Source organism: Oncorhynchus mykiss, chromosome 12, assembly GCF_057628025.1.
Source record: "Oncorhynchus mykiss isolate SJ-2025 chromosome 12, ASM5762802v1, whole genome shotgun sequence".
Classification (NCBI taxonomy): domain Eukaryota; kingdom Metazoa; phylum Chordata; class Actinopteri; order Salmoniformes; family Salmonidae; genus Oncorhynchus; species Oncorhynchus mykiss.
This window is the reverse complement of record NC_143033.1, coordinates 67858880-67997955: the sequence shown is the minus strand read 5'-3', so window position 1 is coordinate 67997955 and position 139076 is coordinate 67858880. Positions and strand designations below refer to the sequence as shown.

The following is a 139076-nucleotide window of genomic DNA, read 5'->3' as shown; positions in this document are numbered from 1 at the left end:
ACTATGTTGGCCTGGTAAGGTTCCCAATCAGAGGCAGCTGTTTATCATTGTCTCTGATTGGGGATCATATTTAGGCAGCCATTTCTCCCACTGTGTTTTGTGGGATCTTGTTTTTGTGTAGTTGCCTGGGAGCACTGCATTTGCTACACGTTTCATTTTCTGTTTTTTGTTTTGTGAGTTTCCTTTTATTAAACATGTGGAACCAAAATCACGCTGCACGTTGGTCTGAGTATATTTCCAGTTCGTACGACGATCGTGACACTGTAAACAATTGTTGTAAAAATCAATTTTGTCATGCACAAAGTAAATGTCCTAACCGACTTGCCAAAACTATAGTTTGTTAACAGGAAATTTGTGGAGTGGTTGACGAACGAGTTTTAACTTCTTGCTCCTACTTGAGACGCAGATGTCTCAACTAGGCACCTGGAAATGCAAATGCGCTACGCTAAATGCTAAATGTACTCGTTAAAACTCAAACGTTCATCAAAATTCACATGCATGGTATTGAATTAAAGCTACACTCGTTGTGAACCTAGCCAACAAGTCAGATTTTTAAAATGCTTTTCGGCGAAAGCATGAGAAGCTATTATCTGATAGCATGCAACACCCCAAAATGCCTGAATGCGACGTAAACAAAGATTTAGCTTAGCCGGCACTCCTATATGCCCCATAAACATCACTATTGGATCTTTTTTTCGTTTAAATCGGTCCATATATACCCAAAATAGCTTTCTATGGAAGCTGTGTGATTCAGAAAAAAAACATAGTTTTAAAACGCTGCGTCATTTTTTTAAATTAAAAAAGTCGACGATAAACTTTCACAAAACACTTCGAAATACTTTTGTAATCCAACTTTAGGTAGTAGTAAACGTTTATAATCTATCAAAATGATTACAGGGCGATGTATATTCAATAGCTCCTCGTCTTCAAATCAATGGCTGCCAATGTGCACATTCAAAACATCCTGGTGGAGACCGGAAGAAATTGAATCCAGTTAGTTGGATTTACCAAGAAAAAAGTGACGACAATGGCGACATCGTGTGGAATCTGTAGGAATTGCATGCAGGTCCATAATTAATTTTGTGACCTTTTAACAACCCATGAAAGTGACGCATGGAAATCATTTTTAGCTTTCAGAGAGCAGTTTTTCTTGCGCTTTTCGATGAAACACACGATCTGTTATAGTCACAGCCGTGATTTAACCAGTTTTAGAAACTTCAGAGTGTTTTCTATCCACACATACTAATCATATGCATATACTATATTCCTGGCATGAGTAGCAGGACGCTGAAAAGTTGCGCGATTTTTAACAGAATGTTCGAAAAAGGAGGGGGTAGGATAAAGAGGTTTTAATGACTCCAACCTTAGTGTATGTAAACTTCCGACTTCAACTGTAGGTAGTTGGATGGTCTATTTACAGATGGGCTGTGTACAGCTGCAGCGGTCGGTAAGCTGCTCTGACAGCTGATGCTTAATGTTAGTGAGGGAGATATAAGTCTCCAACTTCAGTGATTTTTGCAAATCGTTCCATTCATTGGCAGCAGAGAACTGGAAGGAAAGGCGGCCAAAAGAAGTGTTGGCTTTAGGGATGACCAGTGAAAGATACCTGCTGGAGTGCGTGCTATGGGTGGGTGTTACTATGGTGACCAGTGAGCTTAGATAAGGCAGAGCTTTATTAAGCAAAGACTTATAGATGACCTGGAGCCAGTGGGTTTGGTGACGAATATGTAGCGAGGACCAGCCAACGAAAGCATACAGGTCGCAGTTGTTGGTAGTATATAGGGCTTTGGTGAGGCACTGTGAGCAAGTTCATTAGAAAGTGCATTGATGATGTCGTTCTCATAGCAACGATTAAAACATTCCCAAACCAGAAACCGTGGATTGATGGCAGCATTCGCGTGAAACTGAAAGCGCGAACTACTGCTTTTAACCAGGGAAAGGTGACCGGAAACATGACCGAATACAAACAGTGTAGCTATTCCCTCCGCAAGGCAATCAAACAAGCTAAGCGTCAGTATAGAGACAAAGTAGAGTCACAAGTCAACAGCTCAGACACAAGAGGTATGTGGCACGGTCTACAGTCAATCACGGATTACAAAAGGAAAACCAGCCCCGTCACGGACCAGGATGTCTTGCTCCCAGGCAGACTAAATAACTTTTTTGCCCGCTTTGAGGACAATACAGTGCCACTGACACGGCCCGCAACCAAAACCTGAGGACTCTCCTTCACTGCAGCCGACGCGAGGAAAACATTTAAACGTGTTAACCCTCACAAGGCTGCAGGCCCAGGCGGCATCCCCAGCCGCGTCCTCAGAGCATGCGCAGACCAGCTGGCTGGTGTGTTTACGGACATATTCAATCAATCCTTTTCCCAGTCTGCTGTTCCCACATGCTTCAAAAGGGCCACCATTGTCCCTGTTCCCAAGAAAGCTAAGGTAACTGAGCTAAACGACTACCGCCCAGTCGCACTCACTTCCGTCATCATGAAGTGCTTTGAGAGACTAGTCAAGGACCATATCATCTCCACCCTACCTGACACCCTAGACCCTCTCAAATTTGCTTACCGCCCAAATAGGTCCACAGACGATGCAGTCTCAACCACACTGCACACAGCCCTAACCCATCTGGACAAGAGGAATACCTATGCGAGAATGCTGTTCATCGACTACAGCTCAGCATTTAACACCATAGTACCCTCCAAACTCGTCATCAAGCTCGAGACCCTGGGTCTCGACCCCGCCCAGCTCAACTGGGTACTGGACTTCCTGACGGGCCGGCCCCCCCCCCAGGTGGTGAGGGTAGGTAACAACATCTCCACCCCGCTGATCCTCAACACTGGAGCCCCACAAGGGTGCGTTCTGAGCCCTCTCCTGTACTCCCTGTTCACCCATGACTGCGTGGCCATGCACGCTTCCAACTCAATCATCAAGTTTGCGGACGACACTACAGTGGTAGGCTTGATTACCAACAACGACGAGACGGCCTACAGGGAGGAGGTGAAGGCCCTCGGAGTGTGGTGTCAGGAAAAGAACCTCACACTCAACATCAACAAAACAAAGGAGATGATTGTGGACTTCAGGAAACAGCAGAGGGAGCACCCCCCTATCCACATCGATGGGACAGTAGTGGAGAGGGTAGTAAGTTTTAACCTCTTGTACCTCTGGGGGCAGTATTTCATTTTTGGATGAAAAACGTTCCCGTTTTAAACAAGATATTTTGTCATGAAAAGATGCTCGACTATGCATATAATTGACAGCTTTGGAAGGAAAACACTCTGACGTTTCCAAAACTGCAAAGATATTGTCTGTGAGTGCCACAGAACTAATGCTACAGGCGAAACCAAGATGAAATTTCATACAGGAAGTGAGCCAGATTTTGAATGCGCTGTGTTCCAATGTCTCCTTATATGGCTGTGAATGCGCAAGGAATGAGCCTACACTTTCTGTCGTTTCCCCAAGGTGTTTGCAGCATTGTGACGTATTTGTAGGCATATCATTGGAAAATTGACCATAAGAGACTACATTTACCAGGTGTCCGCTCGATGTCCTCCGTCAAAACTATTGCATAATCTCCAGGTGCGTGCATTTTTCCATTTTGAACAGAGGAGAAACCAAACTGCCACGAGTGATTTATCATCGAATAGATATGTGAAAAACACCTTGAGGATTGATTCTAAACAACGTTTGCCATGTTTCTGTCGATATTATGGAGTTAATTTGGAAAAAAGTTTGCGTTGTAATGACAGAATTTTCTGGGGTTTTTCTTAGCCAAACGTGATGAACAAAACGGAGCGATTTCTCCTACACAAATAATATTTTTGGAAAAACTGAACATTTGCTATCTAACTGAGAGTCTCCTCATTGAAAACATCAAGTTCTTCAAAGGTAAATGATTTTATTTGAATGCTTTTCTTGTTTTTGTGAAAATGTTGCCTGCTGAATGCTAGGCTTAATGCTATGCTAGCTATCAATACTCTTACACAAATGCTTGTGTAGCTATGGTTGAAAAGCATTTTTTGAAAATCTGAGATCACAGTGTTGTTAACAAAAGGCTAAGCTTGTGAGCCAATATATTTATTTCATTTCATTTGCGATTTTCATGAATAGTTAACGGTGCGTTATGGTAATGAGCTTGAGGCTATATATACGCTCCCGGATACGGGATTGCTCGTCGCAACAGGTTAAGTTCCTCGGCGTACACATCACGGACAAACTGAATTGGTCCACCCACACAGACAGCATCGTGAAGAAGGCGCAGCAGCGCCTCTTCAACCTCAGGAGGCTGAAGAAATTCGGCTTGTCACCAAAAGCACTCACAAACTTCTACAGATGCACAATCGAGAGCATCCTGTCGGGCTGTATCACCGCCTGGTACGGCAACTGCTCCGCCCACAACCGTAAGCCTCTCCAGAGGGTAATGAGGTCTGCACAACGCATCACCGGGGGCAAACTACCTGCCCTCCAGGACACCTACACCACCCGATGTCACAGGAAGGCCATAAAGATCATCAAGGACAACAACCACCCGAGCCACTGCTTGTTCACCCCGCTATCATCCAGAAGGCGAGGTCAGTACAGGTGCATCAAAGCAGGGACCGAGAGACTGAAAAACAGATTCTATCTCAAGGCCATCAGACTGTTAAACAGCCACCACTAACATTGCGTGGCTGCTGCCAACACACTGACTCAACTCCAGCCACTTTAATAATGGGAATTGATGGAAATTGATGTCAAATATATCACTAGCCACTTTAAGCAATGCTACTTAATATAATGTTTACATACCCTACATTACTCATCTCATATGTATATGTATGTACTGTACCATATATCATCTACTGCATCTTTATGTAATACATGTATCACTAGCCACTTTAAACTATGCCACTTTGTTTACATACCCTACATTACTCATCTCATATGTATATACTGTACTCGATACCATCTACTGCATCTTGTCTATGCCGTTCTGTACCATCACTCATTCATATATCTTTATGTAAATATTCTTTATCCCTTTACACTTGTGTGTATAAGGTAGTAGTTTTGGAATTGTTAGGTTAGATTACTCTGAACTAGAAGCACAAGCATTTCGCTACACTCGCATTAACATCTGCTAACCATGTGTATGTGACAAATACATTTGATTTGATTTGATTTGATTTGATTTTAGACTGCATCTAATTTGCTGAGTAGAGTGTTGGAGGCTATTTTGTAAATGACATTGTCGACGTCAAGGATATGTTTTGCAGCATGAGTGATGGATGCTTTGTTGCAAAATAGGAAGCCAATTCTACATTTCATTTTGGATTGGAGATGCTTAATACAAGTCTGGAAGGAGAGTTTACAGTCTAGCCAGACACCTAGGTATTTAGGTGTCCACATATTCTAAGTCAGAACCTTCCAGAATAGTGATGTTAATCGGGCGGGCGGATGTGGGCAGCGATCGGTTGAAGAGCATGCGTTTAGTTTGACTAGCATTTAAGAGCAGTTTGAGATCACAGAAGGAGTGTTGTATGGCATTGAAGCTTGTTTGGAGGTTTGTTAGCACAGTATCCAAATGTAACGGATGTGAAATGGCTAGCTAGTTAGCGGTGGTGCGCGCTAACAGCGTTTCAATCGGTGACGTCACTTGCTCTGAGACCTTGAAGTAGTGGTTCCCCTTGCTCTGCAAGGGCCGCGGCTTTTGTGGAGCGATGGGTAACGATGCTTCGAGGGTGACTGTTGACATGTGAAGAGTGTCCCTGGTTCGCGCCCGGGTCGGGGCAAGGCGACGGACTAAAGTCTATACTGTTATGCTGTTGACCCGGATCACTAGTTGCTGCGGAAAAGGAGGAGGTCAAAAGGGGGGTGAGTGTAACAGATGTGAAATGGCTTGCTAGTTAGTGGTGGTGTGCGCTAATAGCGTTTCAATCGGTGACGTCACTTGCTCTGAGACCTTGAAGTAGTGGTTGGTTCCCCTTGCTCTGCAAGGGCCGCAGCTTTTGTGGAGCGATGGGTAACGATGCTTCGTGGGTGACTGTTGTTGATGTGTGCAGAGGGTCCCTGGTTCGAGCCTGGGTATGGGCGAGGGGACGGACTAAAGTTATACTGTTACAAAGAAAAGGACCAGATGTATACAGAATGGTGTCGTCTGCGTAGAGGTGGATCAGAGAATCACCCGCAGCAAGAGCGACATCATTGATACATACAGAGAAAAGAGTCGGCCCGAGAATTGAACCCTGTGGTTCAATTCTGAACTCTATCTGAGAAGTAAACTCTATCTGAAAAGTAGTTAGTGAACCAGGCGAGGCAGTTATTAGAAAAAACCAAGGCTGTTCAGTCTGCCGATAAGAATACGGTGATTGACAGAGTCGAAAGCCTTGGCCAGGTCGATGAAGACAGCTGCTGTCTTTTATCAATGGCGGTTATGATATCGTTTAGGACCTTGAGCGGGGCTGAGGTGCACCCGTGACCAGCTCAGAAACCGGAGAAGGTACATAGCGGAGAAGGTACGGTGGGATTCGAAATGGTCGGTAATCTGTTTGTTAACTTGGCTTTCGAAGACTTTAGAAAGGCAGGGCAGGATGGATATACTGTAGGTCTGTAATAGTTTGGGTCTAGAGTGTCTCACCCTTTGAAGAGGGGGATGACCGCAGCCACTTTCCAATCTTTAGGAATCTCAGACGATACGAAAGAGAGGTTGAACAGACTAGTAATAAGGGTTGCAACAATGGCTGCTGGTAATTTTTACGAAGAGAGGGTCCAGATTGTCTAGCCCAGCTGATTTGTAGTGATCAAGATTTTGCAGCTCTTACAGAACATCAGATGTCTGGATCTGGGTGAAAAAGAAGCGGGTGGGACTTGGGCCAGTTGTTGCGGGGGGTGTAGAGCTGTTGGCCAGGGTTGGGGTAGCCAGGTTGAAAGCATTTCCAGCCATAGAGAAATTCTTCTTGAAATTCACCCGCCTGGCCTGAGAGGTGCTCTCAGGCCAGGTCGGTTAGAAAGTCCTGCTCGCAGAAGTGTTTTAGGGAGACCTTGACAGTGATGAGGTGTGGTTGTTTGACCGCAAACCCATAACGGACTCAGGCAATGAGGCAGTGATCGCTGAGATCCTGGTTGAAAACAGCAGAGGTGTATTTAGAGGGCAAGTTGGTCAGGATAATATCAATGAGAGTGCCCATGTTTACGGATATAGGGTTGTACCTGGTAGGTTCCTTTATAATTTATGTGAGATTGTGGGCATCTAGTTTAGATTGTAGGATGGCCGGGGTGTTAAGCATATCCCAGTTTAGTTCACCTAACAGTACGAACTCTCTTTTTAATTAATATTTTTTATTTCACCTTTATTTAACCAGGTAGGCCAGTTGAGAACAAGTTCTCATTTACAACTGTGACCATCATGCACCGACTATCTAAAGTCTTTTATGGGGGGGGGGTTCACTAATTAGCGGAGGAGGTGGGACCACCGCCTCTGATAGCTTGCACATTATTGGAAACATTTAGAGGAAAAAATGTCCTTTTTCTTTTTTTCAAAGTTTGGGTTTGGAATTTGTTGGAAGCAGCAAAGACAATTTTTATCTATTAATAGCCGTTAATAATGAACCATCAGTACTGTATCAGTATTGTGGGACTTGGACGTGAATGAATTTTGCAAAAGCAAATTGATTAATCAATGATAATATTTCATCATACCTGGGAATTAAAATGTATAATAGTTAAAAGTTCCTTCCAAGTTGCCATAATCAGCTTGTGCTGTATTCTGGCTGGTCTAGTCGATATTCACCATTCCAGCGTGGTGATCGTCACCTCCACGTTGAAATTCACCCTTCTAAACGTTAGGACAGCAGTCCTCACATTTCTGGAACTAAATGTTAATGATCGTTATGGGTGCTTTTGTACTGGGGAGGAGAAGGGGCGTGTTTCATCCATCTCACCGATGTCTGTGCTCCCGTGGGTGGGGTTAATGATTGAGCAATTCTCTCATTTAGAAGCTAAAATCACATTTTATATTCTCACAAATAGTTTCATGTTTAATCACATACATTTTGCAACATTTTGATGCAAATCTGATAACTATAATGCGTAGACTTTCAAAGATAAAATGATGTCGTCCTATCATGAGTAACAATCCACCAAAACAATGACTGATCTGACATCATATTCTTTAAGTACCAACGGAGCCTTCCATTACAGAAATATTGTCTCATTATTCAACTTTCTGATGTTACCATCCTGTAGAGTCTTTCTCTGTGGTGTCACGGATACCTCCAGAACTGTGTCATTACGCACATCTGGTCCCCATTTCCCTGATTGTAATTGTTTAAATGTGCCCTTTGATTTCCATTGAGCTGCCGATTTTTGTTACAATGTCTGTTGGTCGTGTGAGTACCTGTGCTGTGTTTTAGCTTTCGTGTCGCTTGTATTGCGAAGATGATTACGGGTCTCATCCCGTGTAGAATCATTGTGTGCGTGTATGTTACGGGTCTTGCCCCGGTGTATTTATTATTTTGTTTGGGTTTCAACCCTGTGTTTTGTATACGTGTTTGTGTGGTCTTCGTCCCCGTGCCTTTACATGGCAGGCTGTAATTTGGGTCAATAAAAACCCCTATTACGCATTCCATGACACTGGTTATCCATATTGCCTCAAATAGAAGTGCTTCCATATGTTTCCTCCCTCTCATTTAGGCTGGTTTGTATCTTGGTTACGATTACAGTGTCATCGACCCTTTCCTCCGGGCTCTGGTTCTAATCCACACAAATAAAGAGGACAGACACACTCGACTTGGCCCCACATCCTCTGAATCCAGGGTGGACCTGTTCAAAGACAAGCTCAGCATTTGTAGAATTACTGTATGTTGGTTAAGTTTTTTCATTTCCCTCTCTCTCCCTCGGTCTCTCTCTCTCTCATCGTAGCTTCATCAACCATTTGGGCGGGCGGGCAGGCAGGCAGGCAGGCAGGCAGGCAGGCAGGCAGGCAGGCAGACAGACAGGCAGGCAGGCAGGCAGGCAGGCAGGCAGGCAGGCAGGCAGGCAGGCAGGCAGGCAGGCAGGCAGGCAGGCAGGCAGGCAGGCGATCCTCAAACAGACAAAGACTCACACGAGACAAAACCAAACAGGCGCTCTGTTGCCCAGGTACCAGAGTCTTATACAAGTGCAATGTTGGGACTTTGTCTGAGGACAATATGTAAATATCAATGAATAATTCAATGGAGAATTCTTCCTGAATTCATACGGTATACATGGAAAATGCCACAAATTCTACAGAAAAAAAGGTAGTAAGACAACTTGAATGGTGGCCAAGTTCAAAGTGACCTGCTTTCGAGATTGATGTGGGAGTCTTATTTAGTTAGACATTCAGTAGTCTTGTATCTCTAATCATTTGATAACTTGATACAACCTCTTGTCTTATCATTCTTCTAAGTTATAGAGAAGTCGTAGCATAATACACGGGAGTATGAAAACTTTTCGTGAGCAGCTGAAAAGGTCAGGGAATCCATTGTAGATTTACCAGCAGTGTATACCATATAGGCTCTGTGAAGTTGGCTTGTCATAACAGCCTTACTGTTATGGTTACAAAACTATAGGGCTCCTCCCATTCTAGTCTTTGGAGTTTGAAGGGGCACTATGTGGTTCAAACAATAACAAAACGGTGCACCCTGACACTGTTTATGTACAGTTGAAGTCAGAAGTTTACATACACCTTAGCCAAATACATTTAAACTCAGTTTTTCACAATTTTTGACATTTAATCCAAGTAAAAATTCCCTGTCTTAAATCAGTTAAGATCATCACGTTATTTTAAGAATGTGAAATGTCAGAATAATAGCAGAGAGAGTCATTTATTTCAGCTTTTATTTCTTTCATCACATTCACTGTGGGTCTGAAGTTTACATACACTCAATTAGTACTTGGTAGCATTGCCTTTAAATTGTTTAACTTGGGTCAAACATTTCGGGTAGCCTTCCACGAGCTTCCCACAATAAGTTGGGTGAATTTTGTCCCATTCCTCCTGACAGAGCTGGTGTCACTGAGTCAAGTTTGTTGGCCTCCTTGCTCGCACACACTTTTTCAGTTCAGTTCATTTTCTATAGGATTGAGATCAGGGCTTTGTGATGGCCACTCCAATACCTTGACTTTGTTGTTCTTAAGCAATTTTTCCACAACTTTGGAAGTATGCTTGGAGTCATTGTCCATTTGGAAGACCCATTTGCGACCAAGCTTTAACTTCCTGACTGATGTCTTGAGATGTTGCTTCAATATAACCTAAGGGTATGTAAACTTCCGACTTCAACTGTAAATCGCTGAGGGATGGGGCTGGAGAAATGTAACCACTCTAAAATTCATAGACAAAGCTATGGATGCAAGGACTGACAATCCATGAGATCAAAATTATGGTTTTAACCATGTTCTGAGGCATATTCAGTGCTTCTTTACAATTACGTTGTTTACAAACATTGGAGAAGAACAAGCATATATTTGGGGTTTTGGTGGGGTAAGACACAGTTGAGCTAAGATATTTATAAATTATATTCTTCAAGAAGCAATGGGTATATATCATTAATCTAAAGGTCAAAAAATGTATGTAACAACTGCAGATGTATGTAACAATAACAGACCTAAAACAATGATTGGCTTACCTTAAAAGGGCTTTTAAGGTAAGCCAATCATTGTTTTAGGTCTGTTATTGTTTCCTTGGCTGTGCATTACAAGGCAGAGGATTTATTATATTGCCACCTGGTGGTAAAAAGCTGACCCCGCACTAAAACAGTTTAAAATTCAGTTTTCCTGTGTTTCGTATCACAATTAACACTGTAAAAGTGTGAAAATAAATGTATTAGTGTTATTTCCTGATAATTACTGGTTGAAAAAACAATCTGCACAGGACCTTCTAATCAGCAGGTTTGCATGGGTGGGAGTTTTGGCTTTCCATGGTGATATTACTATGCAGTAAATTGGTTAGTAGACCACTAACAAACAGAGTTCCGAACGTCTCTGTCAATAAGAGCTAGTTTTCAGTTTTCTCCTCCTTACTCAGACCACTACCAGACAATCCAAGCAAAATGCTTGTCAGGAAATGCAGCTCTGACTCGGGTTCTCCTGTGGTGAAGTGGTTCCACAGCCTTTCCTCTACTCGGAGCCAGGTTTTCCTGTGTCTAGCCTTCTCAATGTCAAGGCTGTGCTCACTGAGCCTGTACTTTGTTTTTGTAACCACGGTTAAATAACATTTGATTTGGATTTGATTTGAATAGTTTGCCATGGTATACTGTCGATTTAGGGCCAGATAGCATTACATTTTGCTTTGTGCTTCTGTTTGTGTTTCACCATAGGTAATGTAGTTTATTTTTGTCTGTGTTGTAATTTGGTTTATTCTGATTGATTTGATGTTTGGGTCCTGAGGCTTCAGTGTGTTAGTAGAAAAGGTTTGTGAACTCAGCCCCAGGACCAGCTAGAAGAGGGGACTTTTCTTTGCTTTGTAATGATATGAGAGGGGATCACTGTATTTTAGATGTTTCAAAAACTGAATTGCTCTTTTTTGACTTTTTATTATTAGTGGATATTGGCCTAATTCTGCCTTGCATGAATTGTTTGTAGTTTTCCTCTGGGCATGTAAGAGAATCTTACAGAACTCTGTAAGGTTTCAATGGGGGTGTTTATCCCATTGGTCGAAATCTTGTTTTGCAAGTGGACCCAACACCTCGCTGCCATAAAGTTAAATTGGTTCAATGACATATTCAATTAGCTTTAGACACATTTTAATGTGTATTTTAATAGGTATTTAAAATGTGGGATTAGGTATTTCAATTTGAATTCGTTTTTTAATGGTGTAGAATGCCCTGCATGCTTTTCTCTCAGTTCATTCACTGACCCCCCACCCCAAGCTCAAATGCATTTTTCTTGTCATCATAGCAGGTAAAAACGGCACCAGAGCAGAAGACAAGACGTTTTACGTGCCCCCAACCGATTGTGTTTTTTTGTTGTTTATAACTTATTTTATTACTATGTTTGTACATAATGTTGCATAATGTTGCCAGGCCCTGACCCCAGTGATCTGTGGGAAGAGGAGGCGGAGAAAGAGAGGCCGGAGGGCGGGCTGCCTTCTGAGGAGAGGAGGCGATTGAATGAACCCCCACTACCCTCAATTCTGCTAGCAAACATGCAATCTTTGGACAATAGAATGGACGAGTTATTGGGAAGACGAAACTCGCAACAGGACATTAGAAACTGAAACATCTGAAACATGCTTCTGAAACATGCTAAACAGAGCCGTGGCTGAACGACGACAATATCAACACACAGCTGGCTGGTTATACGATGTACAGGCAGGATAGAACAGCGGCGTCTGGTAAGACAAGGGGCGGCGGTTTATGTGTTTTTGTAAACAACAGCTGGTGCACGATATCTAAGGAAGTCTCAAGCTTTGCACGTGTCAGAGTCGTGTGTATAGGTGGCAGGGAAGTCAGGCGCAGGAGAGTCAAACGGAGTGTAAATGGAGTCTTTTAATATAAGTCCACTTAACATGCTCCAAACACTAAATACGTACATACATAAACGAACATGGGTACGAGGACCCGTCGCGCACCTATACAACATAAAACAACACTTGACATAAAACAATCTCTGACAAAGACATGAGGGGAAACAGAGGGTTAAATACACAACAGGTAATGAATGGGATTGAAAACAGGTGTGTGGGAAGACAAGACAAAACCAATGGAAAATTAAAAATGGATCAATGATGGCTAGAAGGCCGGTGACGTCGACCGCCGAGCACCGCCCGAACAAGGAGAGGCAACGACTTCAGCAGAAGTCGTGACAGCACGGCTCAGGTAGAGTTTCTCACGATAAGCTGCAGACCACATTACCTACCAAGAGAGTTTTCATCTATATTCTTTGCAGCTGTTCATATACCACCACAGTCAGAGGCTGGCACTAAGATAGCAGTGAATGAGCTGTATTCCTCCATAAGAAAACGCACTCCCAGAGGCGGTGCTCCTAGTAGCCGGGGACTTTAATGCAGGGAAACTTAAATCAGTTTTACCTCATTTCTATCAACATGTTAAATGTGCAACCAGAGGGGAAATAACTCTGAACCACCTATACTCCACACACAGAGATGCATACAAAGATCTCCTGATTCCTGATTACAAGCAAAAATTAAAGCAGGAAGCACTAGATCAATAAAAAAGTGTTCAGATAAAGCAGATGCTAAGCTACAGGACTGTTTTGCTAGCAAAGACTGGAATATGTTCCAGGATTCCTCCAAAGGCATGGAGGAGTATGCCACGTCTGTCATTGGCTTCATCAACAAGTGCATCGATGACATCGTCCCCACAGTGACCGTACGTACATACATACCCCAACCAGAAACCATGGATACAGGCAGCATCCGCACTGAGCTAAAGGCTAGAGCTGCCGCTATCAAGGAGCGAGACTCTAACCCGGAAGCTTATAGGAAATCCCGTTATGCCCTCCGACGAACCATCAAACAGGCAAAGCATCAATACAAGACTAAGATTGAGTCTTACTACACCGGCTCTGATGCTAGTCGGATGTGGCAGGGCCTACAAACCATCACAGACTACAAAGAGAAGCACAGCTGAGATTTGCCCAGTGACACAAGCCTACCGGTCGACCTAAACTACTTCTGCGCTCGCTTCGAGGCAAATAACACTGAAACATGCATGAGAGCTGTACCGGAAGACTGTATGATCACGCTCTCCGCAGTCGATGTGATTAAGACCTTTAGACAGGTCAACATTCACAAGGCCTCGGGGCCAAACAGATTACCAGGACGTGTACTGCGGGCATGCACTGAACAACTAGCAAGTGTCTTCATTGACATTTTCAACCTCTCTCTGTCTGAGTCTGTAATACCAACATGTTTTAAGCAGACCACCATAGTGCTTGTGCCCAAGAACACTACGGTAACATGCCTAAATGACTACTGACCCGTAGCACTCACGTCTGTAGCCATGAAGTGCTTTGAAAAGCTGGTCATGGCTCACAACACCATCATCCCTAAAAACCCAAGACCCACTCCAATATGCATACCGCCCCAACAGATCCACAGATGATGCATTCTCTATTGCACTCCACACTGCCCTTTCCCACCTGGACAAAAGGAACACCTATGTGAGAATGCTATTCATTGACTACAGCTCAGCGTTCAACACCATAGTGCCATCAAAGCTCGTCAATAAGCTAAGGACCCTTGGACTAAACACCTCCCTCTGCAACTGGATCCTGGACTTCCTGACGGGCCGCCCCCAGGTAGTAAGGGTAGGTAACAACACATCCGCCACACTGATCCTCAACACAGGGGCCCCTCAGGGCCCAGCACGACTCCTGCACGGCCCAGCACGACTCCAACACCATCATTTAATTTGCCGATGGCACAACAGCCTGATCACGGACAACAATGAGGCAGCCTATCGGGAGGAGGTCAGAGACCTGGCCGTGTGGTGCCAGGACAACAACCTCTCCCTCAACGTGATCAAGACAAAGGAGATGATTATGGACTACAGGAAAAAGAGGACCGAGCACACCCCCATTCTCATCGATGGACTGGTTGCATCACTGCCTGGTATGGCAACTGCTCGGCCTCCGACCGCAAGGCACTACAGAGGGTAGTGCGAGCGGCCCAGTACATCACTGGGGCCAAGCTTCCTGCCATCCCGGACCTCTATACCAGGCGGTGTCAGAGGAAGGTCCTAAAAATTGTCAAAGACATGTGTCATGTCTTTGGCTATGTCGGATTAAGTGATATGACATGCTATTCTATAAAATCCTTTCTCTGTAATTAATATTACCTGATTGAGCTAATCAAGTAAATGTAATGAACTACAGTGCCTTGCGAAAGTATTCGGCCCCCTTGAACTTTGCAACCTTTTTCCACATTTCAGGCTTCAAACATAAAGATATAAAACTGTATTTTTTTGTGAAGAATCAACAACAAGTGGGACACAATCATGAAGTGGAACGACATTTATTGGATATTTCAAACTGTTTTAACAAATCAAAAACTGAAAAATTGGGCGTGCAAAATTATTCAGCCCCTTTACTTTCAGTGCAGCAAACTCTCTCCAGAAGTTCAGTGAGGATCTCTGAATGATCCAATGTTGACCTAAATGACTAATGATGATAAATACAATCCACCTGTGTGTAATCAAGTCTCCGTATAAATGCACCTGCACTGTGATAGTCTCAGAGGTCCGTTAAAAGCGCAGAGAGCATCATGAAGAACAAGGAACACACCAGGCAGGTCCGAGATACTGTTGTGAAGAAGTTTAAAGCCGGATTTGGATACAAAAAGATTTCCCAAGCTTTAAACATCCCAAGGAGCACTGTGCAAGCGATAATATTGAAATGGAAGGAGTATCAGACCACTGCAAATCTACCAAGACCTGGCCGTCCCTCTAGGACGAAAGTATTCGGCCCCCTTGAACTTTGCGACCTTTTGCCACATTTCAGGCTTCAAACATAAAGATATAAAACTGTATTTTTTTGTGAAGAATCAACAACAAGTGGGACACAATCATGAAGTGGAACGACATTTATTGGATATTTCAAACTTTTTTAACAAATCAAAAACTGAAAAAATGGGCGTGCAAAATTATTCAGCCCCCCCCCTTCTCCTACACAAATAATATTTTTGGAAAAACTGAACATTTGCTATCTAACTGAGAGTCTCCTCATTGAAAACATCCGAAGTTCTTCAAAGGTAAATTATTTTATTTGAATGCTTTTCTTGTTTTTGTGAAAATGTTGCCTGCTGAATGCTAGGCTTAATGCTATGCTAGCTATCAATACTCTTACACAAATGCTTGTGTAGCTATGGTTGAAAAGCATTTTTTTTAAATCTGAGATGACAGTGTTGTTAACAAAAGGCTAAGCTTGTGAGCTAATATATTTATTTCATTTCATTTGCGATTTTCATGAATAGTTAACGTTGCGTTATGGTAATGAGCTTGAGGCTATAATTACGCTCCCGGATACGTTTTTTTTTCTTAGCCAAACGTGATGAACAAAACGGAGCGATTTCTCCTACACAAATAATATTTTTGGAAAAACCGAACATTTGCTATCTAACTGAGAGTCTCCTCATTGAAAACATCCAAAGTTCTTCAAAGGTAAATGATTTTATTTGAATGCTTTTCGTGTTTTTGGGAAAATGTTGCCTGCTGAATGCTAGGCTTAATGCTATGCTAGCTAAAAAATACTCTTACACAAATGCTTGTGTAGCTATGGTTGAAAAGCATTTTTTGAAAACCTGAGATGACAGTGTTGTTAACAAAAGGCTAAACTTGTGAGCCAATATATTTATTTCATTTCATTTGCGAATAGTTAACGTTGCGTTATGGTAATGAGCTTGAGGCTATAATTACGCTCCCGGATACGGGATTGCTCGTCGCAACAGGTTAAGGACAGGGTCTCTCTACGGTCCTAACAAAGCATAGGTGTGTGTGGAGTACATCGGGTAGTAAAGTCGGCGCACTGACTACCAAGTTTGAGTGAGACATTAAGTTGTTCTAGAAACGTAATCCGGTCGACACGTTAGTCATATGGAGTGATTGTATTTTTTATTTTGTACATTTGGTATTGAAGTAAAGTTGATAATCCGGGGGACACTAGACTACTTAATACCCTAGGGGACCCACAGTGCATAATTGAGTTCTTACTTTAGACCTAATTGGGGGTTGTTGACAGTATTGTAGTGTAAATAAAATGTCGTTGGAAACAGAAAAGGTGTTGAAAATGCTGAAGTCCACTCTAGAAGTGAATGAAGGCAGAGAGGGTAAGGAGTGGAAGAGACGGGGTGAGAAGCTGTACAGAGAATGGATAGAAAGCGGGGCCATTGCGTCTCCTACTGGTCTGCTTGCTGGCGTGAATGAAGATTTGTGTGTGTAGGGTGTAAGTTGAAGCTTACTGGCATGAATGAAGATTTGTGAGACTCAAATCGTGTGCATGAAATACGCTTGATATTCAGTCGGGGACTAATATCAGTATGAATGAGGTCGGGGACCTTCAGATGAGATGTCTGAGTTGTATTAATTTGAGCCTGCCAAGCGAGTGTGGTACATTAGGTATTTCAGTTGGAGCTGGTACATTAGGTATTTCAGTTGGAGCTGGTACATTAGGTATTCCAGTTGGAGCTGGTAACAGTGAGAATGTTTAAAAAGTTGCGGACTTGCAAATGAGACGTTTGCACAGAGTTATATCATTGAATATTGAGGGGGTGTGCATGACTTTTAAAAAAAGTGTTAAACTTTATTAATGTAAAATTCTGTGTGTATATTCATATTATGAGGTTTGAACTAAACTAATATTGTAGAATTACATAATTAACATCTGAACATACTTATGTTAAACATTAATTGAGCCACTGAGTAATAGATAAGATATACACTAGGTACGGGAGACAGGGTGTGGTCGATGTAAGACGGGAGGGGTGTTCTAACCAAGTCAAGCGAATAAACGTACAGCAGATAACAAACCGATAACACCCCACCATGGAATGCTTATGAATGCAAATGCATGGAAATAGTCAGGGACTATTGGGGGTAAATTACCATATGATCACGAATGCAATGTACTAGATAGGTCAGGGACCTGGGTTATAACGGAAATAAGATAAGTTCGCCGAGCGACTGTGGTACATTGGGTATTAAATCAGGGTACTAATACCATGTGTGAATGGTATTAGTTAAAGAAGTGTCGGACACAGTTCATATGGAATAATTTACCTAGCGTATGATAGTACATTGAATATTGCAGTCAGGGACTGAATATTCCTAGGGGACCCACATTGCAGGATTGAGTGTGCTGAGAAATAAGGTTGATTTATTTTGTTCTTTTAATTCATTTATTACTTCCCGGTTATTGATGTTGGTTTGATTGTTCAGATAACACCATTGAAATTAAACAGGAGGTTAAGGTATACTAACATTGGAATCTGTTTTCATTATGGGGAACAATGAAATGCCCATAAAAATAGATTGCAGGCTGAGTTTATTTTATGTTAAAGGGACAGTGTACGTTTATCATAGTTGTGTGTGTCTAATGGCAGGGTATTTAAGAAGCATTTTGGAGAGACTGTTTGAAGAGAGACTGAATGGGTTTTAGATATAACCACTAAGGTAATTTAAAACTAATGATTTGATAGATACAATAGAATTATTATAACTATTAGGTTTTATTTGTAGTAAACGTTTTGGATTTAAGGGGATTTCCATGTTCCCAGAGACAAGACATCTTAAAGGGGTACACTCACATATGGACTATTAGGAGTTTTATTTTCTGAGTTTTAATTAAGCAAGTGATTTTTATTTTGTTTAATTTTTTAAAGATAAAGGGTTGGATGGAGAATCTAGGGTCATTTGTAATACTGATATTAAGGTAATTTAATACAAAAAGGCAGTGAAATTGACATTATAGTGTCATTATATTTTCTCTGATGAATGTGGTGTGAAAATTAGCTAGGATAAGTTTTAATGACGGTAGACTCGTGTTAAGTATTTGGGACATATTTTGAGCCAACAGGGCAGGGAAGAAATGTAGATATTTGTGTTTGGTTTTAACACCTGTGTACAGGAGTGCCAGTGTACCTGTGTAATGAGGGAGGGTGTCCGTATGGGGATTACATGATAACCAATTTGGGACAGTTCTGGGATTGGAGAAGAGGGTATCCTTATAGCATAGGGGATCCCACAAAGGTGGATAGGTTTTCCATGATATGGGGGAAACCTGGGAGCACTGTTGAACTCTGTAAAGGTGATGAAATCCTACTAACCACCAAAACCATTAAGCTCTCTGATGCAGGTGCTTACACCCTTGGACAGGAAAGGGCTGGGGACGACATGATGGGCCTGTTTTCTATTAAGGTGCTGCCAAAACCACAGAGGTCCCAGACGAACCAGAGCCAGACACACTCCTCTACCACCCCTGGACCGAACCTGCCACCTACCACCACTGTGTCAAATCTCATTCAGGTAATTAACGTTAGAGACTATTCAGCTATTGATCAATTAGGCACTGAGACTGGTTTTGATGTTAGTGACCATTTGTGGCTGTCCTATATGAGGTATACGGATAAGAACCTGAAAAGAAAGGACTGCATTATATGTGGTCATGCTAGACCTGTTCTGGCTACACACCCATTTGCTATAGGAGAAGGAGAGGGGTGGTTGTGTATTCTGAGAGGTTTTTACCAGGTTCAGCCCAATTCAACTCTCTGTTCCTCTTTGAGCCTTGTGTTTCCTACAGTACCTCCTCATCGGGCCCCTTGGGTGTTAAGGCGTATGGGGGCAACTACAGTTGCATCACGGGTACAGGTAATGGCATAGACTATGGGAGGTTGCCTGAAGCTGATTGCAGTATTAACTTAATGCCACTTGGCCAGTTGCAGGCCTAAACCAAACTAGTGGTCTGGCTGATGTGTGATGGATCTGTGGACCCAAAAGAGTACTGATACCCATTCTTAGAGGAGACTGGCAAGGTACGTGTGCTCTGACCAGTTTGATAATTCCACTGACCATTGTTAATGTTACTGCTGAACAGCTGTTGGGTTCTGTATCCAGGGGACCTGAAAACATTCCATCCCATGGGAGACAGACGTAGTGCTCCATGGACGGAGGATGTAGTTGACATACACACTAATCTGTTGGGGATGACTGTTGGGGTTCCTCATGAATTTCAGGCATTGGGTAGGAATGGTGGACTCTGGCACTTACTACCTATTATGGGTCCAGCCATAGTGGATGCAAGACAGACTGCATGGATTAATTATATCTACTATAATCAACAGCGTTTTGTGAATTACTCCTGTGATGCACTCACTGGTATGCCTGAACAGCTTGAGGCCACATCTAGGGTTGCCAGACAGAATAGACTTGCTTTAGATATGCTTCTTGCCAGTCAGGGGGGTGTCTGCAAGATGTTCGGTGAACAATGTTGCACGTATATTCCTAATAACACCAGTCCAGATGGTAGTATATCTAAGGCCCTTAGCGGGCTTGATGCACTATCTTCTGAGATGAGGACCATGGCGGGGGTGGAGGAGTCTGGACTGTTCTCTTGGTTGGGAGCCTGGTATGGTGGTTACTGGATTTCTGACCCTAATTCTTGTATTTTTATTATTGATGTGTTGTGCTGCTTGCATCATACCATGTTTTAAGAAGTCTGTTACAGATGTGGTGAAGGCTTCAGGCATGATGCCTTTGCTTGATGCTCCAGTTGGAGATGCTGATACTGAATCAAGCTTTCAGGGGAGGATGGGACTGACTGAGGATGACCCATGGTATGCTGTGGGTGAGGTAGTAGAATAAATATTACACCACCACAGTTCCTTCTTTTACATTTTTGTTTTATGATAAGTTTTCTTTCCAGTATGTTTGTTCTCCCTGTTGTGAAGGTTTGGAGTCCCTGGGGGGCATGGTGCCCACCTGGTGCAGGATAGGAGTAGCTGAGAGGACCAGATGGTTTATAATAATGCTTTGCTCTGCTTTACTCTGTATCCTACATCTTACATGTCAATAAACAGTAAAGTCTTATCCTGTTTTTGTCAAAAGGGGGAGACAAAAGCATCACTTGTTGATTATTATTTTTTCTTGGATGATTTTTATTTTCTGTTTGTCTGTAAAAAAAATATATTATAATAATAATAATAATTATGTTTTATTAATAATACACTTTTTATTATTTTCATGAAATGCTATTAACATATTACTATGAGGGGACCGCTGAAATAAAGGATAAATAAAGGAAAACGTCCCTAGCGGACGGAACAGATATGACAGCTGGTTACAAAAAGGAAAGTGGGTTGGGTTTGAGTGAAAGAGCTTGAAGATTTGAGGAACAAAGGGAGAAGCCATGCTATCGTAAATACAGTATCTTATGCATTCTAAAGTACCGCCCATTTGGAAAAGGAAAATGCAATAAATATTTACTCTGAGCTGCGGTTCAATAGGGTGGTGGCAAATGGAAGGCCATGTTGCCCAACAGAGTCCTTTGTCCTTTGAAGAGTGTCTCTGTTGGTGAATGGGATACGTTGTAGTGTCGTCGTTGTATGGTAGATGGAATACTCGTCCGTCCTTTCCTAGCCCACGTTTACAGCTGCTGTTGCTCACTTAACGGCTAGGATGTCTCATTTCTTTAGTGAATAAGAGTTCAAAGTTCATACTATTCACAACCAAAGCTCACACTGAGGTTGGCTTAGTTCTGTAGTTGACATGTTAGTCCTTTTCAACGTATGGACCATCGTCCTATCGTCCTCGGAACAGGAGGTTACATTTTAATCAAGGGCTTATATAGTGGAGGGAGAGAAGGGTGTGTTTCATAGTTTATAACCCCCCATGTCTCTTCACAGGGGCGGGCCACTGATTGAACAGAGCCCTAACCTTATGAAAACCCAAATCTCTCATTTGGAAGCTAAAATTACGTTTAATCTTTTCACAAATAATTTTATATTTACCATTTGAATTGCACAACAATTCCATGTGAATCTGATAACTATAATGTGTAGACTTTCCCAGATACAGTTTAGGTCGTCCTGTCATCAGTCATAATGTCTCAGATGACAACCGAATGAACATCATATTCATTAAGTAACAACGCATATTTTCAACTGGTTCTATTACCGAAATATGGTTCCTTTCCCTCCACTTGTTTGATGTTCCCAGACTCTCTATGTTTAACAAAAGCTATTCAAGAGTCCCTCTGTAGAGTCAAGAGAGAGGGAAGAGAGAAAGGTATTTATGGGGGGGTCATAAACCTTACTCACAGGCCAACATCATGACACCAGCCATCCTGGTCATAGACTGTTCTCTTTGCTACCACACGGCAAGCGGTACCAGAGCGCCAAGTCTAGGTCTAGACGCTTCTAAACAGGTTCTACTCCCAAGCCATAAGACTCCTGAACATCTGGTCAAATGGCTACCCAGACTATTCACATTGCCCCCTTCTCCTCTCCACACCACTGCCACTCTCTGTTGTCATCTATGCAAAGTCACTTTAATTAACTCTACCTACATGTACATACTGCCCCCGCACATTGACTCTGTACCTTTAAATACTTGTTACTTTTATCTCTTATGCTTATCCATATTTTTTGAAACTACACTGTCTGTTAGGGGCTCGTAAGTAAGTATTTCACTGTGAGGTCTACACCTGTTGTATTCGGCGCATGTAACTGATAAAATTTGATTTGATTTGACAATGACTTGTAACAAGTAAAACAACTTTTTCAAGAGAGCGAAAGTCAGCGGTGGGGACGTGGTGTCACAGTTAAATGTCAGACCACATACTAATACACAAACTCACACACACCTGACAGGACATGTTTACACACACAAATGCACAAACTGATCTAATTTCACACCCCAGCACTCATAAGCCACAACCACCCTTAGATCTGTTACACAAATACACTCTGAAATCAGAACACCTCCCCCACACAACTCACAGGCCCACGCACACAAAAACATACACACAAACATATACACACCTACAGTTGAAGTCGAAAGTTTACATACACTTAGGTTGGAGTGGTTAAAACTCGTTTTTAACGATTTATCAAAATAAATCAGCCAAGACCTCAGAAAAATAATTGTAGACCTCCACAAGTCTGGTTCATCCTTGTGAGCAATTTCCAAACGCCTGAAGGTACCACGTTCATCTGTACAAACAATAAGTATAAGTATAAATAAGTACAAATAAAGCAAATATAAACATCTTGGGACCATGCAGCCGTCATACCGCTCAGGAAGGAGACGCATTATGTCTCCTAGAGATGGACGTAATTTGGTGCGAAAAGTGCAAATCAATTGCAGAAGAACAGCAAAGGACCTTGTGAAGATGCTGGAGGAAACAGGTACAAAAGTATCTATATCCACAGTAAAACAAGTCCTATATCGACATAACCTGAAAGGCCGCTCAGCAAGGAAGAAGCTACTGCTCCAAAACCGCCATAAAAAAGCCAGACTACGGTTTGCAACTGCACATGGGGACATCGATCGTACTTTCTGGAGAAATGTCCTCTGGTCTGATGAAACAAAAATAGAACTGTTTGTCCATAATGAGCATCGTATGTTTGGAGGAAAAAGGGGAGGCTTGCAAGCCGAAGAACACCATCCCAACCGTGAAGCATGGGAGTGGCAGCATCATGTTGTGGGGGTGCTTTGCTGCAGGAGGGATTCATGCACTTCACAAAATAGATGGAGTCTTGAGGAAGGAAAATTATGTGAATATATTGAAGCAAGACATCAGTCAGGAAGTTAAAGCTTGGTCGCAAATGGGTCTCCCAAATGTGAAAAAATGGCTTAAGGACAACAAAGTCAAGATACTGGAGTGGCCATCACAAAGCGCTGACCTCAATCCTATAGAACATTTGTGGGCAGAACTGAAAAATAACTACCCGAAACGTTTGACCCAAGTTAAACAATTTATATGCTACCAAATACTAATTGAGTGTATGTAAACTGCTGACCCACTGGGAATGTGATGAAAGAAATAAAAGCTTAAATAAATCATTCTCTCAACTATCAGTGCATTTTTTGCTAGGATTAAATGTCAGGAATTGTGAAAAACTGAGTTTAAATGTATTTTGCTATGGTGTATGTAAACTTCTGACTTTAACTGTACATCCACACCAGTGGAGGCTCCTTAGAAGAGGAAGGGGAGGACCATCCTCAGTGAATTTCATTTTTTAAATGGTAAAACAGTTCAAAAGCTTATTTTTAAAAATAAAACTATACTAAATATATTCACTTCACCAAATAATTCATTCAAACACACTGTTGCAATGAAGGTCTACAATAGCCTCAACAGCACTCGGTAGGGTAGCACCATGGTGTAGACGGAGGACCGCTCCTCTGGGTAACGATAGCTAACACAGGTTACAGGTTTTGCGTACCGCAACTTTCAAACGAGGCTACGATAAAAACTAATGAGACTGTAGCGACTGTGTTGGCATCAAAATCTGGGTGTAAACTACTTTTCTATTCCAGCTTTAATTGACATGGTAATAGAGCAAATGTATTTGAGAAAAGTTGAAAAAACTGACCCTTCTAACGCTGCACAATACATTGTGACGTATCAGTGAAAGGGACAGGGAAAGGGGGATACCTAGTCAATTGTACATCTGAATGCATACATTTTTCGCATCATCTCTGCAAGCCATCATGTCTCTCAAAAGTCGCGAGACAGCCGCAGTTTACTTGTGAAGATAATTTTAGCGTCGCCCTAAAAACCCTATTCAAAAAATAATGACACGTTATATAGACTCTTTATATTGTTCTATAGACATTTTAGAGGTGATAAATTGGAGTGAAAAAAGCAGTTTCCCCACACGACATCTCTCCCCCCTTTCACTACTATTCAGTAGCTTTCGCTTCCCCCACCACAATTTTTCAAAAGACTGGGTGGAGCTCCATTGCCTTCTTCAATCATGCAGAGACGGGCAGCATGAAGGTCGCATCATTGGTTTTGCTGGAAAGCAGAGAAATTGTGCTTTACAATGGTAATAATAACATTTGACCTAGAAGTATTAATTTTTGGGGGGCGCTAAAATATGGTCACGTGTATGGAACACTGTCAAGTATGGAAGTTTGTTAGTTATCGTTACATTGACTTCAATACAAAATGTAGGAGGCTCATGGTCCTCAACCCCTTCCATAGCCTTCACAGTAATTTTGTCAACTTCTGGAGGATGTCCTCCAACCTATCAGAGCTCTTGCAGCATGAACTAAGATGTTGTCCACCCAATCAAAGAATCAGAATGAGTTTAGTACTGAAAGCATAAGCTACAGGAAGCTAGCACTGCAGTGCATAAAATGTGGTGAGTAGTTGACTCAGAGAAAGACAATAGTTGAACAGTTTTGAACAATTTAATTTCTTCCAAAATGGAGAAGAGAGAAAGTGTTTTTCCAGTTTCACTTACTTAGCTAGCAAATGCAGCTAGCTAGTTTAGCACTCAAACAAGATGCTAGCTATAACTATTCAACACAATATTGGAACACTTCCAATTCAAGGTAAGCTTTTTAGTTTTACAAATGTATTGCCACTGGGGAAAGTTCTAAACTGCTTACTGACTGAACACTAACTTTACTACATGACTGTAGCAGGTTTACTAACACATTAGAAGGTTCTATTAGCTATGTTGACTATGACGTTACTTTAGCTAATATGGTGACAATGATGTAGGCTGTGTGTAAAAAATGAACAGAACAGAGATAAAAATACCCAAATTTGTACATTAGAAACTCTCAATGACTACACCCTATATCAGCTAGATGCAGGCAAGAGTGTGCAAGACGGTATTGAATGTGTCACTGTCTGTCAATGTGTCGCTGTCTGTTATCTTTAATTTTTCTCTCGACCTGTGTGCACCTACATTGGCTGTAACAACCTCATGATGGGTATAGAGAAATGCTGAGTATCACGTAGTAGCATAAACCTATCGATGTTACATTGAACTGGGTGAAATGAATATGAATGACAGTCATCCAATATGCTGTAATAGAAATATGGCCATGCTCATATATAAAAGAAAAATGGTCCTCCCTCATCTGAAATGGAACCGACCGCCACTGATGCACACGCACGCAAACACACAGAGCAGGACCACTTTCCCACTCCTCACCACTATCTAAGGCCACAAACACAGGAAGTTTAAGGCTGACCCACTTCTCTTCTGTCAGAGGTTTTATTCAGGTCTTCATACAAACAAGCTGTCAGTGAACACATTTAAAGACAAAAACAACTAGCAGCACTAACTATCTGAGATAAAGTAACAATGCATTGGCAAACCAGCTGCCTCAATAGTAGTACAAGTAATATACAAAATGTATATAAAATACAAATAAGCTACATATTTAGAACTCTACAATATTTTCCATGTAAAAAAATATTGGTTTGTACCTGCATTATCAGCCTTGTCATAGTTTGCACGAAGAATCAGTTCAACAGCTAAACTAAAATGCAAATTGAGTGAAAAATGGATTGTTCAAATAGACTTGTTGCTGTAGGTATTCTGCAGCTCTTTAATGGTCAAATAGCCAATACAACTGGGTTCCACTGTCATTGAGGAGGATCTGCCTAGAGCAGCCTCTACTGGCCAGGCATTGTAACTGCCGCTAGACGCCATGGCAGAGTTTGACTCAGGATTATGAAGGGGGATTTGGGGGAGACTCAGGGGATGGTGAGGGCCTGGGGGGATCCGAGCAGGCAGGGAGACTGGTAAGACAAGAGGGGCAACTGGAACCACATTCCTCTCCTTATCCTTCTTTCCTTCCTCTTCCACCTGGTCCTCCCCCTCTACGCTCTCCATGCCGAAACCAGAGTCTGGGCTCAGGGGCTGGCTCTGCAGCCGACCGAGACGCTGCAGGCGCTCATAGGAGGAGGATGTGGCGGAGAGAGAGCTGTGGTCCCCCTGGTAGGTGAAGTAGACGGGGCAAGACTCGATGAAGAGGCTGCTGGGGTATTTGGTGTAGAAGTAGCCGATGTTGGAGAAGCAGGAGGACTGGCCGCTGCTGTTCCAGCCATCAGAGGGTGTGTTGGGGTCAGAGTGTAGGAGAAAGGCCGCGGTGGTGGAGCTGGTGGAGTCGGTGACGTCCCAGACTTCTGTTCCAGACACCTCCGCGGGGGAGATGTCCTCGCAGGGCTGGGCAGTGATGAAGGACTCTGGAGCAAACAAGGGGCTCAGCCATTTCTGCATGGGGAGGGCCAGAGACACACGTCAGTATCCACCGTTCTGTACAGTGTCACAGATATTGGTGAAATTGAAAGTTATGCTTATACTTAGGCAAAATGACAAAGGATAAATATGTTACTGCATCTACACTGGCAAGTATCAAGTTTTGAAAGTTGCTGCAAGATCAGTGTGTGCTTGTTCGTACGTCTAAAATGAGTGCATGTGTGAGTTTATTGGTGTGTTATTGTGCGCATGTGGTAGAGAGAGCGTGTATGTCTGCATCTAACTTAATGCAAGGAATTCAAAGCAACAGAAACCACACCAAGGGGCCTGTGCTCATGACTAATGTTTCCCTTTGGTTTTTACTGTGGCTGGGCACTATCCTTTTACTGGCAACTAAAGAGGCTGTTCCAAACTGTAAGCATCAAATGTAAGTAAGTAGTAAGTCAAGTTAAATAAGGACATAAATGCGGATATATCCACTCAACCAGGTTCCAGAATATTATATTAGGCCGTCCACTAGGTTTTCATATCAAGAAAACATTCACGCCAGTGAATAACGCCACATACACAGAATTTTATTGGTTCAAGAGGTTTCAAGTTTAGCAGGAAGTTGGAGTATTTTCCAGGTACCTGAAAGTTTCCACCGTGGACAGAGTTAAGTGGCTGGAAGTACTTGGCGGGATCAGGCACATACTGGTGTTTCCTATAGTGCACCAAAACAACATGGATTTTAATAAGCCATTTTGGGTCTGTCCCAGAATTAACTTGACACTACATACCCAAACAGACCTAAGGTCCTGAACGCAAAATCTGCTTCGTATTGGATTATGTAACCAATGATAAAATCTAGCCCCCGTCATCAACACGGCACAAGACCAAATTAACTCACTGAGCCAAAGGTTGTAGGTCTCACTCCTGATCTGACCCAACAATACATACATGTACGCATATAATCCACCTTTACGCATTACTCACCTATTGTTTGTATGAGTTTTGTAGAAGACCAGCAACATGACAACGATGAGCGTGAAAAATGCACCACTCAACACCAGCCACAAAGTCAGGTCCGGGGACTCCACTGAAACACCAGAGAACGGGAGCACGGTTGGAATGTAGGTCTCAGAAATGCATCTGGATCCATTTAATGCAATTAACATGGGTCGTTAACAGAATTTTGTATATGGGCCGCATGAACTTCACCATGCACCGACTGTCAGTTTCTCTGGATAGGATAGAGAGTCTTCTGCATGACTGAACATATAGTAGATGTAAGGTTTTAGTTTGTGGCATGGCTTCAAATGTACCAAAGGTTGGTGAGACCTCGTCCTCTGATGTCCAGGAGGCAGTGGTGCTCCACTCACTCCAGTGGCTAGAGGGGGGTTGGGTCGGCTTGACTCTCACCCTGATGTGATGAATCCCACTCTCCTCCACATCCAGCTCTATCCATGGTTCCTGCTTTAGTCTGGTCAAACTCTGGGCCTCCTGACAGAGAGACAGGTAAACAAAAATAAACACAATCACTACAATGCTACAAGACTCTCAAACTATTTAGGCTGAAATCCAGATTTGAGATGAGTGTGTTTAACTCAAATGTACATGCTTTGATGTCTATGGAAGCGAAGATTCCACCAACAATCACAGCTAAATACTCAGGCGCCGGTATTATGCATGACTACCCACTAATTAGATTCACTATAACTCATTCATCAGGAATACTGCGTGTTCAGCCAATACCACACACTTTCACACCCACCCACCAAATGGTTTGTCATTCTCACTCACCCCCCATAGCTGGTCTTCCCTCTTCACCTTGACCTGGAACTCATATTCATAGATCTTAAAAGATAGCGGACTACCAGCACTCCAGGTGGCATTAGTCCCATTGATGATGACCGGACTACCAGGAGGATGCATCTTAACTGTAAGGAAACAGAGGGAAATGTCAGTCATCTAATACCATGAAGCGGAAATATAGAGGAGGAGGTTTGGTGAACTACAGTCAGGTGATGGGTAATCTTGTCTGAGACCTGTCATTTAGAAGATGCTTTCCAAAGCAACGTTTACATTGATAGTGGCACATAGATTCAGTATTGAATATGTACCCATGCAAGAATCTAACTCCCAAATGAACCAGTGAAGAAGAACGGCTATTTAGTGAGAGGCTACTCTCGCAGGTACACTAGACAAAAGAGAAGACTGAAAAAGTGGACACTCACTGTGGTGGATAGGTTTGTATCTTATGAGCTTTACCGCCTCAGACCCGTCACACTCCACCTTAATGCTGGGGAGGTACTCGGCTGAACTGAAATACTGTAGAGAAACAGTCAGAAAGCAGATGGCATGTTTATTAAAGTAACAACTCATTGCATCTGTTCTACACGTGTGAGAAAATTCAAATTTTCACAAGCAGTTATTAAAAATACACTTCACATTATAGATTTAGTTCATTTTGAAAAATAAAATAGGAATCGACAGTGATAGAAAACAATGAAATTGATATGTACAATAACAATTATGGAGAATTACATACTGTATATCATTCTGATATCAGGAAAAACTTACATGGCCCTCAAAGACAATACTGCAGCCTCTGAAAGAATGACCTTGCACCGGCCTATCCAAGGGTTTGAGATCGCAACTACTATTGCTATACAAAACAAAATAAATGAAAAGTAAAACTCTCGATATTACACAGGGATGCATTTATACCTCAAAACACAATGCCATCATTTTCTGTATTGCAGTAATAATAAAGACAGACAAAAAATATTCCTTACAAAAGATTGCTCTTAAAGTTCTCTTTTGTACCGAGGAGCTGGCAGGCCACGTCTGGATCTACTGCCGAGCTGTTCCACACACATGTGATGTTGTTGATGTAGTCATTCACACAAAACAGTCCTTGGAGGGAAAGCCAGCAAAGGCAATCCAAAAATATTATTGCTGTGCGTTCAATTCAATCAATAAATTGTGTTTCTCCACATGGTGCAAGTACTGTTTGTTTTTCACAGATCTTATCTGAATGAGTAGGCTGAGATTAACATGTCGTCACTAGTTACCTTGGAGGTTGTGAGTGAAGCCTGGTGGGACAGAGAGCAGGAACAGCAGGTGAAGCATGGACCACATCATTACCGCCACTGTCTAACTGGAAAACAAAAGACGGCATAGATTAAAAAAAACTGTCACTTACAGAGTGTTGGCCATTACCACCACTGCTTAAATGTAAAACTAAGATGATGAAAGCTAAAGATGAAGAGGCTGTTATAACAGAGCATTGGAACATCAGAAACATTTAGACAGTACAAATCCTAACAGCTGCATAGAACAGCAGCAAATACATGACACTGGTAAGGGAAGTCCTGACTTGATTGTATTCAACATTAAAATCTTTCCGTCACAGGCCCAATACCATTATTACCCACTGTCATCCCCTTTGACAGCAGTACATGATGAGTTTAAGTAGGCACTTAAAGGCAGCAGCGGAAAACTCCTCTTGAATCGATATCTGTACAGAATACACATTCATCCAGAGACTGCTGAATACTGCATGACCTAATGTTAAACTCTCAATGAGAAAACCTTTTGTACCCTTGTCTCCCCTGAATAGGCTGATGTTCAAGTTTGTTTGCACCAATAGACTGCTAAAAAACTAGGCAGTCTAAACACTATCCTCTTGAGTGCTTGTTAGATTCACCAGGTTGGCCTAGATGTAAATAACATATACATACATATATATGTATGTATGTATGTATGTATGTATGTATGTATGTATGTATGTATGTATGTATGTATGTATGTATGTATGTATATACATACATACATACATACATACATACATACATACATGTGTATATATATATATATATATGTATATATATATATATATATATATATATATATATATATATATATATATATATATATATATATGTGTATATATACATACATACATACATACATACATATATATATATATATACATATACACATACGCTATTGTCACACGCCAGAAACACAGTGAAAGGTGTTGTTTTACAGGGTCAGCCATAGTAATATCAAGCAAATTAGGGTTAAGTGCCATGCTCAATGACACATCAACAGATTTTTCACCTTGTTGGCTTGGGTATTCAAACTAGCGACCTTCATGGTGGCTCAACACTCTAACCGCTAGGCTACCTGCCGCCCTAAGGATTAGTTTTAAATTACTACATTACAATGATGCGGCTGACACCTAGATGATAAAAATAATGATACTGGGATACTCAATGTTTTTTTTGTTTTTTTAAATAACATTTAAATTAAGTTGAATCTTACAAAAAGTAAGTGCTCATGCACATGCAAACAAATTGGTATTCTACCTCGTCAGACTTACCCTCTTAGTCAGGGTCGAAGTATCAGCACAGTCCTCATTCTGTTCTCCTACTTTCTTTGCTCTGTTTTTACTATTTGACTTTTGCAGATGCTCTCTCCTCTCTGTGTCCTTAGTCTCAGGTAGGTCTGTCTGTCTGTCCCTTTGTGACCGTCTCTCTCTGTGCCTCTAGCACTCTCTCACTCTGTCTCTCTCTTTCTTTCCCTCTCGATTGAAGTGCCCAATGACATTTCATGGTGACACACGTAACCACAACCTCTCGCTAAGGCTGACATTTGCCTGTGTCTTGCAGGAAGCCACACAAAACCCTGAAGATTAAAAAAAAAAAATTGAAAAAAAAAACATATAATTAGCATTCTCTACAACAGTGTTTATCAACCCTGGTCCTGGGGACCCAAAGAGGTGCCCATTTTAGTTTTAGCCCTAGCCCCCACACACCTGATTCAAATTAAAGGCTTGATGATGAGTTGATTAGTTCAATTAAGTGCATTAGTGCCTGGTCCAAAACAAAAATGTGGTAGCCCTTCCTAGGACCAGGATTGAGAAACACTTCTCTACCACTCATACTCTACAAGCAAAGCCATTAGGCCCCTGAGACCCTTTATGTGTTAAGGTAAAAATAGTGAATACACCGCATCCTGTTTCAGTCGAGCACCAGTAAAGTAGGCTAGAACAGAGACGCACGTTCACACTGAAATGTCAGGTGGTTTCACAAATTGCAGCACCAGATTGGCAGAGTAACGCCTAGATCACATCTACAGCATCATTGCATTTTGGTACAACAGAAGTACATTCATTTCCAATGGAACGCTACATTTGCCTTGTAACATTGCGTTGGAGAGGTAGTTGCAGTGCGTTCTGTGTGGTGCATACGTTGGATTGGATTCGAACTGGAACTTATGCATCAAACTGTATGCTTAGACAGCTCGACAGAAATTGTAGCAGAAGGTGAACTTTTGTTGAACACATCCAGATGATGCTGTGTCCCAATTTGCGCACTGCCTCTGTCGGTGTGATCAAGGCGTAAGGTGAATACACTACAATTAGACGTGTGTTAAAATATACAAAGGCTTTCCAATATACTGTAGATCCCTCATGAGAGCAAGTCAGGTCACAAAAAGGTTTCAAGCTAGTAGTAAATGGATAGTGGAGTCAAAAGATCCTTGTGAAAGTCAATAAAATGCAGAAGTAGAAATGGCAATAGAAAGATGAACTGAGTTAGTATGACAATGCAAAGGTCATCGGACATCTCATTTTGTAGTCATAGACAGACCCGCTTTTTCCTCATAGATGGGAGTATTTTTTTGTCTGTGGTGTCATGCAGCACGATACCCATTTCCTCCATTGTTGGATTTCTATCACATACTTACATATTATGTGACATACAAAACAACATAAGCAAAAGGTAGATAGCTATTTTATGTCACACGATTACATTAAATGCTTTGTATCAATCAATGTAGTGGAATGAATTTGTATTGAAAATGAAAATGATCCTTTTATCATAGAAACCGATGGAAATCTACTTGTTACAACATTACAAAATGCATGCTGTAGTAGATGCTTAGCACACTGAGATGAGCAGGTCCTGTGAAGTGTATCTGCATATCTTGACTCATGCTTTATCTTTTGGTACAGGAGGGCATTGTAGAAACACTCTTTATGTGAACGGTGAGAAACAAAGTATTCAACAAACAAAGTGAAGTTCAGGCTTATGTCGCAACAACTGCCTGTTTGTTCACAGAACGCGAGTGAATGCGTTGGTTTGGCCATGATGGCACTTTTGACACCCCCAGATATATGGGTTCTGGCTGAGTACTTTTCACTCTGCAACATAGGTAAAGGGAGGCTTGCAGAAGAGAGGCGGGGGTGGTGTAGGTGACACACACAACGCTTGTTGAAAGGTCAGAGTCCGCTTTGTGGCAGGAAGTTGGCGCTAGGCCTCAATGTTATGTGTAATTTGTGTACAGAGGCAATAAGAAAAACAATCTCCATCTGTAGACCACAGGGGGGGGGGGCGACTGTGGTGTACGATGGGAGGAGGTGAGAACAACGTTTTGTAAAGAGAAGGTGTACTAATCATATCACAACACCTCGGAAGTTTTCTAACTATAGGCATTTGTGAGGTCTTGCTCGAAAAGTCGGGTGTTAAGGTGCAACATGTTATTTTTCAGACTGTTGTCCACCAGATAAAATGAAGCACCACATGCAAACTATTATTACCTCATGAACACGATAGTGTTCTCCGTTTTGCTCTAGGGTGCCCACAAGACTCGTTAGAAGATAGCCCAGATACCAGTTAAAAAAAGCACCCCCAAAAAAAGGTTCAATATGGGCAAAAAAGATGTAATAATTTCCTGATCTTTCTTATATCTCTCAGATATAGGACAAACACTTTACTTACTTTTGATGTATTTTTCACCTATGTATTTGTCCATGTGCTATGTTGTCCATTTGTCCATCTGTTAATTGCATTATCAATGGGCTATTAGCAGTAAGGACAAATTCAATGTTTCATCAAATAATAAGAAATTCAATTAAAAGATACCCAAAGGGCCATAACATTCTAAATCAAATAGCTAAATGATCATTGGTATGATCATCTTAAAACAATTCCATATGTTAGCTTAGTAGAAAGTGTTTGGTAATTACTATAAGTGGGGCCCAGATTCTATCATTCTAATCAGATTGAAATCATATCCTAAACTCCACAATGAGTCTCATTTGGTGTTCAAACATTTCATTTTAGAAATATTATATAATTGGTAGCGTAATTGGTTTTCTATTTTTAGAATAGTGAAAAGTTACAGCTGGGCTAAGACTTAATTCAAAGCCACATAATGAAAGTGCTTGTGACACCCACACTTATTGAAAATAAGATACTTCTGTATATATAGTGTATGTGGACACCCCTTCAAATTAGTGGATTCGGCTATTTCAGCCACACCCATTGCTGACAGGTGTATAAAATCAAGCACACAGCTATGCAATCTCCATCTTCAAAGGGGGAGACACTCTAGACCCAAACTGTTGCAGATATACACTGCTCAAAAAAATAAAGGGAACACTTAAACAACACAATATAACTCCAAGTCAATCACACTTCTGTGAAATCAAACTGTCCACTTAGGAAGCAACACTGATTGACAAAATTCACATGCTGTTGTGCAAATGGAATAGACAACAGGTGGAAATTATAGGCAATTAGCAAGACACCCCCAATAAAGGTGTGGCTCTGCAGGTGATAACCACAAAACACTTCTCAGTTCCTATGCTTCCCGGCTGATGTTTTGGTCACTTTTGAATGCTGGGGGTGCTTTCACTCTAGTAGTAGCATGAGACGGAGTCTACAACCCACACAAGTGGCTCAGGTAGTGCAGCTCATCCTGGATGGCACATCAATGCGAGCTGTGGCAAGAAGGTTTGCTGTGTCTGTCAGCGTAGTGTCCAGAGCATGGAGGCGCTACCAGGAGACAGGCCAGTACATCAGGAGACGTGGAGGAGGCCGTAGGAAGGCAACAACCCAGCAGCAGGACAGCTAACTCTGTCTTTGTGCAAGGAGGAGCATTGCCAGAGCCCTGCAAAATGACCTCCAGCAGGCCACAAATGTGCATGTGTCTGCTCAAACGGTCAGAAACAGACTCCATGAGGGTGGTATGAGGGCCCGACGTCCACAGGTGGGGGTTGTGCTTACAGCCCAAGACACCAAGATTGGCAAATTCGCCACTGGCGCCCTGTGCTCTTCACAGATGAAAGCAGGTTCACACTGAGCACATGTGACAGACGTGACAGAGTCTGGAGATGCCGTGGAGAACGTTCTGCTGCCTGCAACATCCTCCAGCATGACCGGTTTGGCGGTGGGTCAGTCATGGTGTGGGGTGGCAATTCTTTTGGGGACCGCAAAAGATGTCAGTCTCTCGATGTGCAAAACTGATAGAGACATACCCCAAGAGACTTACAGCTGTAATCGCAGCAAAAGGTGGCGCTACAAAGTATTAACTTAAGGGGGCTGAATAATTTTGCACGCCCAATTTTTCAGTTTTTGATTTGTTAAAAAAGTTTGAAATATCCAATAAATGTCATTCCACTTCATGATTGTGCCCCACTTGTTGTTGATTCTTCACAAAATAATACAGTTTTATATCTTTGTTTGAAGCCTGAAATGTGGCAAAAGGTCGCAAAGTTCAAGGGGGCCGAATACTTTCGCAAGGCACTGTATATATATATATATCAATGATGTCACTCTTGCTGCTGGTGATTCTCTGATCAACCTCTACGCAGGCGACACCATTCTGTATACCTCTGGCCCTTCTTTGGACAATGTGTTAACAAACCTCCAGACTGTTATCCCCATATTGTTATTTTTTGCTCCTTTGCACCCCAGTATCTCTAGTTGCACGTTCATCTTCTGCACATCTATCACTCCAGCGTTAACGCTAAATTGTAATTATTTTGTCACTATGGTCTATTTATTGCCTTACCTCCATAATCTTACTAAATTTGCACACACTGTATATAGATTTTTCTATTGTGTTATTGACTGTACGTTTCTATATCATGTGTAACTTTATGTTGTGTCGCACTGCTTTGCTTTATCTTGGCCAGGTCACAGTTGCACCATAGTACCATCAAAGCTCATCACTAAGCTAAGGATCCTGGGACCAAACACCTCCCTCTGAAACTGGATCCTGGACTTCCTGACGGGCCGCCCCCAGGTGGTGAGGGTAGGTAGCAACACATCTGCCACGCTGATCCTCACGACTGGAGCTCCCCAGGGGTGCGTGCTCAGTTCCCTCCTGTACTCCCTGTTCACCCACGACTGCAAGGCCAGGCACGACTCCAACACCATCATTAAATTTGCAGACGACACAACAGTGATAGGCCTGATCACCAACAACAATGAGACTACCTATAGGGAGGAGGTCAGAGACCTGGCCGGGTGGTGCCAGAATAACAACCTCAACGTAACCAAGACTAAGGAGATGATTGTGGATTACAGGAAAAGGAGGACTGGGCACGCCCCTATTCTCATCGACGGGGCTGTAGTGGAGCAGGTTGAGAGCTTCAAGTTCCTTGGTGTCCGCATCACCAACAAACTAGAATGGTCACGACAAAGCCTATCCCCCCTCAGGAAACTAAAAAGATTTGGCATGGGTACTGAGATCCTCAAAACGTTCTACAGCTGCAACATCGAGAGCATTCTGACTGGTTGCATCACTGCCTGGTACGGCAATTGCTCGGTCCTCGACCGCAAGGCACTACAGAGGGTAGTGCGTACAGCACAGTACATCACTGGGGCAAAGCTGCCTGCCATCCAGGACCTCTACACGAGGCGGAGTCGGAGGAAGGCCTTAAAAATTGTCAAAGACCCCAGCCACACCAGTCATAGACTGTTCTCTCTAACATCACATGGTAAGCGGTACCGGAGTGCCAAGTCTAGGACAAAAAGGCTTCTCAACAGTTTTTACCCCCAAGCCTGCTGAACAGGTAATCAAATGGCTACCCGGAATATCTGCATCTGTTCATCATATATGCATAGTCACTTTAACCATATCTACATGTACATACTATCTCAATCAGCCTGACTAACCGGTATTTGTGTGTAGCCTCGCTACTGTTTTTCACTGTCTTTTTACTGTTGTTTTTATTTCTTTACTTACCTATGGTTCACCTAATACCTTTTTTGCACTATTGATTAGAGCCTGTAAGTAAGCATTTCACTGTAAGGTCTACACACCTGTTGTATTCGGCGCACGTGACAAATAAACTTTGGTTTGTAAATGAGAGCTTGTTCTCAACTGGCCTACCTGGTTAAGTAAAGGAGAAACAAAAAATCTACCAAAAAATAAACAAACATTGCCAGTAAAATGGCCTAACTGAAGAGCTCAGTGACTTTCAACGTGGCACCGTCACAGGATGCCACCTTTCCAACAAGTCAGTTTGTAAAATATCTGCCCTGCTAATGCTGTTCCGGTCAACTGTAAGTGCAGTTATTGTGAAGTGGAAACGTCTAGGAGCAACAACGGCTCAGCCACGAAGTGGTAGGCCACATAAGCTCATAGAATGGGATCGCCGTGTGCTGAAGTGCGTAGCACGTAAATATAGTTTGTCCTCGGTTGCCACTCACTACTGAGTTCCAAACTGCCTCTGGAAGCAACGTCAGTACAATAACTGTTCTTCGGGAGCTTCATGAAATGGGTTTACATAGCCAAGCACCGCACAGAAGCCTAAGATCACCATGCTCAATTCCAAGCGTCGGCTGGAGTGGCGTAAAGCTTGCAGGTATTGGACTCTGGAGCAGTGGAAACACCATCTCTGGAGTAATGAATCACACTTCACCATCTGGCAATCCTTTGGACAAATCTAGGTTTGGCGGTACAAGGAGAATGCTACCTACCCCAACGTATAGCATCAACTGTAAAGTTTGGCGGATGAGGAATAATGATCTGGGGCTGTTTTTCATAGTTTGGGCTAAGCCCCTTAGTTCCAGTGAAAGGAAATCTTAATGCTACAGCATACAATGACATTCTAGAGAATTATGTGATTTACAACTTTGTGGCAACAGATGGGGGAAGGTCCTTTCCTGTTTCAGCATGCACAAAGCGAGGACCATACAGAAATGGTTTGTCGAGGTTGGTGTGGAAGAACTTGACAGGCCTGCACAGAGCCCTGACCTCAAACCCATCGAACACCTTTGGGAGGAATTGGAACACCGACTGCGAGCCAGGCCTAATTACCCAACATCAGTGCCCTACCTCACGAATGCTCTTGAGTCTGAATGGAAGAAAGACCCTGCAGCAATGTACCAACATCTAGTGAAAATCCTTTGCAGAAGAGTGGCTGTTATAGCAGCAAAGGGGGGACCAATTCCATATTAATGGCCATGAATTTGGAATTTCCCTAATTTGACACCACAGTCAAGAAATATGTAAGAGTAACATGACGCACAAAACCCCCCACTAAATGTCAGCAGGAGAAAGGGGAACATGATCTTTTGAGATGAATTATTAACAACATCTCAGTATTCCTTCCACTCGGCTCAGTATGACAGTTTATGTCTTATTGTTGGGTGAGTAAAGTGAATCAGTATAACTTCAAAAAACACATGTTATCCTCTAAAGCCCCAGTATGGATAGTCTCTATAGCCTCTAGACCGAACACGACAACAAAGATAGAGATGAGGTTGTGACAAAAAGACCGTTTCTGTGGTTTTTCGTTGAAACCACGTCAGTGATGCTGCCACTTTGCATTAGTCTGCTACTTCTTCATGGTAAAAAGACATCCGAGACAAAAATCCCCTCCAACCGTTCATCCTTTGAGCATTTTCATTCTTTTCTGTTTCATTCATTCCATCAGTTCTTATTCTTGTCATTTCAGCAATTTCATTGATAATAAGGTCAGGGGGATTACAGCTACTTACATGTACATTTGAGACTTGTGCACAGATTAAGTAAACATTTTCTTCAATATTACTTCAAAAAGTACTTGAAAAATACTTCAAAGCAGCTACTACAAGTTTCCAACCTAAAAACATTGGTTGATGTGGTAACCACCTAATTGTGGTTTATGTCATCTTCTTCTGTTGGTAAAACTGAATTTACATTTTAAAGTTTCATCTGAATATCGATAGAAACTGGATTAGATTACTAGTTTAACCATATAATCACTTTCAGTGAGTTTCAGTACAATGAGTAGATTTTTTGATGACAGCTATGAATACATCCCCTCAGAAGTAAATGAGCCCTACAATACACAGAACATCAGGTGAAGGTGAAGGATGCTGTTCTGCTTTTATTGCAGCAAAAGAGAGATCATGAACTTGTGTCTACATACAAATTGTTGTTTTAGCATGGGTTGTTTTTTTTACGTTTTGAGAGTTTGTGGCAATGGTTGTGTGTGTGTGCATGTGCAAGTGTGTGCATGACCTAGTGTACCAGAAAGGGTTTGTAAGGGCTTGCATGTAGATATATGTGTAAAAAGAGGTGTAAATTATGTGGAAGGTGCATAGGGGGCTGCGGTGAGGGTGTGAAATGGCCACTGCATCATGGCCTCATTTAGACCCTTTGTTCTCCATTTCCTTTAGCGTCTTGTTCAACTTCTGATTCACAATGTTTCTTTCTGTCCATTTCACTATGAAAGAACAAATAAAAGGAAGGAGAATGAAAAGGGAGTTTGGGTATAAGTGGATGTAGCAAGGATGGGTCGTCATATCATTGGTAGTAGTAATCAAATAAGTGGTGTTTATTTTTAGCTTATTAGCTTTTTATTTAGCTATTATCTAACTTATTATCAAAGCATTTTATGAATAATGTAGCACTATTTGTATTCATAGTACTACTAGGAGCGGTAGTAGTAGTGGTAGTAATAGTTGATATAGCAATAAGTGGCATTAGCAGCAGGTCACCCACCCATGTCATCAGTCCTGCGGCCGTACCAACACTGGGGGTCTGTAGGAGGGGCAGGCAAGGGGTGAACGATGTATGAGTCTTTTACCAGGGACTTCCACACCAGAGGAGCTCCTGGGAAGAATAGAATAGAAACATGGACAGGAAAAGAAAAGAACATGAGCATTAGACAGAGGAACCGTAATCCTTGACTGTATATGTCACAGATAATTCTGTCACAGATAATTCACTTTGGTATCATACTGAATCAGGGATGCCCAACAGTGACCTGGTGCAACACTGACCTGGAAAGATGTTGGTGCGCAGACAGTGTCCCAGGCTGTGGTAGGAGCAGTGGGGAGGGACGAAGGCTGACTCTGTGTCAGTATAGTGAGGCAGAAAGAGAGAAGGAACCTCGGGGCATGCTAAAACTCTCACCTTCAACACACAAACACATGCAGACGCACACAGTTGCAAAAACATAGTTGAGAGCTCTGTAGTGTACATAGGTTGTTGTGGAATACCAAGTTTTGGTATTTAAACTGAATTATTCCATCCCTCTCCTACGCTACTGACCTGCGGCATGTCTCCAACTGTTGTCTCCGGCTGGCCGGTGGAGGTCATTGCCTTGACTAACAAACAAGAGGCGAAGAGGATTCTAGGTAATGTAAGCAGAGAACTGAACTAAAGAATGCACTGCCTGACCACAAATGTTCTTGTTGTTGGTACAGTCCTGTAGGTTTCCCTTGTCAACATTCACTGTCCAGTGTTCCATCAAAAGATGCAGCATTATAAGATCCTTTATAATAAATCTGATGCACAAACATTTGGGAAACCATGAGTCATAAATCAACATCTGCTAATAGAGATTAAAATTGTACTTTTCTCGACTTATAGTAACTGTTTGACAGAGTATTGGCTTTCAAAAGGACTCTTTGCCACTGAAAAGGTTCATTTAAACCCAACAGAAAATTATATTGTGCTGCCCTCCCGCGGATAAGATTACTTCTGCACAGTTGACAGGTGCGTCTACTTTCAAAATCAATAATTTATACAATACAGTAATAGTATTAATAAAATCTTAGCCTAAACCAAAGCTCAAACTGAACCAAACCGGAAAAATGTGACAACCTTATTTTCCTGACATGAATACATTGTAGCTTGGACAGGTGGGCTACGAGAACAATCGTTGGCGCGTTTAATTATCACGTGCCAGGTGCATGGAATAGAATTCCCGAAAGTGAAAATTATATTTTACATTATTTTATTAAAGTTAGCCTAAATATACTTACATCTGTGCTACGATTCAGAGCCTCAGTCACTGTGTATTTTTGCGATCCTGCAGCTAACCTTACCTCAATAAATTAGAGTTTTCTGAACACCACTCATCGTCCAATCAGCGTGAAGAGTAACACGTTATCTGGATAATGATGTCACAATTATACTAAAAGACGCGTAAAACGCTCTGATACAGTAGAGCGCATTACCTGAAATTTGAACTCCATATTCAGAGCTAAAGGTCATTCAATATAACACCACCACAGGGAAATAAAGTTTATAGCTTAATCCCTCATAACAGTTCAAATAAAGTATACCTACTAAATACTAATATTCTGTACATTTACCACACACAGACAATAAAACATTCAACTATCAAAGAGAAAAGGAGAAAGGACAAACAGTTTTGTATTTCCCATTCAATTAACTTTATTTCACAATTCTTACATTTAAAATGTGTTCATTACTTTAATACCACACACAAATATCAACTTGCTAAAACAATAGAAAAAAACATAAGATCCATATGGACCTACATATTTATATTATGTACATACACTCAAGTCTTTGGAGGTAAACCTCTTCAGCTCTCTATGCAGCACACTCTCAGCACTGACATCCATCTTATTAAAGAGACATCCCAATAAAAATCTACAATTAAATTCAATGTGATCAGACATTTCAAAAAATAAGGCTCACTTATTGATTTTCTGTCTGCATTTTGGGGGGTAATTTATTTAAGTACAGATTGTTTCAAAATGATGCATCAGACACTACAATTCGAAATGATTTGTTATTAAATAAGTGATATTTGATAAGACTAAATATCAGGAAAAGTAGCTTCCTGATTTACAGATCACAAATGCAAATGGCGTTTTAGGCATGTGATTTAAGCATGCTTTAGAAGTGAACTAGGCAAAAAGAAATTTGGACAAAAATAATAATTTTTTGTTTTGTTTTAAAATGGCTCTCATGTAGAGTACATTACATTTTTCTCATGTGAAGAAGAACATATCAAATTGTAGATTGATCATTGGATTGGTCCTCTAAGTGCTGCTTGCTGTTCAGTACCCAGGTGTTGTATCAGGCTTCTCAGGCTGAGCTTTATGTGGGGGCAAACTTCTTGGCCTGCGCCCTCACCCTCTTCTCATAGTCCATTCTGTTCTGACTAAAAGAGGAAACAAAGGGGGATTAGTCCATTATAAAATTGAGTATCACTCAACAAGGCTATACTTTTCAGTTTAACTAAGTGGGATTGTGTATGTTTGCAAGTGTCTTATAAAGCACACTAAGAGCCCCTTTGCCTGAATCAATTATACAGTACAACGTTCAAAAAGAGAAAAGTATCTCAACCGAAACTCACCAGTAAATTGTGTAGGCTTCTGCTTGTGCTGGGTCTTGGATGTTGGGTTCATTGAGTAGCTCTTGGATACCCAACAGGATCTGTGAATACAAAACAGATGAAGTCAGCTTTTAGAATGGATTGAAATACAAAACAATGTAGATGAGAAGACAATCACACGACCAGGGAATACCATGCATTGATCCACGTAAAATATACAGTAATTTGATGCCTGTTGAGCCAATGTCGTACATTCCTCCAAACCGGTGAAATCACTGAAGCCTCTCCCATTCTTTATGTCTTTATGTGTGTGTGTGTGTGTGTGTGTATGTGTGTATGTGCCTGTTTGATGGTGATGGCTGGCCTCCAGTCCTTCTCCTCCTCCAGGATGGAAAGACACACCGTGCCAGATGGGTAGACATTGGGGTGGAAAATGGGCGGCTCAAACTTGCCTGAGAGGATATAGAATAGATGATTTCTATTAAAAAGGATTTCTGATGACTTCCTTACCATCGATATCAAAAATGACTAGGGCCTCTGTCATTGCCAACAAAGGGTATATAACAAAGTATTGACAAAACTTTTGTTATTGACCAAATACTTATTTTCCACCATAATTTGCAAATAAATTCATTAAAAATCCTACAATGTGATTTTCTGGATTTTTTTTTCTCATTTTGTCTGTCATAGTTGAAGTGTACCTATGATGAAAATTACAGGCCTCATCTTTTTAAGTGGGAGAACTTGCACAATTGGTGGCTGACTAAATACTTTTTTGCCCCACTGTATATACAGTATGAGAGTAGCAGCTCAAGCAGGCAGCGGCGAGGGGACCTGCGGTGTGAGACATCAGTGACGAGGGGAACAGGAAGGGGAGAGAGAGTTTACCAGCGCAAGTCGACTTGGTTGCTAACTTATTGCTAGTTATTTATCACCTCATCTGATTACATAGTACCTGTCTTGACTGCATCAAAATTAGAGAAACAAGTTAAGTAAGCTAGCTAATGTTAGCTTGGCTAATTGAGACTACATAACTGTGCTTTCTCCCGTTACAACTATTCAGATTATTAAGTACCAGCCTACCTGTTGGCTCCTGGTGTTGTAGCCGGTACTTCTCATTTAACCTTTAGTTCTGTCATTTTAATTCCATCTCCCACTGATTAGCCTAGATATCTCCTAATAACTTGCCACACGGAGGCTCTAGATCTATTGGTCAACAACAACAAGCTACACGCGTCACTCTCCTGAAAGCAAGAGCAGCATGATACAACACCCCCCTTCCCCCGCGCAGGGAGCATGATGTAGACCATCTGAATTCACAAAGAATTTTATGCATTTTTCTTATAACAGAAGCCCCCCCCAATCCCCATTTGTCACTTCCCTGCTGCACTTCCCTATGTAATAATCTTATCAACCAACAAATGGAAATATATCAGACAGTGACATCAACACCTTCCTATTGAGGTAATCATGTGCAGGATTACTCACATTTTGGCGGCGAGGAAGGATAGTCATCTTTGAACAGCATTCTGAGTTTGTATTGGCCTCCCTCCCACAGTGTCTAGAGAATTGAAGAATATAGTCATTACATCCATTAATTGTATGTTTGTAGGGAGTGCCTACACACTATAAAAAACACCTTTAACTGAGAACACATCAGTTTACATTTGTGTTGGCCATTTTTTGATGTACGATAAGAAAGACTATGATATCTGTTTACTCATTCTGACAGACTGCTAGTGATTGTTGGATCTTGTTAGAATAAAAACTACAGAATGTGAAAGTTGACAAACCCCCTTCTTCCCTGGAATGGCGCATTCCCAGTTCATAAGGTTCATAGTGCCATCAGGATTTTTGGTAGGCACAGCAACAAAACCCTGAGGGATAGAGGGAGGAAATAAGTTTTGAGGAACAAGCTTGCCTTCTGCAAATCATCATAACAAGTTTATTTTCATTGTTTGTATGGTAGCTCCTCACAAATGGGTGGTCTTTCCTCCATGCTTTGCGCTCCTGTGACAGTCTACTAAGAGCGATACCAGACATTTCTACTCATTAACACAGTCCTGTGGGGAGACATAAAAACACTCAATTAACTTGGCTAGATAGCTACACATCCTTGTTCTCTAGTGGTTTTGCTAACTAACATTTTTATTGGAAATGTCCAGATATACTATAGTTGGGTTAAGGGTTGGGGAGTAATTGATAACATGTAATCAGTTACATGTAAAACTATTACAAAAAACCTCACTGGTTACAATCAGTTACAATACGAGCAAAAAATATAGTAATCGGATTACAGATACATTTGAAAAACTAGATGAAAAAATATATTATAACTCCTTGGTTTTCTCAATGACATTCAATTCAGTTTTAGTTTGTTCCACCTGAAGGTGTCTGACCACAAGTCAGAGACCACTATGACACACCAAATGTGTTTGATGGATTATTTTTGTCTTCTTCTAATGTCTCTTAAGGCGAACGTAATCCAAAAGAAACTGAAAGTAATCAGATTACATTACTGAGTCTGGGTAATCCAAACGTTACTTTACTGATCACAATTTTGGACAGGAAACTAGTAACACACAGATTACATTTAGAATGTGCCCAGCAGGTAGCCTTGTGGTTAAGAGCCTTGGAACAGTAACCGAAAGGTTGCTGGTTCAAATACCTGAGCAGACTAGGTGAAAAAAACTGTCAATGTGCCCTTAACACCAATTGCTTGTGTAGATCGCTCTGGATAAGAGCATCTGAAAATGGCTAAACTGTAAGTGTAAAATGTTGACTTGCCATTACTCATGAAAACTCATGATTCTTATGACATGAAGTTAACTTGAAAGCTAATCTTCACTAGCTATACAAAATGTCCCTTAGAAATTAAGTGGATGCTGCACCACAAACCCCAGAGGTGCCTTATTGCTATTATAAACTGGTTACAAACTTAATTGGACCACTAAATAGTAATTTGTCATACCTATGTTACCGTCTGATATATCACGTCTTTCAGCCAATCACAAAACATTCAGGGCTCGAACCACCCACTTTATAACTAAATGGCTACAACGTTGAATACTCGTTTCTGATTGGCTTGAAGGGTATTCTAGAGCGTGTAATATTTCCCTAAATTGCATGGTAGAATTAAACGGCTATTTCAATGTTACATGTTCTATTTTAGAGCTGCATTTGAAAGCAAAGGTCGAATTGAAAACATTATTGTCATTGTTGAATTCGATTTCCATATTAGCAAGCTAGGACTAATGGTTAGGTTAGCTAAACTAGCAAATATGTTTGTTTGGTTACCAAGGCAACTACTGTAGCTATGAAGTAAACGTGCTAACTACTTCAGTGGTGTTGAACACATTTCTACCTGCGAATGTGTCCATTTATAGCCATGGTATAAAAGGGATAAATCAACTAGGAGCTCTATGCGTTCTCTGGAAAATAACTCCGTGGAAGGTTACTTCCACTCCGCGCAACACACATTCCCACTTTGACTCTGTACCGGTACCCTCTGTATGTAGCCTCGCTGTTGTTATTTTACTGCTGCATTTTAATTATGTTACTTTTATTTTCTATGTTTTACTTAACTTCTTAAAGTATTGTTGGTTAATGGCGTGTAACTAAGCATTTGAAAAAATTCAGAATGGCACAAATTCCCCGATATCAGGGTACTCATGTCAACGTGTTTGCTTTCAGAGCATATTTGATCCCAAATTACACCTGTTGTATTCGGCGCATGTGACAAATACAATTTGATTTGTTCATTATTTTCCATAGGATGCATAGCCCCTAGTTGATTATCCCTTACATATGGCTCTGGTTATTGATATTGTCAGTAGCTAGTTACCCTGCTAGCAGTCTAATTAGCAACAAATCATCAAACTAGCCAACCAACTTACATCCACCCACCTGTAACCCTAGTTTGCTAATAAAATGAAGTTCGTTTACAGGTAAATTGTTAGTTACTTACCTTACAATTCAAGTGATACTGTCTAGATGGCGTTCGCTTGTTGGTGCTTGCTAACGTTAGCTAGCTAAATTAGCTAGGGGGTGGCTAAAAACAATGAGCTGCGTCGCCTATTTCTTTTTACTATCAAAACTAGCTAAAGCTGCTTACTAATGACGATACTTTCGTGCTAATAATTTGACCAAGTTATTTCCCCTGACATAAATCGATAGATTGAGAGATTTCCTTACCTGTTACCGCATATGCGAATACCTGAACGATAGCATTCAGCTAGTTAGCTCGCTAAAGATAAGAGGACCTCAATTTGTTTATCTCGACATAACCCACAGGCACTTCGCAGGGCACCTTTGATGGACATTCTTTTCGGCCATCTTTGGTGTGGCTTCATCTGGTGTTGTACAATTCTTTTTTGTTATATTATATATCGAAGCTTTTTATCAGTGGTAACCAACCTTTTGAAAGCCGCGATCTACAACTCAGATTTAAAAAAAATAAAACATTATTTAAACGTTTGCCAATGCAACATTAACCAGTTAATTACAGTTATTTAGCAATGAGGTTTGTGCAGTAGGCTATATGCCAAATTCATTGTCCCTGCATATTGGCTATGCTTGAATTGCCCTGCCAATGTTGTTCTTTTCAGAACATTTAAGTGAGCATAACAATTGGCTTTTTTTCCCTTCTGGATATATATTATGGTCAGTCTGAGGAGAAGGAGGAAGCAACGGTGAGGCTGCTTCACACCCGATTCAACATCCCTCCGCCTTCCTTCCCTTCGTTGATCATGCAATATGGCACCTACAGAGATGGTCGCCTCGCTTCGAGTCCTTAGGAAACCATGCAATATATATATATTTTTTTAATGTATTATTTCTTACATGGTTATTCCAGAAAATATGAAGTGTTATTACAGTGCCTTGCGAAAGTATTCGGCCCCCTTGAACTTTGCGACCTTTCGCCACATTTCAGGCTTCAAACATAAAGATATAAAACTGTATTTTTTTGTGAAGAATCAACAACAAGTGGGACACAATCATGAAGTGGAACGACATTTATTGGATATTTCAAACTTTTTTAACAAATCAAAAACTGAAAAATTGGGCGTGCAAAATTATTCAGCCCCCTTAAGTTAATACTTTGTAGCGCCACCTTTTGCTGCGATTACAGCTGTAAGTCGCTTGGGGTATGTCTCTATCAGTTTTGCACATCGAGAGACTGACATTTTTTCCCATTCCTCCTTGCAAAACAGCTCGAGCTCAGTGAGGTTGGATGGAGAGCATTTGTGAACAGCAGTTTTCAGTTCTTTCCACAGATTCTCGATTGGATTCAGGTCTGGACTTTGACTTGGCCATTCTAACACCTGGATATGTTTATTTTTGAACCATTCCATTGTAGATTTTGCTTTGTGTTTTGGATCATTGTCTTGTTGGAAGACAAATCTCCGTCCCAGTCTCATGTCTTTTGCAGACTCCATCAGGTTTTCTTCCAGAATGGTCCTGTATTTGGCTCCATCCATCTTCCCATCAATTTTAACCATCTTCCCTGTCCCTGCTGAAGAAAAGCAGGCCCAAACCATGATGCTGCCACCACCATGTTTGACAGTGGGGATGGTGTGTTCAGCTGTGTTGCTTTTACACCAAACATAACGTTTTGCATTGTTGCCAAAAAGTTCAATTTTGGTTTCATCTGACCAGAGCACCTTCTTCCACATGTTTGGTGTGTCTCCCAGGTGGCTTGTGGCAAACTTTAAACGACACTTTTTATGGATATCTTTAAGAAATGGCTTTCTTCTTGCCACTCTTCCATAAAGGCCAGATTTGTGCAATATACGACTGATTGTTGTCCTCTGGACAGAGTCTCCCACCTCAGCTGTAGATCTCTGCAGTTCATCCAGAGTGATCATGGGCCTCTTGGCTGCATCTCTGATCAGTCTTCTCCTTGTATGAGCTGAAAGTTTAGAGGGACGGCCAGGTTTTGGTAGATTTGCAGTGGTCTGATACTCCTTCCATTTCAATATTATCGCTTGCACAGTTCTCCTTGGGATGTTTAAAGCTTGGGAAATCTTTTTGTATCCAAATCCGGCTTTAAACTTCTTCACAACAGTATCTCGGACCTGCCTGGTGTGTTCCTTGTTCTTCATGATGCTCTCTGCGCTTTTAACAGACCTCTGAGACTATCACAGTGCAGGTGCATTTATACGGAGACTTGATTACACACAGGTGGATTGTATTTATCATCATTAGTCATTTAGGTCAACATTGGATCATTCAGAGATCCTCACTGAACTTCTGGAGAGAGTTTGCTGCACTGAAAGTAAAGGGGCTGAATAATTTTGCACGCCCAATTTTTCAGTTTTTGATTTGTTAAAAAAGTTTGAAATATCCAATAAATGTCGTTCCACTTCATGATTGTGTCCCACTTGTTGTTGATTCTTGACAAAAAAATACAGTTTTATATCTTTATGTTTGAAGCCTGAAATGTGGCAAAAGGTCGCAAAGTTCAAGGGGGCCGAATACTTTCGCAAGGCACTGTACATATGGCCAGGAAGAACTATCGGATATAAGAGTGGCATCAACTTACCAACAATACGACTAGGAATACGACTTGCCCGAAGCGGATCCTTTGTTCGGACCACCACCCAGGACATTTGATCAAATCCCAGAGGCTGATCCAAAACAACGTTGCCGGAAGAAGGGGAAGACAGAGCGGCCTCCTGGTCAGACTTTGAAGACGTGCACACCACCCACCGCTTCCGAGTATATTACTCACCAATGTCCAGTCTCTAGACAAAAATAAATTAAGGAAAGCGTTGCCCTCCAGAGAGACATCAGAGATTGTAACAATCTCTGTTTCACAGAAACATGGCTCTCTCGGGATATGTTGTTGGAGTCGGTACAGCCACCGGGTTTCTTCATGTGTTGCGCCGACAGAAATAAACATCTCTCTGGGCAGAAGGGCAGGGATGTTTGCTTCATGATTAGCGACTCATGGTGTAATCATAACAACATACGGGAACTCAAGTCCTTCTGTTCACCTGACATAGAATTCCTTACAATCAAATGCCGACCATATTATCTCCAAAGAGAATTCTCGTTTGTTATTTTCACAACTGTGTATATCCCCCTTCATGCAGATACCACGATGGCCCTCAAGGAACTTCATTCGACTCTATGTAAACTGGAAACCATATATCCTGAGGCTGCATTTATTGTAGCTGGGGATGTTAACAAAGCAAATTTGAGAGCAAGGCTACCAAAATTCTATCAGCATATTGATTGCAGCACTCAATCGGGCAATACACTGGACCACTGCTACTCTAACTTCCGCGATGTATACAAGGCCCTCTCCCGCCCTCCCTTCGGCAAATCTGACTACAACTACATTTTGCTCCTACCGTCCTATAGGCAGAAACTCAAACAGGATGTACCCGTGACAAGAACCATTCAACGCTGGTCTGACCAATCGGAATCCATGCTTCAAGATTGTTTTGATCACGCAGACTGGGAAATGTTCCAGGCAGCCTCAGAAAATCACATCGATTTATACACTGACTCTGTGAGTGAGTTTATAAGGAAGTGCATTGGAGATGTTGTACCCACTGTGACTATTAAAACCTACCCTAATCAGAATCCGTGGATAGATGGCGGCATTCACACAAAACTGAAAGCACGAAACAACACATTTAACAATGGAAAGATAACTGGGAATATGGCCAAATAAAAACAGTATAGTTATTCCCTCTACAAGGCAATTAAACAAGAGAAATGTCGGTATAGGGACAAAGTGGAATCGCAATTCAACGGCTCAGACACGAGACGTATGTGGCAGGGTCTACAGGAAATTACGGACTACAAAAAGAAAACCAGCCACGTCACGGACATCGGTGTCTTGCATCCAGACAAACTAAACATCTTCTTTGACCGCTTTGAGGATAATACATTGCCACAGACGCGGCCCGCTACCAAGGACTGCGGGCCCCACCTCTCCTTCTCCGTGGCCAACGTGAGTAAGACATTTAAACGTGTTAACCCTCACAAGACTGTTGGCCCAGACGGCATCCATAGCCATGTCCTCAGAGCATGCGCAGACCAGCTGGCTGGTGTGTTTGCGGACATATTCAATCACTCCCTATCCCAGTCTGCTATCCCCACATGATTCAAGATGGCCACCATTGTTCCTGTACCCAAAAAGGCAAATATAACTGATCTAAATGACTATCGCCCCGTAGCACTCACTTCTGTCATCATGAAGTGCTTTGAGAGACTAGTCAAGGATCATATCACCTCCACCTTACCTGCCACCCTAGACCCACTTCAGTTTTCATACTGCCCCATCAGTCCACAGACGATGCAATCTCCATCACACGGCACTATCCCATCTGGACAAGAGGAATACCTATGTAAGAATGGTGTTCATTGACTACAGCTCAACATTCAACACCATAGTACCGTTCAAGCACATCATGAAGCTTGAGGCCCTGGGTCTCAAGATGGTGAAGGTAGGAAAAAACATATTCACCTTGCTAATCCTCAACACTGGGGCCCCACAAGGGTGCGTGCTCAGCCCCCTCCTGTACTCCCTGTTCACCCATGACTGCGTGGCCATGCACGCCTCCAACAAAATCATCAAGTTTGCTGACGAAACAACAGTAGTGGGCTTGAGGGCACTCGGAGTGTGGTGTCAGGAAAACAACCTCTCACTCAATGTCAACAAACATTGCACTGGGGCCTCCCACTCCTCTTTCTATTCTGGTGAGAGCCAGTCTGCGCTGCTCTGTGAAGGGAGTAGTACACAACGTTGTACGAGATCTCCAGTGTCTTGGCAATTTCTCGCAAGGAATAGCCTTCATTTGTCAGAACAAGAATAGACTGACGAGATTCAGAAGAAAGTCTTTGTTTCTGGCCATTTTGAGCCTGTAATCGAACCCACAAATGCTAATATTCAACTAGTCTAAAGAATGCCAATTTTATTGCTTCTTTCATTAGAACAACAGTTTTCAGCTGTGCTATCATAATTGCAAAAGGGCTTTCTAATGATCAATTAGCCTTTTAAAATTATAAACACAACATGCCATTTGCAACACACGAGTGATGGTTTCTGATAATGGGCCTCTGTACGCCTATGTAAACGTCCCTTTTCAGGACCCTGTCTTTCATAGATAATTCGTAATAATCCAAATAACATCACAGATCTTCATTGTAAAGGGTTTATACACTGTTTCCCATGCCTGTTCAATGAACCATAAACAATTAATGAACATACACCTGTGGAACGGTCGTTAAGACACTAACAGCATACAGCCGGAAGGCAATTAAGGTCACAGTAATGAAAACTTATGACACTAAAGAGACCTTTCTACTGACTGAAAAACACCAAAAGAAAGATGCCCAGGGTCCCTGCTCATCTGGGTGAATGTGCATTAGGCATGCTGCAAGGAGGCATGAGGACTGCAGATGTGGCTAGGGCAATAAATTGTAATGTCCTTACTGTGAGACGCCTAAGACAGCGCTACAGGAATACAGAACGGACAGCTGATCGTCCTCGCAGTGGCAGACTACAAGTAACAACACCTGCACAGGTTCGGTACATCCGAACATCACACCTGCTGGACAGGTACAGGATGGCAACAACCACTGCCCGAGTTACACCAGGAACGCACAATCCCTCCATCAGTGCTCAGACTGTCCGCAATAGGCTGAGAGAGGCTGGACTGAGGGCTTGTAGGCCTGTTGTAAGGCAGGTCCTCACCAGACATCACTGACAACAATGTCGCCTATGGGCACAAACCCACCATCGCTGGACCAGACAGGACTGGCAAAAAGTGCTCTTCACTGATGAGTTACGGTTTTGTCTCACCAGGGGTGATGGTCAGATTCGTGTTTATCGTCGAAGGAATGAGCGTTACACCGAGGCCTGTACTCTGGAGCGGGATCGATTTGGAGGGTCCTTCATGGTCTGGGGCAGTGTGTCACAGGATCATCGGACTGAGCTTGTTGTCATTGCAGGCAATCTCAACGCTGTGGGAAGACATCCTCCTCCCTCATGTGGTACCCTTCCTGCAGGCTAATCCTGACATGACCCTCAAGCATGACAATGCCACCAGCCATTCTACTCGTTCTGTGCGTGTTTTCCTGCAAGACAGGAATGTCAGTGTTCTGCCATGGCAAGTGAAGAGCCCGGATCTCAAACCCATTGAGCACATCTGGGACCTGTTGGATTGGAGGGTGAGGGCTAGGGCCATTCCCCCCAGAAATGTCCGGTAACTTGCAGGTTCTTTGGTGGAAGAGTGGGGTAACATGTCACAGCAAGAAATGGCAAATCCGGTGCGGTCCATGAGGAGGAGATGCACTGCCGTACTTAATGCAGCTAGTGGCCAGATACTGACTGTTACTTTGGATTTTGATCCCTCCCCCTTTGTTCAGGGACACATTATTCAATTTCTGTTAGTCACGTCTGTGGAACTTGTTCAGTTTATGTCTCAGTTGTTGAATCTTATGTTCATACAAATATTTACACATGTTAAGTTTGCTGAAAATAAACGCAGTTGACAGTGAGAGGACGTTTCTTTTTTTGCTGAGTTTAAATATTCCATTAAAAATCAGCCGTGTCCAACTACAATAGTAATTTACAACATTAATGTCTACACTGTACTTCTGATCAATTTGATGTCATTTTAATGGACCAAAAAAATGTGCTTTTTAAAAAACAAGGACATTTCTAAGTGACCCCAAACTTTTGAACGGTAGTGTGTGTACCCTATATTTAATTTTTGATTCACTTAATTTTTAACAGTGCAGCAACTGTGTTTTGAATTAATTTGGCAGTTGTCTGTTTTTTCTTCTGATGTGAGGGTTTAGTGATGTCACATTCACATAAGGACACAAAGTGTTCAAAGATCCAGCCCAAACTGTGAGTACAATAAGAATTAGACAATTACACATGAATTCTCACATCAAATGCCTAACCAAAATAAGTTAAAGAATAGAAAAATGTGGTTTAACCTGAAACGCTGTTACCATTAAAAAATATAGACCTACACATACTAGATTGATGACCATCTATGTAAAAAGTAGACATGTTGGACATTGAAGTCTTTACATTTACTTCTTGTCTAACCAAAGTTAAAAATTGACCCTGAATAAGTAAAAGTTGTACAAAGGACTACTGTATATGGTAAAAATGGTTATACTTTGAAAAAAATACAATACAAATTACTTTGTACAGTAGATGGCATATTTTTATTGTACAAATTAAACAAAGTGGCATCCTGCAATCAAACTGACAGAAAATTCTGTTAATACTAAAACCGAACTGCACTTAGAAAAACCCCTTGACATTTTGTGAGCCTACATCTCATAACAAGGTCACACCAAGGCAACTACAACTACATGAAAATTACATGTTCTTTACATTTTCATGGTGCATTAAGAGCAAGTTTCATTATTTTAAAAGCCCCTTACAAAATGTCTGGTAGTGGCAACATCTACAAGACAATGTTGCCAGGCTGCAATCCCCTAATTAGGAGCATACAACTCAACCATAGTCCAATTCTAACCCGAATACCTCAAACATTCCATCCTTCTAATCTTTATTAATAGATTAAAATAGCATAGTTTGTAACACCTTTATTGGACATCTTGAATATAAACATAGGCATTCTGTATTCATGGACTCTTGAACGGTGACCTCTTTCGCAATAACACATTTGTCCAACTCAGCAAAAATCTTCAGTCAAAATCAGTAAAAACCTCCATATTTTGTGCAATCTGTAGCTTCCTTTGTGATTCATAGTGTCCCCTCCCTGCTTTTAATCAGCAACTCATTCAACAGTATTTTCCTTAATGCTCATCTCTACTCGTCTCTCCACATCACACTTGCTTCCCCTTGCCCTCAGAGATGACATGCTCCGGGGCAGCCCTTTTGAACCATTCAGACCATGACCCGTCATACACAGACACTGACCCTGAATGTCCCAGCAGGTGAGCAGCCAGAACCACGTGGCATGCAGTGACCCCTGACCCACAGGTTACCCAGAAAGGTTTCTCCAAGTCCACCCCTGCCTCTCGGAACATTTTTGCCAGCACTTCAAGCTCCAACTCCTTGCCTGAGGCATCCATGAACTTGGCAAAAGGCATGTTGATAGTACCAGGAATGTGGCCAGGCTCAATGTCTGTGTGTGAGAGGGAAAAATATTATAAGGAGAGCAATACAGAGAGGGGGATAGAGAAAGAGGGAAGGCGAGATTTTATTTAAAAAAATATTTGGGCAAAATATGATGTCCTAACATTTAAAAAAATCATATTAGCAAAAATGTATAATAACATCAAATGTAATCAATTCTAGGAGGACAAAATAAATCTTTGCATATGCTCCCACTGACCATCTCTTGGTTCTGGTTCGGTTCCCCGGAACCTGCCGGCGGATCTTGCGTCAATCACTTGCACCTGTTTCGTCTCGATGTTTTTCAGCACATCTTCATACGACTTGACCCAAGAATGATTGGCGGTCGCCTTGAAGTCCGCACGTCCTGGTTTGGTGTATTCTGCAGTGACCGGATGCCCTTCGGCCAGCCAATTCTTCATACCCCCGTCCAGGACCGATACAGAATTGTGCCCAAATAATCGGAACATCCACCACACTCGGGGTGCGCTGTATGACCCAAAATCGCTGGTATCGTACACTACTACATGTGTATCGTTTCCTATACCTAAACCACCCACATACTCTGCAAAGTAGTTTGCAGTTGGGAGCATATGGTCCATCGAGGAAGTTTTGTCAGAGCATTTGTCAATATCAAAGAACGAAGTTCCAGGTATGTGCTGTTGGTTAAATTCCGCATTTGCATCGCGTTTTAATTTCGCTAGATACCAGGACGTATCCAGAATTCGAAGATTCGGTCCAATAAGGTTGCTTTTTATCGCATCTGCAAGCCATTTGGCTGAAACAAGCGCCCGGGTTTGCGCCGCCATGATTATCCTTATCTTGGACTCTGAATCAAGGTTGCCAGGTCCTAATCAAAATCCGGATAATGACGACTCAAAACCCGCTCATAAGGCCTGAAAAGTAGTCCCAGGAAGAAGGGAGTTGCCACATTTAGCCTATAAACCCATTTCCCCCACAACGTTATCGAGCGAAGAAGGAATATCGATTTAACTTCTAAAAACTTCAGAAGCAAATTTCGGTTTTCCATCAAAATAATAATACTTGCAAAATAATGTGACTAATAAAGAATTTGAATATGTCGTAAGATAAAATATAATTCGCCTTTTTACACTTTTCTGACAATTGTGCCGTTATTACAGTACCAGTAAAACGTTTTGCTATCAATTATACCTCTGTATATTTTCATATACATTACCACACATTTTAAAGTTTGGACACACCTACTCATTCAAGGGTTTTTCTAGATTTTACTATTTTCTAGGTTGTATAATAATAGTGAAGACGTCAAAACTATAAAATAACACATATGGAATCATGGAGTAACCAAAAAAGTGTGAAACAAATCAAAATATATTTTATATTGAGATTCTTCAAAGTAGCCACCCTTTGCCTTGATGACAGCTTTGCACACGTCTTCACTATTAATCTACAATGTAGAAAATATTTTTAAAAATAAGGAAAAACCCCTGGAATGAGTAAGTGTGTCCAAAGTTTTGACTGCTGTATGTGCCAGATATAAAATGAAAGAGGCAAGATGTAAAATGAACAATTTAGAAGCTTGCTTAATTCAAGTTGACAGTAATTCACTCAACATGAATAGTGATTTGAAACATGAGGTGATTTCAAGGTGAGAAATGCTTCTGTTGCCCAATTATAGGCTACTGAGGATGGGATCGTAATTTCAATAACTGAATCAAATGTTAATAATATGGATATGAACTGAATAGGCCTATGCTTGTCAACAACAGCCAGTTTTTTTTATTTTATTTATTTAAAATCTGTAGCCTAATCTAATGCATTCTAACAGCTGATCGGCAATTGTGGTAGAAATGTGACCATGATCACAATTGATAACTTCCAATTTCATGAACTAAACATGGACATTAAAAATTAAACATTTTATTTTTGTATTTCACCTTTATTTAACCAGGTAGGCGAGTTGAGAACAAGTTCTCATTTACAACTGCGACCTGGCCAAGATAAAGCAAAGCAGTGAGACAAAAACAACAACACAGAGTTACACATAAACAAACGTACAATCAATAACACAATAGAAAAATCTTGGTACAGTGTGTGCAAGTGTAGAAGAGTGGGGAGGCAAGGCAATAAATAGGCCGTAGAGGCGAAATAATTACAATTTAGCATTAACACTTTTGTGATAGATGTGCAGATGATGACGCACAAGTAGAGATACTGGGGTGCAAAAGAGCAAGATGATAAATAACAAGATGGGGATGAGGTGTGCTATTTACAGATTGGCTGTGTACAGGTACAGTGATCGGTAAGCTGCTCTGATAGCTGATGCTTAAAGTTTGTGAGGGAGATATAATACACCAGCTTCAGTGATTTTTTTTTTTAATATTTTTTTTCAGTTCTTTCCAGTCATTGGCAGCAGAGAACTGGAAGGAAAGGCGGCCAAAGTAAGTGTTGGCTTTGGGGATGACCAGTGAAATATACCTGCTGGAGCATGTGCTACGGGTGGGTGTTGCTAAGGTGACCAGTGAGCTGAGATAAGGCGGGGCTTTACCTAGCAAAGACTTATAGATGACCTGGAGCCAGTGGGTTTGGCGACATATAAGTAGTGAGGGCCAGCCAAAGAGAGCATACAGGTCGCAGTGGTCACAGCACTGTGATAGACTACATCCAGTTTATTGAGAAGAGTGTTGGAGGCTAATTTATAAATGACATCGCCGAAGTCAAGGATCGGTAGGATAGTTAGTTTTACGAGGGTATGTTTGGCAGCATGAGTGAAGGATGCTTTGTTGCAAAATAGGAAGCCGATTCTAGATTTAATTTTCGATTGGAGATGCTTAATGTGAGTCTGGAAACAGAGTTTACAGTCTAACCAGACACCTAGGTATTTGTAGTTGTCCACATATACTAAGTCAGAACCGTCCAGAGTAGTGATGCTAGTCGGACGGGCGGGTGTGGGCAGCAATCGGTTGAAGAGCATACATTTAGTTTTGCTTGCATTTAAGAGCAGTTGGAGGCAACAGAAGGAGTGTTGAATGCCATTGAAGCTCGTCTGGAGGTTTGTTAACAGTGTCCAAAGAAGTGCCAGATGTATACAGAATGGTGTCGTCTGCGTAGAGGTGGATCAGAGAATCCCCAGCATCAAGAGCGACATTATTGATATATATATATATATATACAGAGAAAAGAGTCGGCCCGGGAATTGAACCCTGTGGCACCCCCATAGAGACTGCCAGAGGTCCGGACAACAGGCCCTCCAATTTGACACAATGAACTCTATCTGAGAAGTAGTTGGTAAACCAGGTGAGGCAGTCATTTGAGAAACCAAGGCTGTTGAGTCTGCCGATAAGAATACGGTGATTGACAGAGTTGAAAGCCTTGGCCAGGTCGATGAAGAAGGCTTCACAGTACTGTCTTATATCGATGGTGGTTATGATATCGTTTAGGACCTAGTGCGTGGCTGAGGTGCGCCTATGACTAGCTCGGAAACCAGATTGCATAGTGGAGAAGGTACGGTGGGATTCGAAATGGTCGGCGATCTGTTTGGTAACTTGGCTTTCAAAGATTTTAGAAGGCAAGGCAGGATGGATATACAGTGCCTTGCGAAAGTATTCGGCCCCCTTGAACTTTGCGACCTTTTGCCACATTTCAGGCTTCAAACATAAAGATATAAAACTGTATTTTTTTGTGAAGAATCAACAACAAGTGGGACACAATCATGAAGTGGAACGACATTTATTGGATATTTCAAACTTTTTTTACAAATCAAAAACTGAAAAATTGGGCGTACAAAATTATTCAGCCCCTTTACTTTCAGTGCAGCAAACTCTCTCCAGAAGTTCAGTGAGGATCTCTGAATGATCCAATGTTGACCTAAATGACTAATGATGCTAAATACAATCCACCTGTGTGTAATCAAGTCTCCGTATAAATGCACCTGCACTGTGATAGTCTCAGAGGTCCGTTAAAAAATATATAAATATTTTATATTTATATTTAACATATTTATGTGTAAAATGGTAGGCTACAGTAGCATACATAGGCATGTAAATGAATAGGCTAATTGATGACTAATAGATGCAGTGTGTCATTGTCACTTTCATTGTGGACTTTTCCCAGTTCCATAACTTCCATTTCAAATGTCCACTTAGCGCTTGAGACCCAAGAGCTGAGCTGGCATAAAATCCTTCACTTGATATGGTTTTCAATAAGCAACGTGGACATAAGAATGCAGTTTAAACCACCTCCGAGCGAATTTATCTAATGTGCTCTAGAGCACCTAAAGTAGTTTTCCTGTGCTTTGTCATCATTATTTGTTGATGCACATCAGTTTTAGCACGTTAATGTTTTATGGAAAAGAGTTTGGAAATAGGTGTCTCCATAATAATAATCTAAATAGCCTACACAACGTGCACTCTTGCTGCTCTTTCCCCATCACTCTCACTCACTCACTCAGAAATAGGCTCCCTCACTGCCTGATAGTCAGCAGCAGCAGGTCACAGTAAAATGTATATTTTTAATAAATTGCCATGGTGGCCAAAACCCAGCAACTAGTGACCAATACATTTTCACCAGCGGCATCCTTTTCAAAGTAGCCTAATTTTACAGGAAAACTAGGAACATGGCAACCCTTATCTGAACTATTATGCAATTTGATGCATGCACTGATGCCAGTATGAGCCTTCATTGGCTTTCATTGGCACTTCATTCGGTAGGTCATTTGTGGAACTGTAAACGTGTACAATTTTGATTTCAAGTCTGTTGTTCCACTTTTCCCACACAATTATGACACCAAATAGACCATGATTTCCAGCTATTTATCAAAATCTGCAAATTTCTTGGAAAAATAACATTATGCAATATTGCATGTTTAGTGTTATTTCTGACCCATTTCATACAGGCAACTTCACTTCCACCCCTGCATGTCCAACAAATCACCCGTAGAGGGAGTCCCTATGTATAATATCAATTTATTCTATTGTTATACATACAATTAGTTATTTATTAGGATCCCCATTAGCCGCTGCAAAAGCATCAGCTACTCTTCCTGGGGTCCACATGAAACATGGCATACTACTAAGTATAGAACATTTTTAGTCAAGGACTGAAATAGGCTATGGCCTACATATCAGTACATACACACACTATGTAGGTCTAATTCATAGTACAGTGCAAATGACAACACAACATATATATATATATATATATATATATATATATAAAAAGACTGTCTCTTCACAGTCCCCTTTGTGCAGGAAGGTGTTCTTTTATCAATTTTTTTCAACTGGTTCTATTGTTAGCTTGAGTTACCTAGGGTGGCAGAGAGTTCCATGTAGTCATGTCTCTATTTAATACTGTGTTTCTCAGCCTCTGTTCTGGACCTGGGGACTTTGAGGAGGAGACATGTTGCATGTTTTGTGTTGTACCAATGACTACTAGAACTGTGTGCCAACTGCTTGAACAGACAGTTCGGTACCTTCAACATATCAATACCTCACACAAAGACTAAAAGTGATGCAATCAATATCTCCTCAACTTTGAGCCAGGAGAGACTGAAATGCATATTACTGACACTTTCCCTCCGTGTACATCTAAGTGTGATACGTGCTGCATTGTTCAGGGCCAACTGCAATTTACCTACAGTGCATTCTGAAAGTATTCAGACCCGTTGGCTTTTTCCACATTTTGTTACGTCACAGCCTTATTCTGAAATTGTTTAAATTGTTTTGCCCCCCCAATCAATTTACACACAGTGCCCCATAATGACAAAGTAAAAAAACATTTTATTTTAGCACATTTTTAAAAATTGAAAAATCACATTCAGACCCTTTACTCTGAACTTTGTTGAAGCACCTTTGGCAGCGATTACAGCCTCAAGTTTTTTTGGGTATGACGGTACAAGCTTGGCACACCTGTATTTTGGGAGTTTCTCCCATTCTTCTCTGCAGAACCTCTCAAGCTCTGTCAGGTTGGATGGGGAGTGTTGCAGCACAGCTATTATCAGGTCTTTCAAGAGATGTTCGATTGGGTTCAAGTCTGGGCTCTGGCTGGGCCTCTCAAGGACATTCAGAGACTTATCCCGAAGCCACTCTTGCATTGTCTTGGCTGTGTGCTTAGGGTTGTTTTCCTATTGGAAGGTGAACCTTTGCCCCAGTCTTAGGTCCTGAGCACTCTGGAGAAGATTTTCATCAAGGATCTCTCTGTATTTTGTTCCGTTCATCTTTCCCTCGAACCTGACCAGTCTCCCATTCCCTGCCGCTGAAAAACATCCCCACAGCATGATGCTGCCATCACCATGCTTCACTGTAGGGATGATACCAGGTTTCCTCAAGATGTGACGCTTGGCATTCAGGCCAAAGAGTTAAATCTTAGTTTCATAAGACCAGAGCATCTTGCTTCTCATGGTCTGAGTCCTTTTAGGTGCCTTGTTTGCAAACTCCAAGCGGGCTATCATGTTCCTTTTACTGAGGAGTGCCTTCTACTTGGCCACTCTACCATAAAGGTTCTCCCATCTTCACAGAGCAACTCTAGAGCTCTATCAGAGTATTCATTGTGTTCTTGGTCATCTCTCCGATGAAGGCCCTTCTCCCCCGATTGCTGGGCGGCCAGCTCTAGGAAGAGTCTTGGTAGTTCCAAACTTCTTCCATTTAAGAATGATGGTGGCCACTGAGACCTTCAATGCTGCAGACATTTCTTTGGTACCCTTCCTTTCAGCATTTGTAGTTTGCACATCATACCTAAGTTTGCTAATCTTGTTAACGAAAAAAGTTATTGAAGTGGTTGGCAATATTAAAGGGTTTTGTTATGAACAAGCCATCTGCCTCAATGACAGATGGAGCAAAGTTAGCTTTTTGTCTATAATTTAATTTGAAGTACTCCAGAGGTTTTTTCTATCATTCTTTTATATATCATTAATCTTTCTTCCATAGTCTAGTTTATTTTTGTTTAGTTATGTGATTTCTCAATTTACTGTATGTTTGCCAGTCTGTTGCCTTGTCAGACTTATTTGCTATTTGTAACGGGATTCGTCCTCCTCTGACGAGGAGTATGAGAGATCGGACCAATATGCAGCGTGGTACGTGTTCGTCATGTTTTAATGAACAAAATCACTGAACACAAAAATATAAAATAACAAATAGAAAGACAGAAACGAAAACCGAAACAGTTCCGTGTGGAACACATAGGCACAGAAAACAGAAAATAAACACCCACCAAACACAATAGAAAACAGGCTACCTAAATATGGTTCTCAATCAGGGTCAACGATTGACAGCTGCCTCTGATTGAGAACCATAACAGGCCAAACACAGAAATAGCAAATCATAGAAAAACTAACATAGACAACCCACCCAATTCACGCCCTGACCATACTAAAATAAAGACATAACAAAATAACTAAGGTCAGAACGTGACACTATTCCCTTTGCCTCATCCCTCTCACCCATACAGTTTTCAATTTGTCATCTATCCATGGAGATTTGGCAGTTCTGACATTCTATTTCTTGATGGGTGCATGCCTATCAGTAACTGGAAGAAGCCGTTTCATTAATGCTTCAAGTGCAGCTTCCGGGTGTTCCTCATTACACACATCAGACCAATAAATATTATTCACATCTGACATAGGAATCATTGCAAAATCTCTCTAGTGTAAATCTATCAGTGGGGAGTACAGTAACAAGTAATCAAACTCCAAAAGGGTGTTTGTATAAATCAGTTTGCTCTTATTGATACCACATTACAACTATGGTTCAACTGTACAGTATGTAGTTAGACCTGGAATGTGTTGCGCAATGGATATGTGCCATGGGGAAGGATCATGCCATCATCCGAACGACCCATGTGAGAGATGGATAGCACTGTACCCAGTTCTCTCTGTGTGTTTCCGTGTGCCCATCTGAATCCTGCCCGGGTCAAACTCTGCACAGAGGCGATGTTGTGCTGCCTGCCCTGTGGGAGATGGCCTCAGCTGTGGGAATGTGTGCTTTGTCACGGGGCTCTGATTACATGCTCAATGCTTGGCTTGTGCGTAGCTCATCGTCTGGGCAATTGAGATTAATGACAAACCTGATCCCTAGCCTGCCTCTATTTGTTAAATTGTAGGCTATTTGATAAACTTCTGTTTATTTGACAACTTGAGGAATTTAGTGATTTGCTGAATTTCGAGGCCTTTACCTCGACTGACCCTTTGATTATCAATTAACTTAAATGTTATCTCAGTGTTTAGGTTCATAAAGTCCACAAACCTGCACACAGTCTTTCAAAAGTGCAAGACTACTCTCTGTGTTTCTCAGGTATTTGTTCAGGAAAAAAATATTTTCCATCAGAGAGACTCTTGGTGATGGAAGAGATTTAGGAGATTATTGTTTTGGGAGTTCCGCTTCTTACAAACCATTCCTGCTACTGTTTTTCTATTTAGGCCCTACTCAAAGCATTCTAGAAGTAAGACTAAGGCAACAATATGACACAGCAACAATTTAATTTGAATGGTAATAATACCACAAAGTACAAGAGATTTACGTGGTTTGATGGCTGACGAAGACAGCGTTTATTAATGCCTTGGTAATAGAGGAAACAATTAAAATGATCATACATATAAAAAAACACAATAGTATTTGATAATTGACACAAGTATGGTATTCAAGTGTTTGTATAATCATACACAAAACATCAATTTTCTTAAATAGGCCAGAGAAGTGTTCACCTTGACCAATGTGTTATGTTAGCAAATATATTCTCTCACTTGTTTAGACAGTTGAGATGCCTGTGAACAGTAATTATTTTGTGTGAAATAGCCTTGCCCAGAGTGACTCTTGGGAGAGGGGTTCCTCCCTCCAACTTCTCCAGTAAGTCCTGGACATGTGAAAGGGTCCCCGCGGAGTTCAGGATGATGTAGGAGGAGGGCTAGGAAAAAACAGCGACTGGGAAAAATAGGAGCTAGGATAAACCTCGTTGACTTGGCAAAACAAGACGAGCTGGCACAGAGAGACAGGAAACACAGGGATAAATGCCTCGGGGACTAATGGAGAAAACAGGCGATACCTGGAGGTAGGTGGAGGTAATCACAAAGAACGGTGAAACAGATCAGGGCGTTACAGCAGCCTCCCCCCAGGATATCTCTAGCAGGAACCCAGCACCTCTCCTCCATAACCATAACCCTCCCAGTCAACCAGGTACTGGAAACCCCTGCCCCGTGGTAGAACACCCAGGAAGCGTTTCACCTTGTATGACGGATGGCCATCGATGACACAGGGGGGAAGGATGGGCCAGGAGACAGAAGACAAAGGGCTGTGAGACACGCGTTTAATCCTAGACATATGGAAAGTAGGGTGAATGCCGAGGGTACGGGGTAACACAAGACAGACAGCAGTGGAACTAAGGAATCTAGAGATGGGGAAAAGAACCAATGAAATAGGGGGACAGGTCCCGAGTGGAAAGCCATACCCTCTGCCCAATGCAGTAGCGGGGAGCTGGAGTCCAGCTGCGGTCCGCTTGTCGACGATACCTGGAGTTGGTCTTGAGAAGTGCCGCCCGAGCACTTCTCCAGGTACGTTTACAGCAGCAGACAAACATCTGGACCGAGGGTACGTTGACCTCCTGCTCTTGTAGGTACTGGTTAGCTTGCTCCGACTGGTCGTTGGATTGAGGATGGAATCCGGAGGACAGGCTGACCGATGACCCAATAAGGGTGCAGAACGCCTTCCAAAACTAAGACAAGAACTGAGGACCCCGATCGGAGACCATGTCCACTGGGAGTCCATGGATCTGGAAGACGTGCTGCACCATAAGCTGGGCCGTCTCTTTGGCAGAGGGTAGTTTGGGGGGAGGGATGAAATGGGCGGCCTTGGAGAAAGGGTCCACAGTTGTCAGAATGACAGTGTTGCCATCAGACAGAGGGAGCCCAGTGACAAAGTTTAGAGAGATATGGGACCAGGGACAATGAGAGACAAGCAGGGGCTGAAGGAGGCCAGAAGGAGCTTGCCGTTGAGTCTTGTTCTGAGCACACACTGTGCACGCGGCGACGAAGGCAGAGACGTCAGGAACCATTGTGGGCCACCAGAAACATTGTCGGAGGAAGGCTAGGGTACGACGGAACCTGGATGACAGGTCAGCCTGGAGGAATGAGCCCATTCTAGGACCCGGGACCACACTGAGTTAGAGACAAACAACTGGTTAGCCAGGCCCCCTTCAGGTTCAGGCTGGGAACATTGTGCCTTGCGGACCAAGGTTTCAATGCCCCAATCCACTGAAGCTGCAAGGCCTGAGGTAGGGAGAATGGTTTCAGCGACCGAGGGTGTGGCAGAGGAACTGTATAGGTGGGAGAGGGCGTCAGAATTCACATTTGTATACCCTGGGCGGTAGGAAATGGTGAAGTTGAATCTTGTAAACAATAAAGCCCACCAGGCCTGCCTGAATTTAAGGCGCTTGGCTGTATGGAGATATTCCACTTTTTATGGTCGGTCCAAACCAAGAATGGCTGTTCTGCTCCTTCCAGCCAGTGCCTCCACTCTTCCAGTGCCATCTTGACCACCAGGAGTTCTCGGTTGCCTACGTCGTAGGTCCTCTCTGCAGGATTGAAACGATGGGACAGGAAGGCACAGACTTGGAGCTTTTGGTCCTGGGCAGATCGCTGGTTCATCAACCTCTACCACAAATTGACGGGACGGATCCGGATGGGTGCTGTGGTGAACCGATGCTTCAGGTCCACGAAGGCTCTGTGAACTGTACTTTGGGAGAGGTGAGTGCAGAGAGGGGGCCCGCCAGCGTGCTGTAGCCCCGAATGGAATGGCCGGAGAAGTTAGCAAACCCCAGGAAACATTGTAACTGCACCCTGGACGTAGGTTGAGGCCACTGTACCAGTGCTTTCACTTTTTCAGGATCCATTTGGACATTTCCGTCAGCGATGACATATCCCAGAAAGGAGATTGTAGAGCGGTGGAACTAACACTTCTCGGCTTTCACAAACAATTGGTTCTCCAGAAGGCGCTGAAGGACTTTTCTGACATGAAGAACGTGTTCTTGGGCAGACTGGGGGAAAAAACGGGATCTTGTCAAGGTAGTAGAACACAACGGTTTAGCATGTCCCTGAGCACATCGTTCACCAGAGCCTGGAAGACAGCGGAGGCGTTGGTGAGTCCAAACGGCATGACCTGGTACTCATAATGTTCGCTGGCTGTGTTAAAAGCTGTCTTCCACTCATCTCCTTTGTGTATCCGAACCAGGCGGTTGGCATTCCGAAGGTCCAGTTTGGAAAAAATGTTGGCCCCCTGGAGAGGTTCGAAAGCCGAGGAGAGGAGTGGTAGGGGGTAACAATTCTTGATTGTTATATCATTCAGACCCTGGTAGTCAATGCATGGATGCAGGGTCTTGTCCTTCTTCTCCACAAAGAAAAACCCTGCGCCGGCAGGAGGTGCAGACGGACGCATGCCTCCAGTAGCCAGAGAATCCTCTATGTACTCCTCCATGGCCTTGGTCTCCAGGCCGGAAAAATAGTATAGCCGACCACGAGGTGGTGTGGTGCCTGGGAGGAGATCAATGGTGCAGTCATAAGGACGGTGCCTTACTGAAGATCTCCAGGAGGTCATGGTACTCAGTGGGGACTACAGAAACATCCGTGGCTTTGCTTACGTCCTGAGGGGAATGTCGCAGGGACGGATGTGCTGCTCCAGGATGAAGCTCGTGGTCCAGTCAATAACAGGATTGTGTTTCTGAAGCCAAAGAAAACTACAGGAACATTGGGGGGGAAATCGATGAGGAGGAACTATAAGATCTCACTGTGGTTTCCTAATACCCTATATGATGTCCAGTGCCCTTGTATCCATGGAGAAAGAGAGAAGTTGAGGGGGAATACCTAATTTAGAAACCATGGTAGCAGCCATAAAACATTCATCAGCCCCAGAGTCAATGAGCACCCGGGGAGACATAGACTGGTCTCTCCACAGCAGAATCACAAAAAAAAGGTGAACGGGTGATGGAAGTTAGTCTCTCAAGCTGGCTCAAAAAAATACTTGTACCCACTAAAGAAGAGGGTTTCTAAACTGGACAAGTGGCTATATAATGTCCCAACCCTCCACAGTACAGACAACAGTTAGAATTCAGCCTATGTGAGCATTCCCCAACCGATAATCTAGCTCTTCCCAGTTGCATTGGCTAAGGAGTATCCAAATCACCCGTCGCCGATGGTTCTCTGGGAACCTCGGGTGTTTTCGGGTATCCTTGAAAATACAAACTTTGGGGATTTCCGCATTCCTTCAGACGGGCACCTGCATCAGCAGAGGAATGAATGTTCTCAAGACCCGACCTCCTCTCACACCGGTGTTCTTGTATGCGCCCATCAATCCTAATTGCAAGGGCGATGAGGGAATCAAGGTCCCGTGGTATTTCCCGAGCTGCGAGCTCATCCTTTATCCCCTCCGACAGTCCTTGGCGGAAGGTGTCAAAAAGAGCCTCCGGATTCCAGGAACTCTCAGTGGTCAATGTGCAAAAATCTACTGCATAGTCTGTCACACTACGAGAGTTCTGATGTACCTGCAGTAGTTTGAGCCACTTCCCTCCCGGGCACAGGAGAATCAAAAACCTTAATAACCTCTCTGGGATATGCCAAAAGCCAGGGAAAATGCAAAGCGCCAAATTCAAATAAATTACTATAAAAATCAAACTTTCATTAAATCACACATGCAAGATAGCAAATTAAAGCTACACTTGTTGTGAATCCAGCCAACATGTCAGATATCAAAAAGGCTTTTCGGCGAAAGCAAACGATGCTATTATCTGAGGATAGCACCACAAAGAGAAACCATATTTCAACCCTGCAGGCGCGACACAAAACGCAGAAATAAAAATATAATTCATGCCTTACCTTTGACGAGCTTCTTTTGTTGGCACTCCAATATGTCCCATAAACATCACAAATGGTCCTTTTGTTCGATTAACTCCGTTGATATATATTCAAAATGTCCATTTATTTGGCGCGTTTGATCCAGAAAAACACCAGTTCCAACTTGCTCAACGTGACTACAAAATATCTCAAAAGTTACCTGTAAACTTTGCCAAAACATTTCAAACTACTTTTGTGATACAACTTCAGGTATTTTTTTAACGTAAATAATCCATAAAATTGAAGACTGGATGATCTGTGTTCAATATAGGAAGAAAACAACCTGAAGCATGCTTTCTGGTCACACGCCTCTATCTAACAGTACACTTCAAGTGACCCTCGTTCAAGATGGTCGTACGTCTTCATTACACAAAGGAATAACCTCAAACAATTTCTAAAGACTGTTGACATCAAGTGGAAGCGATAGGAACTGCAAGAAGGTCCCTTAGAAATCTGGATTCTCAATGAAATCCCATTGAAAAGATAGGCTGGAAGTAACAAAATGGAGTCATGGTCAGCTTTTCCGAAAGGAAGGCGGGGGAAGGCCTTATAGGCATCGCAGAAGTTAGAAGAACAATGATCCAGGGTTTTACCAGCCCTGGTAGCATAATCGATATGCTGATAGAATTTAGGGAGTCTTGTTTTCAGATTAGCCTTGTTAAAATCCCCAGCTACAATGAATGCAGCCTCAGGATATGTGGTTTCCAGTTTACATAGTCAAATAAAGTTTGTTCAGGGCCATCGATGTGTCTGCTTGGGGGGGAATACATGTGGCTGTGATTATTATCGAAGAGAATTCTCTTGGTAGATAATGCGGTCGACATTTGATTGTGAGGAACTCTAAGTCAGGTGAACAGAAGGACTTGAGTTCCTGTATGTTGTTATGATCACACCACGTCTCGTTAATCATGTCATACCCCCCCCACCCCTCTTCTTACCAGTAAGATGCTTGTTTCTGTCGGCGCGATGCGTGAAGAAACCAGCTGGCTGACTCCGATAGCATGTCTCGTGTGAGCCATGTTTCCGTGAAGCAAAGAACGATAGTCTCTGATGCCTCTCTGGAATGCTACCCTTGCTCGCATTTCATCAACCTTGTTGTCAAGAGACTGGACATTGGCGAGTAGTATGCTCGGGAGCGGTGCGCGATGTGCCCGTCCCCGGAGCCTGACCAGAATACTGCTTCGTCTGCCCCTTTTACAGCGTCGTTGTTTTGGTTCGCCGGCTGGGATTCAATCCATTGTCCTGGGTGGTGGGCAAAACACAGGATCCGCTTCGGGAAAGTCGTATTCCTGGTCGTAATGATGGTGAATTGACATTGCTCTTATATCCAGTAGTTCCTCCCGACTGTATGTAATAAAACCTAAGATTACCTGGCGTACCAATGTAAGAAATAACACATAAAAAAACTAAATATTGCATAGTTTCCTAGAAACGCGAAGCGAGGCGTGACAGAAAAATGTGGTATAACCTAAAAGGCTGTTACCATAAAAAATATAGACCTACACATACTAGATTGATGACCATCTATGTAAAAAGTAGACGCGTTGGACATTGAAGTCTTCACGTTTACTTCTTGTCTAACCAAAGTAAAAAAATTACCATGAATAAGTAAAAGTTGTACAAAGGACTACTGTATATGGTAAAAGTTGTTATACTTTGAAACAAATACAATACAGAGAACTTTGTACAGTAGATGCCATATTTTTATTGTACAAATTAAACAAAGTGGCATCCTGCAATCGAACTGACAAAATTCTGTTAATACTAAAACCGAACTGCACTTAGAAAAACCCCTTGACATTTCATGAGCCTACATCTCATAACAAGGTCACACCAAGGCAACTACAACTCCATGAAAATGACGTTTTCCTTACATTTTCATGGTGCATTAGAAGCAAGTTTCATTATTTTAAAAGTCCCTTAGAAAATGTCTGGCAGTGGCAACATCTACAAGACAATGTTGCCAGGCTGCAATCCCCTAAGTAGGAGCATACAACTCAACCATAGTCCAATTCTAACCCGAATACCTCAAACATTCCATCCTTCTCATCTTTATTAAGGAATTAATATCACATAGTTTGTAACACCTTTATTGGACATCTTGAATATAAACATAGGCATACTGTATTCATGGACTCTTGAATGGTGAACTCTTTCACAATGACACATTCATCCAACTCAGCAAAAATCGTCAGTCAAAATCAGTTAAACCCTCCATATTTTGTGCAATCTGTAGCTTCCTTTGTGGGTCATAGTGTCCCCTCCCTGCTCATTCAACAGTAATTTTCTTAGTGCTCATTTCTACCCTTCTCTCCACATCACACTTGCTTCCCCTTGCCCTCAGAGATGACATGCTCCGGGGCAGCCCTTTTGAACCATTCATACCATGACCCGTCATACACAGACACTGACCCTGAATGTCCCAGCAGGTGAGCAGCCAGAACCACGTGGCATGCAGTGACCCCTGACCCACAGGTTACCCAGAAAGGTTTCTCCAAGTCCACCCCTGCCTCTCGAAACATTTTTGCCAGCACTTCAAGCTCCAACTCCTTGCCTGAGGCATCCATGAACTTGGTAAAAGGCATGTTGATAGTACCAGGAATGTGGCCAGGCTCAATGTCTGTGTGTGAGAGAACAAAATAAAATGATAAGGAGAGCGGTAAAGAGAGGGGGATAGAGAAAGAGGGAAGATGAGATTTTATTTAAAAAATAATTGGGACAAAATATGTCTTGACATTTAAAAAATCATATTAGCAAAAATGTATAATACCATCAAATGTAATCAATTCTAGGAGGACAAAATAAATCTTTGCATATGCTCCCACTGACCATCTCTTAGTTCTGGTTCAGTTCCCCGGAACATGCCGGCGGGTCTTGTGTCAATAACTTGCACCTGTTTGGTCTCGATGTTTTTCAGCACATCATCATATGACTTGACCCATGATTGATTGGCGGTCGCCTTGAAGTCCGCACGTCCTGGAATGGTGTATTCTGCAGTGACAGGATGCCCCTCGGCCAGCCAATTCTTCATACCCCCGTCCAGGACCGATACAGAATTGTGCCCAAATAATCGGAACATCCACCACACTCGGGGTGCGCTGAATGACCCAAAATCGCTGGTATCGTACACTACTACATGTGTATTGTTTCCTATACCTAAACCCCCCACATACTCTGCAAAGTAGTTTGCAGTTGGGAGCATATGGTCCAACGAGGAAGTTTTGTCAGAGCATTTGTCAATATCAAAGAACGAAGTTCCAGGTATGTGCTGTTGGTTAAATTCTGCATTTGCATCGCGTTTTAATATCGGTACATGCCAGGATGTATCCAGAATTCGAAGATTCGGTCCAATAAGGTTGCTCTTTATCATATCTGCAAGCCATTTGGCTGAAACAAACTCCTGGATTTGCACCGCCATGATTGTCCTTGTCTTGAACTTTGAATCAAGGTTGCCATGTCTTCAACAAAATTCTAATCCAAAACCCGCTCAAAAATCCTGAAAAGTATTCACTTTTTATTTTGCGCAGGAAGAGGGGAGTTGCAACATTTAGCCAATAAAAACCCTTGAAAGAGTAGGTGTTCTAAAACTTTTGACCGGTAGTGTAGGTCAGTGTCCAGTATATATATACATTGGTGTCAGGGTAAACGCAGGGAGGTCTATCGGAAGAGGCTGTACATGCGAGGCAGGCGTCTGTCCTTGCTGGACAGGGCAGATTGGATGTGCTCATAGGAGGGCATCTCAGTCAAGTCTCCTAGCGCTGCTACTGCTGGCTTGACTTAACGTCTAACAACTTTAGAATCAAAATTCGGTTTTCCATCAAAATAATAATTATTGCAAGCTAATGTGACTAATAAAGGAAATGGAATATGTCACAAGAGAAAATATAATTTGCCCTTTTTACACTTTTCTGACTGTTACTACAGTACCAGTCAAAAGTTTGGGCACACCTACTCATTCCAGGGTTTTTCTTCATTTTTACTATTTTCTACATTGTAGAATAATAGTGAAGACATCAAAACTATGATGTAACACAAATGGAATCATGTGTCGTAACCAAAAAAGTGTGAAACAAATCAAAATATATTTTCTATTGAGATTCTTCAAAGTAGCCACCCTTTGCCTTGATGACAGCTTTGCACACGTCTTCACTATTAATCTACAATGTAGAAAATAGTAAAGCTAAAGAAAAACCCTGGAATGAGTAGGTGTGCAATTTAGAAATAGTCCAAAAACCAGCAACAAGCAACCAAATACATGTTCACCAGTGACATCATTTTCAAAGTTGCCTAATTGCAACCCTTCTGAACTATTACACAATTTGATGCATGGATGTGATACTGGTATGACGCCTTCATTAGCTTTCACTGGCCCTTCATTATGTAGGTAATTTGTAGAACTGTAACGTGTACCATTTTGATTTCAAGTCTAATATTGTTCCACCTTTTCCACACAGTTATGAGACCGAATAGGTCATGATTTCCAGCTATTTATCAAAATCTGCAAATTTCTTGGAAAAATAACATAATGCAATATTGCATGTTTAGTGTTATTTCTGACCCTGCATGTCCAACAAATCACCTGTACAGGGAGTCCATAGCGAGTGCTGGTCAACAACTGCCAGCTTTTTTTATTTTTTAAAAATCTGTAGCCTAATCTAGCTGACTGTTACCTTCAATCTAATGCATTATAACAACAGCTGATCAGCAATTGCGATAGACCTGTGACCATGATCACAATTGAGTACTTCCAATTTCATGAACTAAAAATGGACATGAATAATTACATAACACAAGTCTACAACAACAATAAACTGAAGTTATCGGCAATTGATTAAATCAGTTTGCCAGCTCAAAGTCGGCTACACAAGTGGAACAAATTGATTTGCAATGATTCCAGTGATATCTTAATTTCAACATATTTATTGTATAATATAGTAGGCTACAGTAGCCTACATAGGCATGTAAATGAATTCGCTAATGACCGATAGATGCAAGTGTGTCATTGTCAGTTTCGCTGTGGACTTTTCCCCGTTCCATAACTTCAATTTCAAATGTCCACTTAGCGCTCGAGACCCAAGAGCTGAGCATTTTTAGTCCTTCGCTTGATATGGTTTTCGACATTAGAATGCAGTTTAAACCACCTCCGAGCGAATTTATCTAATGTGCTCTAGAGCACCTAAAGTAGTTTTCCTGTGCTTTGTCATCGTTATTTGTTGATGCGCATCAGTTTTAGCGCGTTAATATGTTTTATGGAAAATAGTTTGGAAATGGGTGTCCCCATAATAATAATAATCTATATAGCCTACATACAACTGGTTAAAAATTGTGACGAAGTGCACTCTTGCTGCTCTTTCTCCACCACTCTCTCTGTCACTCAGAAATAGGCTGCCTCACTGCCTGATAGTCAGCAGCAGGTCACAGTGAAATATATATTTTTTATGAATTGCCATGGCGGCCAAAAACTAGCGCCGAATACATTATCAAAGTCGCCTAAATGTTAGAAAACTAAGATCATGGCAACCCTTCTCTGAACTATTACGCAATTTGATGCATGCACGTGATTCCAGTAACCTTCATTAGCTTTCACTGGCCCTTCATTCTGTAGGTCATTTGTGGAACTGTAAACGTGTACCATTTTGATTTCAAGTCTGTTGTTCCACTTTTTCCACACAATTATGAGACAGGGGTCATGATTTCCAGGTATTTATCAAAATCTGCAAATTTCTTAATAACATAATGCAATATTGCATGTTTAGTGTTATTTCTGACCCATTTTATGCAGGCAACTTCACTTCCACCCCTGCATGTCCAACAAATCACCCGTAGAGGGAGTCCCTATGTATAATGTCACTAATCTTCTATTGTTTATACAGAGTACAATTTGGTATTTACAGTATTAGGATCCCCATTAGCCGCTGCAAAAGCGTCAGCTGCACATGGGGTCCACATGAAACATGGCATACTACAATGTACTGAACGTTATTAGTCAAGGACTGAAATACATCAATTTAAAACGTCACACATAGCCAACATATCAGTACATACACACACTATGTAGGTCTAATTCATAGTACAGTGCAAATTACCATACAAGATATATATAAAAAAGACTGTCTCTTCACAGTCCCCTTTGTGCAGTAAGATCTTCATTAATCAGTTTTTGAAAACTGGTTTTATTGTTAGCTTGAGTTACCTAGGGTGGCAGAGAGTTCCGTGTCGTCATGTCTCTATTTAATACTGTGTTTCTCAGCCTCTGTTCTGGACCTGGGGACTTTGAGGAGACCTGGTTGCATGTCTTGTGTTGTACCAATGACTACTAAAACTGTGTGCCAACTGCTTGAACAGACAGTTCGGTACCTTCAACATATCAATACCTCACACAAAGACTAAAAGTGATGCAATCAATATCTCCTCAACTTTGAGCCAGGAGAGACTGAAATGCATGTTACTGACACTTTCCCTCCATGCACACCTAATTGCGATATGTGCTGCGTTGTTCAGGACCAACTGCAATTTACCTACAGTGTATTTGGAAAGTATTCAGACTATTTCCACATTTTGTTACATCACAGCCTTATTCTAAAATAGTTTTTTTTATCATTAATCTACACACAATAACCCATTAATGACAAAGCAAAACATATATATATTTTTAGCACATTTATATATATATATATTTTTTTTAAATATCCCATTTACATACAGAGTAAGTATTCAGACCCTTTGCTCAGTACTTTGTTGAAGCACCTTTGGCAGAGATTACAGCCTTGAGTCTTCTTGGGTATGACGCTACAAGCCTGTCACACCTATATTTAGGGAGTTTCTCCCATTCTTCTCTGCAGATCCTCTCAAGCTCTGTCAGGTTGGATGGGGAGCGTCGCTGCACAACTATTATCATGTCTTTCAAGAGATATTCGTTCAAGTCCGGGCTCTGGCTGGGCCTCTCAAGGACATTCAGAGACTCATCCCGAAGCCACTCTTACATTGTTTTGGCTGTGTGCTTAGGGTTGTTTTCCTGTTGGAAGGTGAACCATCGCACCAGTCTTAGGTCCTGAGCACTCTGGAGCAGGTTTTCATCAAGGATCTCTCTGTATTTTGCTCCATTCATCTTTCCCTCGATCCTGACTAGTCTCCCATTCCCTGCCGCTGAAAAACATCCCCACAGCATGATGCTGCCATCACCATGCTTCACCGTAGAGATGGTGCCAGGTTCTCCCATCTTCACAGAGGAACTCTGTTCTATCAGAGTAACCATTGGGTTCTTGGTCATCTCTCTGACAATGGCCCTTCTCCCTCGATTGCTCAGTTTGGCCGTGCGGCCAGCTCTAGGAAGAGTCTTGGTAGTTCCAAACTTCTTCCATTTAAGAATGATGGAGGCCACTGTGTTCTTGGGGACCTTCAATGCTGCAGATATTTATTTTGTACCCTTCCTTTAAGCATTTGTTTTTTTGGATGTCATACAAAAGGTTGCTAATCTTGTCAACAATAACAAGTTATTAAAGTGGTTGGCAATATCAAAGGGTTTTGTTATGAACAAGCCATCTGCCTCAATGAAGGACGGAGCAAAGTTTGCTTTTTTGCCTAGAATTTAATTTGAAGTACTCCAGAGGTTTTTACTATCATTCTTCAAATCATTTATCCTTCTTCCAAAGTATAGTTTCTTATTATTTTTGTTTAGTTATGGTATTTTTAAATTTACTGTATGTTTGCCAGTCTGCTGCCTTGTCAGACTTATTTGCTATTCCCTTTGCCTCATCCCTCTCACCCATACAGTTTTTCAATTTGTCGTCTATCCATGGGGATTTGGCAGCTCTAACAGTCCGTTTCTTGATGGGTGCATGCCTATCAGTAACTGGAAGAAGCAGTTTCATGAATGCTTCAAGTGCAGCGTCCGCATGTTCCTCATTACACACATCAGACCAACAAATATTATTCACACCTTTCGACATGGAAATCGTTGCAAAATCTCTTGTTTGAGCGTTTATACACACATTTAGGTCCAGTCTTTGGAACTTTGGTCATAGAAGTAGTGTACATCTATCAGTGGGGAGTACAGTAACAAGTAATCAAACTCCAAAAGGGTGTTTGTATAAATCAGTTTGCTCTTATTGATACCACATTACAACTATGGTTTAACTGTACAGTATGTAGTTAGACCTGGAATGTGCAATGGATATGTGCCATGGAGAAGGATTATGCCATCATCCGATGTGACCTTGTGAGAGATGGATAACACTGTACCCAGTTCTCTCTGTGTGTTTCCGTGTGCCCATCTGAATCCTGCCTGGGTCAAACCCTGCAGAGATGCGATGTTGTGCTGCCTGCCCTGTGGGAGATGGCCTCAGCTGTGGGAATGTGTGCTTTGTCATGGGGCTCTGATTACATGCTCAATGCTTGGCTTGTGCATAGCTCATCGTCTGGGCAATTGAAAGAAAGGACAAACCTGATCCCTGGCCTGCCTCTATTTGTTCAATTCTAGCCTATTTGATAAACTTCTGCTTATTTGACAACTTGAGGAATTTAGTGATTTGCTGAATTCCGAGGAGTTTACCTCGACTGACCCTTTGATTATCAATGAACTTAAATGTTATCTCAGTGTTTAGGTTCATAAAGTCCACAAACCTGCGCAGTCTTTCAAAAGTGCAAGACTACTCTCTCTGTGTTTCTCGGGTGTCACGAAGTGTTGTGTTGTTGTGAAGTTGTTGCTTCGATTTGTGATCTTGTGCATTTTCAGGCAAACATATTTTCCCTCAAGAGAGACTCTTGGCAATGGAAGAGATTTAGGAGATTGTTGTTTTGGGAGTTCCGCTTGTTACAAACCATGTCTACTACTGTTGTTCTATTTAGGCCCTACTCAAAGCATTCTAGAAGTAAGAATAAGGCAACAATATGACACAGCAACAATTTTTAATTTGAATGGTACTAATACCACAAAGTACAATAGATTTACATTGTTTGATGGCTGATGAAGACAGCGTTTATTAATGCCTTGGTAATAAAGGAAACAATTAAAATAATCATACATATGAAACAAACCACAATAGTATTTGAAAATTCACACAAGTATGGTATTCTCAAGTGTTTTTATAATCATACGCAAAACATCCATTTTCTTAAATAGGCCAGAGAAGTGTTCACCTTGACCAATGTGTTATGTTAGCAAATATGTTCTCTCACTTTTTTAGACAGTTGAGATGCCTGTGAACAGTAATTATTTTGTGTGAAATGTTAAGAACTATTGTGTGAATTAGTTATTCCTCATGTAACCAAATATTTTGTATCAAGGATAGAGAATGATTAAAAGTTTTACATAGAAGGATTTACTGACAGATACTTTTAAGAATTACAGACAGAACGATGGTTCTACATGTAACAAAATCTTGCTTTGGGGGGAAAAAAATGGTACAATTGGCTTGTCTACAATTATCTTGTCACAACACAACTGGTTGGGTCAGACACATTAAGAAGAAAAGAAATTCCACAAATGTACTTTTAACAAGGCACACCTGTTAATTGAAATGCATTCCAGGTGACTACCTCATGAAGGTTGTTGAGAGAATACCAAGAGTGTGCAAAGCTGTCATCAAGGCAAAGGGTGGCTACTTTGAAGAATCTCAAATATAAAATATATTTAGATTTGTTTAACACTTTTTTTGGTTACTACATGATTCTACACGTGTTATTTCATAGTAGTAATGTCTTCACTATTTTTTAAATGTAGAAAATAGTCAAATTAAAAAATACACCTTGAATCCCTTAGGACGTTCAATGAAAGAGCTGACAGTTAGGCAAGTTTTTCATCCGTCTTTGGGTAACTAGTGGGTTAAGGATATTTCAAGGCATGTATTTCCTGGCCTTCATACGGGGTATAATATGTATGTCTCTGATGTCATTATGCTGAAGCAGCCAACACAAGTAGCGTTCGGTGCCCATACCCCACCCGCTGGTGAGTAGAGGAATGACCTGCCGCATGTTGATGTACCACTTGTAGGATTCCTCTGGGACTGCATGATGTCTGAGGGCTTCTTGCACCATCTCAGGGGTGGAGTGACGCTCCCCAAGACCCAGAGTCTCCCCCAATCCCAAGAGGAGGTCCGATGCTTTTGCCTTGCGTCTGCCCGAGCCCTCCACATATGCTTGGTAGAAAGCCACTCCCAGGTGGTCCATCTCTGTCAGCCAAACAGCGCCTCCGTACTTCTCAATCAAAACCCGTTCTCCTTTGCGGGTTAACTTCCTGCCAAACTGGGGCTGGCCGTCCTGTACCCACTCCAAGCAGTCTGGAGAGGGCATCATAGGGATGGCCTTGTCCAGAGTGACTCTTGGCAGAGGGGTTCCTCCCTCCAACTTCTCCAGTAAGTCCTTGACATGTGAAAGGGTCCCAGCAGAGTTCAGTATGATGTTGGAGTGTTTCTTCAGCATTGCATTGGTGAGATGAGCCACGTATCCCTCAGCTATGTGCATGGCAGTATCCATGTCGCCCAGGAGCTCACACTCAACATGGTAGAACTGGTTAAGATGAGTGGCATCTGGATCTTCTCCCCGGAAACTTGGCGATACGTAGTATGTCCCTGGCAAGTTTTCTTGGAATCGCAAGAAATACTCCAGCACAAATTGCATGGAGTCAGCCAAGTACACATCCTGCCCCAGCAAGTTGACGTAAACGGGCTCGGAGTCTGATCCCAGGCCCATCGGAGAGGAGATTGTGTCAGTGGTGAGAGGAGTCAGGGCGTACGCGTACTGACAGGTGTTGTTGAAGTACTCCACTGTGTTGTGGAAGAGAGTATTTTGAATTTGAAAGAGATTTCGGTACCACTGGCTCTTGATGGCTAACATGGAGTGGCTCTGTGGATCCTCCCAGGAACGAGGAGGCCTGCAAAGTGTGATTTTGGTGTGGATTTCCTTTAGAGTTTCAGGGCTGGCGGGAGGGCCATCGACAGATGAGACGTAGCCGGGGTAGCTTTGGAAGTACTCTGGGAACACCTCAGCAGGCTTGTCACCACGTGGAGGAACCAGAGGGATCAGCTTGACATGGGCATAATCAATCTCAAAGCCCTCAAAGATGAGTGCAACACCTCGAGCATGCATTCCTTCCTCCAGCAGTCCAGCTACCTTACGAGTGGCCAGGATCAGTGATGTGTAATTAGTCTCTTCCAGACGGAAAATGTTGCTGGACAGTGGTTTACGTGGCACTAGAACTGTGAGTCCAGGTGTATTAGGGTAGGGAGTGAGGAAAGCCACATGATCACTGTCTTCCCACACCCGCCACTGTTGCTCCTCCCCACGCACAATACGGCAGAACAGTCCATTGTGGGAAGGATCTCCTAAGAAGTCATAGCACGATGGTGCGTTAGGCATTGGCAGCTTGTCCCGAATCTTGGCCTGAACCTGGTCCAGATCTGCATCTTCCCAGCGCGGGCCACTCTTTGAGGTGCAGTAACCTGGGTCATAGGCCTGAAAGTCCTCCTCCCCAGTAGGTTGGGAGCGCCAGTTGGATTCCAAACCATGAAGTGGTAGCACTCGGATATGGGCCGGCTGCTCGGGATGTGGGTTAAATACTAGGGCGCAACGCTGTACCCCCAGTCGTTCGCATAGCAGGTTTGAAACAGCCCGTGCGCCTTGCAACAGTGCTAAGAAATCTGGTTCAACCAGCTGAAAGATGCTGCTTGGCCCACTCAGAGTCTTTTGGGTAAGGATGGTGGCACCTGGTGTCCAAGGGTTGGAGTGTAGGTGAGCAACTAGTTCATCAGTCTCCCAGATTACATTGAAATAACTCTTCATGGGTCTCAGGACTTCGACACGTGCAATGCCACCAACCATGGAAGCTACAAACAACACCTCAACATTGGTTTCAACAACAGCATCCCCTTTTGCGTCTACAGCAATGATCCCAGCACAGCTGCCCTTCAAGTTCTCAGACATGACTTCTCGACATGCCGCCCTAAGGCTGTAGCCTTTATGATGGTAGAGACTGGCCACTTTTTGTGCAACTGTGTGTCTTAGAAACACATCTCCATCACCAGAGCAGGTTACTGCAAGCTTGTCATCAGCAAATATACCTGCTCCCACTACTGCTGTGTCTCCAACTTGACCCTTCCATTTTCCCACCAACCCACCTGTGGACGTTGCAGCAGCTAACCTACACCATCGATCCAAAGCAACAGCTCCCACTTTCTGTGGATGCTTGTTCTTGGAGGCGTTGCCAGTACTGAGTTTTGCTGTCAGCTCTCTGCGACGGACATCAGTTTGGAAGTACTCCGCCCTCATAGGCTTCTCACTCTCTTCTAAGCCTTGCAAAAACTCTTCTGCACCTTCCCCTACTAAGAGTGAGTGTACGCTCTTCTCCATGACCTGTCTTGCTGCTTTCACAGGGTTCTTCACACTCTGCACACAAGCCACCGATCCAGAGTTCATCCCATTTCCATCTACTATGGTCGCCTCCATCTCATTTTTCCCATCTTTGTTGAAAACAGATCCCTTCCCGGCATTGAACAGAAAGCAGTCTTCAAGAGCTTGCACACTCCGCTGTACTGCGTCAAGACTACTGCCTCCCTGTTGTAGCACTTGTGATCCGAGGGTCAGAGCTGTCTGGAGAGCAAATTCAATGACGCCTACCACCTTTGTATTCAGCATCATCTCCTCCCCAGCTCCACCATGGATCACCAGAGTGAAGTTTGGACTCATGCTGGAGGCAGAGTTAGAGGGAAGTGTTGACTTAGACATTGTTGTGCCTTGTTTTTGGCCTGCTGGACTGATACATTTGTGAATTTCCCCTTGGGAGGATCCATTCCTTCTTCCTGCTTGTTCTTCTTGCAGCAGACACTCCATGGCTCCCATTTGTCCGGCGATGGAATATCTGACAGCGAGAAGCATCACCAGCTTCAGATTTACTTTCAGGCTATCTTGAAGCTTCTCCAACACTGTGGAAAAGGTGCCTTTACCATTGAGCACTATACGGACCCGGTCTCTTCTCCCCAGGTAGGTTACAGCAAGTTGGTTTTTAGCATACACATTCCCTACAGCAAGCTCCACTCCCTCCATCAAATCCTTGCCAGTAAGGTAAACAGAGGGGCACCCAAAGGGGTCAAGAAACTTCTTGAGAGGGTTGTCTGGAGACATGGACCAGCGTAGGGCTGCTAGGTGAGGGCCCACACCATGTCCACTTTTAGTGGCTTTAATCAGGTTTTTGTGCTCCAGGAAAGCCACATGGAACAGACGGAGCAGTTCGTTCGTGTATCGAGGGTTGTTGTCTGGTCCGATGCAGGATTCCAAAGCACTGATGAGCTGGTAGGATTGCATGGTGAGGGAGTATGTTGGATCGCAGCGGCCATGCTTGTAGTGACGCATATGGGTAGGGGTTACAAGAATGTGGCTGGCAGCAGATTCCCCAAGAGTCTGCCTCAGGGAGAGCTGCAAGGAAAAGTTGATCCAGGCATCGTACAGGCCCCTGTGACCCCGGAGGGTAGCAAAGACATCTGGGTAAGAGAGAACCTCAAACGTGATGATGGGATGAATTGCTTTAGGGGAGGACTTTGGGGGGTCTGTTTTAGTTAGTGGGAATGCATGTAGTGGGAATGCTAAGGGGCTTGGGGAGGAGGAATCAGCCTTGTTAAGATAGGCTGACCCATTGCTTCCTGTGTTGGCCTGGACTAGGTCTACATTAAGTGACTCAGAGAGATACCACACAGTCTCAGCCACTAACCCAGCCACCATTCCATCCAGTGCACTGTGCTCAAACACCATCCCTGCTGTGCTGTCTTTGAATACCACCAGGTTCACCACCTGTAGAAAAAGAGGAAGAGGAACCTATGTTTTCAAGTCTTGTGTCAGTGAGTTAATAAACTGAATTTTGTTTGGTGCAATTACGTATGTCTGATGTGCAGTAAAGATCCACTTACAATTTGATTCAATATTGAACAATTGATTTCACTCCATTGTCTAGGGTATATTTTTGTCAGCACCAAAAATCAAGTCCATATCCTCATCCGGTAACCTGATGAATCCAGTTGATTCACTACGGCATCACTGTACTGTATTGTAGTAGTTGTCATCCACAATTACATTACCACAAACATCCCATACTGTACCTTGTCATAGTATCTCAGACAGGGCCCATCTCCTCCTCCCAGTCTGACAGCATTAAGGGTGTCTGCCAGATCAGCTGGTGCATTGCAGTCTTCCAGGGAGAGAGCCACCACAGCACTCTCCATCAACCCCAGTGAGGCGGCCGCTGCCCCACCTGCTCTCAGGATCTCCTCCCTCACAGCACTCCAGGCTTGCCGCTGCAGGGCAGAGAGGCCGCAGATGGCAGAGGGCTTGTTGTTCTTGGCAGCTCTATGTTGGCTCATCACATGAGCCACTTGGCTGTAGATGTCAGGGAACGGTAGAGGGGACATAGGCCCGCCTGGGCTGGGATGCTGCAGTATGTTGACTGAAAATACCCCTCTAGCACAGATTACGATGGCATGGAGGCAGTCTTGGTATACCTGTAATGCAAATAGCATGTTAAGAAGTAGGAGATAATCACATTATATGACAATAAGATAAGGGAGTATGATGAATTGTTATCAGTATCATCAGAGATGGTGTATGAAAACACAAAAAAACACGGAGTACTCCCAAAGCTTACTTTAATCTCATCTTGGGTCTTCCCAGGAATGCGGCTGGCAGCAAACACCTCTGATTGCTGTGTGCGCTCAGTTTGCCCCTCACCCTCTACCAGCGAAGGCTCACTATACATCTTGGCCACAGCCCAGAGCAGAGCAGCAGCCCTCTCCAGTTGGGCACACTCCTTCCTGGCTCTGGAGGGGGGCAAGACAGCAGGGATGGCTGTCGAGGTGGGCAGGGGGTCGGTACATGAAAGCAGCCGGCTCTTGAATTGCTCTGTCACCCAGTTCTCTCGGCCAGAGGCGGCAGCCGCCAAGCACTTTTGGGCCTCCTGCAGGACCTCCCTCTGTTGGCTAAGGGTATTTTTGAATTGAGGGTAGAGCTCGGGGCTCAGGGTGAGCTGGAGCACACGGCCTGCCTCTTGTAAGGTGACATCTAGCTCTGGAATAGGGTAATCGAGTAGTGCCATCCTGTCCTGTCGATAGGGGGAACCTAATGCAATGAGAGAGCGAGGACGCACAATCAATTGAGTTAAGGTAAAGACACTCAGGTAATTTGCCCTGATATTCTCTTTCAACCATAGTTACTGTAATACATACTGTAACCTGTATGATTACAAAGGCTGTAATTCAATTAGGCTAATCATATTATCTAGGAGAAGAGCTCATGAGACACACAGAGGACTCTTTATGGATTCATTTGGCTGATGTGAATGGACAGTACCCGTAGTTTGTATGCAAGATCATCTGTAATACAATACCTCCTGTAAGGTCAATGTATTCTATTTGAGATACATTGTGACTTCTCCTTTATCACACAGTGTGTGAGAGTGGCTGCTCTACATTACCCTCATCCCTTAATGATAAGAATTAGCATGGTGTTTGTATTGCCAGTTGTCATGGGAATATGTCTCATTCTGCATGACCCTGTTGGGGTAATTAGATTTGTGCTGATAAGCCTAGTCCGTCTCTCTTTACAATGCTGCCTGTTTTTCATTCTTCTAAGACCAGATTCAAGTTCAGCTACGCCTATGACCTTGTGATTACCAGGTAGTTAATAATTATTCTAACTAAATTAAGTTACAATTGATAGGTTTTATGTAATACCACCTCTATAAACCACATAGGTAATATATACGTTCAGAAATACATTCAACTGTAGAATTTAAGTACCACATTGTAATATTTCCATAAAAATAAACTAATAACACAGTTGTGTCACTTTTGTCAAAATGGAGCTTCATTAAAACCAGTTATCAGCAAACTAAACCAGCTTATAAGATGTCAAAATCATGTCACAGAATATTTTTTTTTTTTTTGAGAAAGTGGTTATTTTGAATTTTCTCTCTTGTATTATGGAAATTCAATTTTTGCCATTAACTTTTGAATGTGATAGCAGCTCTCTTCAAGAGATCTGTTCACAATCTCAGGGCATCACAACCAAAATATAGGATGTGTAAGGGTTACAATGTGTAAATTCCTCAAATGTGATTTTGACAACTCCACTGACAACCAATGCTATTAACCAACTATTTTGCATGCCTAAAATACATGTAAAATAACAACACCGCTATTATATTAAAAACATTTTCCCCCTGCCTGAGGCAACTTCTTGTCATCAAAGTTGCTAAGATCAATTGCAATGATTTAGACAATTAGTAGAGTAAATAATTTAAGTTTACATACATTGTCAGTGGTATGTCCTGAAGTCCCTACACCCCTCAACAGTATTAGCAAGGAGGCTGCCCTCCACTAAAAAATGTGTCATACCGCTATGACTCATTCAAGCGTGACTAACTTTAAAACATGCATTTCAAGAAAGACCAATATACACATCTGGCTCAGCTTCGTGGGTGAAAAAAAATATGCACATTTTAGGTACATAAAATACCACTATGATCAACAACACAAGCACTCACAGATACGTTGCTCTGGACATTACACTCTGTAATTAGGCTACACATAAGTAGATAAAGTTGTGTTATTCCTACAGCCATTGTTGGTACGTGTATTAGCTCATAAAATGTCATTTATAAAAGTAGAAACTAGTTTACCTCAACACCGAAAACACTCCCAAGATATGTACGCTCCGTAAGATGCAGTGATAGTCAGTGAACAGCAAGTTTTGTTGTACTACACAAACAAGGGTTGGCAATAATATGTACCTAGTGATTCCAATTAAGCAATTACATTTCCTGTCTCAATAGACGCTGGGTGAATCTGAGGCAGCCTCTCACTGCAAATACTCTCCCTAATGGAATGGTCAATGTTCAAGAAATGTTGGAACTCTTTTTAAAGGTTTTTCAGGTGCACCATTAGTTTGATGCTCTATGCTCTATTTCACCCAAACAGTCATTGGCAGACAGTTTTCCACATGACCATTTAACCCTTGTGACTGAACATTAAATGCACTTTAACTGGTTTCGAAAATGTCTCCTGGTACATGCCTCCTGGTCTCTATAATTAGATTTGTAGCAACAGTAGAATAAGAGGCTTGAGGCTGAATTAGTAATGGCTGTGTCTCGCAATGTCTTATGCCGTCCCAAGTTACAATAGTCTTAACTATATAACACAATTTAGACCATATTCAAAAACACTTTGACAGATATCACTGCTGCCAGTAACTTGGTTACCTGTGAAGTTCTGTTAGGTAGACTAACATTATCTGACTCACAAACAACATTATGGCCATAGGGCTAAATGTAATGTGAGATTTCTGTGGTTTATTTACTAATACAGACCACCATACATTCAATCATGTGACGTAACTATACAAGTATTTCCTTGGTATTCTTGATTATGAGCAATAGTATCCAATTGTGAAATATTGGAATAACTCAGGGAATATTTGTATTATCTTATCCCTAGGGCCCCCGAGTGGTGCAGCGGTCTAAGGTACTGCCTCTCAGTGCTAGAGGCGTCACTACAGACCCTGTTTTAATTCCAGGCTTTATCACAACCGGCAGTGATTGTGAGTCCCAGGGGGTGGCGCACAATTGCCCCAGCGTCGTTAGGGATTGGCCGAGGTAGGCCGTCATTATAATTAAGAATTTGTTCTTAAATGACTTGCCTAGTTAATTAAACATTTCTTTTTCAGTAAATGAGCAAATTGCCAAAAAATGTCCATACTTTACCTCCAGTCAAGGTGTCAAAGATGTGTGATGAGCCTCCTGAGGTTTCACACCTATATTTATACTCTGATGCATGTTTTTTTCTTATTGTGTACATAGTAAAACCCATTACTTATTTTTCTTTCCCCCTTAGTGGGAACTGTTCTTAACATATGTAGTTTCACTTTAATCAAAACTGGTGCTGCTCCTGAAACTCACTGACCACAACTACCCGAAGCCCCCTCTACTCAGTTGCCCGAAACCCCTCTGACCTGAGATGCCCGAAACCCCTCTGACCTGAGATGCCCGAAGCCCCCCTGACCTCTGACCTCAGCTGCCCGAGACTCCCTAACCAAAGTAGGCCTCACCAGCCTTAGATAGACACACCTTAGACAGAACTGTGCTGTACATTTTTCTTATGAATCAGATACGATTCGTTGGCACTTAAAAACATTTTTTTTACTTTAGACATATAGTATTCAACATTACTCCTTTTGTCAGTCTTTCTATTTGGAGTTGTGTTTATGAAAAGGTATCTAGCCGAAACGTGGGGCATTGGCTATGTTTCTGTTTGTTTAAGATTTATTATTTTTTGAAAGAATATAATTAATTGTAAGCCTTTGCATAGGATTGATGACAACGCAGATTAATGGGACTTCTTATTTTCACTAAAGGTAATTTAGCAGACAAAATACTCAGACATTCCTAATGGAGACAAACATTATGTGATTGTATGCAAGCTGCTTAGGTAGCTAGTTGTGAGATTTCACCACTTAATGGCATTTGGTTCCCCAATTTCAGAAACCACTTTGCTTAGTTAAGTGTAATTCCTAAGTAACTGTTTCTTCAATTACCTAACAATGTAGATATTTATGATAACAATAAAAACTACTTTTTATATTTTGTTATTAGTTATATTATTTTATATTGAATACTGCACTGTTGGGTAGGGCTTGCAAGTTAAGCATTTCAGTTTACTTGTGCATGTGACAAATTAAACTTGAAACCACCAGCAACATGGTGCCCAGCCCGTATGGGCTTATAAGACACGATATCAAGTGTCAAGTAGGTGTGCACAAAACAAAAATGTTACATTAAACAAATTAAATGCATTTAACACTTAGCTATTACAATTTTCACCTTGTCTCTCTACACAAACAATACACTTCTCCACCACAGGAAAATAAATTGTGCAATGTAAAAAAAACTCACATTGTGAAAAAGAACTTCAACCTGTGTTCATCCTGTAATCAAACACTTCATGAGTGAGCACCAACAATTTTACCAAACAGAACATGTCTCGGGTCATCATACAGAGGGCAATAAAACACCAAATGAGCTTCACTTTCTATTAACCCAAGATCACACAAGGGATTGTGTCGAATCTTAGCTGCTCACAAACTTTACCAATATAGTACATATTAATATGAACTTGTTTTATTATATGTGTTTCATTTATCCTTGTCTTGTCCTGGTAATCAGTGATGATGCTATAGGTGATAAAACAATTTCCCAAATTCGGATTAATAAAGTAATACTCTACTCTCCTTTAACCTACTCTACTCTACTTATATAGTCTTATTACATTGGTTTATGATCTTATTCACATATGTTTCCTTATTAGACTTCTTTATAAAAATGTATTCCATCATATAAAGGTGTATAGGTTTGTAGGCTAAATAAGACTGAGTGCTGTAATGTCACATTTCTCAGCATAAAAAATGTTCAAACCGGATGTAGTAATTCCAGTGCAAAAATAAGTAGCCAATAGCTTCCGGTTTGTCATTCTGACCCCGAAGCGAGGGGGAACTGTGTCTGTTGTACTTATAAGGAGAAACCTTTGAAATCGTTTCTCAAACGTAAGTTCAGCGGTCTCCCTTGACGATGTAAAATGTTGTTCTGTCAATATCGTATATTTGTATTCAATTTATTGTGAGTATCAGCTCCTCAATGTGCAAGGTCAGCATCGTTCGGAGGGTAACGTTACTGAAAAAAGCTAATTAACGTTAGCTCACTAGCTAGGCTAGAATTAAGTGATTTTTATTTTATTTTTTATTACTATTAGCCAATCAATGGGAACAATACGATTGGTACTAGTTTTGCTATTCTAGTATAGCTAATTGTTAGCTCACTTATCGTATCGTCTACACGGGAAACAGCAGCTAACGTTTGGTAGCTAAATTGCTAAGGGGTGTTCTGCTGGACGAGTGCTAACGCAAACTAGCTAATGTCAGATGAAAGTGGTTAGTTAGCTATTTCAGTATCTTTGGTGTATCTTATGTGTTGCTCTGGTCTGACGCGGCTAGGCTGCATGCAGACTAGACCGGCATACCATAGCTAATGTTAGATAGTTAGCAAATTAACGTGACTTGCTGCTGGGTGGGTATCATTTGTGGAAGATTCTAACATGAACCTGTTCCAGAAACTTCGTAAAGTACAAGGATGCCAACAAACAACGCATACAAAGTAGCATGATCAATTCACCAAGCTAACTAGCTGCCGTAGCTTATTCTTAATGTTTGTCCATAGGCTACCAGAGCGAGGATAGACATTTTTTTTTTTTTAATAAACGTGAGTGAAAAACGTAACTAAATTGCCCACGCCCTACCCGGTATCTTATTCTGCCGAAGTACAACTTTGTATGCGTTGTTTGTTGGCAACCTTGTTATTTTTGGAACAGATTCCTGTTGGGACGTTACACAAATTACATCTGCAACAAATGACCAGTCTCATCTCTTATCTCGTCATCCACAAAGGTTATCGAGCTAAATATGCCCAATCGTATCAAGTAGTTTAGTTACTGTTCAGGATTAGTATAGCCTAACTTGATCCATGTTGTCCTTCCACTTCACTAGTGGCAGATGCCTAGGTGACAGTGTTTGAAAATCTACGCTAATACTACCCTTTGCGTAATGATTACCTATTCTATTGAAATAAATACATGTCCTATCCTCACAGGAGTCCTCCCATCTCCATGTGCATCCCTAATGGGCGGCTGGTCTCGTAGTGCGGTGCTGGAGCTGTACCGAGCACTGCTCCGTGCAGGGTGCCACCTTCAGTACACAGACCGCAACTACTACCGGCGCGCCGTGGCCGGCGAGTTCCGCCGCTGCCAGGCTCTGACCGTGCCGAGTGACAAGGAGGCCGCACTGAAGAGGGGCCAGTTCTTCCTCAGCAGTAGACTGGGGGGGCTGATGTAGGTGAGGCTCAACCATCCAACACCACCTTTAGCAAGGCGTGCTTGTGGCAGACCACTAACAGGTAAACTATTCAGCTATTTAACTGACCAACTATCCTTTTGCTCTCATAAATTAATAATACATATTTTAATAATAAAAGGTACACGGTCCTTGAGTTATGGTAATAGAACGCAGGACTCTACGTCTGAATCAGTACTTTGTTCTTCTCTCATCATATTCCCTTTCTAATGCTACATTCACAAAGACAGAATGGCGGGAGTGAACGGTGACCGTAAAGGAAAGAAGGATGACAACGGCATGGGCACGGCCGTTGACTTTTTGCTCTCTAATGCCAAGCTTGTGCTTGGGGTCGGAGGAGCTGCCATGCTTGGCATTGCAACACTAGCAGTCAAAAGAGTAAGTGGGACATTCTTTAAGTTAGATCATTGCAATTCTATTCTTGTAAATGTTATTATGTACATTCTTTGTCCGTTGTGCCAGTTCAGTTGTAGGCTCACTGTTTGGCATCTGATCTCTACATCAGTAATTTTACCACGAGTGGAAGACATGTCCATTTCATGAAACACTCTAATGGACAAATATGCTTTTCAATTCCATCTCCTTTCAGATGTATGACCGTGCCATAAGTGCTCCGACCAGCCCTACTAAGATGGAACCATCAGGGAAAAGGAGTTGGGAAGAACCAAGCTGGATGGGCTCGTCACCACGGGTACTTAACCACGACATGAGGTCAACAGTGAGCAGGTCACTGCAGACTCTACCCACCTCCTCCAACTCCTTTGAACCAGGTATGGTACGCTAATGTATTTAGGGTGTCACACACAATGTTTCGCATTACAACTATCAACATTGCTCATTTAGCAGAGTTACAATCCTGTCGTTAGCTCACCCCACAGCGTGAAATGTTGCCAATGGCACTGCCAAATTGGTACTTTTTCGGTGGTGCGACTGGTTAGTACGTTGTCAAGCAGGACGATTACGTGTGTTGGCAAGGCAGAGGATGCGAGATCAAGTACCGATAAGGACTGGTGAGCGTGGAAGCTATAGGGACGCCTGTTACACTCTCACTTGCTCACACGCATTGCCTAACTCTGTTCAGAGCGAGGCCTGAACAGTAACACTTGGGATTGATGTAGCAGGTGGTCACAGTGGGGTAGTAGTGTGTTTCAGATGGTTTGACCTCATCTCTGTGCAGTGTTTTCTAATCCTTGGCTGTGTCTATTGACGACAGGATGGCTGATGTCAGGATGGCTGTACTTCCTGTATTGTGGGTGATGCTACTGACTCTGCTTGTTGTAGGAAGCTATAGGGTCGTTCCATTTGATATCAACCAGATTTTGACCGCACATCTTTTGATTTAAACAAAACTTTCCATACATATTTGCCCATGGTTTAAGTGATCAGAAAATTACTTTTTGGACCTGAATGCCAACACAGTCAGGAGATGGAGGGGCTCAAAGTTGACCAATTTTTGCATATCCCAGCATACCATGAGACGTCCATGTATTCATCACTTGAAAAGATGAACGGTTAAGTTTGATATAGTTTAAAAGCTTGAAACCAGGGTTGCCAAACTATTATAAATTGTAGGAAAAATACGTGTGATGTTTAATTTAAATTATCTAAAAACATGTAAACTCAGGCAAATTTAATTAAATCTATGTTGACGCTTAGACCCTAATGTATATCATCTGAGGTGTATGTGTTGTGCCTGCCATCGGTTCAGACACAGTATACTCTTGAATACAGGGTGGGTGTCATTTTAATCATAGAAGTATAATTCATAGAATGGACCTATCCCTTCAGACAACTGCAATTTAGCTGTTACACCATTGAAAGTAATTGAATTGACATTTTACATTCCAATTACTACCATGAAGATAGCCACCATCAAATGTCAATTTAAATGGGAATGTCTTGTCCACATCACCAACAAACTATCATGGTCTAAACATACTAAGACAGTCATGAAGAGGGCACGACAAAACCTATTCCCCCTCGGGAGACTGAAAAGATTAGGCATTGGGTCCTCAGATCCTCAAAATATTCTACAGCTGCACCATCGAGTATCCTGGTTGCAGCACTGCCTGGTATGGCAACTGCGCGGCCTCTGACCGCAAGGCACTACAGAGGGTAGTGCGTACGGCCCAGTACATCACTGGGGCCAAGCTTCCTGCCATCCGGGACCTCTATACAAGGCGGTGTCAGAGGAAGGCCCTAAAAACTGTCAGACTCCAGCCACCGTAGTCATAGACTGTTCTCTGCTACCGCACAGCAAGTGGTACCGGAGCGCCAAGTCTAAGTCCAGAAGGCTTCTTAACCGCTTCTATCACCAAGCCATAAGACTCCTGAACAGCTAATCAAAGGACTACCCAGACCCATCTTACACTGCTGCTACTCTGTTTATTATCTATGCATAGTCACCTTAACTCTACTTACATATTACCTCGACTAACCTGTGCCCCCGCACATTGACTCTACCGGTACCCCCTTTTTATAGCCTCTCTATTGTTATTTTACTGCTGCTGTTGAATTATTTGTTACTTTTATTTGACATGTTTTACATAACACGTTTTTTTCTTAACTTCTTAAAGCATTGTTGGTTTAAAGGCTTGTAAGTAAGCATTTCACTGTAAGGTCTGTTGTACACCTGTTGTATTCGGCCGCACGTGACAAATAACATTTGATTTGATTCTATCTATATTTATGATTTTAATAGGATTCGTATGGAAGATTGACATTTGTAATTTAAAACAACTGATATTCCCATTCAAGTCAATATTTTCTGTGTGGACCTCCAACCAATTGGAAAGTTGAAATGTCAATGTTGTTCCCATTTTAGTTAGACCTAGTCTCTATTTAAGTGCATGCTGTGTCTCAACTGATGGCGGTCTCAACATAAACCATTTTTTTTTTTTAAGGAATGACCAAATAGTTTGACAATCCTGTTAGTAAGCTTTTAAATTATATCAAACTGAGCCATTTTATATTTTCAAGAGAGCGAGACATTCAGTGTCTGTCTCATGGTATGCGTCATGGATCACAATTTGGCCACCTCTATCTCCTGAATGTTTTGGCATTCAGGTCAAAAAAAGTTATTTTCTGACCACTTCTACCATGGGCATACATGTATGGAAAGTTTTGTTAAAATTACAAGGGGTGCGGTCAAAGCTATTGAAATTTAATGGAACGACCCTATAGTTTTGTTAGTAGAAACCCCACTAGATAGACTCAAACGGCTAGTTTCTATTGAGCTCCATTAGATATGTGTTATAAAGTTAAAAATACCCCAAAGTCTGTGGTATTTTGGGTGGTTCTCTTATGCCGGGTGTACACTACGCAACTTTCAAAATGGTAACATTGCTGAGCCTCTCACATTTAACGACCGTCTTTCGTGTCGTTTCTTTGTCTTCCCAACGTGTATTAGTGCTCAAGCTAAACGATGTGGCACAAACCGGGAGGCGGGGGGGGGGTCACACACTACAAGGTTCTTCACTTGGTCGTGAGGATTCTCCATACCACGCTGTCTCGTGAAAAACGAAACATGTCTGATCTCAACAACTTAAAAAAATTGTGTGGTGTACTTCTGGCTTTAGTAGTAGGTTACTCTCTGTAGGAGAGGATAGTCTGTAAAGCAGCCCCTCTCGTGGTACGTGTTCCCATTAGTTGGGTTGGATTTCCTGTCGTCACCCAGTAGCCTTACTTTTGTTCTTATTTACCTCCCATGCCCTTTCAACATATTTGATTTACTTCATTATTAAAGTGTCTTGCATCATCAGAATGCCCAGCCCACATGGGTTATATGCGATAACCCATACCTGCACATTCCTAACCTCTGCCTGTCGTGGCTGTATCCCACTCAGACTGCATGCGGAGGGCGGCGGGGCGGGGACGTAGCGCTGCAGGGGAGACCGACCTCTTCCGGGCCAGGATGCGCCTCTCCTTACAGGAGAAACTGTGGGAGTTCTACCAGGAGCGTGTGGCCATCCCCGCTGAGGAGCAGGCCACAGCCCGCCGGGCTGCCCTGGACATCTGCGCAGAGCTGAGGATCTTCCTGTACGCCAAGCTGCCCGACATGCCTCTCCGAGAGATGTACCTCAGCGGCAGCCTCTATGACGACCTGCAGGTAATAAGAGGGTAGAAGTAGTAAACTTGATCCTTCCGGGGGAAAGGGTAAAGATATCACTTCACAGGTCATTGGCTTAGGAGTGTTGTGACCACAAACAATGCTTTTTAACCTCGGGGCCTGTCTCTGGGTTTGAAATGTTATGGTTTTACAAGAGTAACACCATGTGCTCTCTGACTCTCTCCCACTCTTTCTCAGGTGGTGACAGCGGATCACGCTCAGCTCATGGTCCCTCTGACCCTGGAGAAGAACCTGTGGTCGTCAGTCCCTGGGGAGGACACCATCATGAACGTTCCGGGCTTCTGGCTGATTCGCAGGGAGAACCTGGAATACTTCCCCCGAGGCAGCAGCTACTGGGACCGCTGCATGGTAGGTGGCTACCTCTCCCCCAAGTCTGTCCTGGAGGTGTTCGAGAAGCTGGTGGCGGGCTCCATCAACTGGCCGGCCATCGGCAGCGTTCTGGACTACGTGATCCGGCCGGTGGTTCCCTCGGAGACGCTCACCCTGGAGGTCCAGTATGAGACAGACCGCCTTCTTTTCGTGGACTTCCTGCCTCTGCTGGTGATGGACGACGGCGCCTCGCTCATCGCCAAGCCACACAGGCTGGCTGCGGAGCGCCATGAAAACCTGTGGCGGCAGAGCTTCCGTGTGGCGGAGACTGCGCGCCTGCGGGCTCTGGACCAAGAGGACGGGGGCTGCCGCTGTGCCTGCCTCAAGGTGACTAAAGCCGTGTGCAAGCTAAACCCGGCCCTGGCGCGCCTGTCGGCCAGTCAGCTGACCAACGCCATACTGCTTTTGAGCGAGAAGGAGGGCGACTGGACCCAGGAGGCGCTGGCTGACCGCTTCCTGCAGTTGCTCCGCTCTCTAGTGGGACACCTAGAGGCTGGGAGGCTCCCCTGCGCCCTGGTCCCCAAAGTCAACCTGTTCTGTGAGCTGACGCCAGTGGAGGTGGATGAGCTAGGATACACCCTCTACTGTTCCCTCTCTGACCCAGAGGCACTCCTAAGGACTCCTCAGTCTGACTAAGTCTGGTCACGGGTTCGAGGGTTTAGGACAGATGGTATATAATTCTAAGATTCCATACTGCAGAAGAGGATATGTAATTCATATGCGCTTCAGATATGGACCATGTCCCCTGTGACCATGTCGCTGTGTGATTGATTCAACATCACGTCTCTGGAGTCCCGGTTTCATCGATCAATATGTTTCTCTTGTACTTTTTATTTGTGTAATTGTGTTTGATAAAGTAGAAATGCAAAATCAACCACTTTAGTATGTGGGTTTAACAATGAATACAGGATCATCCAAATACCAGTTAAACCTCAGATGATGAAACCAGTCTCTTCATATGGTCCCTATGCTGCACGTAAGCCGTTTATAAGTAGTACTGTTCAGAGGGGTATACTTTAAAGCACGATCAAGGAGTTGGCCAACTAACTTGCCTAGCTATCCTGAAATAACTTCAAATGGGCTTAGTCTAATTGACTTAACCAAAAACACAAGTTTAGCTTAATGAACCCCCAAAAAGAAGTTATTTCTGTTTATCAAAGTTGAACCTGTTTTGTAGTATACCCCTTGGGTTAGGACTCTGTTTGTTGAATTGGGGATTGCTTCATTGGCTAATATTATGTTACCATAATATTATGTAGCCAATTTGGATTGAATCGTGTCAAGGGGGGAAAAATATATATATATATATTCATTATAATTTGTGGGAATGGAAATTGGGGTTTATTTGAAAGCTATTTTGGTGGCTCCATCCTCAGATTGCAGGTCTTTCAAACATATTATGATGGGTAACATTAGTTAAATGCTAGTTAATATCATGTCTGAAAGAGATCTCTCAGAACAAGCCTCCATAATCGGCTCAAGCATTGTTCTCGACATTTCTAGCTTGCTATTAAGCTGAGACTTGGAGGTAGGGTGCTTCTTACACTCTGCCATGAGATGCCAGTTCAGATGGATGGATAGTTTGGTGACAGCGTCAATACTGTCACCCCTAACAAGGTAAATGGTCTTAAGCACTGTTGTGGTCCACTAGGAAATAAGACCAGTGAGTGGAACATGACAGGGGGTTGTTCTTCTACTGCAGGGTACTTATAGTACTGTAGCCTGGTATCGTACAGTTTGTGCTGTAGCCAACTCTTCTCTGTGTCATGTTTGGCATGGCAAGGTTAGAAGAGTTGCCTACAGTGCATACAGTATGGGACCAGGCTACACTTAGCCTACTCTACCGCTCTAACTGTGTAAATGGATAGAATGTAATGTTTACCATGTGAGCCGCCGCGAAAGCAAATAAATTATTGTGGTAAGACTGAAATCTTGACATTCTTGAGTTTAAAAAAAAAAACTATTTATTTTTCTAGATTTCTTGAAGTGAGTTTTTGAATTTGGTTCAAGTTATAGTTCTGAAATTGTAGCAAACTTTGCAAGGGTGGAGGCTGCTGAGGGGAGGACGCCTCATAATAATGGCCGGAATGGAGTGGTGTCAAACACATTCATGTGTTTGAATCCATTAACTGCATTCCAGCCAATATACCACATTCCAGATGTTATTATGAGGCATCCTCCAATCAGCAGCCTCCAGTGGTGGAAACGCCCACTATAAAGCCTAATGTATAAATCACATAGAAACCTATCTTCATGGTATTTAAGTTGCGGATGATTTGTGTGTTTTCTAGGACTCCTCCCACAAAGTTGTTGAATGAAAGAACGTTGAGAAATAAGAATATACACTTTTATGTTAGGAATGTGTGCCGTTTGCATGAATAAGAATACCAATGTAGAAAGTTAATCATACGTTGGGTTATTGTTACACACCTTGTCTGTACTGTCTGTTTATGACGTCAAATATGTCTTGTGACGTTAAGATAAAGTACTTGACCTATATGTTCATTAATAGGTCTTTGTTGGTTAAAACTGGTTGTTGCATAGCTTTGCATAAAACAAATCTGGCATGACTTCCTCCCACTCATAACACAAAATGGTTGGTGTGCTTTTTTTCAAATGACATTTTGCGTTAGTTGGGATGTTAAGCTGAGAGCAAATTTATCAAAGACAGAGCACCTCTGTCGGTTGCTGTGGAAAAAATGTTTCCAGTTGCAAATACAGTATTTGTCAGTTTGGTCTTGCTTAAGCGGCCCCTACTGGTAACTGTTGCTCAGTCGTGATATAGTGTCTTCAGAAAACATTCATACTCATCGACTTCTTCCACATTTTGTGTTACAGCCTCAATTTAAAACCGATGAAATATATATTTTTCTCACCCATCTACAGATAATACCCCAAAGTGAAAACATGTTTAAGAAAATATATTTTATTTAACTAGGCAAGTCAGTTAAGGACAAGTTCTTATTTACAATGACAGCCTACCGGGGAGCAGTGGGCTAACTTCCTTGTTCAGGGGCAGAACGACAGAGTTTTACCTTGTCAGCTTGGAGATTTGATCCAGCAATCTTTCGGTTACTGGCTCATCGCTCTAACCACTAGGCTACCTGCCGCCAAGCTGACATATGACAGAAATATGTCATTGACATAAGTCTTCACACCCCTTAGTCAATATATGTTAGAATCACTTTTGGCAGCGATTACAGTGTTTGTCTTTCTAGTTAAGTCTCTAAGAGCTTTGCACACCAGGATTGCACATTATCTGCACTTTTTTTTGTAATTCTTCAAGCTCTGTCAAGTTGGTCGTTAATCATTGCTAGACAGCCATTTTCAAGTTTTGCCATAGATTTTTCAAGACAGTTTTAAGTCGACTGTATCTAGGCCACTCAGGAACATTCAATGTTGTCTTGGTAAGCACCACCAGTATACATTTCGCCTTGTTTTTTTAGGTTATTGTTCTGCAGAAAGCTGAATTTGACTGTGTCTTTTGTGGAAAGCAGACTGAACCAGGATTTCCTCTAGGATTTTGCCTGTGCTTAGCTCTATTCTGTTTATTTTTTATCCTAAAAAAAACTCCCTAGTTCTTGCCGATGACAAGCAGACCCATAACATGATGCGGCCACCACCATGCTTGAAGATATGAAGAGTGGTACTTGGCAATGGGTTGGATTTGCCCCAAATATAACACTGTGTATTCAGGACATAAAGTTGATTTCTTTGCCAAATATTTTGCAGTTTTGCTTTGGTGCATTATTGCAAACAGGATGCATGTTTTGGAATGTTTGTATTCTGTACAAGCTTTCTTCTTTTCCTTCGGTCAGTAAGGTTAGTATTGTGGAGTACCTACAATGTTGTTGATCCATCCTCAGTTTTCTATCGCAGCCTCTTAACTGTTTTAAATACACTTTGGATGGTGTATCAATGGTGTAAATAATAACTTCACCATGCTCAAAGGGATTTTCAATGTCTGCTTTTAAAAAAAAAAAAAATGTATGTACCCATCTACCAATAGGTGCCTTTCTTTGCGAGGCATTGGAAAACCTCCCTGGTCTTTGGTTGAATCTGTATTTGAAATTCCCTGTTCGACTGAGGAACCTTACAGGTGTGTCTGTGTGGATTACAGAGAAGAGGTAGTCGTTCAAAAATCATGTTAAACACTATTATTGTGCACAGTGAGTCCATGCAACTTATGTGACTTGTAAAGAACATTTTACTCATGAAATGATTTAGGCTTGTTGACACGAGACATGTCAGCTTTTCATTTTTACAAAATGTGAAAAAAGGCTAGGGGTGTGAATACTTTCTCAAGGTACTGTATATCGTCTTCTGTGGTATGTTAATGTGGATATTGGAGCAAAGGTATGTTCAGTTTAGAGACATTTCCTTTATTTATGGTAGTTCCATTAACTTTACACTTAGACACGGGTGGGTAGGTATTCATTTTGGTGCTCACTGTGTGCATTTAAGGGGGCTGGTCAAGCCCACTGACATATAAGATCAACCCACATTGAAAGACAGCCAGGGTTAATCTGATGTTGACGTCCAGCAGACAGACGGGGATTTAAACCAGGTCAGGTAGCAGCTATAACCATCCCATGCCCAGATGTCCAATCACAAGCCTTCTTCGAGAGTGGGCTCCCGAGTGGTGCAGGGCACCACGACAGACACCCTGGTTCAATTCCAGGCTGTATCACAACCAACCGTGATTGGGAGTCCCATAGGGCAGTGCACAATTGGCCCAGTGTACGTTGTCACTGTAAATAAGATTTTTTTCTTTACTGACTCGCCTAGTTAAAGGTTAAATATAAGTGTTATGCAAATATAAAATATAAATCAGCACTTTGCTCATCTGTGATTGAAAAATATATATCTTCCCAATGAACACTTGTCTCACAGGTATGTAGTGTCTATCCTGGTAGGAGTGGAGGGTGTGCGTGGTACAGTAGAGTATTTTTCAAGAAAATCTTTGACATGTTATGGAGATAGTTTAGCATTATATATGTTTGTAATCAAAAAAGCAGAGTATGCTTGCAATGCTACCACCACAACACAGTGTTCTGAAGTGCTTAATTCTGGGTGTGCTGGGTGTTCTGTTAATCATAACAGCTCAATCCGTGATGGGACTAATTATAAAGGATGTTTTTGTGTGATCTCTGTAGACCTACAAACATTTCTGTGCTGTTGGGGTCATTTTGCCACACAAAGTTTGCTACAACTGTTAGCCTAGCGACGATATGCTTGCATGTAATGTATGTTTAGTTTTTTTGTTGACGGTTTGATTTAATTTTAGCTATGGAACTGAATGGTACACAGCACTTTGTATACGCCGAAAAATAAATGTTGCGGCAGATGTGTGGTTTTTGTGTAAAAAAATATTGGTAATTTCAAAACATGAGGCTTGCAGGGAAAATCATATTTGGGTAGGATACAACAGCAACAGGTAGCTGGCAGCCGGAAGAGATGGAAATTAAACCAGACTGAGGCTAGTACTTTTCAGTCTTAGCTAGTAGAAAATGTTGTCAACTACTCAGTTGTAATGTCTTTTCTAGTCAAAGTCAAATATCACACAGCATAGATTTTAAAACTGGCTAGTCAATCTGGTCTACTAGCCCTAATCTGTAAGAGTTAAACATGAAAAGGGTGGGGTTGAGAAGTTTGGTTAGGTCAATTTCCTTCCCTGTACTGAACACACTTGTATAGCTCCTTTGAGGGCACTTACTCTTTAAGGATGTCTGCTGAAGCATACAACTACTACCATAAGCTTTTGAAAAGGAACAAAATGCCAGTTCAACCTGGACAAGAATGACTAGATTTTTATTTTATATACTTTTTTCAGTGTCACATCTTTTGATTAATTTTAGGATCATCAGATGCTGTAGACCATTTTATTTAGGCTATAACGGAAGCGTCATGGTCTTGGGGTCAACATACAATAAGAGTTCAAGTGTACAAGACATTGTTTCACAAAAAAAGTTTGATACAATTTCTGACATCAACTGACATCAACATTATGGTTGATTTAACAAAAACCGAGTTTAATCTACAATGATATGAATTCAGTCTTCTGCTTTCCAAAAACAAGTGGTTGCATTGTCAGATAGGCGATACAACAGTACCACTTTGTCTTCATACAAAACACCAAGCTGAACTGCATACAGCAGCTCATATCAGTTTTGATCTGCAATATTTATTAATCATTCACCAAACTCACATGGTAACACTTAAAAAAAAAACTAAAAAAAAACATAGCCAGCCCCCTCCCCCCCAAAAGCAAAATAGGCAAAGACAAGGTTCTTTTTGGGAGTTTTGTTCATTTGTGGTGTGCTTTTCCTCCTATAATTCAGCATGATCTGTGGGGATTTGATAGGTAGACCTTGCACCTTGGTTTGGTAGGACCACTATATTGCTTATACCCATCAAATCCTTTCAGATCTCCACAAGTGGCTAGGGGTTGTTTGTGGTTTCTCCCCTCTACTTGGCAGGGGCGAACCCCACGCGGTCTGCATCTCTATCAAACACGCTGTAGTAGCGTCCAATGAACACATCTCCCAGGATCCACAGGGGTCCAGCCGGAGGAGGGATGTTCATGGCCATGAAGCCTGACAGACAGATTTTCTGACCCATCTGGGACTCCTGCAGCACATAGGGGAGAGAAGCGTTGAATGATTCTCAACAGCAGGTATGGCCACAGAATTAAATATAATACATTTCAAGATGTATTAAAATGCCTATATGCATGCGAACTGTCATTAACCGTTTAAGTGATGATGACTGAAGTTGTCAAATTTCACAGACTTTCTACTGGCAGGCCACATTGAACACTGGTTCAAGGTGCACTTTACCATTATGATATAGTCGTCTCCAGTCAAGTTAAACATCTTCCCTCCCAGGTTGAATGTGATGATGGGGAGAGAGGAAACCTTCTTGCAGTCAATCCAATACTGAGAGGAAGAAAATAAATAAGAGTGCAAGTAAGTTAAAAATAACTGCATGTACTTCACAAATCAAAACTTCACTTCTGTCACTACAATACATGCGTGCATGATTGAAATCTTTTGTTGGCCATTCAGGAGAACTAAAACAGAGGTTGGAACTGATAGAATGTACTTATATGCTACAACAGGTAGACATTTAGTCTACAGACTCCTGTACCTACCTCTCCCATCAGTAGAGGCAAGGCTCCGATGGCTTTTTGCAGCGCCCGGACCTCCTCCGCAGGCCCAGTGATGAGGGACGTTCCCGTATCAACAATCGCCTGGCAACCGGCCTTGCACAACGTCAGCTGGTTTCCCACTTCCACACTGCAGAGCACCAATTAGCTGTGATCACTCGAGACTAAATTATCCTTATAACATCTGTGTGCGCGATTTTTTAATAAATTGGTTCAAGGACATGCATCTGGTGTAATAGAAGCAATTATTGGTACAATGATTGTTTTTATTTATTTACACGGAGAAAGTTATTTTTCCATTGACTATAAATGGGGGGATCCTACTTTCTTTGAACTTCATGGCTTCAGTGAGGGGGCAGTTGTTCTCCTCTGGTATAGATATTATAAAAGAGCCTCTGTAGATGAACCAAGTTGCTTACCTGCTCATCTCAATCTGCCAATAGGCCTTGCGTGTGACATTGACATAGTGAAGGTCTCCAGTGTAGTACAGTGGGTCCGTGCCTCCCAGCATCAGCTCTCCTCCTACAGCAGCAAATGGCTCCCTGAGGAACAGGATATCAAAAGGGGGTACAAGTTTAGTTCAATCTACTATCAGATATGTAATTGTATTGCCTTAACCCCATTGAAGATAGTGACAACAAGAATAAGGTTGTACAAGTTATGAAAATGAATTAACCGGTGGTTTAAGTTCATAGACGTTACCTACAAAAATAAATACATTTTAAAGCTGCAATATGTAACTTTTTGGGTGACCCAACCCAATTCACATAGAAATGTGTGTTATAGATCTGTCACTCATTGAATGCAAGTCTAAGCAGAAGATGTTCTATTTCTTTGCTTCCCATTCTTAAGTTTTGTTTTTGCTGTTTTACTTTCAGTTTTGTACACCAGCTTCAAACAGCTCTAAATACAATATGTTTGGTAAAATGGAAAATATATTTCAGTGGTCTAGATGGTACAATGATTCTCTACACTATAACGTGCTTGTTGTCACAAACTGAAATTAGGTGAACTATTTCACTTATTTCCGAGGAAATATGACAGCAAGTGTGGTTAAAGAATTTCAGGATAACAGGAGCTAAAAATATCCCAGCTCAAATAAAAATAAACTCCTTTCAGTTGACCTCCAACGGTAAACACAGCTTTAAAAAAAAAAAAAAAAGTGGCTTAAAAACAAAATCACAAGTCAAACCACACATTGACCTACGGCCCTCAGTAGGAATGTATTAAAAAGGAGAGAAAAAAATCCCTAAAACCAACCTGCTAATATAGAAGGAAAATATGTTCTGAGGCAACAGCTTGGCAGCCATGGCGGTGTCAAACACAGGGGTTATCTTGTTGACAGATATGGTAGGGTAGCCCATGCCCAGCACCCCGTCAAAGCGTGCCACTGCAAACGTGATGCCAGGTTGCTTCACGGCCTCACCAAACTGTTGACCAGTGACCTGCATGCCCGCCAACTGAGAGAGGGATGGAGTGAAGAACAGGAACTGATGTACAAAGCAGATTGTTCGTGAACACAAACCGTGAGGTTTACAGACAATACACAGTAAGAAATGGTATGCAGACTATGCTCCACATTCCATCACTTAAAATGGACAATGGTAAAATTCTGTGGATTTGTCCACTTAAATGAGAGGAATGCAAATGAACAACATGTGCACACACACACAACAGTCCACTTACAAAGACAGTGTCCCCACTGATGAACCCAGACAAGCTGCCTCTGCCATACTGGATGGAGAATTTGGTGCCATTCTGAACGTACGTGCTCGACTTCTTGGAGTTATAACGATGGTGGAGCCCTAAGCAGAGGTGTACATAAAGTTGACAACTGTCTCAGGTTGGATAAATGGCACTCATTTTCATACAAAACAAACATGTCCCTCATGCCGCCTTAAAACGATGAATATCACTTCCAGTACAGCATGCTAAAGCATGGATGAGCAAAAAAAATTAAACGTTTATGCAACTTTAGCACCCATCTCATGACTATATGATAAAGGGAGATACCTAGTCAGTTGTACAACTGAAATGTGTCTTCCGCATTTAACCCAACCCCTCTGAATCAGAGCGGTGTGGGGGGGGCCTTAAATTGACATCCATAGGCGACTCAGCAGATATACTATACTATGTTATAACCATATGTTATGAGTGAAGTGCATCGCCACGGGAAGTAATTTGGGGCAGGGGGTGCTACGCCGACAGGGGGGGGTGCAAAACAATGCCTGCGCTGAATACCTATATTGTCCGCTAATACAGGAAGTGAAGACCCAGTGCACTACTGTAAAACAAAATAATTGTATTTCAGTGTTTACTAGCATTTGTTGAGTCTGATAATTCTCTACATTTGATATAGGTTTTCCAGTTTCTTGAAATACTTTGCAAATGCAGCTTGTTTCTGTGGAAACTGAAATGATCTATTCATTCCTTTTACATGTTAGTAGATGCTCTTATGCAGAGGAACTTATAGTGAGTGCATACATTTTTATATTGGTCCCCCGTGGGAATCGAACCCACAACCCTAGCGTTGCAAGAGCCATGCTCAATCAACTCAGCCATGTCACAAACCACTTGATGTCTCAATGTACTCAATAACGTATTGTGCATTTGTGATGGAAAATCCACAGGTACAAACCTAGATGACCAGCCAATGTACAATACAGTAATGTTAATTTACATTAAGTTTGTAAGGATGGTAATTAATATTGCACAAAAAGTGGTTGTTTTCCATGTTATTTGATCAATAACTTTTTTTTTTTTTTTAATTGATGGATGTTTTGTTTCTTTGCCAATAACTTTGCACCTTTTGATGTAACATGTTTAAGGAGAGGGTTTTGTTTTTTCTGGATTCCATTAGAATGATCGCAGAGAAAGGGACAGGGCAACAACTCATACAATTCCAACTATTGAACACCACACGATACTGTTCTTAATTATACAACTACCTTTTTGACAAAGCTGAGATGCTGAAGAAAATGTTTTGCCCGCGCTACAGATGTCTAGATTGGTCCACTAATACAGGACTACTAATGGACCAAGTGCACTACTTGTGAAGAATATCTAAAATTTCCACAAAATACACAGTACCAGTCAAAAGCTTGGACACACCTAATCATTCAAGGGTTCTTTATTTTTACTATTTTTAGTGAAGACATTTAATACTAATGAAATAACACATATGGAATCATGTAACCCCAAAATATTTGAGATTAGCTACCCTATGGCTTAATGACAGCTTTGCACACTCTTGGAATTCTCTCAACCAGCTTCACCTGGAATGCTTTTCCAACCATCTTGAAGGAGTTCCCACATATGCTGAGCACTTGTTGGTTGCTTTTCCTTCACTCTGCGGTCCAACTCATCCCAAACCGTCTCAATTGGGTTGAGGTCGGGTGATTGTGGAGGCCAGGTCATCTGATGAACTCCATCACTCTCCTTGGTCAAATAGCCCTGACAGAGCCTGGAAGTGTCAGGTCATTGCCCTGTTGAAAAACAAACGAGTCCCACTAAGGGCATACCAGATGGAATGGCGTAACGCTGCAGAATTCTGTGGTAGCCATGCTGGTTAAGTGTGCCTTGACTTATAAATCAATCAATCACCGACAGTGTCACCAGCAAAGCAACCCCCACTTCCATGCTTCACGGTGGGAACCACGCATGCAGAGATCTGTTCACCTACTCTGCATCTCACAAGGACACGGCGGTTAGAACCAAAAATCTCAAATTTTGACTCAGACCAAAAGGACAGATTTCCCCCGGACTAATGTCCATTGCTCATGTTTCTTGGCCCAAGGAAGTCTCTCCTTATTATTGGGGTCCTTAAGTAATTTCTTTGCAGCAATTCTACCATGAAAGCCTGATTCACAGTCTCCTCTGAACAGTTGATGTCGAGATGTGTCTGTTACTTGAACTCTTAAGCATTTATTTGGGCTGCAATCTGAGGTGCAGTTAACTCTAATGAACTTATCCTCTGCAGCAGAGGTCACTCTGGGTCTTCCTTTCCTGTGCCAGTCCTCATGAGAGCCAGTTTCATCATAGCACTCAAAGATTTTTGCGACTACATTTTTTAAAACGGATTGACTGACCTTCATGTCTTAAAGTAATGATGGACTGTCATTTCTCTTTGCTTATTTTAGCTGTTCTTGCCATAATATGGACTTGATCTTTTACCACATAGGGCTATATTCTATATACCACCCCTACCTTGTCACAACACAACTGATTGACTCGAATGCATTTAGGAAAGAAATTCCACAAATGTACTTTAAACAAGGCACACCTGTTAATTGAAATGCATTTTAGGTAACTACCTCATTAAGTTGGTTGAGAGAATGCCAAGAGTGTGCAAAGCTGTCATCAAATATAAGATTATTTGTTTTATGTTTAACACTTTTTTGGTTACTACATGATTCCATGTGTTATTTCATAGTTGATGTCTTCTACAATGTAGAAAATAATACAAAATAAAACATTCTGGAATTAGTTGGTGTCCAAACTGATGACTTGTACTGTATATACACTGAACAAATATATAAATGCAACATGTAAAGTGGCTGGTTCCATGTTTTATGACCTGAAATCAAAAGATCCCATACGCTCAAAAAGTTTGATTTTGGGCACAAATTTGTTTACATCCCTGTTAGTGAGCATTTCTCCTTTGCCAAGATAATCCATCCACTTGACAAGTGTGGCATATAAAGAAGCTTTGTGTGCTGGGGACAATAAATGCCACTAAAATCTGCAGTTGTGTCAAGTTGAGGGAGCGTGCAAATTGGCACACTGACTGCAGGAATGAATGTTAATTTCTCTACCATAAGCCGCCTCCAACGTCCTTTTAGAGAATTTGGCAGTACTTCCAGTCGGCTTAACGCATACCACGTGTAAACATTCCAGCCCAGGACCTCCACATCCAGTTTCTTCACCTGCGGGACCGTCTGAGACCAGCCACCCGGACAACTGATGAAACAGAATTTTCACAAAGAATTTGTGCACAAATTGTCAGAAACAGTCTCTGGGAAGATCTGTGTGCTCGCCGTCCTCACAAGGGTCTTGACCTGACTGCAGTTTGGCGTCGTAACCGACTTCAGTGGGCAAATGTTCACCTTCAATGGCCACTGGCATGCTGGAGAAGTGTGCTCTTCACAGACGAATGCCAGTTTCAACTGTACCGAGCAGATGGTAGATAGTGTGTTCGGCATTGTGTGGGTGAGTGGTTTGCGGGTGTCAACGTTGTGAACAGAGTGCTCCATGGTGTCAGTAGGGTTAAGGTCTGGGCAGGCATAAGCTACAGACAACGAACACAATTGCATTTTATCGAAGGCAGTTTGAATGCACAGTATACTGCGACGAGATCCTGAAGCCCATTGCCGTGCCATTCATCCACCTCCATCACTTCATGTTTCAGCATGATCATGCACGGCCCCATGTCACAAGGATCTGTTCACAATTCCTGGAAATTGAAAATATCCCAGTGCTTCCATGGCCTGCATACTCAGACTGGCCTGCACCCAGTGAGCATGTTTGGGATGTTCTGGATCGACATGCATGACACACCCATTGAAGAGTGGGACAAACGTGCCAAAATCAATAGCCTGATCAACTCGATGCGAAGGAGATGTTTGCATGAGGCAGACAAGGTATCTGTGTCCAACAGATGCATATCTATATCTATCCAAGTGATGTGAAATCCATAGATTTGGGCCAAATAATTTAATTTCAATTGATTTCTTTCCTTATATGAACCGTAACTAAAATCGTAGAAATCGTTGCATCTTTTATTTTTGCACCCCTACTTCCTGTGGCTATGGTGAAGTGCAGCAAAGGCAATAATAGACTGACTCACAGCATGCAACATCCAGGAAGGAGCAGTGAATGGAGGGCACCCACAGGTTGGAGGAGCCAGTGTCAAACAGCACAGTAAAGTCCTGGGGTGGTGTGCCTATGCTGATCACCCCATAGTACTGAGCCTGTAGAGAGATTTGACATAAACACCACATTCATACGATAAATAAGCATAAGTCTATACTACAGTTCTCTTTTCCTAACTCTTGGGGAGATACTGAATGTGCAAGCTTTATTAAACCAAATAAATAAATTACACACACACACACACACATCTCATAACCTTCAATCTGGGCAATGATTATCAGATTGGGCATGTTATGAAGGGTAAGGGTTGGAACAAAAGCCTGCACACCCAACTCCTGGAGAACCCTGGCTTTACTTGTTGTTTCAGTCAACCTAGAACAAGCTAGAGTTAAACGAGGCCTAGTGACAATATCCACTTACATCCATGAAGTTAGTGAGTCTCTCAACTGGCACTTTCGGGCTCTGAGTGGTTGCTGGTAAGGGTGTTGGTGTGTCAGCTCCTGCACCACCAACGGTCTTGGCCATGTCCTGGAGTTGTTCAAAACTCATCCCATTGTCGTTCATTAGGCGGCGCATACTGCGCGTCTTGTGTAGGGGAATTCTAAGGGATCATTGATATGATACATTAGTTTCGGTCGTAATTTGTTTAACAAATAATTCAAAACTCGTGCGCTCTAACGTACTTCCTGTTTTATACTGATGTTCCCATACATTTACGAGCAGCTTGATTCTATTTTACAACTTAATTGCTTCGTTATTATGTACAATCTATGTTAACTTCAATTCAAACTTTAGGAGATAGATGTCATGAACATGCCAGCGTTATGGAAACGTTCTGTGGGTGTACCAAAATTCGAACAACATGTGCCTAAACAAACATGCATGTAAAATTGGCAATAATAATTGCCTAACGTCAGGAAAACTACTCCAGAGATAGCCTATTCTATACTCATCACGGGATGGCGAAAGAATAATTACTTGCGTTATTCAAAAGTTAACCAAGCAACTGACGAAAATATGTTACCTTATAATAGCAGCGCTGTGCGCTATCAACAGCGCGACGGTTATAGACAATATTTTAAGACACTTCATATTCTGTCTTCGATAACTCATCATCCAGGTGTTTTTTCTTTCACTTTAGACAATCTTGGCTGGCCAAACTGTCCGTCCACAGAAGACCGAGCACTATCAAATCTACGCACTAAACCCAGTTATATCAGTATGCGTTTCGGTCGTTTCCGTACACACTCGCTTTTCTTCACTCGGTCCAATCCTGATTGGAGAGAGCACATACATTAGACGGTCTTATTGGCTTGAATAATGTCCATCGTTTTAAATTGGTCACTGCAAGCAGGTATCATTTGGACGTCTAGAATGCACCTTTTTTTCTTTCTTTAACACTACACAGTTGATTGAAATTATAAAAGATTGGTGATTATTTAAATCAGGTGTGTAGTTCTAGGGCAAAAAACAAAACGTGCACCACTTTGGGTACCGATTGTGGGGAATCGCGGATAGCACGGGTCATTTTAAATCAGACACCCTACTGCGCACTTGACAAGTCACTGTCGCAGGATCACGAGAGATGGAGAATGATCTGATTGCGGCCCGCTATTCGGGGCGTTACTGCATCTGCAGGAACCCCTCTTAAAGAGCGACTGCTTTTAAAAAGCAACGAATCTCTTTGAAAAAAACCTTAAGGACATCGATATGAGTCGTAAAAAGTTATTCTAGTGTCAACATTTACTAGAAAGTGTAAATAGAATAATTTTGGTCATAAAATCTGTCTCTCTTAAGCTGAGGTTGGATCATCCGTGTGTCACAACTGGTAAATGAAGGTTGGGTTTTGAAGATGTCAATTTTCCCACTAACATAATAACAATATATATTTTTTAATTTGTAAAGAATAAATTAAATATATATTTTTTAATCCAAAACACAGAACACAAACAACAATCAAAGCTATAAGTGTCGCCAGATCCAGGGAACATGAGAACAGAATAAGCAGAGGTCCTTGAAAGCTTTTCTGAACAGCACGGTCTTGAGCTGTGCCTTAAAGGAGGACAGAGATTCTGCAGCCCTAATAGTGTCTGGAAGTGCGTTCCACAGCTGTGGAGTAGCGCAACTGAAAACCGTCACCCATAGTTTTTAGTCTGCTGCGGGGAGACGAACCTGGAGGAGCGAAGGGTGTGTGTGGGGCAGGAGGGTAGAATGAGGTCAGACAGGTACTTTGGTCCAGAGTTGTGGATAGCTTGGTAGGTGTGAACCAGGATTTTGTAGTCGATTTGTGAGCATATGGGGAGCCAGTGGAGGTTGAACAGCACTGGAGTAATGTGCTTGCGGTGTGGGTGAGGACATGTGCATCACAGTTCTGGACATATTGTAGCCTGTTTAGGCACTTGGCAGATGCGCCAACAAAAATAGCATTACAATAGTCCAGACGGGATGAAATAAAGGCGTGGATGAGTTGCTCAAGCTTCCACGTCTACAGTGTCTCATGAGGGACAAATATCATTAACCAAACATGAAATGATCAGGAGACCCGGTCCGTGTGCTTATGGATAATTCCTATTTCCTTTCATCTCAGCAATGCCAAAACGAGGAAATTAATATAGTTTTGTCATTTTTCTAGCTGAAAACCAAAACGAAAATCAGGTATCAACTTATTTTATCTTTTATGGTATCCAAATTGGGCATTGGGCATTGAGAAACATTAAACATTTATCAAGGGAAGACAGGGAAGACATCCTACTCCCTCATGTGGTACCCTTCCTGCAGGCTCATCCTGACATGACCCTCCAACATGACAATGCCACCAGCCATACTGCTCGTTCTGGGTGTGATTTCCTGCAAGACAGGAATGTCAGTGTTCTGCTATGGCCAGCGAAGAGCCTGGATCTCAATACCATTGAGCACATCTGGGACCTGTTGGATCGGAAGGTGAGGGCTAGAGCCATTCCCCCCAGAAATGTCCGGGAACTTGCAGGTGCCTTGGTGGAAGAGTGGGGTAACATCTCACAGCAAGAACTGGCAAATCCACGAGGAGGAGATGCACTGCAGTACTTAATGCAGCTGGTGGCCACACCAGATACTGACTGTTACTTGGATTTTGACCCCTTTTTGTTCAGGGGCACATTATTCAATTTCTGTTAGTCACATGTCTGTGGAACTTGTTCAGTTTATGAGGCCAAGTAATTTGGCCAAGTGCATCTGTGCTCTCTCTTCAGTGTGCTCTCTGCTTAGCAGTGGTCTCTGCTCAGTTTGGCAGCTGCGTGAGTGGGAGAGGGAGATGCTCATGTGCTTCGCGGTTCACCGGATCTTTTTTCTGCAGTTTTCTTGAAGATCACTCCACGACACACGATGCAGCGCTGTTGTTCAGCAGCAGATGATGCCCTGTCAGCCACTGACTTGTCATTCCCACTCGCCATCACTCACCGCTATCATCAAATGTACTCATGCTAGCCACAAGTTCTGTCTGAGCTGAATTCTCATGAAACCCAAATACAGGGATGAGTTTCTCTTTCATACAAACTTTGAGAAATAACGAGGAGCGTCCACAATGTGTTTTGTGCGGGGAAGTGCTTAACGTTAGTAATGAGTCTCTCAAAACCAACAAATTAGTCAAACGACACGTCCTGACCAAACAGACAGCATGATGGTAAACCCAGGGAGTTTTTTCAGAACAGGGCAGAATGCTTCAGGAAACAGTGCTTCGACAGTAGAAAAGTAAGTCAGCTAGCAAGGCATTGTTGTAATTTTATAACAGGCGATGATAAGCAGAAATAAGGGAGTACTAACTCTCATAGTAGTAGATGTGAGTTTCGCTTTCAAACAATCCTGTGGCCTTGTAAGTTACACAGCCTCCTGAATGGAAGGTTTTATTTATTAGCGGCATACTGATGGTGCAACCCTTAGTAACAGTACAGATGAAGATGAAAGATTATCAGGCCTACTGTACATCTTACTGTAGAAATTATTGTTGAAAACTAGTCTACGTTGGAACTGTTGCTGTTAAAATACAAGTAATAATTTGTTTTCTTAACTAGAATAAACTGATTGATGCAAGATGCTTTTTGAGGCAAACACTCACACAGTTCTGGGTTGCTCATCTACAGCAGGAAGCGGCCTCCTGCCTGACTGGGAAACAGTAGATGTTCTGATCCAGTTTGGTACCACATACCTATGTGAGTCAGGGTTCTCAACTCTGACATACTTAAAGAACAAGTGCAGAAATAACCTCATTGCTGAGTATGACCTCAATGTTGCACTGTCAAAAACTGAGCCCAAAATAGACAAGCTTGTTGAAAACTTCAACCAGCCACACACCTCTCATTAGGACTGTGTGTGTGTATTACCTGGTCTACATCTGTCTGATGTGTTCAATCAGTTTATTCTAGTTCAGAATAAAACATGTGTATTGTATTTTAAACAGCATCAGTTCCAACCTAGACTTTCTTTCAACAATAATTTCTACAATAAGAAGTACAGTAGGCCTGATCATTTTTCATCTGTACTGTTACTTAGGGTTGCACTATCAAAAAGCTTGTGTGTGCGTTCTGTTACTAATCTGTGTGATGTGATCAATCAGTTTGTTCCAGTTCAGAATTAAAATTATTTATTCTAATTTAACAGCAACAGTTCCAACCTAGACAGATATGTAAGAGTGTTTTTAATGGTGGAAAATAAACATGAATATATATTTAATTGAATATTTTATTTAATTGTTATTTGTTTTTGTCTATATTGGATTTGCTTTCGGCATAAGGACAATGAAATGTACCGATATTTACATATAGTTGCATATTTTCCTAAGCTTGGGTCACAGGAAAACACAACATTTCTAACTTGGGTCCCAGGCTGAAAAAGTTTTAAGAACCCCTGCATTAGAAGCTAAGATAACAAACAGAGACAAGCCATTCTCCTTTGTTCACAGCGGAAATCCCGCGTTTTGGGTGACGGAAGCACCGCCTTTGCTGGAATCCCGTGTGATTTCAGTTTTCAGGGGTAAATCACCTCTTGTGATAAAATCTACACTTTTTTCTCACATCTGTAACAACTGGTTGCACTTTATAATATCCAACCAATCTTAACTGATTGGGTGTCCTTGTCTCATTTGATTTAACAAGGAAGTTAAATTTCCAAACAAACATTTTTACCAGGTTGATCTTTCAGATAAGGACCTCAGCAGGGATGCAAACCCAAACTATGCCATAAGCGAAAAAACGGCAGAAATTGAGATAAACATCCTCCAAAATAAACCATCAGGCGCAGGCCTTGTAAAGGTTCTCTCCAGTTTAGCCCTGAAGTATGGGCGCCAGCAGAGATTGACATTGGTCCAGTACCACAGTAGAGACCCCAAAAAAGGATACTGCTAGCCGAGGAACTGCGCTTGAGAACGGAACAATTAAAAGAAATGGCAAAAACGTATGATGACGAACGAGCACAAACTCTTGAACAAAATCGTCTTCTACAGGAACTACTCAATTTAGCCAAAAAATAAATAGGACGAAATCCACACCAAACTAGATACATCTGCAGACCAAAGGAGATCAGTTAATGAACACAATAACCAAGTTGGATGACAAAACTCCTATGCAGCAGAATACCACCCTTAGATACCACCTGGAGGAACTCCAGAACAGTCATGCGCTACAGCGTGACTGACCAACAAAGCAACCAAGCTCGCAACCGGAGCTCGGTACACAAACGAGTGAAAATGACAGAAGGTTTCAGACCTTACCTCTCTCAGGTGTCCCTCAGTCTTTTCCTCTTGGCCATCCGGCACAGAGTAATATGGCGCCTCCACACCAACAAAGCCAAAGCTGGGCTTCTCCTCTTGGCCTTACGGCCCAAAATTTCCCACAGGATGAAGTCAACCCTCTCCACGCACTTGACATGGAACGCCTTGACAAAATCGGCAAAAACTTCCGCACCTTTGACCCCGTTCCAGGGAAGCCAAACGACACAGATGTTCTTAGCAGACATAGAGGACGCCTTGGATGGCTACCCTAACGCTACGGGTACTGACAGGCTTTACCTGTTGAAGCGAACGTCGAATAGACATGTGACAAGGTTAATCTGTCTACAACAGCAACACGTGCAAAACGACTCTGTGACACTTGCCACGGCTTTGAAAATAGAATTCAGTGGTTCTGCGACTCGCAAACACGACAGCTTGCTGACTAACACTGTCAAACAAGCTTGGATTGAACACCCACAAGCATACTATCATGGGCTTCGTTCAGCTTACTTTGGCCTACTCACTGAAATAGGAATGGAAGAGCTATTACCATTCAAACAACATTTTTCTGTCGATCTTGTATCCCAACTTCATTAACTACTTGTGCCTTACAGTCCACATTGGTTTGCCAATCTCAGAACTCAGAGAGTTTGCAAGCAAAGCTTTTGAGACATAAAAAGTGAGCTGCCCTAAGAGCCCTGACATCTCGGTTTTCAATATTGAACAGGAGCACTAACTCCAGTTAGAAGGGGCTTTATCAGGGATATGAGTGTTGAGAGATGACTGCACAACAACAGTATCTACCACAAAACCAATAACCACCGCGGTCCAAATAACTATAAAGAACGTCGCCAGCGAAACGACTACCGCTACAATCAACCTGAACGCTACGTTCCTGCACCCACCCCCCCACACAAAGTGTCAGGGCACAAGGGCAACAAAGGGTTCGATGATGATCAAAAATGTAGACCTATACTCTCTAGAATATCTGTTAAGAGAAGTACAAAAGCTTCAAGAATTTGTGAAAGAGGAAAAAATTAAGTCACCATGACTAGTCATGGAATTGCCTGAGAACAGGTCCGACGAAATTAACACCATTAGCGAGGACGTAAACTATCAAATTACCCCTGCTCTCACTCAAAACCCTATCCAGGGCCCACTCGATCAAGAAACAAGCCCATGGGCTTTGACTATAGACTCAGATACAAATATTGTGACGCACAAGGTAAACATCGCAATAGCCAATTCCACTCAAACTCCGATGAGTCAATCTGTTTTCACCATGAAAACAAATGACACATCACGCCGTTGCCAACAATCAATCCACTTTGTGGGGAATGTGACCACAGAGTGCAACTCCGAGGGTCGCTGCCTGGAAACAGTCCTGGAGGACTGCTTAAGCTGTGATGTGCTAATTGATTCGGGCTCGGCAATATCGCTCATCTCTCAAACATTGTCCAATGATCTCAAAAGGGCTTTGAACCCAGCCAAATGTTGGTTAAAAAGGGAACGATGCGACACTAAACTTAGAGGTTTCACTCAGACTACCTCGCCTCTCACAATGGGACTCATGCTGAAACTACACTTCCAAGACGTATAGCTTGTTCACCCTGTGTATGTTACCAGCCTCGACACTGAACACCTGCTACTCAGAGCAGACTTGATGGATCGTTTGATCCCACTAATGGATTGGGAAAACAACCAAGTATTGTCACAAGTAACTGTGCCGTCTCCATTTATCACACTGTCTTCTCCTAACGCTGGCTGTAACACAGTCACCCACAAGGAGTATCTGTCGACAGGACCCCTTGGGAAAAAGACGTTTCGACACCTCTTGGTGCAGAATTTGACTCAAGCAGATATTACAAAATCTCGTCACATTCAAATCAGCAAACCTAATAGACCCTTGTTTTCATGATTTCGAACCAGCAGTCTCTGTGAGTGAGCCACTTCCCTCCTCCTTGGAGTCATGTGATGCTGTGGCTAAGATGAACTTCTCTTGTCCTTCTGGTCACGACAGCCACTGAGCGTTTTGAAGCACAAGCACCAGGTTAAAAGGTTACAGCCAATCTACTAACTATGCGGCTACTGACAACTCGTACAAAGGACACAAACTTCTCGTTAGGGGTGGGGGGGGTGGGGGGGGGGCTACATGCAACACTGTATGAGGCCGTCTGATCAGGAAACAAGTTGTAAACTTCCCCACGAAAACAGAGAGGAGCGGACAAGCCCTTCAACGAGGATAACCTTAGAATACATCTGAGTTACCACAGTAGTCGTAAAAGAAGTCCAATGGACTTTCCACCTCCCCCCCAAAAATGGAAACAATAATCACTTCTTGCCATGTGTAGTCTCAACTACAATGCAACTAGTAAAATGCTCTAATCATGTGTTCCGGTAGGATAACATTTTGGGATAAATTGGTAGGGTAGCTGGCCCCCTTTGGTACCAGTACCAATGCCAGCAACAGTCAGTCCAGCCACAGTCCGTAAGAAGGTTAGAGACCAAATAATTTGAATTGCCCTTGATAACAGCGACAGATGAGGTAGTAGTCGCTCAGATTGCAACACGGTGAAGAGAATTTCCAAAACAGTCTTCTGTTGGTTAACACACATGCCACTAATAAATAAAACCTGCCTTTCAGGAGGAAAGTTATTAGAAGTCATGAACCATGATCAAACCGCGTACGACTGGCTCAGTGCTTATAGAGTACTTCCGTTGTGAGGTTAGCTCCTCCGTGGATAACATAGCTATGAAATAGACTCCTTCATACCTATCGTAAGACACATTGACTTGTAGTAAAACCACTACAGGTCCCCTTGGCATATGGCTTGAGGTCGGCACCGATTCTTACTGACACATGGTCATTGACATGGAAATTAAATAATGACATCAGACTCACTCTACCCAGGTTGCAGCCTACCAGGATACTTGGTTTTCTTGCCCTTGGCATGTGTACTTGTGCAAGCAGAAACGCACATGCACAACAAAACATTTAATCAGGATTTATACTAGGATCACTTAAGGGTCTGAGCAAAATACCAGTCTTGGTAAAGTTGAAAATAGATCCTGAAGCCCCTTTGACTCTACAGCTACATGAATCACCAGTTTCTCTCCAGAGGTTCATAGATCATCCCTGTAGACTGTCCGAAGCTAGTGCCTTATAGCTGTAGACTTATCATGTAGTAATCAACTTAGGATAGTGCCCAAAGCAACACACCACTAAGTAGGATCACCCTAGATATGACATTAGACTAAATGCCATGATAGAGTCATTTAGTCAAGACCGTGGACCTATATAGAATAGAGTCCAATTAGATTATTAAGGTGTGGTAACTATATTTTGTGTATCATTTTGTTCGTGTTTTTATTCTTTTTGTTTCTTCTTTTTTTTGACACATAGGAAGTGATACTGTCACAAACAAGTTCCCCAAACGACCACCAGTTGGTGCCACAACGCCGCTCATTTCGGGAAGAAATGTAATGAGTGTTATTTTGGGTAATTCGCTTAACATGTAAAATATATACAATAATACGGTAAGATGCTTTTCAAATTATAGCATACAAACATAAAGAAATAAAACATTGTCCTAAATATAACCCATCCAATTAGTGAATATCATAGATAAGTTAAAGCTGTTTAATATGAACAGCATGAAATAATGCAGAAAATGCTAAATAATCTATTCCACTATTCCACAGTGGCTACTGTATTATTACGTTATACAGTTTATTCCCCAATTGGTTTTGGGACATTGTGGGGAACAAAGCTCCATGCTCTAAAAACAATTACAATAATCACCAAACTGTTTTTTTATTGAGATTGTGAAACCCCTAAAAACACATTTCCTACACATTTTTAATATTCAAACAAAACCCTTTGTAACATACCTTTTGCATAACATTTGCGTATCATACTAAATACTAAAGGTAGAGTGGAATTCCACCATGCATAAAATGTATGAGAAGTTTATTAATTCAGGAGTTAAATTCACACTCTGCTTTAAAATATGTAGCAAAACATTCTAGCACTCAAAACCACACCCCCATCATTATCATATTTCTAGGCATGCTTTATTGCAGGTAGATTTTTAGAATTGTTCGTTTCAATATGTGTGTTTTCATGCACATTGATTGATTAATCTAATTCTGATAAATACACTATATACAAAAGTATGTGGACAGCCCTTCAAATGAGTGGATTTGTCTATTTAGGGTGTATTTAATCGAGCACACAGCCACGCAGTCTCCGTAGACAAATATTGGCAGTGGAATGACCTTACGGAAGAGCTTAGTGACTTTCAACGTGGCACAGTCATAGGATGCCACGTTTCCAATAAGTCAGTTCATCAAATTTCTGCCCTGCTAGAGGAGTTGGAGTGGTGTAAAGCTTGCTGCCATTGGACTCTGGAGCAGTGGAAACATGGTTTCTGGAGTGATGAATCACGCTTCACTGTCTGGCATTCCAACAGACGAATCTGGGTTTAGCGGATGCCAGAGGAATGCTAGCCGCCAAAATGCATAGTGTAAAGTTTGGTGGATGAGGAACAATGGTCTGGGACTGTTTCTCATGGATCAGGCTCCTTAGTTCCAGTGAAGGGAAATCCTAAATTTACAGCATACAATGACATTCTAGACATTTCTGTGCTTCCAACTTTGTGGCAACAGTTTGGGGAAGACCCTTTACTGTTTCAGCATGACAATGACCCCGAGCACAAAGCGAGGTCCATACAGAAATGGTTTGTCAAGGTCGGTGTGGAAGAACTTGACTGGTCTGTACAGAGCCCTGACCTCATCCCCATCGAACACCTTTGGGATGAATTGGAATGCCGACTGCAAGACAGTTTTAATCGCTCAACATCAGCGCCCGACCTCACTAATACTCTTGTGGCTGAATGGAAGCAAGTCCCTGCAGCAATGTTCCAACATCTAGTGGAAAGCCTTCCCAGAAGAGTGGAGGCTGTTATAGCAGCAAATGGAGGACCAACTCCTTATTAATGATCGTGATTTTGCAATTAGATGTTCGACGAGCAGGTTTCCACATATTCTTGATTTATGTAGTGTAGATAAATAACATACAGAATACGTAATCTCAGCAGAACTTTTAGCAGCTTTGCTTTTAACTTCAACCTCTGACACCCTCTGGTGGCATTTTCTAAATGAGGCATTATATTTGGTTTCAAAACTATAAGTCCTAAAATACATGCTTAGTACTGTTAGAAAGTTAAGAACTGTGGGATTCTGAAAAAGGTATGTGTGTACTACAGAGCCTGAGATACAGCAGGCCAAGATACAACAGGGGAGGGTACCCCCAATTGTCCCCATGATAGGGAGAGATTTGAAAGGTTTCAAATAAAAAAACTATGAAATAACACACATGGAATCATGTAGTAACCAAAAAAAGTGTTAAATACATTTTGAGATTCTGCAAAGTAGCCACCCTTTGCCTTGATGACAGCTTTGCACACTCTTGGCATTCTCTCAACCAGCTTCATGAGGTACTCACCTGGAAGGCATTTCTGTCATGTACTGTCATGTTGTGTCTTGTCTCTGTCCTTTCCTTTCACCCTGTCTCCCTCTGCTGGTCGTCTTAGGTTACCTTTTCTCCCCCGCTTTCCCCCAGCTGTTCCTTGTCTCCTCTTGACTACCTCGTCACCCCTTCTCCCACCTGTTCCCCTTTTCCCTCTGATTAGTCCCCTATATCTTTCTCTGTTTTTGTTCCTGTCCTTGTCGGATTCTTGTTTGTTGTGTTTCATGCCTGAACCAGACTGTCGTCATGTTTGCTGTAACCTTGTCTTGTCCTGTCGGAATCTGCCGGTCCGTCTGAGCCTACCTATGTTTGGTAATTAAAGAAGCTCTGTTTAAGTTAATTCGCTTTTGGGTCCTCATTCACTCACCGTAACAGAAGAATCCGACCAAGAATGGACCCAGCGACTTCGGATCCTCTCCACTCAGCCGTCGAGATCCAGGGAGCGATGCTAGGCAGACACAAGCAGGAATTGTCTGCTGCTCGACATGCCGTTGAGACCCTGGCCACCCAAGTCTCCAACCTCACAGAACAGGTTCACCATCTCCGCCTCGATCCACCGGCCACTTCCAGGGCTTTCGAATCTCCGGAGCCCAGAATCAATAACCCGCCGTGTTACTCTGGGGAGCCCACTGAATGCCGCTCGTTCCTCACCCAGTGTGATATTGTGTTTTCTCTCCAGCCCAACACTTACTCCAGGAGCACTGCTCGTGTCGCCTACGTCATATCTCTCCTTATTGGACGGGCTCGTGAGTGGGGCACGGCAATCTGGGAGGCAAGGGCTGAGTGTACTAACCAGTATCAGGACTTTAAGGAGGAGATGATACGGGTTTTTGATCGATCTGTTTTTGGGGAGGAGGCTTCCAGGGCCCTGTCTTCCCTATGTCAAGGCAATCAATCCATAACAGACTACTCTATTGAGTTTCGCACTCTTGCTGTCTCCAGTGGCTGGAACGAGCCGGCCTTGCTCGCTCGTCTTCTGGAGGGTCTCCGCGCAGAGGTAAAGGATGAGATTCTCTCCCGGGAGGTTCCTTCCAGCGTGGATTCCTTGATTGAACTCGCTATTCGCATTGAGCGACGGGTTGATCTTCGTCACCGAGCTCGTGGAAAGGAGCTCGCGCTCTCCGTCGCCCCCCTCTCCGCATCACTACCATCTTCCTCTGCCGGCTCGGGTGCTGAGCCCATGCAGCTGGGAGGTATCCGCATCTCGACTAAGGAGAGGGAACGGAGAATCACCAACCGCCTCTGTCTCTATTGCGGTTCCGCTGGTCATTTTGTCACTTCATGTCCAGTAAAAGGCCAGAGCTCGTCAGTAAGCGGAGGGCTACTGGTGAGCGCTACTACTCCTGTCTCTCCTTCAAGATCCTGCACTACCTTGTCGGTCCATCTACGCTGGACCGGTTCGTCAGCTTCCTGCAGTGCCTTAATAGACTCTGGGGCGGAGGGCTGTTTTATGGACGAGACCTGGGCTCGGGAACATGACATTCCTCTCAGACAGTTAAAGGAGCCCACGGCCTTGTTCGCCCTGGATGGTAGTCCTCTCCCCAGGATTCAGCGTGAGACGCTACCTTTAACCCTCACTGTTTCTGGTAATCATAGCGAAACCATTTCTTTTTTAATTTTTCGTTCACCTTTTACACCTGTTGTTTTGGGCCATCCCTGGCTAGTTTGTCATAATCCTTCCATTAATTGGTCTAGTAATTCTATCCTCTCCTGGAACGTCTCTTGTCATGTGAAATGTTTAATGTCTGCTATCCCTCCTGTTTCCTCTGTCTCTTCTTCACAGGAGGAGCCTGGTGATTTGACAGGGGTGCCGGAGGAATATCACGATCTGCGCACGGTGTTCAGTCGGTCCAGGGCCACCTCTCTTCCTCCACACCGGTCGTATGATTGTAGTATTGATCTCCTTCCGGGAACCACCCCCCCCCGGGGTAGACTATACTCTCTGTCGGCTCCCGAACGTAAGGCTCTCGAAGATTATTTGTCTGTAGCTCTTGACGCCGGTACCATAGTCCCCTCCTCCTCTCCCGCCGGAGCGGGGGTTTTTTTTGTCAAGAAGAAGGACGGGTCTCTGCGCCCCTGCATAGATTATCGAGGGCTGAATGACATAACAGTGAAGAATCGTTATCCGCTTCCTCTTATGTCTTCAGCCTTCGAGATCCTGCAGGGAGCCAGGTTTTTCACTAAGTTGGACCTTCGTAACGCTTACCATCTCGTGCGCATCAGGGAGGGGGACGAGTGGAAGACGGCGTTTAACACTCCGTTAGGGCACTTTGAATACCGGGTTCTTCCTTTCGGCCTCGCTAACGCTCCAGCTGTCTTTCAGGCATTAGTCAATGATGTCCTGAGAGACATGCTGAACATCTTTGTTTTCGTTTACCTTGACGATATCCTGATTTTTTCACCGTCACTCCAGATTCATGTTCAGCACGTTCGACGTGTCCTCCAGCGCCTTTTAGAGAATTGTCTTTTTGTGAAGGCTGAGAAGTGCACTTTTCATGCCTCCTCCGTCACATTTCTCGGTTCTGTTATTTCCGCTGAAGGCATTAAGATGGATCCCGCTAAGGTCCAAGCTGTCATTGATTGGCTCGTCCCTAAGTCACGCGTCGAGCTGCAGCGCTTTCTCGGCTTCGCGAACTTCTATCGTCGTTTCATCCGTAATTTCGGTCAGGTGGCAGCTCCTCTCACAGCCCTTACTTCTGTCAAGACGTGCTTTAAGTGGTCCGTTTCCGCCCAGGGAGCTTTTGATCTCCTCAAGAATCGTTTTACATCCACTCCTATCCTTGTTACACCTGACGTCTCTAGACAGTTCGTTGTCGAGGTTGACGCGTCAGAGGTGGGCGTGGGAGCCATTCTTTCTCAGCGCTCCCTCTCTGACGACAAGGTCCACCCATGCGCGTATTTTTCTCATCGCCTGTCGCCGTCGGAACGTAACTATGATGTGGGTAACCGCGAACTGCTCGCCATCCGGTTAGCCCTAGGCGAATGGCGACAGTGGTTGGAGGGGGCGACCGTTCCTTTTGTCGTTTGGACTGACCATAGGAACCTTGAGTACATCCGTTCTGCCAAACGACTTAATGCGCGTCAGGCGCGTTGGGCGCTGTTTTTCGCTCGTTTCGAGTTCGTGATTTCTTATCGTCCGGGCTCTAAGAACACCAAGCCTGATGCTTTGTCTCGTCTCTTCAGTTCTTCAGTAGCCTCCACTGACCCCGAGGGGATTCTCCCTGAGGGGCGTGTTGTCGGGTTGACTGTCTGGGGAATTGAGAGGCAGGTAAAACAAGCGCTCACTCACACTCCGTCGCCGCGCGCTTGTCCTAGGAACCTTCTTTTCGTTCCCGTTCCTACTCGTCTGGCCGTTCTTCAGTGGGCTCACTCTGCCAAGTTAGCCGGCCACCCTGGCGTTCGGGGTACGCTTGCTTCCATTCGCCAGCGTTTTTGGTGGCCCACCCGGGAGCATGACACGCGTCGTTTCGTGGCTGCTTGTTCGGTCTGCGCGCAGACTAAGTCCGGTAACTCTCCTCCTGCCGGCCGTCTCAGGCCGCTTCCTATTCCCTCTCGACCGTGGTCTCACATCGCCTTAGATTTTGTCACCGGACTGCCTTCGTCAGCGGGGAAGACTGTTATTCTTACGGTTGTCGATAGGTTCTCTAAGGCGGCTCATTTCATTCCCCTTGCTAAGCTTCCTTCTGCTAAAGAGACGGCACAAATCATCATCGAGAATGTTTTCAGAATTCATGGCCTTCCGTCAGACGTCGTTTCGGACAGAGGTCCGCAATTCACGTCTCAATTTTGGAGGGAGTTTTGCCGTTTGATTGGGGCTTCCGTCAGTCTCTCTTCCGGCTTTCACCCCCAGTCTAACGGTCAAGCAGAACGGGCCAATCAGACTATTGGTCGCATCTTACGCAGTCTTTCTTTTCGCAACCCTGCGTCTTGGTCAGAACAGCTCCCCTGGGCAGAATACGCCCACAACTCGCTTCCTTCGTCTGCGACCGGGCTATCTCCTTTTCAGAGTAGCCTCGGGTACCAGCCTCCGCTGTTCTCATCTCAGTTCGCCGAGTCCAGCGTCCCCTCCGCTCAGGCTTTTGTCCAACGTTGCGAGCGCACCTGGAAGAGGGTCAGGTCTGCACTTTGCCGTTATAGGACGCAGACTGTGAGGGCTGCTAATAAGCGTAGAACTAAGAGTCCTAGATATTGTCGCGGTCAGAGAGTTTGGCTCTCCACTCAGAACCTTCCCCTTAAGACGGCTTCTCGCAAGTTGACCCCGCGGTTCATTGGTCCGTTCCGTATTTCTCGGGTCATTAATCCTGTCGCAGTTCGACTTCTTCTTCCGCGATACCTTCGTCGCGTCCACCCGGTCTTCCATGTCTCCTGCATCAAGCCCGTCCTTCGCGCCCCCGCTCGTCTCCCCCCCCCCCCCCCCATCCTTGTCGAGGGCGCACCCATCTACAGGGTCCGTAGAATTTTGGACATGCGTCCTCGGGGCCGTGGTCACCAGTACCTCGTAGATTGGGAGGGGTACGGTCCTGAGGAGAGGAGTTGGGTTCCCTCTCGGGACGTGCTGGACCGTGCGCTGATCGAGGATTTCCTCCGTTGCCGCCAGGTTTCCTCCTCGAGTGCGCCAGGAGGCGCTCGGTGAGTGGGGGGGTACTGTCATGTACTGTCATGTTGTGTCTTGTCTCTGTCCTTTCCTTTCACCCTGTCTCCCTCTGCTGGTCGTCTTAGGTTACCTTTTCTCCCCCGCTTTCCCCCAGCTGTTCCTTGTCTCCTCTTGACTACCTCGTCACCCCTTCTCCCACCTGTTCCCCTTTTCCCTCTGATTAGTCCCCTATATCTTTCTCTGTTTTTGTTCCTGTCCTTGTCGGATTCTTGTTTGTTGTGTTTCATGCCTGAACCAGACTGTCGTCATGTTTGCTGTAACCTTGTCTTGTCCTGTCGGAATCTGCCGGTCCGTCTGAGCCTACCTATGTTTGGTAATTAAAGAAGCTCTGTTTAAGTTAATTCGCTTTTGGGTCCTCATTCACTCACCGTAACAATTTCAATTAACAGTTGTGCCTTGTTAATTTATTTGTGGAATTTCTTTCCTTTATGCGTTTGAGTCAATCAGTTGTGTTGTGACAAGGTAGGGGTGGAATACAGAAGATAGCCCTATTTGGCAAAAGGCTTTTAGAACATTTCCCACATTTATTTCAAATAAAAACCTGAAATATGACATTTACATAAGTATTCAGACGGCCGTGATATTGCAGAGAGCCACATGAATTCACAGAAATACTCATCATAAATGTTGATGAAAATTCAAGTGTTATGCATGGAACTTTAGATACACTTCTCCTTAATGCAACCACTGTGTCAGATTTTTTTTTTAAATTACGGAAAAAGCATAATCTGAGAACGGCGCTCAGAGCCCAGACCAGCCAAAATAAATATCCGCCATGTTGAGCAGTCAACATTAGTCATAAATAGCATTATAAATATTCACTTACCTTTGATGATCTTCATCAGAATGCACTCCCAGGAATTGCAGTTCCACAATAAATGTTTGTTTTGTTCGATAATGTCCATTTATGTCCAAATAGCTTATTTTGTTAGGGCGTTTGGTAAACAAATCCAAAAGCGTGTTCAGGTCCAGTCGGACGAAAAGTTCAAAAAGTTATATTACGAGTCGAAGAAACTTATCAAACTAAGTATAGAATCAATCTTTAGGATATTTTTATCATAAATGTTCAATAATGTTCCATTGTCTGTAGAAAAGCAATGGAACGAGAGATACCTCTCATGTGAAATGCGCGTGACTGAGAACGAGGCTGCTGGCAGATCTCTTAGTCAAACAGCTCTCATCCGGCCCCCCTTCACAGGAGAAGCCTGAAACAACGTTCTAAAGACGGTTTACATCCAGTGGAAACCTTAGGAAGTGCAACATAACCCATTTCCCACTGTGAATTTGACAAACCTCAGATTTCCCACTTCCTGTTTGGATTTTTTTCTCAGGTTTTTGCCTGCCAAATGAGTTATGTTATACTCACAGACATCATTCAAACATGGCATGCCATTCCCTACATAGTGCAGTACTTTTGACCAGAGCCCAAGACACAGAGTCATAAGAGGGGGAAATACACAGGGGAAGGGCTAAAGAGGAATGAGGAAATGGTTATCTGAGGAGAAACAGGTTGCATCCCAAATGGCACACTATTCCCTCAAAGGTTGCACTACTTTTGACCAAAGTAGTGCACCAAATAGAGAATAGGGTGCCATTTGTGTCAAAGGAAAGTCTATCTGAGAGCAGTGGTGCAAAGAGATCCATGTATTTTCTGTTCCCAAGCAGCAGTGAGAGCACACCTATTTGACATCACAAAGGCATAGGTGACAAAGACAGAGGCACAGACATCATTATCATCCATTCCACAACAGGTGTTAAGAGCATGAACATGCATGAGAGAGAAGTGTAAAGGGAGAGACTCAAAGAGAGGGAAAGACTGAAGGTGAGACGAGGCTGAAAGCATGACAACGGTAAGGTCCTACATTGACTTTGGGGAAAACATTCTGTTTTGATGGGGCAACATACAAATTATCATTAAGGATACATCTAATCCATAACCTAAACCTAACCAGAGTGACCGTTTACTCTGGCCTTACAAATAGCAGTGGCTTTTAGAGGATAATATGAAATTCAAGTCTAATGAAACAATAAAAGGATTGTAAAATCATGTAAAATGGTTTAGATTATGAAGACGTAAGACACTACAATATGCCAACCTCATGTACAGCCAAAACCTGCAGTGCCAAAATACCTATGACGTACAGAGTTGCATAATCGAAATTCCATAGACACAAAAGAAGAGGATAGTCCCGTAAAGGCGAAAGAAAGAAACCGGTCAAACCAGTGATATATTCATTATCTGAACTTAGCACATGTCAAAGCATTTTGATGGCTTTGACATATTTGACAATTTGCAGGCTTTTCAACATAATATGCAGTCAGAGAGACAGTAGTAGTTAGTTATAGATAACAAACAATCTTTCTATCTAAAAGACCAGTCAGTAACATAAATGTTTAGCAAGATTTGTTTTGAGTGTCATGTTACTGATAATCTGACAATGGTGATGGCCAGTCAAGTGCTTTTGAGCGACAGGAACTCTCAGGGACGGTTTGTTGTGAAAATTACATGGTCGGATATCCTATACATTGGTTGGCTGTTGTGTCATCATTAAAACAGCGCCAACTTTCAGTGTGAAACTGAAGCCTTAATCCAACACTATGGCTAAAAGCATTTGTCATTGCTCATAGTTAGATGTATCTTGTATTTATGAGTCATGGATGTTCCTCACACAGTAGACTTGATATCAGGGGGAAAGTGCAACATTTCAAAACAAAGCTCTCACTGAGGATTTGCCATGTAAAAAGACAAGCGAGAGTTTGCAGTGATTTGATGTTGTGGTTTCCCATCATTCTGCCCCCAGCCTCCTATACCCCCCAGGAAGTCATTCTTGGTGAAGTCGTCTACGGTCACCGGGTCCTGTGACCTCCCATCCTTACAGGAGGATTCAGATAACCAAGAGGAAAACGCATCAACGGTAAGGATGATGCCAGGAGGAAAGTTTTTCAAATGCTTCTTTGACAGTGTTACATTTCTTAATTGCGTTTGATAGAATGATAGGGACAATGGAAGCCTATGGAATAGCCAGACACCAGTGGCTGCAATGTCAAGAAGCCAGTCTCCCTTTCGGCCAAACTTTGTGACTGCTAGTGACCGGAGGCCTCAGATGTCAGAGCCCCAGGTGAGCAGTAGCCAAGTGAGATCAAATACAGGACAGCACTAAACTTTTCCCCAGGCTCAATTGCTATGACAGCATTAACAAGGTATGATTCAAAGACATGAAGAAATGCACCTTATACTGTCGTATGCAGGAGACCTGGGTTTCAAAGCTCTGGTTGGTCACAATAGCTACATTATCATTTCATTAATCCTAATTGGCTGTAACAGTAAAGTACTTATTATTCATATAATAATAATAATTTTGGGCGGATGCTTATATTTGTCCTGTTACACAAAAGTATGTAATGGAAATGTTTTACATTTTTTTGGTGCATATCCCAACTTCTTCTGAAACACCCGCAGAGAGTAGGGTCACCATTGTACAAAGCCCCTGCAACAATTAGAGTTAAGAGCATTGCTCAAGGGCAGTATGACTGATTTTTTAAATTTGTGTTTTACCTTTAGGTATTCAAACCAGCAACCTTTCAGTTACTGGCCCAATGCTCTATGACACAATAGTCTATATACTGTTTAACTGCACATAATTGTGACTTTGTGATTTGTATCTCAAGTCTAACAGAAAGAAGCCAATCTGTGTACAAAATCAAGACTCAGCCGGCATTACCCTGGTGTATGTCCCACTTAGAGCCCCTGGACAAGAGACAGAACCCAGGGCTCTCCCCCAGCTATGGCAATGTGATGGATATCCAGCTGAGTCAACAACACTCTTTCTTCTCTTGTGTTTCATTATATCTAGGTTCTTCTAATCCGTTTTCCTGTCAGAACCAGCATAGGAGATGCACGCACTGCTGTGCAGAGGCCGGGGCCTCTTCCTATTTTTCCCCCCTCTCAGTCTGGCTCACTGTGTTTTGGAGTTAATGTTCCAATTATTGTTGCTAAGTGATTTATGAACTGTTTTGACAGACCTCCAGTCAGACTGGCTCCCTAACGGACTATCAGAGCCCCCGTTTGAGCCCCCGTCCTGTTCGCCGTCCTCCAGTTCCTCCCAAGACCCATGGCACTCTTCTAAGCCCCTCTCCAACTGCAAGCGGGGACTATAACAATGTTGATCGATCTAAACTTGGAATGACTGAGAAGGTAAACCAAGAGGACCACTGAATAAGCCAGTATATAGTGTATACAGTAAGATAGGTTGAATAAAAAAATCTACCCACTACTCTTCTCTTGGTTTAACACAGGCCTTAGATGTGTATGGCAAAAATAAGCCCTCCCCTCCTCCTCTCCCAAGGCCTGTGAGACCCCCTCGGTCCCCCATGATGTCCCGCTCCTCTTCAGAGTATGAGAGGACTCTACCTGAAATGCACCTATTACAACCTCAGGTGAGAGAGAGTACTTCAAATTCATTGCAAAGAAGAAAACTGTCAATAACATATCTTTGCTTTCTATGTATTGGTATAGGATTCCATAGAACGAAAGCACAGTCAATCCCCTCGCCCTGCTCGACCCCCAGCTCGACCCAAATCTGAAACCCAGTCCTTGTATGGGGGCTATGACGTCAATAGATCCCAGAGTCCGAGGGTAAGCACCACTCATTATTAGCATCACTCAAGTAACTTTTTTAGGCCCTTATATCAATTCGCAACTAACATCGCCTTTGGGGTTTTTCAATAGCCCTCAAACACAGACAATAAGAGGTCGCCTCACCCTTCACGGCCCCCACCACGGCCAGGAGGGCCCCCCTCCCACACCCTGTCCCGTTCCCCCTCAGGGATCGAAACAACGACCACACAACTCCAACCCCTGCTGCAGGTGAGAGCAGTACATGCCCCTTGTCTCCAACTGGTGCTGACAGAAGCACAAACACATACGCACGTGGTGCAGTTCAAAGGATATAGTACAACATGTATTTACTGTGATATGCTGTCAATGCTTTCATCTGAGGTGAAACAGATACAGTACCTGTGTGACAGAGAAGTGTTCACAATGAAATGTGTGAAATCTCTATTTTGTGTTCCTTCCTTCCTGAAACTCAAAAAGTCCCCTCGTGGTTATGAAATGTACTTGTGTCTTGTTGATTTATTGTTATTGTTCACATGTGAAAACATGTGTTTTTGGAACACTTCCCCTGTGACATTTCATATGTGAAATCATATGCAAGTGAAATTTCAACTGTGAAATCATTTGCAAGCGTGTTTTTGGAACAATTCACGAGACCACATTTACACATGTTGTCACGTGTTTAGTTTCATGTTATTACATGTTGCTTTACTTGCTGTCACATTAACTTAACTTAAACACTTGATCATGTGAAATTCAGGTCGTTTTTCCGTAAGGGTAAGGACCATGATAGGATGTTTGTAAGATGTTCTCAAGACATTTGTTTTATCAGTCGTCAGGATGTCACGATGGTCCCAGATGGCCCCAAACCATTATAATAAAGTAATTATATGGTGGTTTTATTAGTAAGTGGTACACTGTTGAGCTGAAACATGACCCCACCTGGGATTTGAACTCACAACCTCTGGATTTGAGGTGCGCTGATCTTTCTGCGGCACCATAATGTCTGTAGCATTGCCCTTCACATTAATGACTTATAATAAGTCTCTGCACTTAGCAAAAGAGTGCCATTTGACCTGCAATTTTACTGAATCTGACTATTGTCTCATCATTGATTTAATTTATTTCTCTCAACAATTTGAGGTTTTACTGTTGTCTAATGTTCATGGGGCATATTATTGTGTTAAATGTTACTCCGGAATCACTATGCTAAATATAATAGTTTATATTGAGTGTATTATACAAAGCTGAGATTTACTTTGAAATCCAAAATGTAGTAATGCAGGTGAAATCAGTTATTGACACAGATGTGGTGGAGTAGCATAAAGATCATAATGCCATGAACCAAGAGCTTGTGAGTTCAAATCCCAGATGAGGACACTCTGAATAATGATTACAGAAAAATACAAAAATGGATGCATAAAAGTGACTGCTGAATGACTAAAATATAAATCAACATACACAATGTGTGTAAAAGAAGTAAGTTGAAAATCACTGGGTGTGTATCATAATGACTAATTTGGGTTTTCACAAAAAGGAGACCTTCCACATGTGAAACCATGTGTTTTTCTCCGTAAGGGAAGGCTATGATACTATGACGAAGTTGCAGCAATAGAGTTGCTTGTGTCTGTGAAACAAAACTAAATTCATTCCATAGCCCACCAACGGAAAAGGAGGATCTCCGCCTGCTCGTCCTCAACTCCCGCCCCCACCCTCGTTCACCCCCCCACCACCACCTGTAAATAAACCACCACTGTCGTATCGACCTACCACCATCTTCCACTCAGAGTCAGTCTACAGCGAGGTCAGCGAGGTTCAGGACCAATTATCTTATCTAGAAGTACTGCCTGATGAGAACACATTCCAGGTGAGAGACACATACACACGTGCCACATCGTGACAATAAGTGGATATAATCCTACCTACATTGTATTCAATAAAAATAATTACCAATGGTTTTTGTATCTCTATTATTTCAGTTCAACGCATCTAGCAGCGTTGACAAAACACAGGCAGCACCACAGTTCCAACCTGGTCAACGTTATCAGAACTATCAATTCAATAAGGAAGCAGAGGTACAGAGTGAAGTCTGAAATTATTGATTTGCTTTGTAATGATTGGGGGGATTTTCTATCCTTCTTTTGTACCAATGCATGCAGTACGTCCTATTCTCAGTGTCGAAGCCAGAGCCAGGCTTCACATGAGGTTTTCCCTATTTCTGTTGCTGTTCACCTGCATTATTAGATTATCCATCAATTCAATTTGACCTAAAAACCTATTTGTACCTATTTTTGTTTTTCAGCAGGAATTTGAAAATCTAATGAGGTGGATGAAGACAGTTGGATGTGAGTTAAACATTATTACGACAGATGTACAGTACCAGTCAAAGGTTAGGAGACACCTACTCATTCCAGGGCTTTTCTTTATTTGTATTATTTTCTGCATTGTAGAAAAATAGTGAAGACAACAAAACTATGAAATAACACATACGGAATCATGTAGTAACCAAAAAAGTGTTAAACAAAGTTAAAATATAATATATTTTAGATGCTTCATATTTGCGCCCCTACTGGATGGAAATTACAAATGTAATGGCTGTGCTCAATGCAATGGCACTTATAAATGTAGATCCTTCTAACACCCACAAACAGGGAAATCGATCCCAATAAAAGGTGTTATTACGTGCTCCACTAAGGCAGTTATTTATCTTATAACTTGTCATTGTGGTAAAAATTATGTAGGTAAAACAAAGCGCAAATTAAAAGTACGTATTTCAGAGCATCGTAGCACCATTAGGTGTAAAAACTTTACTTATCCAGTTGCGGCCCACTTCTTGGAGGCAGGCCACTCGATTTCGTCTCTGCGTTATATTGGCATCGAACATGTCACCCTCCCTAGGAGAGGGGGTGACCTTGATAATTAATTGTTAAAACGAGAGGCTGCCTGGATCTTTAATTTAAAGACCCTTGCGCCCTTCGGTCTCAACGTAGACTTTGATCTGAAGCCATTCTTGTGATTATTGTGACTTTGCCATTGTAATTGTGTTTAAACTTGTATAGTCAAATTAATCTATGATCATATGCTATCCATTTGTTTGTATGCTGTTCTTTGTATGACATTTTAATATTTGATTATTAACCAATGATATTAGGCCACTCCTGGCCATGATTACAGACACCTGTGTCTTTTGACACTATATAAACAAGTCATCCCGCAGTGTTTGTGATTATACCCTGATGAAGACAGCTTGGCTGTCGAAACGTTGGTATTACATTTTTGCATCTGAGCTCCAAGAGTGTGCGGCTCTCTTTTATTTTCAAGATTCTTCATAGTAGCCACCCTTTGACTTTTATTTTATATTTAACTAGGCAAATCAGTTAAGAACATATTTTTGATGACAGCTTTGCACACTTTGCATTCTCTCAACCAGCTTCATGAGGTAGTCACCTGGAATGCATTTCAATTAACAGGTGTGCAATGTAAAAAGTCAATTTGTGGAAATTCTTTCTGTCTTAATGCATTTGAGCCAATCATCTATGTTGTGACAAGGTAGGGGTGGTATACAGAAGATGGCCCTATTTGGTAAAAGACCAAGTCCATATTATGGCAAGAACAGCTCAAATAAGCAAAGAAAATGAAAGTCCATCATTACTTTAAGACATTAAGGTCAGTCAATTGGGAAAATGTCAAGAACTTTAAAAGTTTCTTCAAGTGCAGTCACAAAAACCATCAGACGCTATGATGAAACTGGCTCTCATGAGGACCGCCACAGGAAAGGAAGACCCAGAGTTACCGCTGCTGCAGAGGATAAGTTCATTAGAGTTACCAGCCTCAAAAATTGCAGCCCAAATAAATGCTTCACAGAGTTCGAGTAACAGACACATCTCAACATCAACTGTTCAGAGGAGACTCCGTGAATCAGGCCTTCATGGTGAAATTTCTGTTTTGAAACCACTACTAAAGGACGCCAATATGAAGAAGAGAATTGCTTGGGCCAAGAAACACGAGCCATGGCCATTAGACCGGTGGAAATCTGTCTTTTTGTCTGATGAGTCCCAATTTGAGATTTTTGGTTCCAACCGCCTTGTCTTTTGTGAGACAGAGTAGGTGAACGGATGATCTCTGCATGTGCGGTTTCCACCATGGAGGAGGAGGTGTGACGGTGTAGGGGTGCATGCTAGTGACACTGTAAGTGATTTATTTAGAATTCAAGGCACACTTAGCCAGCATGTCTACCAGAGCATTCTGCAGCGATACACCATATCATCTGGTTTGCACTTAGTGGGATTATCATTTGCTTTTCAACAGGACAATGACCCAACACACCTCCAGCTGTAAGGGCAATTTGAGCAAGAAGGAGAGTGATGGAGTGCTGTATCAGATAAACTGGCCTCCACAATCACCCTGACCTCAACCCAATTGAGATGGTTTGGGATGAGTTGGACCGCAGAGTGAAGGAAAAGCAGCCAACAAGTGCTCAGCATATATGGGAACTCCTTCAATGAATCTATTTCATTTATAAAGCCCTTTTTACATCAGCAGATGTCAAAGTGCTATTCAGAAACCCAGCCTAAAACCCAAAACAGAAAGCAATGCAAATGTAGAAGCACAGTGACTAGGAAAAGACTGTTGGAAAGCATTCCAGGTGAAGCTGGTTGAGAGAATGCCAAGAGTGTGCATAGCTGTCATCAAAGCAAAGGGTGGCTACTTTGAAGAATCTAAAATCTAAAATATATTTTGATTTGTTTAACACTTATTTTGTTACTACAGTATTCCATATGTGTTTTTTCATAGATTTGATGTCTTCACTATTATTTTACAATGAAGAAAATAGTACAAATAAAGAAAATCCCTGGAATGAGTAGGTGTCCTAACTTTTGACTGGTACTGTATTTCGTATTATTTTACAATACATTACATTGTATTTCATTCATTTTTAAGAAGAAAGAACATGCAACTGTTCTTCTGTAATTGTTGTACTGTTCTCAGCTGTCTATGATTCAATAGATGACCATATATTACTGAGGGATAATACATTTGGGTTGTAATTGTGCATGTGTTTCTCTTTCAGGCTGGGAAAACATGCCTCCTTCATTTCATGGCCTCAGTCTAGAGGATGAAGCCAGGTGAGACCAGACTAAACTCTTACTGTACACGTGGTTAATACACCATTTCAAGGATAGAGCTTTGATCTTACATCTAATACATGCAGGCATACCATTTAATCAGCACGTCTTTTATTAAATCTGTTTTTTTTTTAAATAAATCCATCCCACCAGGGAGTTCAGCCAGAGGTGCCTCTATGTGAAAAATGGCCTCCGTCTGTTCCACTGCCTGCTAATGAAGCGTAGCGATACCCTGCGAGGCCACATCACAGAGCTCAACGACCTTGCCGAGAAGCTGGACAAAGTGCAGAAGAAAACCAAAACCATGAGCATCGCAGGGGGCACCACGGGCGTAATGGGAGGGGTGGTGGCCGTTGTGGGGATTGTCCTCGCCCCCATAACCATGGGTGCCTCCCTCATAGGGACGGCAGTTGGGGCGGGCATGGTGGCTTCGGGTACCGGGATGGGCATCAAAGCGACCGTGGACAACAAAATCAACTCTGTGGACAGAAAGAGGCTGGAGGAGGTGGTACAGAAGTACACAGCTGAGATAGCAGACGTGGAGTTGTGTCTTTGCTTCATCCACAGTGGGATGGCTGAGCTGAGGCGGTATAACTTCCACAGGCTCCAGCATGCTGATCCTGAGGCCCTGCGGATAGCCAGGGTGGCGGAGGCAGTGCATCCTGGGTGTAATAAGTCCCAACAGTTGGGCATGAAGTCTAAGATGATCCTGCAAGGATTTGCCGGAGACATGGACCTGTATTATACTGACAAGGATGGCCAGAGGCTGAAAAAGGGCTCTGAGACTATGTTTGCCACCAGGATCCGTGGTGTGACCCAAGAGCTACAGGAGGAGCTCAATGAACTGCACCAAGTGTGGCAGACTTTCTTTCTAGCAGCCAGTAGATTTTGAGGTGTGTGTCTGCCGTCGTTATTGCAGTAAATGTCTGGCAATATTTTGGACACATGCAAGATATTGTTTTGTTTTTTTTGGGGGGGGGGGCGTAGGGAGGTGCTCATTTTTGAAGTGGGCTGCCCTAATGAAGCCTACATGAAGCCAGACTTTGCTGACAAATTGCTGAAATTTCAGCCCCTGTGAACAGCCTTGGTTATCAGTGCAAACTTGCAGTACTAATATTTGGGAGTCTCAGCCATGTACATATGCTGACAGTAAGTGGCTTTCAGATTGCAGGCCTGCATAGGACAAAGGCAAAGCAGCTGTACTGCTCGGTGTCCGCTGTTTTGGGCAGCTTTGCTGTATGGATTCATGTATGGATACAGCTTTGCTGTATGCTGTCATGCGATTTATGGTTTCAAATAAAGTATTTAAAATGTAAGAGTATGTGTGAAATGTTTTATTATGCAGTGTGTACTGCTGAGAATATCCATGGGACATTTTATCTATATCCTATTTGTGAATGATCTGAATATTAAAAAGGACAGCAATAAACTTTATTGAAAAGTTGTTGGCTCACATAAATGTGATTAGTATAAGACATCACAGGATGATTTCTAAAACTGGCCCCTGTTAACCCCCAATGTGCAGAATGATATGATTCCCAGTAGCTTCTATAGCCACAAAGTCTGATTCCACAGCCACCAAGTCAAAAATGTTGGTCTTAATTCAAATTGAGGGGTTAGGCATACGGTTAGCAGTGTGGATAGGGTAGGTTTAATATCAAATTTTAAGAAGATAATTTGTAGAAATAAGTGGGGTTTATGACTGTGGTTATAGAAGCTAGCGAGGACCTGTGGAAGGATATCCTAGGTCTACATCAACGATGTATATAAACCCTTGAAAGTTTACGCTATATAGTGGCTTTGAAGCCCCCGGTCGGCCATATTGGTACTCACCAGTACGCTCAGTCCGCCATAAGACTGAATGGAATTTCAATTAAATGTTTCAAGGACAAAATTACATATATTGAAGTATTTGTTGCTGTAGTTGAGGACAGTAACATTAGTAACCTCTAAAAATGTGACTAAGGAAAATGTTATGCATTTTTTCACTTTTTATTTGTATATTTATCTCACATAATATAATTTAAAAGTATGCATTAAGGTAATAGAATAAACGTGACAAAAATGAATGTAGACATTAATAAATGCTTTTCTATAAGTTCCAAAATCTGTTTTATAATGGCGGGGGTACCACGATGGGAGGCACGGAGGCTTCAAAACAGCGACTCCTATAAGTGTTCTAGTGTGTATATATAAATCATTGGTCTTTTGGGAGTTGTATATTACGCGGCGCTCTCAAAATGCGCCATTTTCCACCAGCGCCCAACAATATCAACATTCAAGTGACACCGCTCTCTTGAGCGAAATGGCAGTTTAACGGCTTGCGGCGGTCCTAGCAGCAGCAAATCCAACAGTGCATCAACCCAGTGCACTGCTTCAACTTCATATTTGTCAAAATGACGTAAGTATATATTTAAGGATTTTATTTGTAAGCAATTTGCTAGCTAACGTGAATCTGACAGCCCAATGACGCCAATGAGCTCGAACCTCAATTTATGAAGCTATTAGCCTGCTTATGTTGTCTGGCGAAGTATTTTCCAAGTACATATAGTATAACTTGCCGTAAGGTCGCCATTCGCCAGACAAATCCTTGGAATGACATTGGATACCAACGTCACGAGTCAGATCAGAGAATGTCACATTGTATTTCGTTCGGGCAAAATGGTCAGTGAGTAGTTTCATAATTACAGCGTTAGACATTGTCACCAATTGTTAAAAAATAGATGGTACGGTTTTATGGAATTTTCCAGGAATGCCAACGTGGCAAACAAAATGGTTCGTGATCTTTTTTTGTTGTTGAACAAAATGGCGATATAATCAGTGTTTAACGCGGGAGGGTGAGCACAAGTGTGGCTGTTGGTCAGGGAGGCGGAAGCCGCCATCTCATTCGCTAGACACACTTCCATTCTGACGATGGTTGCTGTGGAAACTGACCTCATTTGGCGCGTTTGCGAGTCACAAGACAAAGGCAGGGAGGGTATTCAGTGCCAGCGTTGTAAAATGGTAGGGGCAGTGTTGTGCACAAAACACATTACATATATAAACATAAGCTCAGACTTAATGTTTTTCCTACCCAATCAAAAATGTGCGTCCAAATATTACATTACACAACATAACACTGCAGACCATGACATAATATAAAAATCAACAAAGGAGAAAAAGCTAATTTGCCTACATTATGAGCTACTGTTTACATTATTACATGAACTCACCATGTCTAATCCTGTCTCTTTCCCAGGTCCCTTTTGGAAACCCTCAGCACTGCTGTAGTTGACAGCATAAAAGAATCGCTCAACCTCTTACTGCCGTACCTACCGTCTCAGATCCTAGTGACTGAACAACAGAGCTATGACCATGATGAGCTCACAGTTTGGCCTGGACGATATGGAGGCCCTACTCTGGGGGCCTTCCTCTCTCATGGCTGACCCCATGGGGTCGCTGCGCCACCAAGATGAAGTTGCCTCGATAGAGGGGGGGGCTTCACCCCTCTCGTCATCTTCCTCTTCTCCACTTCTTCTATCCCCCCCTCCCACTCCGCCGTCACTGCTCCTCCAGGAAGAGAAGGCTGAGGCAGACTTGCTGTCCTTCCCTTGGCTATCTGCTGACCAGCTAGGCCACACCCATCACATTGGTGCAGATGATGGGAAAGGTGAGGACCATAACATCCTTAGTCCTTCCCATGTATGTTCATATTGGTCGACAGTGTGTAGAAATCCATAGCGATTTATATTTGATTCCCATCTGTTTTTGCCGTATAGAAAAGGTAAGGACTTATCACAAATTGTAATTCCAGTGTATTACTTTAGCTATTGAGCAGCTGATTAACCCTCTCTTTGTCCTTCACAGAAGATGCCTTTTCTGGCATGGACTGGATGGCCGAGAGGGTAGACCTGAGTGAGTTTGATCTGGACTCCCTTATTGGTTCCTGCAGCCCAGACGGTTCCCCCAGCTCCCCTGAAGACCTCATCACTTCCTTTGAGTGTCCCATGGAGCTGGACTTACTCCCCCTCCCCACTCTCCCTACTCCCACGGACCTCCCCACCACCACTGATCCACTTCTCCCCCCGACCATGTTACAGCCCCAGGAAGACCCTCAGGAGGGGTTTCATTCACCTCCCCCCTGCGTCCCTGATGCCCAGGAGGAGCTGGAGATCAAGTCGGAGCCCCAGTCCCCAGCTCCCTCTCCTCCTCCCTCTCCTCCTCCATCTCCCACCTTCACCTTAGAGCTGGGCAGTGAGGTGTATGTCTCCGCGAGCGTCAGCGAGAAGCCGCTTCACCTTGAGGTTCCCCAGCCGGTCCCCAGCATTGTGCTGTCTCTCTCCCCGACCCGCATCGTCGTCCTCCTGGCCCCTAAACGGGAGGTCGGTGTGACAACCACCACTATCACCATCCCAGAGATCCTCTCTGACAGTGACAGCAGCTTCAGCTCCTCTGGTCAGCTCAACCAGCCCTCCATTGCCACAACTCAGTCAAGGTTCCAAAACGAGAGCAAACCGTACCCAACAACCCCCAAGTCTAGGCCACAACATCCAGACCAGCCATCCACCACCACATCGAGTGGGAAAATGAAGTCCTCCACTGGAGGACCCCCGAAGGAGAAGAAGCTCAAGAAGATGGCGCAGAACAAGACGGCGGCCACGCGCTACCGCCAGAAAAAGAAGACTGAGCAGGAGGCCTTGAGCGCGGAGTGCGACGACCTCGAGCAAAGGAACCACAAGCTTGCGGAGAAAGCAGACTCCATCGCCAATGAGATCCAGTATCTCAAGGACCTCATGGAGGAGGTGCGCCAAGCGAAGAGCAAGAAGGGCCTCGTGACCTCTAACTGTACTGTGTAACCCACCAAGTATCCCACTATCTAAAATCTATGCTTTTTAAATGCATGTATTGTATTGAGACTCCCAAAGCCCAAGTTCTATTGACCTTCCTGCCTGTCTCTTCCTTTAAGAGTTTGAGACTATTGTTCTTGTAGCTTGAGTTTGATGTAGTCCCTTATCTCTTGTATGAAAACCTATTTAAGTATTTTCCAGACAAACAATATTGACTTATGTAATTAGTCTGATCTTTTGTAGTCTGTCATCGTTTATCAATAGACGTGTCTATTGTTGTAGATGCATGTCTTAAATAGGCTCTGAAGCCTCTTATTCAAATGTACTTTTACTGTAGTTGGAATCATATCTAATTGTATTCCTTTTTTTTATCTATTAAAAAGTCAAATCCGTTTGGTTTTGTGCTATTCATTTAGCAAACAAACTGGGAATGGGAATATACAGTGTTCATGATAAAGTATATTATTGGGACCAATTTTGCCATTTCCATAATCATTTCAAAATAGGGCCCTTGGCCTGCCTTGTCATTTGGCTAATACAGGTGAGAATGTAAGTGTGGAGGCAAGTTGTTTAAAAATTGCCCAGATCTGACCCGCTCCAGTGCACTCCTGTCATGTGAAAACCTGTTCCGTGGAGGAACATTATCAGTGTGGTCTGGCCCAACATAAAACCCTTTACCCAGATAAGGGTCAGGTTAAACAACCATTGTGTGCACTCCCAACTGTGTCAGAAAGGTCTACAGTCCCATGAGACATTATAATAAGCATGTGGTGCTTCTTTCTAGAGAAAACGAGGACTGGGTTCTAAATTGCGCCATATCACCTATAAAGTTTAATATAGTTCATTGTGGGATACTACAGGAGCCAGGGTACATCCAAGTTCCAACTCCTTAATTTGTATTTTCTGATCATCCTGTGTTGGACACAGTTTACAGCACTGACCTGCTCTGAACGGTGCTGTTTGTGTGCAGACTTAAGCACTGCTTAAATAATGGAGGTTGACCACAGTGACACTGCCCTGTATTCAACGTAAAACTGGCACTAGGGTTCTGAAACTGTTTTTGTTCTAGGCCTTTTGTCCAGATAGCTTGGGGGAAATTCCATTTGGGCCTGTACTGAACATTTAGTGCTGAGGCACAATGTATGTCTCTGAAAACACAAGCTCCCCAAAGAAGCTGTGGGCAGTGAGAAGCACAACCAGTTCCATAGGACAATTAAACCCAATTTACCACAACTTCTAACTCTTGATGTTACAACTGGTCTGAAAGCAACCTTTTCATTCCAACCATTTTGTTGCACAATTTAATAATGGATAATAACCCCCTCTGCAAAGCAGGAAGTATCCTGGCTCCAGGAGTGTCATGCGATTCAGTCTTTCTTGGGAATCTCATGTGAGATCCATAATGGACATGTGACTGACCAAACCTGGCCTATCCGTTCATGGCCCGTGACTGAGACAGGCTTTCACAAGTTGTGGGTTCTGTTGATTCCTCAGTTGCAGTTGGCGTCAGCAACACAGTTGAAGTTTTGTATGTTCAGTTCACAGACATCTTTTAAATATGGGAAGACATGCAATAGACCTACATTGGACATATAGACCTACAAATTATCTTGGGATGGTATTGCAAAAAAATCTTTGTTAATCACAGTTCAGTGGGATAAGCTTCAAAAAGTAAATTATTTCCTTGATTAATTCCTAAAAACTTGGTAATTATTCATTTGACTGGACCTCCAGGACCAAGTCTTCCTCAAAAACAAAGCAGGATCCACAGAGAAGGTCCCCATCAGAGGTCTAGCAGCTACAGGCCCCATGAATATCATCATCATCACCTCCACACTCTGGTGCCTCCCCAGAGAGACAGATTCATCTCCAAAATGTAAATCTTGTTTCTCATGATCTGATGATCTCTAGATGCCTTTTAGCAAATTCCAAGTGGGCTGTCATGTGCTTTTTACTGAGGAGTGGCTTCCATCTGGCTACTCTACCATAAAGGCCTAATTGGTGGAGTGCTGTAGAGATGGTTGTCCTTCTGGAAGGTTCTTCCATCTCCACAGAGGAACTTTAGAGCTCTGTCAGAGTGACCATCGGGTTCTTGGTCACCTCCCTGACCAAGGCCCTTCTCCCCCTATTGCTCAGTTTTGCCAGGTTGCCTGCTCTAGGAAGAGTCTCAGTGGTTCTAAACTCCTTCCATTTAAGAATGATGGAGGCCAATGTGTTATTGGGGACCTTCAATGCTGCAGAAATGTTTTGGTACCCTACCCCAGATCTCTGCCTTGACTCAATCCTGTCGCAAAGATCTATGGACAGTTCCTTCGAACTCATGGCTTGGTTTTTGCTCTGCATGCACTGTCAACTTATATAGACAGCTGTGTGACTCTCCAAATCATGTCCAATCAATTGAATTTACCACAGATGGACTCCAATCAAGTTGTAGAAACATCTCAAGGATGATCAATGGAAGCAGGCTGCACAAGATTCTTCAAAGTAGCCACCCTTTGCTTTAATGACAACTTGCACTCTCTTGGCATTCTCTCAACCAGCTGGAATGCTTTTCCAACAGTCTTGAAGGAGTTCCCACATATGCTGAGCACTTGTTGGCTGCTTTTCCTTCACTCTTCAGTCGAACTCATCCCAAGCCATCTCAGTTGGGTTGAGGTCAGGGTATTGTGGAGGCCAGGTCATCTGATGCAGCACTCCATCACTCTGCTTCTTGCTCAAATAGCCCTTACAGAACCTGGAGGTGTGTTGGGTCATTGTTCTGTTGAAAAACAAATGATAGTCCCACTAAGTGCAAACCAGACGGGATGGCGTATCGCTGCAGAATGCTGTGGTAGCCATGCTGGTTAAGTGTGCCTTGAATTCTAAATAAATCACTTACAGTGTCACTAGCAAGAACCCCTACACCGTCACACCTCCTCCTCCATGGTGGAAACTGCACATGCAGAGATCATCCGTTCACCTACTCTGTCTCACAAAAGACAAGTCAGTTGGAACCAAAAATCTCAAATTGGGACTCAGACAAAAGGACAGATTTCCACCGGTCTAATGGCCATGGCTCGTGTTTCTTGGCCCAAGCAATTTTCTTCTTCATATTGGCGTCCTT

General features: G+C 42.6%; 11 protein-coding genes across 25 annotated transcripts; 4 read left to right on the top strand and 7 right to left on the bottom strand.

The window, feature by feature from the left end:
* Positions 1 to 25664: 25664 nt before the first annotated feature.
* Positions 25665 to 31729, bottom strand: il2rb (interleukin 2 receptor subunit beta). Of its 8 annotated transcripts, none has more exons than XM_021622445.3 (10): positions 31040 to 31322; positions 29727 to 29808; positions 29448 to 29568; positions 29233 to 29317; positions 28887 to 28980; positions 28453 to 28589; positions 27975 to 28152; positions 27646 to 27748; positions 27301 to 27373; positions 25665 to 26685 (listed from the first exon to the last, which is right to left on the bottom strand). In XM_021622445.3, the coding sequence occupies exons 2-10, from the start codon at positions 29794 to 29796 to the stop codon at positions 25981 to 25983; spliced, it is 1566 nt and encodes a 521-aa protein (XP_021478120.3). In that variant the 5' UTR covers positions 29797 to 29808; positions 31040 to 31322; the 3' UTR covers positions 25665 to 25980.
* A 7072-nt stretch (positions 31730 to 38801) lies between these two features.
* cimip4 (ciliary microtubule inner protein 4) lies at positions 38802 to 40823 on the bottom strand. The gene is made up of 5 exons (XM_021626114.3): positions 40713 to 40823; positions 39997 to 40052; positions 39726 to 39858; positions 39445 to 39555; positions 38802 to 39166 (listed from the first exon to the last, which is right to left on the bottom strand). The coding sequence occupies exons 2-5, from the start codon at positions 40042 to 40044 to the stop codon at positions 39087 to 39089; spliced, it is 372 nt and encodes a 123-aa protein (XP_021481789.2). The 5' UTR covers positions 40045 to 40052; positions 40713 to 40823; the 3' UTR covers positions 38802 to 39086.
* A 279-nt stretch (positions 40824 to 41102) lies between these two features.
* LOC110538025 (SUMO-conjugating enzyme UBC9) lies at positions 41103 to 46312 on the bottom strand. Of its 2 annotated transcripts, none has more exons than XM_090193085.1 (6): positions 46235 to 46312; positions 43834 to 43917; positions 43529 to 43601; positions 42383 to 42492; positions 42062 to 42141; positions 41103 to 41866 (listed from the first exon to the last, which is right to left on the bottom strand). In XM_090193085.1, exons 2-6 carry the CDS (start codon positions 43876 to 43878, stop codon positions 41803 to 41805), a joined length of 372 nt encoding a protein of 123 aa, XP_090049211.1. In that variant the 5' UTR covers positions 43879 to 43917; positions 46235 to 46312; the 3' UTR covers positions 41103 to 41802. The 2 variants fall into 2 exon arrangements, with proteins under 2 accessions (XP_090049211.1, XP_090049210.1); XM_090193084.1 differs by lacking the exon at positions 46235 to 46312 and adding an exon at positions 44018 to 44089.
* Positions 46313 to 53219: 6907 nt separating this feature from the next.
* LOC110538023 (3-mercaptopyruvate sulfurtransferase) lies at positions 53220 to 55084 on the bottom strand. The gene is made up of 2 exons (XM_021624556.3): positions 54385 to 55084; positions 53220 to 54174 (listed from the first exon to the last, which is right to left on the bottom strand). The coding sequence occupies exons 1-2, from the start codon at positions 54971 to 54973 to the stop codon at positions 53873 to 53875; spliced, it is 891 nt and encodes a 296-aa protein (XP_021480231.1). The 5' UTR covers positions 54974 to 55084; the 3' UTR covers positions 53220 to 53872.
* Positions 55085 to 68695: 13611 nt separating this feature from the next.
* LOC110538024 (3-mercaptopyruvate sulfurtransferase) lies at positions 68696 to 70739 on the bottom strand. Its single transcript, XM_021624557.3, has 2 exons — positions 69844 to 70739; positions 68696 to 69634 (listed from the first exon to the last, which is right to left on the bottom strand). Exons 1-2 carry the CDS (start codon positions 70430 to 70432, stop codon positions 69333 to 69335), a joined length of 891 nt encoding a protein of 296 aa, XP_021480232.3. The 5' UTR covers positions 70433 to 70739; the 3' UTR covers positions 68696 to 69332.
* Positions 70740 to 75904: 5165 nt separating this feature from the next.
* Positions 75905 to 83889, bottom strand: LOC110538022 (uncharacterized). The gene is made up of 4 exons (XM_021624555.3): positions 83672 to 83889; positions 81641 to 82110; positions 81099 to 81497; positions 75905 to 80793 (listed from the first exon to the last, which is right to left on the bottom strand). Exons 2-4 carry the CDS (start codon positions 82085 to 82087, stop codon positions 76849 to 76851), a joined length of 4791 nt encoding a protein of 1596 aa, XP_021480230.3. The 5' UTR covers positions 82088 to 82110; positions 83672 to 83889; the 3' UTR covers positions 75905 to 76848.
* Positions 83890 to 87714: 3825 nt separating this feature from the next.
* Positions 87715 to 88314, top strand: LOC149979344 (mitochondrial ribosome and complex I assembly factor AltMIEF1-like). The gene is made up of 2 exons (XM_090193083.1): positions 87715 to 87927; positions 88176 to 88314. Exon 1 carries the CDS (start codon positions 87715 to 87717, stop codon positions 87925 to 87927), a length of 213 nt encoding a protein of 70 aa, XP_090049209.1. The 3' UTR covers positions 88176 to 88314.
* Positions 88177 to 97791, top strand: mief1 (mitochondrial elongation factor 1). Its single transcript, XM_021624553.3, has 4 exons — positions 88177 to 88323; positions 88535 to 88715; positions 91791 to 92053; positions 92252 to 97791. Exons 1-4 carry the CDS (start codon positions 88177 to 88179, stop codon positions 93077 to 93079), a joined length of 1419 nt encoding a protein of 472 aa, XP_021480228.2. The 3' UTR covers positions 93080 to 97791.
* Positions 97792 to 98611: 820 nt separating this feature from the next.
* LOC110538020 (cathepsin D) lies at positions 98612 to 107054 on the bottom strand. Its single transcript, XM_021624548.3, has 9 exons — positions 106507 to 107054; positions 105903 to 106083; positions 105457 to 105580; positions 101298 to 101416; positions 100872 to 101071; positions 100031 to 100153; positions 99597 to 99741; positions 99283 to 99381; positions 98612 to 99073 (listed from the first exon to the last, which is right to left on the bottom strand). The coding sequence occupies exons 1-9, from the start codon at positions 106596 to 106598 to the stop codon at positions 98912 to 98914; spliced, it is 1245 nt and encodes a 414-aa protein (XP_021480223.1). The 5' UTR covers positions 106599 to 107054; the 3' UTR covers positions 98612 to 98911.
* A 15933-nt stretch (positions 107055 to 122987) lies between these two features.
* On the top strand, positions 122988 to 132463 carry LOC110538018 (uncharacterized). 6 transcript variants are annotated; one of them, XM_090193079.1, is made up of 12 exons: positions 123082 to 123256; positions 124208 to 124321; positions 124397 to 124525; positions 125076 to 125601; positions 125703 to 125843; positions 125923 to 126042; positions 126136 to 126273; positions 127679 to 127888; positions 128001 to 128096; positions 128327 to 128366; positions 131093 to 131147; positions 131301 to 132463. In XM_090193079.1, exons 4-12 carry the CDS (start codon positions 125590 to 125592, stop codon positions 132037 to 132039), a joined length of 1551 nt encoding a protein of 516 aa, XP_090049205.1. In that variant the 5' UTR covers positions 123082 to 123256; positions 124208 to 124321; positions 124397 to 124525; positions 125076 to 125589; the 3' UTR covers positions 132040 to 132463. The 6 variants fall into 6 exon arrangements, with proteins under 6 accessions (XP_090049202.1, XP_021480219.3, XP_090049203.1 ...); XM_090193078.1 differs by having other exon boundaries at positions 128324 to 128366; XM_090193076.1 differs by lacking the exon at positions 124397 to 124525 and having other exon boundaries at positions 122988 to 123256; positions 125428 to 125601.
* Positions 132464 to 133243: 780 nt separating this feature from the next.
* On the top strand, positions 133244 to 136365 carry LOC110538017 (cyclic AMP-dependent transcription factor ATF-4). 2 transcript variants are annotated; one of them, XM_090193082.1, is made up of 3 exons: positions 133244 to 133548; positions 134386 to 134796; positions 134994 to 136365. In XM_090193082.1, exons 2-3 carry the CDS (start codon positions 134496 to 134498, stop codon positions 135980 to 135982), a joined length of 1290 nt encoding a protein of 429 aa, XP_090049208.1. In that variant the 5' UTR covers positions 133244 to 133548; positions 134386 to 134495; the 3' UTR covers positions 135983 to 136365. The 2 variants fall into 2 exon arrangements, with proteins under 2 accessions (XP_090049208.1, XP_090049207.1); XM_090193081.1 differs by having other exon boundaries at positions 133265 to 133548; positions 134997 to 136365.
* Positions 136366 to 139076: the final 2711 nt, after the last annotated feature.

Bases quoted from the DNA above. Each gene is read 5' to 3' on its own strand.
- il2rb (XM_021622445.3), bottom strand. From the start codon at position 29,796: ATGATGTGGTCCATGCTTCACCTGCTGTTCCTGCTCTCTGTCCCACCA. The intron at 28,590-28,886 runs GTGAGTGTCCAC...GTTTCCTTACAG, and splicing joins ATACAAACCTATCCACCACA to TTAAGATGCATCCTCCTGGT. The intron at 26,686-27,300 runs GTACCTGGAAAA...CTCCCCATGCAG, and splicing joins TCCACGGTGGAAACTTTCAG to AAATGGCTGAGCCCCTTGTT.
- cimip4 (XM_021626114.3), bottom strand. From the start codon at position 40,044: ATGACCTCCACCGGCCAGCCGGAGACAACAGTTGGAGACATGCCGCAG. The intron at 39,556-39,725 runs GTCAGTGTTGCA...TATTCTTCCCAG, and splicing joins GCGCACCAACATCTTTCCAG to GAGCTCCTCTGGTGTGGAAG. The intron at 39,167-39,444 runs GTGGGTGACCTG...GTTCTTTCATAG, and splicing joins CCGCAGGACTGATGACATGG to TGAAATGGACAGAAAGAAAC.
- LOC110538025 (XM_090193084.1), bottom strand. From the start codon at position 44,083: ATGTCTGGTATCGCTCTTAGTAGACTGTCACAGGAGCGCAAAGCATGG. The intron at 43,918-44,017 runs GTGAGGAGCTAC...TCTATCCCTCAG, and splicing joins GGAGGAAAGACCACCCATTT to GGTTTTGTTGCTGTGCCTAC. The intron at 42,142-42,382 runs GCACATACACAC...TTGTATTCACAG, and splicing joins CAGCCATCACCATCAAACAG to ATCCTGTTGGGTATCCAAGA.
- LOC110538023 (XM_021624556.3), bottom strand. From the start codon at position 54,973: ATGGCGGCGCAAACCCGGGCGCTTGTTTCAGCCAAATGGCTTGCAGAT. The intron at 54,175-54,384 runs GTCAGTGGGAGC...TCTCACACACAG, and splicing joins CGAACCAGAACCAAGAGATG to ACATTGAGCCTGGCCACATT.
- LOC110538024 (XM_021624557.3), bottom strand. From the start codon at position 70,432: ATGGCGGTGCAAATCCAGGAGTTTGTTTCAGCCAAATGGCTTGCAGAT. The intron at 69,635-69,843 runs GTCAGTGGGAGC...TCTCACACACAG, and splicing joins TGAACCAGAACTAAGAGATG to ACATTGAGCCTGGCCACATT.
- LOC110538022 (XM_021624555.3), bottom strand. From the start codon at position 82,087: ATGGCACTACTCGATTACCCTATTCCAGAGCTAGATGTCACCTTACAA. The intron at 81,498-81,640 runs GTAAGCTTTGGG...TTTGCATTACAG, and splicing joins AGACCCAAGATGAGATTAAA to GTATACCAAGACTGCCTCCA. The intron at 80,794-81,098 runs GTACAGTATGGG...CTTTTTCTACAG, and splicing joins GTCTGAGATACTATGACAAG to GTGGTGAACCTGGTGGTATT.
- LOC149979344 (XM_090193083.1), top strand. From the start codon at position 87,715: ATGGGCGGCTGGTCTCGTAGTGCGGTGCTGGAGCTGTACCGAGCACTG.
- mief1 (XM_021624553.3), top strand. From the start codon at position 88,177: ATGGCGGGAGTGAACGGTGACCGTAAAGGAAAGAAGGATGACAACGGC. The intron at 88,716-91,790 runs GTATGGTACGCT...TATCCCACTCAG, and splicing joins CTCCAACTCCTTTGAACCAG to ACTGCATGCGGAGGGCGGCG. The intron at 92,054-92,251 runs GTAATAAGAGGG...ACTCTTTCTCAG, and splicing joins GCCTCTATGACGACCTGCAG to GTGGTGACAGCGGATCACGC.
- LOC110538020 (XM_021624548.3), bottom strand. From the start codon at position 106,598: ATGATGAGTTATCGAAGACAGAATATGAAGTGTCTTAAAATATTGTCT. The intron at 99,382-99,596 runs GTAGGTACAGGA...TCTTCCTCTCAG, and splicing joins TGCCTCTACTGATGGGAGAG to TATTGGATTGACTGCAAGAA. The intron at 99,074-99,282 runs GTAAAGTGCACC...TATGTGCTGCAG, and splicing joins GAGACGACTATATCATAATG to GAGTCCCAGATGGGTCAGAA.
- LOC110538018 (XM_021624544.3), top strand. The intron at 125,844-125,922 runs GTGAGAGAGAGT...GTATTGGTATAG, and splicing joins TGCACCTATTACAACCTCAG to GATTCCATAGAACGAAAGCA. The intron at 126,274-127,678 runs GTGAGAGCAGTA...TTCATTCCATAG, and splicing joins AACTCCAACCCCTGCTGCAG to CCCACCAACGGAAAAGGAGG.
- LOC110538017 (XM_090193082.1), top strand. From the start codon at position 134,496: ATGACCATGATGAGCTCACAGTTTGGCCTGGACGATATGGAGGCCCTA. The intron at 134,797-134,993 runs GTGAGGACCATA...TGTCCTTCACAG, and splicing joins TGGTGCAGATGATGGGAAAG to AAGATGCCTTTTCTGGCATG.